Consider the following 144,179-nt stretch of genomic DNA (forward strand, 5'->3'; position numbering starts at 1 on the left):
CCATTAATATGATTTTTTAAACAAAGTCTCTTACATTGCCCAGCTCTGCCACGGCATCCTTTTTAATGTGGATGCATATCAGACCAAGGAATAAAATTACAATTTGCCATTAGTTTGGTGCACTGTTCTCTGGATAGCTCTTAGATGAAATCTGCTTGATGAAGCATCTTCTGAAAACTAGAGAAGGTAGCATACTGTATGTTTAAGAAACATCTTCTCAGAACACTGGTGGTGGTAACTGTTTTGTTGTGGATGTTGAGTATGATGGTTTCAAAAAATTGCAGGAAATTCACTGGACAAACAGTTTAATTGTAATTCGCCTCTGTTACTGCCATGCTTAACACTGAGTCATCCAGGCATGCACCATTATAGAAACCACTTCATGCTACAGTGGTATCTGCTTTCTTACAGGGCCAAAAATAAATGGGGGGATTGTTATGTAGAGTTGTCACATGAATATATGCACGCGCTTGCACACACGCAATGTGTAGTGAGGGTTGTCAGCAAGGAAAATATTTATTGAAGTTTGTCATTCATCATTGAAACAGACAATGTGAAGATGGAGAGAATTCCTTCTCCTTTGGTTGACAGGAAAACTTCCTATGATTTACAATTCAGGTCCTTGTGCACTGCTAGGAGTGAGGCAGTGTGCATTTGTCTGCAGTCAGTTGACACTTTGGCAGATAAAAAATGTCACAGTTGTGAATACACAACACACTTACACTTGAAAAAGACCATGAAGGTATGTTCAGATGGAATGCAAAGAGATTTTTTGCCTTATTTGCACAAATTAGATGACTGGACTGTTTGTGCAGTTTATTTGCCCCTAACAGCCGATGTACCGCTGTACAGACATTAGCCATAAGCTAGCTAATGACGTAAGCACCAACCACGTGTGTGGAGTGAGTGTGTGTGTGTGTGTGTGTATGTGTGTCTGTGTGTGTGTCTGTGTGTGTGCGCGTTTTGTGTGACAGGTCAGACTCTGACTGATCTTAGAACTCACCAGGAACTCCAGTTCTTCCTATTTCTTTTCTTTCTTTCTTCCTAACCTTTAAAAAGGACTCACAATTAGTTGTACACATTAAATTGAACCATCCTTTTAAAGAGCAAATATCTAGTTTTAAATGATCATGTTTTTATGTGGAGACATTTTTTTTTAATGTGATATTCTACCAACCGGAAGAGAAAATATAAACTTTGACTCTCAGACTAATCCTTTGAAAACAATCTAGGTTCCCAATAACAGTATTAATCCCCCTGCTAAATGAAAATTTCCTATCCAATCAAAAAATAAATAATTAAAAATCCAACCAGTCACCAATTAAAGCTAGCTCCTGTGTCTCAATTTGAGGTGTGGTGTACTTTATAAGGATTGCTGATGTGCTCTCACTCAGTAGTATTCTTCCCCTAATGATGATTTATTACCAAACATGCCTTACCTTTTGGCTCACAGATGTGAAACCCCAGACTGCCAGACCATTACAAAATGTGAATAATCTGACACTGTGTCCCAGGGGCTTGAGACTAGACCCCTCCAATGATTCAGCAGTTAAATTGATCCCGACACCTAGACCCACTGAGTGACTGATGGCATTCCCAGAACCCCAGTGCATCCCTTCATTGGCCAGACTATGTGAGGGTGTGTGTGTCTGTGGGTGTGTGAGTGTAGAGGTGATAATCAGCAGTGGCCAGAGGGTCTTTCTTGTCCCTGTTGTTGTGCCGCGTGGAGCAGTCCCGGGCAGGGACTCCCAGTTGGTCCCTTTCAACTCACCCCCCTCCTGCCGTCCCCTGAGCCCACCTCTTCTGTTATTCCCTCTAAAACTCCACTCAGTCAACCTCCTGTGTCCCTTTGAAGAGGCTCTGCTCTGATTTCCCCATCTTTTGACACTGGAGAGAAGAGAGGAAGTGAAGGAAAGTCTTAGAAGTGTGCATAGCATAGTTTATAGGGAAAGGGAGTTGCAGAGAAGAGGCTAAAGGGGGCTTTGCTGCTTTTGCTGCTGTCGATCAGGAGTAGCTGAGTGGAGGAGCCCCTGCTAAAGTGCTCAGCAGTCGGTTCTCTCTTCCTGCTTGCCGGCCCTCCTGTCATCTGTCCATTCAGTAAGAAAAACATAGCAGGCTAGCGAAAGTTGCCTCATCAGGATTTGTCTTTGGATCGTGGTAGTTATTTTTGAGGGGGGTGTTTGGAGAGGTTAGGGGTGTTAAGGCTGCAGGTGGTGCTAGGGAGTTTGTTTTGCCATGCAACAAGCTTGGGATCGGACAAGTAGCATTGAGAGTGTTAAGAAAGGCTATATAAAAATGCTTGGGAAAGGACAAAGTGGCGGATACCCCTCAGAGACAACGGGTGAAGTCTTGCAGAGGTAAGAGGAAATTATGTCCACCATAAAATCAAAAGGTATATACAGCGTAGGCACATGCCTGTTGCTCACGTGGCTGTATGAAAAATTAATTTGTTCCACAGGGATTTGGGTAATGGCATTCATGAATATACTTCCATTAGTAGCTGTGTTGGTGGGAAGTATATCTGGAAGATGAATTATATTTGGAATTATTATGGAATGTTCACCGGCATGAAATCTCCCGCAGTGTGTTTGGTCTGAATTTGATGTCAATAAAACTGTCTGTAGTCTGTAGTCTCAAAACTAAATATTTTGATATTTTTTATGAAATACTAGATTATTTAATATGATCCCATTGTACTCTATTCTTAGTCTTAAAGCGTAAAGGCAAATCTGAAGGAAGGGTATGAACAAACAGTATAAAACCATAAATATTTCATTTTTAACAAAAGATTGTTTACTTACTTTGAATACATAAAACCAATCTCTTAAAAAGGCTGAGAGAAATTAAAAGATTAACAATAACTGCATACCTTTTCACTTCACTGCATTAACTGGTCATTTCTGTCATCATATTTCGTGGTCTCGCCTTTTTGAAATAATGTTTTAATGTTAAAGAAAGGAATTAAACAAAAAAAACCTAGACAATGTATACATAACATACAGGTGTTTGTGCTGCAAGTAACGACTGGTCTAAGTGCTCCTCTTTAAAGGTGAGAGTTGATTCAAGTGTTTGGAGATATACAGTATATAAGTTATAACTTATAAGTTATTGCAGAAATTTGTTATACATTAATAAACATATAGAGCCTTACAAGTAGCAAATGTTGTACTATTAGGAATTTCTTTTGGTCCTTGTTTTACGTACCTAAAAATTGTGACTAGCTTTAAATGTTAATTGGCTAGAAATTATTGTTCCTATAAATTCTTTATTTGCCACTGTATCAAATATCTGATCTGATGTAGAATTTACAAAGAGAAAAATCTGGGACAGATTACAATGTTAAATAACAGTCTTACAGTTTTACAACTATTACATCTATTGCATATGTCAAGAAGAATAGTAATTATTAGTAATTATTATGACTATTTTATAATAGGTATTTTAATACTAAAATGTTAAAAGCATGTTTGTCTGAACAATTATATATGACTTTAAAAATGTTTGATGGTCTTATATTGAATACAATTAACTGAAGTGCTTACTTTAATGTTATTTACCTTTACTTATAGGAGAATAATATTCTCTCAACATACAGCAACGTGCATAATTTAATTTGTATAGCTTAGTTAAACGCAGACATTTTTAACTTTCTAATGAATCCAGTTATCAGTACAAATCTATTTCTATTAATTAAATTAAAATTATTGTTCAAACTTAGATTTTGTCAGTATGTTTGGTATAAATAAAACTACCAAATTCATTTTCAACATACTGTATAAGACATTGTCTATAAGATTTTTAGATTTTGTCTACATTTTAAAAAACTATGTGTGCATAGAAATTGGGAAAGTGCGACATAATGTCTCTAAAACAAAATGCATCTGGTGAAGTCATTAAAGAAGGGCCTCTTGCTGTGACAAGATGTGAAGGCCCTACATTTAGTCTGTCAGCTTCGCTATATAGTAGTATGTCAACACAGGGTGAGGTTATAAGACATTTTACGCAATTCGACAAAAAAAAGTAGTGGTATCTCACACACTCTGTGATCATTTTACAGATCCTAGCGCTACATTGTATTTTGTCACATTCATGGTATTGCATGAATAATTTGTACAATAAACAAATAATTTGTACAATAAACAAACAAATAAACAATGTTCCTTGGAGCATTGTTTATTAAGTGAGGACTGAATGGTTCTTTTATTTTATCAACGTGACTTGTCCACATTAACAAACAGTATGTTATTTGTTTGAATTTGAAGTTTGTCACCATTTAAGAGTTTATGTGTAACTTTGTAATGTGTGGTATAGTGAATGCTGGAGACTATGGTAATAGGATAACTGCTGACTTTATTGGTCAGTTGGTTATTGGTATTACCTATGAGTAATAATGAAAAGGGGAAATTGTGAGTTAGTGTTTTGTGTGAATATGTTGGTGGCTATATGTCAGTTGGTTACTTGCTAAGTGTCAAAGTAAACGGGTACAGCAGTCCATACATGGATTTGCAGTCTGCTACTTATTTTAGAGCATGAATTCATGAATTAAGGAAGTGGTGCCCCAGCTGATATCCAGCAGGGTTTTTTAAGATTTTGTGGTAGCCAATCAATTTCTTTTTTCTGAGAAATCTTTTCATATTAAGGCTCGTTCATTAATTCAGACACATTATTATGCCATTAAAATTGGAGATACTGTACTTACCATTTCACTCTAGTTGCTTTACTTACAGTTACAATTTAGCTCATATTGCAATTACTTAATAACAGTTACACTCTAATTAATTGATTGTCTTGACATTGCAAGTCTAGACTTACAAATATAAATAATACTAAATAGTTACTTAAGGGGAAATTCTGGTATTTTTCAACCTGGATCCTATTTTCCACCATTTTGGGTCTAAGTGACTAAATGGGGACAAATTTCAGATTTCAGATTTCAGCCGGCAGCCGTGTAATGGGCTGCAATGTAATCCGTGGGGGCAATTGCGCTCATCAAAGTATGTCCACTAAAGGTGCTTGTTTTTGCCACTGACAAGTTCAGATTGTTATTATAAGTGTCAGACAACAAAAGTAAACACAGGAACTAGCCGTCTGTAGCAGCATTATGGCAAACTTCATAGGGAACTACATCCGGGGCCGTTTGCATGTCAGTAAATTTACGTCTGAGACTGTGGATAGCGCATGTCTGCAAACTTCCAAATTGCAAGGATAAAATGACAAGATACACACTGCAGTTTTCATGGACTAGCGCTGGATGATAGAGACTTACATACTGTAATTCCTCACACAGTTACGTGTTGTAATTGCATTTTTATTACAGTGTGGAGCTGAGCGTTTGATCCAGCCGGCCTCACACTTTTCTTCCAGTTAATTTTGCGGAGGTGAAACAGCTGGGATTATTCTCATCCGTGGACACTTCTAAGACCCTAACTTTTCAGTTATTCTGTTATAGGATGCAGGTTGTGGGGTTAAATTCTTCTGTTCTGCTCTTGTAATATTCATCAAACTAAACAAATACACAAACCATTACACCTCTACTGATACTTTACCTGGGTTAAAATGCAGAAAATATAGGGCCAAGGAAAAATTTAAGTCACCTTTAGGCACAACTTTCAATATAGTCCTAACGTAAAACTAAAATGATCTAAAAAGACTTACTGTGTATCTCGCTTATACAGGGTTTTGTGGCTTGGTCATTGCTTTAGCATGTCCTACTGTTTGCTGACTTGCTGTGACTGTGAACTACTGTGTGCGCTAGTGAGAAATAAATAGTGAAAATTGTCTGTTTAAGGCTTATCAAAAGTAAAAATGTAAACTTGTGTCATTACAAAGTGAATATCAATCCACTGTCCTTGGACTGTAGCTCCTTATTGTGCACCCAGGCAAGCAAAAACAAAGAACTAGTCTGAGACAAATGGTATGATGAATAATGATGGGACTGAAGGGTCCAGGTGGCTTGAGTTACGCTTGGGGATAGTCTTGTAATTTCATTGGGTTTGGTGATGAACACTCTATGATGGATTGTACTTTAACAGATTTATGGTCAAAGAGATTAGTTAAGCATGGTTAACATGTTTTGTCTCATTATTTTCACCTTAACATTCATCCCTTCCCTCCTTTTTCTATTTCACTTTCCTCATCTTACTCCCCTTTCCCACCTGCTGGCCGTATATCACTCTGGTAACATGTCACGGAAGGGAAAGTTGCCTCTGACCTCTTACTAGACGCCACTGATGGCCACAATGTAGCCCAGTCTTTGCACATATTGAATGTCTTGTCTTACCTTAGTTTAGCTGGAACCTTTAAGCAAATTTTACCTTGTACCGCAATCCCTGCAACTTTTCATCAGTAACAGCGGCGCGTGAATATGCCACAGGAAAGGTAAATCCTACCAAATTGTGCTTTTCTGGCATTTATTCTGCTTTACTAGGGGTCACGCTTAATGTGTTTACGGGTTTTATTTTTTCTCAAACTGTGGTGCCAGCAAAGCCACAGCTACATTTCATGACATGACTGCATGTTGTTATATTGCCTTTCTGACACTTAACATTGTAAATCGTGCCTTTTGCTGTGAAGAAGTGTGGAATGAATCCTTTTGATGTCTTGTTGACTTTGAAACTTTTTGGGGGTAGTTGTAAAAGTTGCGAGTTATGTCACATTGCTCTTGTGTCTCATGCCACTTTCAACAGCAATGGCACAGTTTTGTGAATTTTTGGTCATAGAAGAAATAGCTAACTCAGTATTTAACCACACCTCCCACTCCTCTCCTCCTATTTTTTTATTTTTTATTTTTATCATGAAATGTACTGTATTTAACCGTGGCTGTTTGCCACAAACAATGCTGCTGTGGCATTGCTACTGATTTTATAGAAACATGCTATAAATTTTGTGCAGTTATTCAATTCTATATTCTTAAGCCAAAAATATTTATAAGTTGCATCTTTGTTTGTTATCACAAAAGAGGATTGCCTAGAGCAGGAGCTGTGATTTAATGGGGTTTTTGTCTGTTTGTTTTTTAGCTCTATAAGTGATCTGTGATTTGTGTATTTGTCTGACTGACCATAACTGAATGGTTAGGTTCTGGTGAAGTGAGAGTTTCAATCCTATTCTACTGAAGGTCATTAACAAGAGCTAATCTGGTGGGCTTTCCCACACCTCATATGGCTGTGCCCAAATGCTTGTCTGGACTTAGATGTGACGATTGATTAGTGAGCTGGCTTTACAGCTCTGTGACAGTGGGGGACTCCTTTGAAATCCATGGCATTTGTTTGAACAAGGCTGAGCAAAATAAATGTTGTGAGTATTTAATTTTGTTGTTTCAGAGAAGGACACATGTTTGTTTTTTTAATCTCACAATTCCACAGTGGTCCATAGTTTACCCATAGAAGTCAATGTTGTCAACGTGCCTGTCATTTCTTACAAAATGTATTTTGAAATACTATTAGTAAGATGTTTGTGATATTAGCATACAATCTTCCACCCCAGGCACTAGATGTTATCGCTTCTCTCACAACAGTCCTTATCAGTACAGCAATAACTACAAGCAGCAGTATGTTAGTTATGCCCGGGCCTTCCTCGTAGGGAGAATGTTTTTTCTATCCCTTTGCTTACAGAAATGATATATTTATTGTGTCACCCTCTGTAGTCTTACTACCATGTCCCTTCCCCACCACCACCTTAAGCATGTGTTCATTGCTGTGATGACACATGGCAGCAACTGTGGCTTATCTTAATGTTAAATGGCTGACAGTTGCATTGCGTCAGGCAGGGGTTTCTGAGGCCTCATAGTTGTCATGACCATATTTGCATCCACTTTTGTGGTGACATAAGCCAAATCTAGTGGCATCCTGTAACTATAGCATTCAATCAGCATAAGGTTGTGTTATACACATGTCTGCTTCCCTCCCGCTAACACATAGTAAACTTGCCTTATTTGTCCAAATTCTTGTGGCAGGTACATAAACCTCTCTGTGTAGTGACAAAGCATAACAGCAAAACATAAACTTGCATCATAGCGCTCTAACACATGCATATTTGGTGATGTCTAGCTCTTGTCCATTTTGAGTTTGAATGCACTTATTGTAAGTTTCACAAAAGTGCATGATATGAATGTAATGTAATGTAATGTGATGTAATCTTAGTTAAACTATGTTGCCCGTTTTGATTCATCACTGCCAAAATTTCATTTGTACAAAAAATGTAAATGTATTGCTCTATAGTTAATGTGGATGAAATAATCTTCTCTAGTGAAGCCCCACTTTATGACTTATCTACACGGTACAATGTTTTCAGCCCTGCAACATATGACTTGATTCAATATATGTCATTCCATACCTTCATCCCATGGTAAAAACTATTAAATGCATCATTACCATCTGCAGTCCATCTTCTGTCAAGCTATTTTAGCACACAGTCCGTAAAATAAATTTATAATTTAATTATAGTACCATTATACTCAGGATTTGTGGAGACACCCCTCAAATGTTGAAAGGCAGTACAAAAGGACGTTACTTTTTAAATAAAATATTGGCTCATGCAGCTTTTAAGGTGCTGTAATTATACTCCTTAGATTGGCTTTATTGTTTGGTTGGTTTGCTGTATTATTAGACACATCATACAACAGTTTAAAATACATTTTGTATTTGTCATTTGGCTTTCTTTTTACTGTTATGCCAGAGATTGTGCAACCTTCCGATGCCTGATTTTATCAGTCAACAAGTATCCACCAGTACTGTAGATCATTGTCTCTGGTTCTCATTGTGCAGTATGCAGTATTGTGTCCTAGTGGAAAAGGGTTTACAGGTGTTGAGTTTGTAGACTTAGCAGGGCTAACTATCTGGAGCCATGAGAACGGACAGAGTTAAAGAGGCTTAAATGTCTTAATACAGTGTATCAACATCAAAATATAGCAATGAGAAAAAGGCGTTGTCAAATATTTCCATCTGTATATATTTACCAATGAGATTTGCAGATAACTTGGACAGGCTTGAGTGGGATACACCAGTTAATCCTGACATCATCACAGTTTCAGGGCTCAGGTCAGGGGCACTATAAAAGAAGCTGTAATGTGACTCAAGTGTTGCGACGCTTCATAGTCTTCTAATATGATGCAGAAAAAATATGAACATGTACAATATCATATATAAAAGAGAAACTGTGATATCGTTTGTTTGACTTGATTACACTTGCCAGTAGACATTTTATTAGCAGCAAACCCACGCATTAAACGAAAAGATGGTCAGCCATCTGTCAATACAGATGAACTCTTAAGAACCTGTAAAGCTACAAATAACTTTGCATCCTACACACTACACACTGTTCTTGAAACTGTTAATACTAAAGTACTGCCCTTTCCACCTGCATCGGCCGGATTATTAAGAGAGGCTGTTACACTTCATTTGTCAGTACAGGTGTAACTTTTTTATTTAAATGGTGGATAGAATGAATTAAAATATTAAAATTAATGTTTGTAATCATATTTTCATTCCATCTTCTCATAGACTTAAAGTAAAGTTACAGCTTTAAGGGGAACAGCATTAACTATGACATTTTAACTCACTGGAACTTTAGGCAGGAGTTGACCTTAGCTCAAACTAGATGAGACAATCAATCAAGTCATTTGGGTTGAGCTCTTCATCACTACCTTCCCAGTCTGTAATGCTTAAATATATGAGCTGGCAGAGTTTAAAGGTCTTGGTGTAAGCACAATCTAAATTTAAATGGTTGTTCATATGAAACTAATGAAGTGCACTGTCCATTGGGAAATATGAGGTGCAGTCTGACATATTAAAAAGAGACAAAATTGCCAGTGCTAATTTTCTGACAGCAGAGCAGCACAGCAGAAATATGCTGTGCTGCTCTGGGAGCAGGATTTGCATCTACAGAAACGATACTAGAAAATTGTGGAGTAAGAGGGGCACACTACGTTTAGTATGTGTGAATGTGTAATTTATTGAATTAATATGGTTATGCACCTGAGATCCAAACTGGGTCCAAGGTTTATACGTGAAGTTCTGCTCTTTATGTAATCTAGAGCACATATCCTTCACTAGGAAAGTCCCTTTGTTGCAGGAAAGGGCAGATCTGTTAGTGAGACTTGAATACTAAATGTAAGCAAAGTAAAAGGCTTGTTGACAGTAAAGTATAAAGAGGGAAATAGTGAAATATATCAGGAAAAAATGCTTTCTCAAAAATCCACTTACATTTTTCACTATTTTGTTGTAGGTACTTTGCTTGAATTCAGCATAACTTATCCCCACATTCAGTACCATGAGTCCTAAGTGAGTCAGATACTATGTTAAGATCTTGGGTCAATATTGCTACTGCTCGGCTATTTTCTACTGATGAGGCTAACATGAGTAGGAGGCCTCTGCTCCGTGAATGAAGACATGCTTTATGTCAAAACATTAGTTGCTCTACCTTACTATTCTGTAACTGTATGTGCTCTTTTTAGATCCTGCCTCTGCTCCGTGATGCCAATCAGCTGTTTATTGATATTTGTTCAAGAGACAGTAAAGGGAGGGAGGTGGAAGGATATCGAAGTCTGCTCTATTCAAAGTTCCTTTTTGACACTTAAGCGACAGTTTGAAAAAACTATACTGAACCCTATTGACAATATAAAGCGTTTTGTGTGGAATTTTAAAATCTTACTTTAATATGAGGAAGATGAAAGAAACTATCAAACAGAAGAATTTCTGGAGGAAAAAAGCTACACCTGTTTTCTAAAAAAGATAATGTTATTCAAAAACAGCTCCTCCCTTTCATTAGGAACTATAGAAGTCAGCAGATGCATATACAGATATATATGTATCTGGTGAAATAATGGTAATGACCTTTCTAGATAAGATGCATTGTATATTGTAAAAACTCTTTTTTACACATGAACCAAAGTGGCTTGACACTATGGGCTTGATCAGTGAGCCCTGCATTGAGTTGCAGATCAGTGTGTTGATTATTGATTCCTTTTATGTGTTTTATGTAGGGTTGTTTTACCCCATAATGGCTGTTTACATTAGTTTTCAGGCAGATACAAATATACTTAAAAGTAACTAGAAATGAGCATGTAAAGTGAATATCTTTAAAAGTTCCTACCCCTTATCTGTTTGCATCCCTGCTAAGGACACCAGTGAATGGTTTGGCACACAGTGTACTAGAGTAAGACACTAAAAATTGTGCCCCCTTTTTCTATTCATTTAATGGAGAATTGGTTTGGAATCAAGAATCGATTCTGAATAGACACCAAGAATCAGAATCAAATTTAACTGAATCGAATAGAATCAAATCGAACTGTGAGACTCCCAAAGCTTCCTACCTCTAGGAATAAATGTCTTTGTATTGATAGCACCCCACAATACAGCTTCATCAACTATCAGTGCAAGGTCACACATCGCACACATAGTTCAATTAACAATGTCAGCTATGACTTTGGAAAATGTACTGAATGCCTGTTGCCATCCAGGTTTAACAGTAGGAGAGTAGGGTTGTGTAAGTGAAACAAAAACCCACCCCCTGTTTTAAGTCCCACGCAGCCACTCTACTCCGCTCTGTTAGGCCTGCACCGACAGCTGAGGCAGGGGAGATTGAAGCACGTGTGCTCACCCCAAAGGCATCTTGCTTTCGTTCACACAATGTGAGGGGAAAAATACAGGAAATCAAATTTACTGTACCTCCCGTCACACACAGGTGCAACACACACACACACACAGTCGTCTTCCGTCACATCAGAGGACATTGCATTGACTTGCATTAATTTCTTGGAGACTTACCTTAACCCTTACCCTAAGGATTACTGGCCTTTTTTTTAGATTTCAGTAGCCTTTTTATAGCTTTAATCGGCCATGTAAATCACAAATGCACGGCTTATCCTCCTGTTTTAGGTGATCAGCTCAAAGTAGGTATTATATATGACTAGACTTGACAAGAGTTTTGGAATTTGGGGTGTGTATGCATTGTGGTTGCGGGTATGTATCTGTGTGTTAGAGCTGTGTATACATGTATACTTACGTCTGCTGTGTGTGTTAACTTCACTGGCACAAGCTATTACTTACAATGAATGTATGTTACTGCATGGTGATAATCTCTGTTAATACAATCCCTTTTTATCTTGGAAAAGGCAGGACCCGCTCAAGAAGTTATGACAGGAATGGAAACAGGGAGACAGAAAAACAGAGGCAGATACATACAGTTGGTCATATATTAAGGATTGACTCTTTGTACTTAGGATTTGAAATTAATTAGTTACATAAATCAAAATAGCTAGACTGTTAGTGATTATTGAATTAGGGCTTGAATTCTATCACTGCCAGGGCGAGGATGAGTGAGTGGCCCCCTTCCCATCAGCAGGGGTCTGGCTATGTATAGGTCCCTAATAGCAGAGATGCAAGACTAGTGTGTCTGCCCTGAAAGAGATAAGCCGCTCAGAAGGGAACACCAGGCAGGCAGAAGAGAGGCAAGGGGTGATAATTACCTATGTATATTCACCAGATAAATCACCAGATAATCACCAGATAAATGATCCATGAGTGAAATATGAATCATCCATCCTGATGTCATTAGGTGGAGAGGCAGTGTCTGATCCTTTTTTTCTAAATGCTTTGGATCAGGAGATGGGAAATGCTTATGTGTTTGTCTTGCCATTAAGCTTTTAATTATCTTCCCATTGGGGAATAAGTCAGCTGGTCTAGGCTTTAGCTGTATTAAATTGTTATCGTGATGTCAAGGCTACTCATAACTGTGTCAAGTGTTAACATATTGGATGCATGTGGTTGATGCAGTGAAAATGTAATGTACTGTGTGCTAAGAATTTGGATGCAATTCAGTCCCTCCCAGAATTACATACCGTTGACGGATGCTTTGATGCGCACCAAACAGTTCCATTAAGAAATACATTAGGGCAAGAGTGGCTTTAAGTGGGATATACAAATTCCTACTGTACAACAGGTATCAGTTTGTTTCGCACATTTGGCCATAGTCTCTGTCACTTCTGCTATTCTGACTTTTTTTTTTTTGCTGCTTTAGGTAATGCATTGTAAATCATCTATTTTTGGTAGGCTGGCTTAATGTCAAGGGAATATGTGGTCAGAGGGTGAAGGTGATAAAACACTGGTATTTGACCCTAGTAGTATAATCTGGCCACAAGGTTAACAGTTTTATCCACAACAATTTGGCAACTGCTAAAATCTGCAAAAGATGTTATGGCCAATTCATAAAGGTCACCAGAGTAATGCTTTACACAAGTTGATCAACTATCAACTCAGTGTAAATAAATAAACTTGTTACACAACATATTACAGAACATTAAGACATGTTATCTAAGCCCAGTTGACCTAAGTCAGTTTTACCCATCCAAATTTGGTATTTTCAACAACACAATATGAACACACCTTGTAAATATAAGAGGCTACGTCCTTAGTTATTGCCTTCCACCAGGAGGAGCATTACTCACCTCTGGTTGACTGCTCCTGGAGGTAACTTTACAATGCCTTTTTATACGATCATATTTTCTCATAATGTACCTTTATGTGTTTTGCAGGCTGCAAAGGAAATATAAGGAATGCATTGGACACAGTGCAGGATTTATTTGCTGCAGCTGTTTCAATGTGAAAATTTTCAAGAGCTCTGAAGCTAACATATCAGTGCAAGTTATTAAATTATTACCATTATTGGCATTCTTCACTAATGATCACTAAACCAAGTGATTTTTACTTTGTTGGTCTGGAATCTGATTTATCAACATAAATTAAAACACACCATTTCATCCAACTAATATAAAATATATTTTATTAATAATATAATTTGGAAAAATTAGCTTGTTAAAAATAATAAGCTTTCATCATGTAAAACTGAACAGTGGGTAACAGTGTCACTAATAGTGTAACTAACCTTATGAGTCTCCACTGTATTTGGGGTGAGGAAATTAGCACATGTTTTTAAAGGCCAAACTCAGACAATTTCTATTATGATATCATGTTTTATATACACATAATAAAAACACAATCCAACAAATTCTGATCAGTCACCATGACTTTTATAACAAGTCAATTTTATTTATATAGCGCAAATCACAACACACGTTATCTCGGGGCACTTTTCACATAGAGCAGGTCTAGACCATACTCTTCAATCTACAGAGACCCAACATTTGGCCCCAGCACCCCAACACCCAGCACTTGGCGACAGCAGCGAGGAAAAACTTTCCTTTAATGGGAAGAAACCTCAAGCAGAACTGGGCTTTAGGTGGGTGGTCTGCCTTGATCGGTTGGGTCTTGAGAGAAAGAGAGAAGGGGAGAGAGGAGAGAGAGACAGAGGAGCACGACAACAACAATAATACTAACAATAACAACAATTATAATAATAGAAATATGACTAATAATAATAATAGCAAGCATGGGCATCAAGCAGGACCATGGCAGCACGGGGTCCACAGCCACAGTCCATGGAAGCCCGTGAACCATGACCAGACGGTCCACGACCCTGATCCATAGAAACCTGTGAGACAAGAAAGCACAAAAACTCTGGGGAAGAAGCCAAGTTAGTAACATGCATTAATGGTACATGAATGCGTACAGATGGAGAGGGGGAGGAGGAGAGAGGAGCTCAGTGCATCATGGGAAGTCCCCTGGTAGTCTAGCCCTATAGCAGCATAACAAGGGGCTGGTCCAAGGCACGCCTGGGCTGGCCCTAACTACAAGCTTTATCAAAAAAGAACGTTTTAAGCCTACTCTTAAACGTAGAGAGGGTGTCTGCCCCTTTGACCAAACTTTTAGATGGTTCCACAGGAGAGGAGCCTGATAGCTGAAGGCTCTGCCTCCCATTCTAATTTTGGAGACTCTAGGAACCAGAAGTAAGCCTGCATACTGGGAGCGCAGTGTTCTAGTGGGATAATACGGTACTATGAGGACTTTGTAGGTGAAAAGAAGGATTTTAAATAATGTTCTAGATTTCACAGGGAGCCAGTGCAGAGAAGCTAAACTGGGAGAAATATGATCTATTTTTCTACTTTTTGTCAGTACACGTGCAGCTGCATTCTGGACCAGCTGGAGAGTCTTTAGAGACTTGTTATGGCAGCATGATAATAAGGAATTGCAATAATTCAGCCTAGAAGTAACAAATGCATGGACTAGTTTTTTCTGCATCTTTTTGAGACAGGATATGCCTGATTTTCGCAATGTCACATAGATGAAAAAAGTAACCCGACCAGCTGGTCCCGGTGCTGTGTGGGAGAACTGATCTAATTAGCCCCACTTGTGTTCTTTCAACTCAGTCAATCCTTCATTCAGTATGTTATATTATAAAAACTGGTCATATATTTATCATAATGTGGGTGCAAGGTGATCACAAACAGCAGATGTCAATGTACACAATATAACATGTATAAAAGACAAAATTATAATCAATAGGGATGGGTCACACACACACACACAAGAGGCACAGGAGCATAACCTAGAGACAGAGAGATATATACTTGGACAGATTGTCTTGTGACAGCAAATTGGAGTTTTTTGTATAAGAGTCTCCTCACCTTTTTAAATTTGTGCCACCAGTGATTAAAACACGACCATGGATAGTGATTCCGACCCCTGTGTGATTATTCCATTTAAATTTTTTATGTGGCTATTTTGTGTATGCAAAACACTAAAGAATTACCAAACTGACTTGTTTGTTGTTTAGACAGTAAAGCCACGTGTACATTCTAAAACTTATCGTCTTGCTTATCTCACAGATTTATGGGTCTGGGGACACCAGTGTCCCACAAGGAGACTTACTTCAATAAACTTCTTCTTCTGTCATTTCACCAAATTTTTACACTGTTATTATTACACTCTAATCAGCACTGTTCATACCTCTGTATGCTTTTGACCATATGTGGCAATTTGTGGCTGCTTGAAGAAACAGACATACACATATACATACATGACATAGACATATAATAGTGCTGGCTTATGTTGCTTTTTGACTCATTCCTATGTGTTTTTCCCTGTCTGAAGGCTGGACTTAGGCAGTAGATGGTAGAGGCTGTGCTCTGTCTGGCACATTCAGAACATAGTATATGTGGGGGGCGCCAGGTGGGGAGTGTATAAATTATCAGGCATGCCATATCTCCAACCCACCCTCCAGCCCTCCCCACCTTCATTTGCCAGCAGGTGTCTTTGAAATACTTGTGTGTGTGTGGGAGGTGTGTGACAATTCAGCTATTGTCATTTTAGATACAGTCTACACCAATGATAATGGATAGCAATGTCTGATATCCACTGTGAAGTATTGAGGCCTCTGCCAATAGAGGAATAGGACTGCTGACATTATGCAGAGTTGTTGACAGTTGAGAACTGGTCACCTTGCATCCTGTGTCAAGATAAATGAAGGTTGTTGCTACTGTGTGGCATGGTAGATAAATTAAAGATGTCAGAATGGTAAAATAAATATCTAATTCTCTGTATCAGAGCTGACTTGTTGTGTTTTGTGTTTACTCCCTTATTTCATGTTTTAAAGAGGGCCTTAGTCCAGTCAGAAAGTATTAGGTCAGTGGGATCTTTGTTTTGTATTGTTTGTTTGATCTACTCCAGTACAACGCATATGAAACGAAGCTGATTTTGAGTCCAGTACAACGCATATGAAATGAAGCTGATTTTGAGTTTAAAGAGCTGACTTTCAGCTTTTAGAAATCTTAAATATGATGACTTTATTTAAGGTTATACTGCACCAAACATTGGAGACTATTGGAGACTGCACTTTAACCTCATAGTCATTGTTTCATTTCAATTCCAAAACAGTTAATAACATCTTTTGGAATCAGAGTGAATACCTATTTCTGATTGACTCTTCCCTTTGATAGTTTTAACATACATGCCATTGATGTGCCAAAACTTTATACGTGACATAGAATACGTGACAAATTGAGCTTATCTTATGTGGCTTCACCTTCCCCTCTGTAAATTACTAAGTGTACATTTGACTTGTTTAGTTTAGTTGTTTCTGTGGATAAATTGATGATGATGTCTTCAGTGTGTCAGTGGTGGTGAGAGGAGAGTTCTATGTAGTCCTGGGTCCTGTGAAGTGTTCAACTTTTACAATAAAGGAATTCTATTTTGTAGAAACACTGCAGCTACAGTTACACATTAACCAAGCCACTTTTTTCCTTAAGATATTTCACACTTAAGCCGCAGATTTTACACCAGCCCACAGATCTAAATGGGCTGATGATGGCAATAGGAAGAGTGACTCTCATGAGACCACACTGCCACCAGTGAGAACCACTCAATCTGTCACCAGGCCCACTTTGTATTATCTTTCCTGTAATCAAAAACCATGGCACTTGCAACCATGCCAAACTCTACTCCATAATAGTAAATGAGTTAATGATGTTTATGAATATGTTTTCCAAACTCAAAATCTTAGATAATTTCACAGTACATCAGTATATCTACTACAGTTACAGTAACTTAGCATCTCTGCGTGTAATTACTTTAATGTCAAAAAAAGATAGAGTTAGTTTTCTGGTTGGTTGGTTGGTTGGTTTACATATTTTGAACGCACACTGGTAAATTTACAAAGCATCAAAAGTAATGTTCTATAAATTAGCTGGCGCAACATATGACTCTATCTCTTGAAGAGATTTTTTTTTAGTCCGAGCATTTAAACTGATAGCTCAGGAGAGGCTGTGTAGTGGGAGAGCAGTTTTTCTATACTTTGTTCAGACTTTAACAAATAGCCAGTGGTTCTCGCTTGGCTGTTTGTATCTGTGGAAATTCACTTAGAAGAACACATGACAAGGAAATCAGGTTTCTCCAGAAGAAATCTAGTTAAAATCTTTTAATCCCTTAACCTGATGAAGGACACTAAGTTTATGTTCACATGAAGATGAAGAAATCAGGGTACTGAAAAAAGGTACAGTACCAGTAAGAAGGCATACAACCATAGTTTATCCACTGGCCACTGAACAGCTACACTGCAGCAGTTGGAAGTGGCTTGCTCAACAGTAACTCAGGTGTGGTACTGCGGGAGGTGAATTCTTTTACTTTCCCACCGATATTTATCCTGTTGGTGTGGGGATCTTTCAGGCACAAGTTTGTTTCTATAACCTTTTAGACACATCATCAAACATATCCATACAATGTATTATCAAAAAATGACCATATGATGACGAACTAATGTAGTGTCAGATTAGCACAAAAGCAGTTTCAAATTATCTTTCAGAGTAGACACTGCGCCATTTAAAACACCTGCCTAAATTCAAATACTTCAAGTAAGAGATGACCCAAATCTGCCCAGGTTGACCAATGATAGTTTTTGGAGGTAACACGTGGTTTCTACACAACCTATATAGCCTTGGTGTATTGATTTCTAAGGGGATGCACCCTGATGCAAACCATAAATATACCTCTAGTGTATAGTCCTTCCTCAATCACAGGAGTTTGATCTGTGATGAAGCTCAATCTCCTATTAAATTGAAGTACCATTGAGTGTCTCAAAGTGTGGAACAATAGGGGTTCGTGATTAGTATATTTTGGGTGTAGCGGTGAGTCATGCAAAGGTTTGTGGGTCTGGAGTGAGTCACCGCACTGTCTGTCAGCACAGACCTTACATAACACTAAAACAGTTACTTTGGAAAGTAGGTCAGGTCATGCATCATTGTGTTGATGTAACAACAAGTTTGAAACTCAAATCCGATTTTTTTTCTCTTTTTTGTGGAGATTGTGATCATTATGAAAACTGCTTTGACCTCTTTACCTTCAGATGTGTTAAAATTGTTTTTACAGTTCATTGGTCATGTCGGTTAATCAGAAATGAGTGAGTGAAAGCAAAATAATCCTCCTCATCTTATCATTACACTCGTTGCTGTTATGCAGATCTTTTTATATTTTTTCATTATTATCATAATTTTCTCTTCCCACATGCATGGAGATTTGTGTGCACACACCCACACTTGTTCTTTGGTCCAAGTCAGGCTGAACTTTTATTGTATGTCATTTGTGTTCATACCAGACAAGACAGGTGTCCTATCACCTGGTGCTGTGGCAGGTGGTAGAGCTACAGCTGAAAAGTAAAAAAAAACAAGAAATAGCTGACAAACTGTACACTATATTTGAGATTAGATAAACTTTTTCCAACTAACAATGCTAATAACAACAACATTTTTTATTATTTCCTGGTATTAAATTCTTAATTGTTGTCACACTAGTTTGAAGGCATTGCTCCTAAGTAACCAAATAAACTAACACTAACATGAATACAGTATGTGCTCTACTCGGAAGAAGACTTGATAAGTTGAGATGAGATAACTGCTCAATATCATAAGATAACAGTGCATTCTTAAACTCTTCAACTTCAACTCCCATTTCCAACATTAACTCATGGCGCTGGTAAGAAATAAGGAAGGCAAAAAACAATGTTACATCAACCTCTATTTCTGGTGTCTGCTATCAGCCTCTCTACTACTGCTATCAGAGTGCGTCAGGGATGGATGAAGACATGTCTGTGTGTGTGTCTGGGGGGGGGGGGGGGGGGGGGGGGGGGGGCACAGCCAAAGAGAGGAAGAAGAGTGGGATGGAAGAGAGGGTGAAACAGAAAAAGCTTTTAACTGGGAGAGGCACAGTGAGAGGGGGTTGCGTACACAAACAGAAAGAGTAAATGATAGAGCAGTGGCATCATGCCTGGCAGTTTGAGGAAAAGATTAGAAATCAGAGAAGCTAATGGACCAACTAAAATATCCAGGGTGATGAGGGAGGGGGCCTGGAGGTTTTCCATTTGTCACCACAAGGTCAAAGCCCATACCGAAAAGCCTCCTGTTGATTAACCCTCTGGCTAATTAATTGCATCTTGGGGATGTGGAAGGGCATATGGTGGTGGCTTCTGATGTTCCCTTTGAGATAGCCGTTATTAAGTAATTAGCTGTAATTGCACTGCTGATATGAATGTATTAATGAGCTGTTCTCTCTATTCCATGCTTGTCTTGGTAACATGAAGTGTTTTAGCTAAAACCTGTAGGAAGTACCTGAGTAAGAATAAAGACTGCATTCATGTTTTTGTGTGTGGGTCTGGAACAGCTCAGATACAGCTGTCAATGACTCATCAACGTAAAGATAGAGGGGCTGTAATCCTCCTGCTTCCCTGCAATTTGTGGATTTGCTGAAAATAAACTTTGCTAGCTCAGACTGGTCTGCTAATGCCGTATTTCCTTGCCCCTTGGTTTTTTACTCACCAAATGTTTCACTCTTTCTACAGAGATTTTTTTATATTGTTATTTTTAAAGTTTACTTCATGGAGATAACCCCAAAGACATTTTAATCACAACTACATTACGACCGTTGCAGATCATGGCATATTATTACCCATATGCTATCAGGCCTCTGTGCATTCAAACATACCCAGATGTTACTAAGTGTAACTGTATATTGTGCAAATCTGTGACAAATCTGTGAGATACATGAACTGAAGCTTTGGAAGGCTTTTACGTTTATATGACTGTAATTTTGTGTTCAATGACTGATGTGGTCTATTTATTAAACAGTCCTCTAATTTCTGTTGTAAGTGTATAATGTCTATTACACAGCTATATGTATTTGCATAAAAGTGTTTTTCAAAATTTGAGACTGACTGAAGAATTGGATTATGATAGTGCCTGTTTTGTAAACAAGTATTGTCTGGCATCGGCAGTAAAATTCAGGTAACTTCTGAACAAATAAGTCAAATCTTACCATGTCATTTTTTTCAGATCTGACATGCTTGACCCTCAACCTGGCAGCTCTGGTTTCCCTAGTCCTTGATGAAATTGAAATTGTCAATTAACTTTAGTTCAGAATTATATGTGCTTGAAACTAAAGGTAGATTTTAATACCGTGTATTTGTAGCCATAAAATTAAAAAAACACAAAATAAAGAGTCTACTTTTATCACTTATAATTTATGACTGCGTATTATTTCACTGACCGGGCTTCACAGAGAAATCCCTTGATGGTCATTATTCGGGGCATAGCCAACCCATTCTGTCCTCTGGCTTTGAAGGGGATTTCTCACTTACACTGGGGTTTTGCTGGCAACTTTCTCTTTCTCATTTCCCCCTCTTTAGTTCATTTGTCACTTTGCGGCTTCTGCAAAGCAGCTGTTGGAAAAGTTGCTGAGTTCACTCGCTTTCATTGTTTGGGCTAATTTGTACTAATGGCTATTTGAGCAGCCTGTGATGCCAGCAGCTTCCTGGGATGAGACATGTTGGGCCATATGGCTGTAGTGCCCTCCCAGTCACTGTCAGACCTTTATCGTGTCCACCCTGTGTGTGTGTGTGTGCGCGCGTGATTGGCTTTTTCCTCCTAAATTCTTAGCCCATCTGTTCTCTTTACTTTGAACAAGACTGTGTCATCTTCATTACTTTGCCTTGTGGTGTGCCTATTGATTTATCATACTAACGCAATAGCGTACTACTGTATTTCAACATTTCAAGACACTTGAGAAAACCATATTAATCCATTTTAATTGCAACTAAAAAATGACTGAACTATAGTCAATATATTTTGGATAGAATCCGTCTCGATTAAACGGTTGTCAGTAATGGAAATTTAGCAAAAACAAACATAACACACATAAATAAATCAACAGATTCTCACATCAGCATTAGCAATTTATTATTTATTCATTATTTATTTAATTATATATTTATTTATTTCTGTGAGTATTGAACACTGAGTCCCCAAAATGTGTCAGATATTGAACTTATTTATGAAATTAGGCCATTCTGTCATTCACCTATTAACACATTTTCCTCTTTTAAACAAATATCAAGGGAAATGCATAAAAAAATTTGTAGAGATGGTCAAAGCGTCAGTGTTAATCTCTATATTTTGTCGGGGGTTTGGGTTCCATAATAATTCCATGAAAAATGAACACTATGTACTCAGATATATATATATATAGAGAGATTTTTATTTATTATTGATTTTAATATTTTTCTATATTATGATATTTTATATTTCTTTTTCTTGATAACTGATTTTGCTTCTGTTCAAAAAAGTCAGTCACATTTTTTTTTTAATACACAGATGGGACATAATTCATTAGTGAATATGTCTTCTGTATCTTTTCTGTGTTTTCAATCTTTTTCAATCTACCACCTCATTCAAATCCTTTAAGTGCTTGACAAAATGTAAGTAGTATTATTGTATTACTGCAGCTTCTGTTTTAAAATCATGAAAGAAATTTAAAAAAAAACAAAAAACTTAGCTCTCTGTGTTCTTCTGCTTTTTGTGCAGTCTGATTTTGTGCAGGCGTCTTCACATAGTGAATCGTGTTCATCCTTGCCTTGGTTGCTATCATTTTCAATCACATGCTTAGCGTAAAAAGAGAATTGCAAGGGGGGAGTGAGTCTACGCCACCCTAGAAGTCATACCACAGATCTTACATTATAGGTCAGGCACATGGACATACTGTAATATCATTTTCCATGTTAGTGGACAGGAGTACATTGAAGTTGAGAGTCATTTTTAGAAATTATTTTTTTTGTTGTGTTTTATGCATTAAGATGGCACTGTATATTACACTGATTGCACAGGAAAGTGTGCATTTATAGCTGTTACAGGGATTTTATTTGTGATCTCTTCTTTCCTCAACAGTCTCTTTAACCATGGGGCTTTCCTTGACAATTTTTCAACCACCTTTCTCACCAGTGCTGGAATGTTTGTTTCCTCTCAATCCATTTTTTTTTTCATTTTGAAAAACGAGGGCAGGAAACCCTGAGGGTAGTTTTAAGTATTGCTCAATGGCAAAGTTGTAATTTTAAAAAAATAATGGGAGGTGTGAAGGGAGCAGAGCTGTCATTGGTTAGGAAGTCCAAGAGTGGGACGACACAACTGGGTGTGATTGGTATTTGTAAGCATGACAGCAGTGACAGATGGTAAAATGCAATGCTTTCTTTGGACAGAGATGGATGAGAGTGGGAGTGAGGTAAGAACAGAGAGAGATGGTAATATGAAAGGAAGGAAGGGCTGAAGGAGGGGTTGAGGGAATCATCGCTACGTCACCTTGTACACCAATATAGCTCTGATGTTGCTGACCACATTCAGGGAAGACTCTAGTTTGGTGTCCATTACTGTGTGCTGCTGCTACTCGTGAAAGGAACTATTCAGTAAGCCTGTGGAAAATGTAATGGTCCATTTTATATGTTTATATTTCGAACTACAGAATTTCATAAAGAAAATGTGTAGACTCTTAATGTGTCACTGGACAGCACAGCAGCAGCCAGTGTAAGAGAAATTTACTGTCTACACCCGGACAGCAGCTATAAATAACTATTTTAGAGCAGCAGGAAAAATGGCTGGTCGGGCTCAGTTGTCAAAGCCAACACAATCCTCCCCCACTCCTCATATTACTTTACCTCTGAGTCTTGTGACGCTTCCTGTGCTTGAATTTCCACCTTACAAATATTTCTCTAATCCAATTTAGACAACATTAACGAGCTACGAAAAAAAAGTCTTATCTATTTTGGGCTCACCATTCTCCTTTTATTCCTCATCCCACCTGGTACCCTCTCCCTCCCTTTTTTGATTGACTGGAGGATCAAGGAACAAGGAGTGTTATTTTTGTCAAACTTTGTCAAAGTTCGGCTACTATGACCGATGCTATAGCTGCTGTAAGTTTAGACTTTCCCTGCAGCCTATGCGGTCATCATCCTTCTTTATGCCAGCTGCAAGTTTGACAAGCCAAATGGATCTCTAATGTCACTTTGTCCAAAGTCCAAGCAAGCTGTTCGGAGACTCAGTCACCTGGCCCACAGCTCTCAGCACCCAGTTTGACACTCAGCGTCAGCAGATCCCAGGTAACCGGAGGGCTTTTCTTAGCTCTTGTCACCACTCTTACATCAAAACTGACCACAGAACACCTGATAGGCCAGAAAAGAGAGGCAGGTGTTGATAAACTGTCAGAAAAACATTGGTGTTGGAATTTATGGTTTACATTTGAAAGCTTAGCAGGTGGACTTTAGAGAATTACAGTATGTTGAGCACATTTTTTAGTCCAGGCGAGAAACAAATAAATTGCATGTTTAGATCGCTTAAAAACATTCTTCTCAAGTCTTGTTTCTGTATATTTTTTAAGGTTTGACATCAAGCTTCCAGTGACATTTGTACATCAGACAGGTGTCATTCTGAAGCCCTCAAGTGGGCACAATGTCAGTAGAGCTCTAAAGACTGATTGTAGTTTTCCTGCCAGAGGATGTATATTTGTTGGAATGCTCTTAAAGTTCCACAGTTGGGAGGCAGCTGTCAAGTCAGAAGGTTCCTTTTGACCTGCATGTTTCTCAGTGACCCCAACATCCCGTGTTACACCATCTTAATGGTTGTAACAAGATCACCTACGGCTACCATGTGTATGTCAGAGAGAAGTGGAGAAAAATGTTTCTCTAGTGTAAGCTGCTTAGGGTTTAGTTGCATGGCCCAACTTGTAATTGTTTGACTGTCAGTGTCTTAATGTCAGACATATGAACTTATAGACTTACTTGTCAGTGATAGACCGAGGTTGGATACATGCGATTATAGTTACCTCACAAACTTTAGTTTATCTTTTGATATCACTTCATAAAACCCCATGACTGATCCCCAGCATAAATCTGACCTTTTTACAAGCATCACCAGAGCTACACGGTATGAATCAAAGTGATGCCTTACTCTGGATACGGCAGGCTTAAGGGGGTCGTGAGGGGCCAGACCCTATGTCTCTGTGGCCAAGATACCTCACCCATTGCAAGGGTACCATAAATCAGAAATCACCCCCCCCTTGCAACTGTGCCAAATGTAGTGCAAGGCAAGCTGACCCTGCTTCCTCACCCATGCCTCGCCCCATGCAACCGTCTCTCATGGCATGATGGTGGCTATGTGTTAACTATGCAGGCCGTGGCTATGTGTCTGATTTGCTGAAAAGTTAAATTAAGGCTCTGGAATGTCAGTAACTGTTTATGCCATATTGGGAAGAGGAAGGGCTGCATGGTCTCTTGATTAGTGTCTTGAGCCACATATTCTGAAGTCCGTGTGTATGTATGCATTTCTGTCCATGTGTCTGTGTACGAATGTAGATGTCCACATTTGCTTGCGTGCATTTGTTGTCAGCCATGAGCATTCTGTCTATACAGCTGCAAAGCAAAGTTTTAGCAAAGTTTTAGCTAATTCTGCATGAAGGATCGGAAAAAGTATCTCAAGCACTTTGATCCCATTCCAAAGGTGACGAACAAAGTGAGATTACATCAAGAGTCACAGTATGTAAATCAGTGCCTGCAAATGTAAACATTGTGACATCCAGCAGACTGGATAGAACCTGCTGATCAAAATGAGTACAGTGCCCTCATATGGCAGGCTCATACACCCCTGTCAGATCTCCTGGGGCCAGTTATGTGGCAACATGTGGCACCACCTAGTGGGCCAGGGAAGAAGTGTTTGATAAAACACAATGCTCTGTGTGTGTGTGTGTGTGTATGTGTGTGTGTGTGTTAGAGAGAGAGAGAAGAGCGAGAGAGGGCTTTTTTGCTTTCCCTTGATCATAAGCTCTGTCCTATCATTTTGTGGCAGGAAGCAGCATATTTGCTAAACAACAAAAAATGAATAAACCAAAAACATACTTAAACCAATTTTAATAGCTCCGTAGAATTACATCAGCAGTTGTTATTATCGATGTTAATATTATTGACCCTTTTTTCCATGTTTAAATCAGTTTACTGCATCGGTGGTCATAACAATAATAATAATCCCTTTTGTTTATTGTAGGGTTAGGGTGAGTGTCAATACGTATGGTAATAGCACAGGATAAAAAACGGCTTGTTCTCTCTTTGCCGTCTGATGGGTATGATGCTAACAGATGGAGTGGCTATAAATCTGTCAGGGTCATACCTTCCTGGGAGTTGAATGCTTGTGTGCTTAGGTAAAGTGCTCATTTACTACTGAAATCTATCAATAGTGCTCTACAGAAAAGAGAGGGAAATAAAAAAAAATTACAGTAGATGAAATTGTAGGCTTACATGGATTAAGTAAGATCATTTTTTGTGGTATAACTGTCCGTTTTACAGTGTGTATTAGTTTTTTTTGTCTGCAACACAGAAATGTTTGTTTTTAATTGTAAAATGTTCACGTATTAATTAGATGATGGCTAAATACAAACTGTATTTTGTAATTTTGTATAAGGTTGTTTTACCAACTTGAAAATCAAACCAAGCTATAAACTAAAAAAAAAAGAGGGAAAATGATAATAAAAAGGAGTATTTGCATTTTTTAAAAATTGTTATCTTTGATTAAATATGACAATAAAATATAAACGTAATAGAAATCCACACAGCTCTGTAATGTGATGGTATAAATAAAAACAGAAAGAGAAATAAATTACAAACGTATGCCGCTCTGGTCGCAGTGTGTTTCAAGTTGGCTTCCTCACACAGCGTCCTTTAGATGAAGAAATGAGAGATGAATCAATCACGTTACATTCTTTGAGTCAAGCCAAAACAACTCATGTTAAAAATGTCTTTATACAAAAATATTTGAATATGACAATGTCATGGTTTATCTAACAATTTTATAGCTTAAGTTTTCCTAATGCGTAGCATGTGATATTTAAGATTATTTTCCTGTTGAGGGATTTTCCTCCCATTGACGTTAACTACAATGTTCAATTTTGTTCAACATTCTTATGAACATTCTCTTTACGTTGCTTGTTTAGTAATTTTTATGAAAGAGTTAACAGTAGGCTTATTGCTTGCTTTTATTCTAAATAATTTATTTTAAATATTGTGCTTTACAAATACCCCTTTTTTGAGGTTATTTGCATTTCCATCTTTTCTGGTTTATCAACCAATCATTTAAATTTTAATTTGTTTTATTAGTTTAATGTCCAAAATATAAATAACATCAAAATACAATTAAATGAAGGACAGCTTCTTGATACTTAAATAGTTGATTTGAAATTTTACAGGCACAGTAACGGCTGAACTAAAGAGAACTAAATTTAAAGAAATAGATTGACACTTTATCTTGAGGAGGTTAATATATTTCACATTGACTTTTTAAGTAATTGTTTAAATCTATAAAGAGTAACACCAGTATATTTTGCCAGTCACCTAAGAATTCTTTTTCTTATTTTTATGTAAGTATAAATATATTTTAATGTTTTTACTTTTGGCAGCATAGTTTGCTGAAATCAGAGCACGTTTTCCAAAGTAGTAATTTCTGAAGTACATACACATTCACAGAGCTATAAAATCCATTATTGCTAGTTCGCTAGTGACTGATATAGGTGCGTACATTACATCATGCTCTGTCTGTGTCAAACCCCAGACACACTCAGTAAAAAATAACAGTCCATCAAAACCAGTTCGGCTCACACACTTAATAGGCCACATCTAGATCTATATCTACGGGAGTAGCATATTGTCCAGTGTTCTTTAAAGAATATGAATTTTATACAACTTTGAGAGGGGCGATGGAATATTTGATTTAATATCTTACATGTGTTATTATAAAAGATGATGTAGACAGTCATTAGTAGTCAGACATTTTGCTGACATTACACTACATTAAGCTTGATCTGGGCCAAACATCAGCCTATGGATGGCACAGCATTACCCCAAGGCCTCCTCTGTAAATATGTTCTGGTCTAACCCCGTCCTCACGCACACATTCTGACCACTTGTGACTTTTCATCACATGTGTCTCCTCTGCCTCTCCGGTAGTTAATAACACACGGCAGCAGCGTCACTCACATAGGGTAAAGACCACTAGCAGTGATGTTATGCTAGTGTACATGTGCTAGCATTAGTCGTCGAATTAGAGGGTAGAGACATGCGTCAGTCTCAGCTGCCGGGCAGAGGTCAGACTATAGAGAAGCAGTGCCGAGTGTTGTGTCAGAGGTGTAACTCGGACCTCCGCTGCCAGTCTTTCAAGGTTTGTCTGCTTCCTCCAATACCTCCAAGTGTGCTTTTGGATAGAAGCCTATAGTAGTGCAGTGTTTGTGGAGGTAAATTTTGTCTGCTGTACTGTGTTAGGGATCCACACAAAGGCAGGATTTACAGTTGTCTGTGGAAGTACACTGTGTGCGGATGTTGTGGCATATTTTGTTGGATGTTTCATTGGACTCGGTGGATGGCTATTCTGTAGCTGGACTGGACTTGAATCCTTCCTCTAATTTGTTGCTTCCTCCGATGAGGCTCTGTGGAGTGATTGGGCCCATGTGGCGTTTTGTTATGACTGTGGAGCTGCCTTTGATCTCCGTGAAAGTGTGTTTTTTTGCAAGGACAGTGTGGCCTAGAATTGAACTTTCTAGACACGCTGAGTTAAATGTGTTTTCTCTCCAAAGCTGTAAAGTCAAAAATAAATATTTGATGCAGTTTGCTGAAGTTGTGATTACATACTTATCAGGCCACCACATTTGTTCAGTTGAATACTGAAATAGGTTGAGCTTCTGAATTAGCTGAAATATTTTGCAATATTTATGCATGTTTTATGTCAAGATTGAAGGTTTGGAATGTATCATAAAAGCTTTTAAATGTGTTAACTAGACACACCTTCCCATTCCCTTGAATGAGAAAGTGTGTCCAAACTTTTGGACTGGTACTGTACGTCCATCAAAGTCAGTTGACATTGATATGTAAACTGAATGATGCAGTGGGTCTCATTTGTCTATTAGAGATGAAAATTGTTGCCAGTAAAAGTTCACAAAATTTTTTAAACATTAGTATTAAAGCTTGAGTGCGGTACATTTACATATAAACGAACATCTCTTACATTTAAGCCCTAGTCAAACGAGTTCACACAATGCTGATTAAGCCTATCACCGCCAGATAAATCTCTCTGTATTTCACAGTATACAAAGTTTTTAATCTGGTGTTTGTGGCGACTTTCCCATGCTGGCTCACCGGTAGTGATGCATTTTACATCAACCAGCAATGATTGGTTTCCCCAAGTTGACGGGAAACTATAGAGCATGCGCACCAGAGACTTCTGCCAGCCAAGCCGGCTAACTTCCAGTTTAGCTCTCCGCTAAGTTAATTATTTAACTATTTACTCTCACTGAGTAAAAGGGGAGACAAAAGTTCTGCACTGCAGGTTTAAGTTAATTGTGAAGCTTCATTAAAAATGTTTAATACTTACAAGTTTTATTCTATCAATGAATGACACTAAATAATTTCATCAATAAGCTGTATTTCACAATTACTCTGGCTTGTCAACAGTATATAATCACCATGCAGTGGTAAGCCATGATTAAGATATATTGGAGCAGTTTTTTTAATCATTAATTGATAATGTGCAGAAATTGGTAAACATGATGATGTCACCTTAAGCTTGTAGGATAAAATTCAGGATACATTTCAGCAGCGAAGTTGAAATTCATTTCTTAATAATAGGAAAATTATTGGTGTGTTTCCACAAATTGATCAGGGGACCTACACTTGACAGATTTCCAATTTAGAAGCCTACACACTAACGTTTAAAAGCATTGCCTATCATATTTACACTTCCCCATGTTCTTTTAGTAGATACCCTGTAAAACCTGGTCAAAGTAAAAAAAAAAGAATTACCAACAACAGTAGTACAGTGGCTACTAAATTACACTTCAGTCCAATCTGACCATCCACTGATAAGTGGATAAGTTTTCTTCTTAAAGCCTGAATATAGCTAAAATGGGAAATGTACATTCTTGTGAACTAAGTCAGACATCACTTTTACCTTACTTCATACATTTTAAATGCTCTATGAATAATTTGACCTGACCTGACTTAAAGTATTTTTCTTTCTAAGCCTCGTACGCTGCTCTGAACACTATAGAACAATAGAACTATAGAACAATAGAATATATTATAGATGACTTACAATTCACACAAATTGTATTCTTCTACTCCCTACATGTACTTTGATTAGAATATTGCATGTTTTTATTATGCTTTATATATTGTATTTGTAATTGTGAAAAAAAACAGGAAAATACCTGGGTCATGTAAATTTGCAAATTTGTTTACGTGCATGAGTTTTTAAATTACCACATGAAGCTATTCTTAAGACTGAGCTAACACTGTTTGTTGGCGCAGAAGCTCTCCTATGACATGGCTTTGACTGCGAGAGGCTTTTTTTGGCTGTCAAAGGTAAAGTCATGAAGAGCAGGGCAAAAGTAGTAAACGAAAAACACACTGGCATTATATTAAAAAATAATAATAATAAAAACGGAATGGTCAAATCATCACAGACAAAAATATGTATCTATTTTTGTATATTATATTCAGATCTCAAATATTTGCAACAGTGTTCTCTCTGGGATGCAACAATACAAGTGTGTAGGGGGATTTAGAATAATGGGAACTAAAGTGACACAGAATTCAAACCGAGCTCTCTGCTACAATTTAAAATGTTTTTTGAATTGGATGTTTGGTATTTTCCACAGAGTTAAAAAACAAAACAAACAAACTTGTGTTCACCCTGAAGACATTTCTTTTGCTGGGATGGAACAGAAGAATGTCAGCTTTTGTTTATATATGTTTTAACTTATATGACTCTAAACATGTTAAAATACATTTGTTTCCTTCATTAAAAAACAGAGTTTATCACCACTGCGAGATTCCATTCTTCCATTCTTCTCATGATTCAGCAGATCTTTGAAGGAAAGTCAGTTTTGCCCAATTTCTGAATCATTGAGTTTATCAGTTTATCATTTATCACAAAGAACAACAAAGTATGTACTGGAATAGTGTTGTATTATTTATTACATACATCAGACACCATACACATATTCAGCTCCTCTCTTGCAAAGTATACATATTGTTACAAATATTCTACCACTGCATTTTAACTTGCATTTTTAAATTTTATTATGAATTAAGATAGAATGAAAACGGATCCTGTTGAAACATAAATAACAAAGGTTAATATGTTCTTTCAACAAAGTCAGTTATGCTGCAGTTTTAGTCAGGAGGTGTCCTGGTGGTGTAGCTTTCTGGACTGTTTCAAACTTGAATTTAACCTCTTCCCTTCCACACCTGGTTGCAGTTGATTTGACACCTATATTCCCTATCTTCATCACAAGATTGGTCTGAAGTGTCTCGTACACTGTGCCAGCTGCCCAAGAGTCCATATTAGTCTATTAAGGACACTGTGTGTCTGGATGGCATAGGGCAACTCTAGTATTTATAGCTTTGAGTCATAAGCTGGGATGGTGTAAGTGTATCTCTCTTCATCATCAGCATGCTTGTTCACTTAAGAGTGTGTACAATCAGCAGTGAAACTGGGGACTGTCAATTGTCCAAAGTGAGTCAGTTGTCATAAATACATTTGTAACTCCTTAGACTGTGGTATGTGATATTGCACAAGTATAGGTCTGTTTTGTCTTCGTTATCTCACACACATAAAACCTAAACCATGCAGAAACACCTGTGTGATCCTTTAACGTCATGCATGTCATTTTGGCAGCAATTTTGGTTTTGGCTTTGTTCTCATAATAAATAATAAAACTTTTTTGTTTAGAACTTTTCTGAACAAAGTTACAGAAGTGCTTTACAGGGAGAGGTGTAAATATATTTTCAGTCTAAAACATATATTTGATGTTTGTTTGAAAACACCTTTTAGAGTTAATTTTCACTTACATTTGTTCATCAAAATATAATATTTGAAACATAATTTGAAATAGAATTTCAATATATTCTTTAGCATTTAGCTTTTAAATCAGTAATACTGTTAGTGGCTGAAGTTAACTTAATATTAGGTTTTGTATAAAATGTGAGTTACAATGTTATCTTCATTGTGTGATATCAGTGGGGCAACAATAAGCTAAATCGGACTTAGTATTTTCTGTTGTCCTAAAACATTTATATTTTTAACTTTAATATTTAGCCACATCAAAATTCTAAATTATCTTTTTTTTTGAAGATGAGCATGAAGTCTTGGAACTATAAGTCTTAACTACTGAGCAGCCTGACCGCCAGAATTGATTGGACATGTATTACAATAGTAAATCATAACATAGAGTACGACTAATAAATGGAACAGTTATGCCAAAAGAAAAGCTATGTTGATGAAACTTAAATCATTGTGATGTAGAACTGCAGACATGGAATCAGTTATTGATTCTCTTTAATGAATGTTTGATTATTTGTCTCTATTAAGTTTTTACAATTGCTTTTATTTGCCTTTATTGTTTGACAGCCGTTGCACTTGTACTGACAAATAAAATGATAGAACTGAAATTGCCCAACCTTAAAAACCTTTGAATAAATGCAGAACCTTAACATTAAGTATTGTATATTGTATACAGTATTATATATTGAAAATTGTCACCCAAATCCTTTAAGTCAGTTACAATACAGTTCAGTTCAGGTTTCTCAAAATATAAAACAAACTTACAATAGTTTCACTGACTTTTCATTTTCATGCTCAGGGGTGTGATTTCAGGACCGTATGTCTACAGCAGAATAGTTAGAATAGCTTAGAAGGAGTATGAGTGATGGTTGTGATATAAGTTTATGATGTGGCAATGTAATCTCAAGACTACATCACAACTACAGAAGCCAGAGGGAAGATAGATCTGGAGGTGATAATCTTCCACAAGATTCAGTTACATACATTCATATTCGAAAATGTCTCTTGAACTTTTTTTATATTCAAGAAGGACAAGTACATTAGTCTTATAATGCATTTCTCCACATGTGCAGTACTACCTTTTGTAGTTGCTTGTAAACGTGTTTACAGGCAACTATAATTCCAGTGCGTCAGTATCTCCGTGTGTAAAATTTATTTGATGACAAAACCGTGTGTAGAACAATTTTGGATTTCACCATGGCTAATCTGATTGGTCTGTCACCTTTCAGCGGAGCGGAACAGTGGCAAGATAGGGCAGTGTCAGGTGCTTAACATAGATGATGTGATGAATAGTTGAGTAGACTAAGTTTAGACAGCATGTGAGAGCATTCATCAGAAATTGAAAGGACAGGCCAGTCAAACAGGGTCACAGCACCAGTAAACGATGCGTTCTAAGTGGTTCTATTACAGTTGCTTGTGTTGTTGCAAACTTGTGTTCAGTACAGTCAGTACAGTGTAGCAGTAGAAAAATTAGCTAACCCCTTGATATTTGAATCATGCTCTATCCAGCTAATTGAAACATGTACAAAATGTTCTTTTCTCTTCTGGCCAGACCAGACTTAAAGCATTTGTTGTCTGTAGAGCTTCAGAAATATCTGCAAAAGAAATGAATGCCCATATTTTTCATGTAATTGATTTATGAGATAATCTAAAGGTAAAGGTAGGCTACTTAATCATTAAGCACACACCATCTGCCTTTTCCACTGATTGGTCTAAGATAGCTCGTGTCACCCTATGGTAGAGATGCTGTGACCTCTTTGTTAAAGATGAAATAATTAAAATCATTTTCCATGTTTGTGAAAAGTAATTGAAATTATGTTTGAACTACAGTGGACAGTATACTATCAGTGTGCTAGTCTAGTGACACAACATAATTAGTCTAAGGAGGCTGCTGCTTACTTATCTTTATGGTCTTAGAGAGGAGCTTGAGGATGAATTGTTTCTCCTGGAGCTCACTGACATAGTAGCTGATTTTTTCTTGTCATTAAACTGGACAATCATATCTGTGAAAGTGGGAGACAGAGACAGGGGTTTGGAACCCTGCAATTAAGTAATTCTGGAGTCCACAGCTTTAGGTACGTCTTGCCCTCCATATCCACCCCATTGCCAGTATTATACAACCGAGTTGCTACAGATAGCAGTCTTACTGTCACTGTGTAGTTCACACTGCACAGCAGAGGCGAACATAGCTCCTGAATGGTGATTAATAGTGAAATATCAGAGCATGTGTATAAAAAAAAATTATGAAATTATAAAAAAAATTCAGGGCTCAAGTATCAGTGAAAGTCGTAACAATGAGCATTTGCCATGATTACTAGCTCAAGTAACCAGTTTTCCTTGTTATTTTCCTTAGCCATACAAACAAAGGAAAAGACTTATTGCTGATCATAAACAAACACATTTTTTGGTTAGTGAACAACTTAATCAGTAGCATACTTCTGTGTAATACCTCTTGGCACCGATTACTTCCTTTGGTTTGTCCTAATCACAGCAGCCCTGACAGCCAACTGATGGCTGCGCCCAACTGTTGGCCATCTGCTGACTTATCACTTGTAAGATTTGCCTTGTTTGCTGATGCGAACTGTGAGGAACACAGTTGTGTGAATATGAGGAGCTGAAAGTTTCTAACAGCCAATGTCAATAAAAATAGAAAAGCAGTGCAGTAATGAATAAATGCCTCTGAGTAATACCAGTAATATATCGTTTTCTGTTTTATGGTTAATGGCAGTAGCTAATGTAACAGCTGCTGGCGGTAGCTAGTTAGCAGAGCCTAATATGAACGCTCATTAACCCTCTCCAACTGTACAAAAGCGGTCATTGTTTCGTGGTTGTTGGTACAATATTTACATAAAGCATAAACATTTGCTTCAGCCAATACATCCGTGAGAATACTGTAATATTTTAAAAAAGTATGCAGATCCACAATTGTTACATTAGCAATCAATAATGGTATTGTAGTAATGCTTGAAAACAGTGTGAACTAGGGCTGCACAATTATGGCCAAAATGATAATCACAATTATTTTGATCAATATTGAGATCATGATTATTTATCATGATTATTCATTGATTTTAGGGACAAAATATATTTATTGCACTTTCAGATTTAAATAAACAGAGCACTGCTTTCATTCCCATGTTGTGCTCCATTCCTGCTTATGTACAAATCTTTGCATCAAAATAAGACTGGTCCTTATTCACAGTGCATCTCCTAGAAGCACAATATAAATAAAATTGTACCAAAACTTTTTACCCAAAATTAAATGAGCAGAGCACTGCTTTCACTTTCACGTTGTGCTACATTCCTGCTAATTAACAAATTGTTGCATCAAAATAAGACTTTAAATAAGGTTCTTATTCACCTGAATTCAGTGCATCTCCTAGAAGCAAAATATAAATAAAATTGTACCCAAAATATAAGCAAACTAAAAATAAATATGCTATCACATAATGCAGCCAGATGAAAACAATTGAGGCCTATGCAGAAAAGGCAAAAAGATAGTGTTTAAAGGTTTTTGGCAAGAAACCTCAGCCTGTCAACATTTTCTGGCTTCAGAGACGAGCAAAGGCAGGTTGCTACATTTCCCCCAGTGCTAAAACTTGTGGCTCGAATGCAAAAGTACTTTTCCGCCAGATTTGAGAATCATGGGTAGAGTCTCAAGTCTTCCCTCCACGAGTCCAGCACGCCCTCCTCACTTACAGCACATTACAGCTCTTGATTTCATAGCACATTTTAATCCACTTTATTTTATTCATTTATAATAAATTCTGTATCTGTATGTAATCACAATAATTAGTTATTACCATGCCTGCACACACAGTCCTCGTCATCTCAGAAGTAAGTCTGGCTTGGATTGGTGCGACATTGTCCTTATCTCAGCTTGAACTGTGGATCAAGAACAGAGGCCATGTCAAGCAGTTCTTGTGTCAGAGAGTCCTTGTATTTTTCATCCAGGTAGTTCAGGGTTTTGGTTTTGATAGTGCATGTTACGTCTGGATCATCATATTATTTTCAGGATAGAGGAGCTGAAAAAGTGGGGGACTGGCTGTATAAAGGAAACACTGACTTACTTCTCACTGGAAAGCACATCAATAAACTCAGTCAGAGGGCAGATAGATTTGTTGATGGCCTGCAGGGCGTCAGTGTCCTGCCATGTGGGGATGAGGTGTCAGGCCTTTCTGTCAGTGGACAAGACATGAGCAATAGCCCTCTGCTGCTCCAGGACTCTTTCTATCATGACCTGTCTCGATCCCCACCTTGTGGGGCACTCTGTCTTCAGTGCATGCTCTGAAAACTTCAGCTCCCTTTGTGCCTCTGTTAGCTCCTTTTTACGCCTTCAGCTGTAGGGCAAACTGCTCACCAGCTTTTTGCAGAGGCCCACTGCACGGTCAATGAGAAGAACATGAGAGATTCATATATAAAATTAAAGCACAATAAAACCTTATCTGCCTCTATAGACATTTGATAAACAGTCCCCATCATATTATTGTTATATTACTATTGTTATTAACAAAGTATTCACACACACATTAACACAGTCAGCACAGATTACACACAATTAATCATCACAGGTTAAACAAAATATTTCAATTAATTACATGCATGCAACTTCAGTGTGTCCTCATGTGTCCTCCAGGTTGCACTGGCAGGATTCATGCAGCTGGTTTCTTCGTATCAAACTTGTATGAAATCAGGTCCTAGGCTGGCAACTCAGAATGTCTGAGTTGCAGACTGAATCCTCATTACGCCATTTACAATGAGGAGTGGAAAAAAGCCAGTTACCTAGTCTGGGTGGCACCAGTAACACAACATGACATAATTCTAACATTTGCTGAATGTCAAAAAACCTCTCTCCACCCCTGTTTCCCATCTCTCTGCAATTTTAAACTGTTATTTTCAAAAGGCAAAAATGCCAAAAAAAAAAAATTGCCCAATCTGAACTCCACTTTAAGAGCAGGCTTGTGATCATAGATACAAACATTAGCAGTTGTAGTAGTTTCTCAACTATTATGTGATATCTAACAAGTCAAATGGATTTGTCCTTTGAAATTATGAAAGTATTTGATGTTTTTTTTCCTATAGCATCAGCGAAGTGCCAGTGGACTGCACCGATAAGAAGGGCCTCCAGGTGGGTGGCCAGCTGTCAGGCGGTGTGCAGGCGGGGCCTCAGCAGCAGAACCAGCAGCTCCTCCTGACCCCAGCCAGCCTCCAGCTCGCTCAGCTCCAGGCCCAGCTTACTCTCCATCGCCTCAAACTGGCTCAGGGGGGCAATACAGCCACTGCTGCCACTGTTCTCAATCAGGTTCTTTCCAATGTCGCCATGTCCCAACCCCTGTTCAATCAGCTACGGACTTCGACAATGGTTGGGAATCCTCAGGGTGCCTTCCCCGCAGGGGTGCTAGGCTTCCCCTCTTCAAATTCAACCATGGGGGCCTTGGTGGGTGGGGGATTCAACCAAAGCCAAGGGAATGTGAGACTGAACCATCATGGCGGAGGGACCACAGTGGGCCAACAGGGTGCAGAGTATGCTAAAAAGTCAGGGTCAGTTTACCCTTCTGATACTGACAGGCGTCTTCAGTACAACTTAGGCGGAGGGACATCTGCAGCATCAGCCACTGCTGGTGATGGACAGTACACAGTAATTAGCACTCAGGCAAAAAACATGAACAATGTTGGTTTTCAGCGAGATTTCTATGGGCAGGATATGCAGGGGCAACAAGCTGGGTTTAGTGTCAATGAGCAGAACATGAATGTTTATAACTCCACTGGACATAAAGAGCAATGGAAAGGTGCTGCTAACTTGAGTCACACTGGAAAGGTGGATATGGTTTCTGATGCTGCCAATGTGTGGACAGCAGCTGGACAGCCAATTCGGTCCAGAACGGAATTATATAACCCAGAGGAGCCAACCCCTGACCCAAAGTTCAATCCCAGCAGTGGGGCTTCCTCTTTTGGTTCAAGTGGCATGCTTGGGTTTGGGGCCTACCAGCCCCTGCATGGAAGTGAGGAAACGTCTTCAGGTACCAGGACACTTCAGCCTTACCAAGTCAATGATTACCATGCTGTTACACCCACTCAACTGCCACACCAATGTAGCATCTGTGACAAGAAGGTCTACAACCTGAAGGTGGGTGAACTGATCAGTCAAAAAGTAAATGCATGTATGTAAATGTATAAAGGGTTCCTTGTTTTTTTAAACATACTAGCTGTAAACCCGAAACTAAACGTATTTATTCAGCAACCAGTGTAACATTTGTCAGCTCACACCTTAATTGAAAATAGACAATGGAGAATTGAGCAAGCGGGCAATTCAATCCCCAAGTAGTTTGTCTGCAAATAAAACATGAGGTCATTTCATGCTCATTAGATGTTCCGAACCCTAAAATGTGTTAATTTCTTGGCTTAGCGTTAGAAAATGGGCATTTTAGCCTAAAAATAGCTGATATAGTATTGCGAAATATTTTTGATTTTAGGGGCAGCCACTCCCTAATCCAAGATGTTGTCTCTTTAATTGCTCCCAGCCATGAGCTTATACATGGGGTATGTAAGAGCTATCAAGGGAGGGCATGCAGTGAGCTTCCAGTGTGTCTGTTCAAGCTGTTCAAGTCTATGTTTGGACGGTGTGTATGTGTGTGTGCATATGTGTGTTTTCAGGACTGGGACCAGCACGTGAAGGGAAAACTACACCTGCAGAACCGAATGTTGTACACAAACGAGGGGTGAGTTATTTGCAACTCTAAATTTCATTGGACAGAGTTTGTAGTAGGTTGTGATCGCGAAATGTGCTTTCCTGTAAACATGGTTTTACTATTGAGTGACAACTTATGATTTTCACAAAGCCAGCAACTTTACATAGGCTATTCTGTTTTTGTTCATTTTGAAACAATTATAAGTGAAAATTTTTGCCTTTATGATTGTCCTTGACCATGGTTTGGTAATTTCTCCACTGTCTTACCAATGTGTATAATGTGAATATCTTTAGTTTTAGCACTATATCAAACTGTTCAGACAAATATCTCTATTTGAGTGTTGGAAGTGTTTTATTTTCCTTTTCCTTGCTCCATATACAGCTGTCTTAATGTCTCTATGAATATGAGCTCTGTCACAAGATATGAGTGAACAAGGCAGGGGAGAGGCTGCTAAAATCAGCCTTCTATGATTGTTGCAGCTCTGCAGTATCAGCTGGAGCAGTTCACTACGCTGTCGGCAGGCCTTCTGATGGAGGTCTGAACACCGGAGGGACGAACTCCATGATCTACTCTGCTGCAAGTCAAGGTAGGGTAACCCATTCGTCACCACAAGTGTCCCTGTATGCTGGCAATGCTAGATATTTGTTTTTCAGATGGCTAGAATATGTGAAACAGAATGATAGGTGGGGGTCAGGGAGTATTTTTAGAGTTACGCGAGGGTATGAGACAACATGTTCTTATAACTTGACACAGAGTATTCTGATACATTGATGTATGCTGTTAGTATGAAGAGTTTTGAAAGCGAGCATATAGTGGTCCATTATACTTACCCAAACCATAATTTTTACTTGTTCCTGTTCTCTATCATATGGATGGTATCTCTCTCCTTAATTACATATCCCTTATTTATTACACACACCGCTTCATTAGGTACACCTGTGCAATCTAGTGCAATCTAATGCAATCCAATACAACAGCTCTGCCATAAATTATACACCTACGAAGCTTATACATTTTCAGTTTTTGTTAACATTGGAAGGTGATAATTCTACTTTCTGTTAATAATTGAGGTCATAGTGGGTGGTGGTGTACTGGAGTGTATTATATTGAAAAGTGTTCCTAATGTTTTGCCTCCCTCGTGTATGTTAATGGAATGGACAAAATCTTAAGGAACACCATTCAATATAATGCACCCCAGTACACCACCAGCACCCACTACAACCTCAATAATAAAGTAGAATTATCACCTTTTTGACAATGTGAACAAAAGCTGAAAATGTATAAGCTTCGTAAATGTAGAATTTATGGTAGAGCTGTTTTATTGGATTGCATTAGACTGCACAGGGCAGACAATATAAAAGCACCTTTGAGCTTAACACTCATTGGTCACAAATTTGATGGAGCAGGTCTTTGAGCACTCCCCTCTCAAAGAACCAGGATTGATTGTTCTTCTTTCATTTAAGTATTCAATGTTTAGAACAGTAGCTGTAAATAACTAGAAACATTTTTTTGAGCCAGCCAAGACACAACTATTGTACTAAGCCAACAGCACGAGCCATTGTATCGAATTCCAGAAGCCATATCATTATAATCACAGCACATTCAAAATTTAAATTTATTTAATATTTAAAATAAAAATGGATGGATATTATGGAGGTTTCCCAAAACATCCATTAAAATGAATTTTCAAACTGCTTGTTTGAAATCATTGCTGGAAGAGAACATGGTATAACTGAGAACCTGGAAGTTTATTCACATTACATCACCACCCTTCCCCGATGTCTGTTCTCAACATTGATGCATGTTTTGAACAATTTCTTCCAACGTAGTGTTTCCAAATTCCATACAACAAAGAAACTATTAAATAATGGAAAATACATTCATAACTTTGAACTATGATGTCAGAAATATTAGCTTTTTTGCCACACTTAGTCTATTGTATGAAGACAATTTTTAATCAAAAATTAAAATTGTTTCCACAGATGTATCCTCAGGAACCAATGCATCATACTTACCAGCTGCAGCCATGAAGACTTATCCCATGTCAGACACAGGATTTACTTCACACCAGCCAGAGTCAAAGGTCAGACAAATGTTTTTTTCTCAGGAATATTGGAGTTTGCCCAGGGCAATAAAACTTTTGTGACAGGTTAGAAAGAATACCAGTGATAGGAAAGAGCAGCTGTCATCTTAGAACATGATGTTGGATATACCATGATTATATCTTGTTTCATGGAAATCTTCAAAGTAATCTTTTTTAAGTCTGATTAATGTTTTACTCATATCAGTGACTCTGGCTCGGAGGCCACTGGCGAGTTTTCATTGGTATTCTGTGGTGCACAGTAAGAGCTTCTGACTGATACGATGGTGGTATTATATCTTATCTCTAATTACATTTACACTGAATTACTTCTATATACTGAATTAATTTCATGTATCTTGTAAGATTTTATAGCTCAGCAGCAGGAAAGAGTGTATGAAGTGCATAATGAATGGCCCACAAATGGGTTTTTAGTAAAGAATGGCCCCAGATCCCCTTGTTGACAGCTGCTAGGGCCCATCAGCAGGCTTTGTCTGGGATGGACAACTCTTTTCCACTGAACTGGACAGCATGGCAAAATGTGTCATTAAATGTTGGCTAGAAACTATGTGTTGAGATTTTTCACTTTCACTTAATGATTATCCATCCTCTGGATTCAATTTAAGCCGTAAAATCCATATAACAAAATAGTTACTGTATGAAACCTGCAGTGCCAAACTTTTACATATACTACAAATGAATGTCCTTTACATTCAAGCCCTTGTCAAATAAATTCACAGGTTTGACATTCCCGTGCTGGTCGGGTGAATGCATACTGCGCATGCTCTATGGGCAGAGCATATGCACTAGAAACTTCAGTTGGCCGAACAGCTAACTTCCGGGTAGTTCTCTGCTCGCTTGGATAGGGATGAAGTAATTTAATTGTGCAACTCTTCTGGATTTTCCAAATGTTATCGGACTGAATGGATCAAATTCTGGTAGTGAAATGGGTCATTTCACTCAAAACAATTTATCTACCGTTTTACAGCAGCAGCAGTAGCGACGGAGTAGGCCATGTGTCGACAGTGTTTTTTTAATTACTGTCACTGCCAGAAGTGGGAGGAAAAAGTCCCGCACTTCATCTTTAAATAAGATGTTGTATAGCAGTGTGCATTTGTGAAGTTATTCACACTTTTGGGTCTACGTATGTGTTCTATGCTGCTTTATCATACTTTTTATTGCTTACTGCATTAACTGATTAATTAGGTAATTTGTATTTTGTCTGTATTTTGAAACAGAAAAAGTTTCATTTTAACCATAACCAATAATCACTGTAACTCAATATAACTCTTGTGGGGACTGATGTGATTTGAATGACATGGCTGGTATAGACTAGTCGGGTGAAAAGAAATAGATATAACTTAGCAGTACACCAACAACAAACTAGCAGGTCATTACAAATATCAAGCATCCAGAATGTTCACATTTTTTATCCTTATTGTATGAACAGCTTATTTAAGTATTGCTCCATGTCTAGAGAACAAGCGTGTCAGACATGCTTTTCACGCGCATGTCACACACAACAGATAGGCTCTCATTGTAATCTATGCAGCTGTCTGCACTGGCTCTGTGCATGCCCACGTCTCAGCCGTGTCTCATGTGCATAACCTTGACCTGAAGCGTTCATTTACACCTCAAGTCTATTTTCCTCTGTTTTACGCACATCACTAGAGTTGTATTTGTATTGGGCTCTGCGCGTGGGTGACCTCAGCTCAACACTGCACCTGAATGCCTCCAGTTTAGGCACACAGACGGAGCACTCACTACCCGGGCTTTTGATCCAATTAATTAAGAGTATTCCTAAGAGAATATCCGTCACTACTTGCTGCCCTACAGTCAGTGTGCCTGTCCAAAAGTGTTGGCTCTTGACTAGGGTTGAAAAACAGCAGCTGTTGTTAGTCGTCCATCGCAAAGGCAAGTCTCCTGAAAAGCATTGTAAATGATGATTGAGTTCAAATTAGCCCTTTGCAAACCTGAGAAAAGCTTAAGCTGGTGGCCAGCATGCAGCTTTCAACAGTCAGCAGGCATTAACACGCACACAATGCAGAGCACATACCTGAACAAACAGAGCCGGCCCTGTCCAATTTGGTGCCCTTGGCAAGATTTTAGCCGGTGGCCCTTGCATCGCAGCCAGTTCTACCACCAATGTCCATACACTCACACAGAAACTGCATAGCTTTATGTCTTTGAGATGTTCTTTATTTTAGAAACACACCCCCCCACACACACAAAATAAAAACAATATTAAAGAACCTGATACTGCATTGCTGGAAGGTGCTGAGGTGGAGAAGGTGTCCCAGGATTTGCAGGGGTGGGATTAAAATATTTTGTGCATCTGAAGAGAGGAGTACATGTGGCCATTTGGGTGTTATATAGTAGTAATAAAAAAGCTGCTGATGGTGAAACCTAGCCAATAATAGCTCCTAAGCCCCATTATAGCCAATGACATTCTAAGCACCGACAGCAAGAGTAGACCAGAGGCAATTGTAAGATCTCACATTGCACCAATCAGAAACGGGACAGAACCATGAAACTCATAATACACATGGTTTGTAATGATCCCTCTCTGCCTGCCAAAGGACAAACTTATGTCTCTAACTATATCTAAATGTTGATGAAGGGAAGCCCTGTTTGTTTTGACTGTTTGATTGTTTTAACTATCTCTATATTCTTGGGGGTTTATTGTCGTCCTTGGTATTTACATGAAGGTATTATGTTGCCCCCATATGCTGTTAGAATCTCCCTGCATGTTGCAGCAGATGTAACATTTGACTTTTAGTGTTTCAATCAATATTATGACTCTAACATTGCTTGTAAAAACATTTGATGACCCTTAACAAGTAGAACACAGATACAAGTTACCTTCATAAAAATTGTATCCAAATAGTTCAAGAGGTTTTAGAGTAATGACATCAAAACCAATTGTTACAATGGCCCCCAGTCTCCCCTAAAACTAGCATTCATACACAAAACATGTATTCAATGAGTACTTCTCCCATGTGTGCCTGCTGTTTGCTATACATTTAAGACTAATCGATAATGAAATTGCAAGGCTTACAACTGTTAATTACAAAAGGGGATGGAAAAAGAAAAGCATTTTAATTGACTATTAGAAGCAGGAATACCGTCGGCTAACTAGACTAAGATGTCAGTAAAAATGTGTGTCTGGTTTCTTGAGGCAGACAGTGGATGGTTTGTGCAGCAGCACCACACTTAAAAGAAAAAGTGTATTTCTCAAAATTATGTTGTAGGTTATTCCCCAAACACCTGAATAGTCTTGCCAACTTTCCCTAATAAATGTAAGGTGGGAGTAACTGATGTTACCTCTGGGGCTTTGGTCTTTTGACATGATATATTTGAATTAGGCTACTGATGTCAATCGTAACACGTTTCACAGTCAGAAGGCTCTTTTATACAGAGATCCCCTATTATAGCTGTAAAGAAGATCCGTCATTTAGCTGCCTTTGCTTTTTTACACTGGACCATTCAAAGCCAGTATAATGCCGTCCTTGTGTGCGCTTTTACATGGCATGCTGGCGTTTTGGATCCAGAGGCGAGACGTGTAACACATCAGCGTCAGCTCCCTGTCCCATCGTGCCAGCTGTCCCTTTTATACAGAATAAAGGTGCAGTGTTCCCACCTTGAACAGGCTGTGTAAGAGGGGCTAGTGTTACTCACTAAACTAAACTCGCCCATCCCCCACAATCAGGTAAGTCTAACTAAGAGTCGGGGGGGTTGGGGGGGGGGGGGGGATGCTGGCTATAGGCTATAGGCTATGCTATGTAGTTATGTTGTGGGCTTTTTTGTAATATTTCAAAAATAATAGTATCAGTAAAAAAAATAGTAAAAGTTTAACATTTTGAATTTTTTTTCTTCCCTCATTTGGGGTGCCTCTATGGATGGACGGCGCCCCGAGCATTCGCCTATGCTGCCTATGCCACGGGCCAGGTCTATGTACACAGTGTATACATTATGTGGTTTAGCTGAATATTTCCCTGCAGTTTGTTTTTCAAACCTTAAATTTAAGATTAAGAAAACCTTAAATTTAAGGTTACATTTAATATTTAATGTCCAAAAAAGATACATTGAATAACATGTATCTAGCTACTTGTACCAACTCCTAAATGAAGCTACAGTATATCATTCTTACACTATTCAAACGTAAGATGCCATTTTTCAGTGTTACACTACTATATTAAATAAAACATTTTCAGAATCAATTTATAAACATATTTCCCTATATTTAATTTTTCCCTGACATATTTGTTATCTGTGGACATTATGGGGTTTTAATATTACAACATTAATAACATCAATTTAAAACAAAGTTTTGAGAGTTAAAAAAAAAATTCAGCTGAGAACTGAAATAAAGCAATTAAGTTGGACTACTTTCACTTAACTCTTACAGAAGTTACAACAGTTTTTTTTGGACATCTGCAGAATCGTGATTCTTGTCACTTACAGTTTATATGTTTATTTATGTTAGTCATTTTTCAATGGATTATTTAAACTTAAGGTACAAAGTGTACTTTTTACATAATCATGCAATGCTGTACATTTTGTAAAGAAACCTAAAGAGAGAAAGTAAATAAATAATACAAACATTTATATGGATAAAATAAGAAAAGCAAAAAGAAAAGATTAAAGTGCAGTGGTAAAGTAAAAAACTGGTTTGTCTAGGGAAAAGTATAAACTATAAACTAGATTGTGGAACAAAAGAATTACAAGAAATTGTATGAATTGTAAGAATTCCTTTATGGAGGTCGGCTGTTCTGGTTTCTGAGCCCATGATGTTTAAATTACATCCGTTACACTGTAAAACCGCTTCTTCCATTCAACATCAAATTTGCGTAACTCTGCTTTTTTATATCAGCCATTTGTTCTTTCCGTCATTGCCAGGGGAGCCTATTTAACCGGAGCCTGGGAGTCAGTGATGTGAAAGTCATATGCTTCATTGGGTGGCTATTGACAAAGAGTTTTATTGTATCAGTGGGAAAATATTTATAGGCTGTGTTACATGAGCTAATGTTAGTTGCTATAAACACACACCTGTCTAAGCAGAACAGGTGGGATTTTACTGTTTTTAAAGTCCTGCGTTGAACAGAGAGCACACACACAAACACATGCAACGATCATTTGCAAACTAAATATGAAGTTGAAGTATTAAGGTTTTTTCTGTGTGTACGTGTGAAAATTGAAAGGAAAACAAATTTAACATTTGTAGAAAAATCATAAGAAAAAGAACATTTTTGGTAGTAAAATTGAGATGAAATTTAAGTTAAATTTAGTATTTGACTAAAATAAAGAAAAAAGAAACAATTACTCTAACTTGTACTTAGATGTGCATGTACACACATACAAGCATATTCACATGCATGCTTGCACATACACAGTAGTCCTTAGTTTTCCAGTGTCCAGCAGCCCACCTTGAAGTAACACAGTAGCTTCATGTGAAAACAGAACTCAAACAGAGATAAACACGGGATTACAGCTAACTGCTGTTAGGGGCACAGACCTTAAGACCCCCTGCCTAGGGGTGTAATGTTTCAGACTGGTGAGAGACTAGTAAAATGATCCGAGGGATTGGCATGCGAGCGCTCTGTGTAGGAACGTGGGGAGAAACTGTGAAACCAGACTGACCATCTCCCCGGATTCTCCAACATGGATCCTGCTTTGTACAAATAAACAGCCATGTCCTTTGGAGAGATTCCAGCTAGTATCAGTCAGCATGTCAGCTGTCAGTGAAAACAGGAAAGTGCTGTGTGAAATAGTTGTTATCCCTTATACCATTTGGCGCTAGTTCGGTCGGCCAAAGTGAGTGTGAAGTTTCCAGCTACAGAACATATGGCTGAACACACTGTGGAAGGTAAAGCCATTACCTCTGCTGAATGTGGTCTGTAGTGTAGGGAGAAAATAGTCTCAGCAGAAATTTTATGGAAAAATATATTTAAAGGAAAATTGCTTCATTTTTTCATAATTGTTTTCTTTTGGCTAAATTTAAAGTGACATTTGAAAAGTAACATTTAGGGGTGTAATAACACCTACATTGTAGAGAAACTAATATACTCAACAAGGGTTTAATTACACAAGGTATATTTTTGACAAACATTTGGAGCTGACCAGGCTAATTGTCTTTGGTGTGACTATAGTTGTATTTTTTCATTATTAAACTCTGGTAACAGTAAATGTTTTACTTTGTATGGATGATTCAAAACCTTAAAGTGTGACGTTTTTTAGCTAAAGTGTTGTTTTAAAGGAAAATTCTTCTGAAACTGAATATAGGTTGTCATTAATGCGAAGTCAAACATTTCCAGCTATCCTTTTTTTTCATTGTTGTTACTTTCATTCAAACTTTCATTTGCAAATTCTACTACTTTAAGGAGGTACTCATACTACATATGGTGCATTCTTTGGGAGTAGTCACTGACATGGCGTATCATCATCTTTACTGTTGGTTTGTGGTCACAGCTACTGTTCGGAGCTCGAGCCAACCTTGACAGTGATATCAATACTGTGGTCAAACTGTCTGGGATTTCAGACACAGACGACATTTTACAAGTCAAACACCAATGAGTGAAGAGAGCAACAACCAAGACTCTTGTTCTCTCTAATATTCCAAGGACATAAACAGCCTATTTCTGGATCTGTTTATTGAGCCCAACCTGCATTGACCTTTATGTATTCTGGTGGCAGCAGTGGCCGTGGCATGGAGCTGTTAATAGAATTATCACTCTTGTATCTGAAGCTGTTAATGTCAGCTTGCTGGCCAAAAAGCATTAAAGCGAGACTATGTAACTTCTGCTGAGCAGCAGCAACAGCGGCCTCTGCTGTCACAAGTGATAATTATAGGACGCTGGTGTATTTAATTCTGTTGATATCTGAGCAGTGAGGCTACGGTACTGCACAAAAGGGAAAACTATTTGAAGGGGAACAGACTTCTATAGTTATGCCGTGTCTAGACTGTAAGCATAGAGTGAGCAGCACGTTTAGCAGAGCAGCAGTGAGTGCTCCGTCTGTGGGTGTACACACTGAATGCCTCCTGTGTAGACACACAGACAGAGCACTCACTGCTGCTGCTGCTCTGCTAAACGTGCTGCTCATGCTACACTTGTGGTCTACACTAGCAGCACGGGGTTACTGTTGTGACATCTCTCGCTGTACTTTTGGCTGATCTTATTTCTGTGATCGCCAACATCTGAGCCCACAGCAACTGTGTGCTAAAATGTATTTGCTAACCGCTAGCGTTATACTGACTGACTTATGTTACAATCCACATCATCTTCACACACCGTGGAAAATACAGTCTGGTGGCTGTTAGTATGTATCTTAGTTCTGTTGACAACGATATAGTTACATATTGGTGAGATAACAAGTGATTGTAATTCACCAAAGGGCTCATCAGGCGAATCATCTGTTGCTTATTAGCTGATGACTCATCCACACGTACTTAGAACTGAAGCAACTACTATTTCTCGCGATCGTACCCAAGTACGATCCCCCGATCCAAGTTACATAGTGCAACAACAGGGGTTTGGTGCACAGAGTGAGAGTGAAAGAGGCGCCATTCTCCCTATTACAAGTCAATGTACCATCAAAATGATTTTAAAGCTGTTATTTTAATGTTGCTTTAAGTAGTTGCATAGAAATCCAGTAATCCACCTTTGGGAGATACTCTTTTGGTTGGGTTGTATGAACTGTAGTATAGTCTTTCCACAATTTGTAATACGTACTTCCTCAAATAGTGGCCGGGGCCTTTATTTACTTCAACTGCAGAGGGTACCAGGCCTTTATTGGAAGCAGGCTTATATTAAAGAGAGGCCTTTATTTATAATTCCCTCCATTTGATAAGCATATTTGCTCATATTTTAGTACGAAGCCTCCTTGTTTTCTGATCTGCTTCCGTTTGCTCTGTTATATTTGTGTCACTGCACTACAGGTAATCCACTTACTACAACATGTGGAACAATAAATCTAGCACTTGAGTTCTGTCCCCCTCCCCTCTCTGTGACTGTCGGTTAGAGGGCTACGCATGAGCTCATAGAACTGGGGTTACATCCAGTTAATTACTATTTATGCTTAACTGGTATGCACATTATATAACAGGCACCGAGAGATTATCCACCCTTGTTTTTGGGGCCGGCCTTTATTTGTTCGTGTCGACCTCACCCCTGGCCATTATCTGAGACCCAGCTTTTAACTGACTACCATCTTTTATTTGAGGAAATAGAGTATGCGCAAACATTATTTTTACTTCTTACTTACTTACTAACTTACTACATAATCAATAAAAAGTACAGCTCACAAATGTTGAATATCCAAACAATAGAACTGTTGTGTCACAGGTAAAAAATACCCATTTAAAAGTTTATGTAAGAGTGGAATTTAGCTGTTTACTGAGCTTATTAATGACATTTTTTGTTTCGAGTCATCAATCAGGATTTTGTCATTCATACATAAATGGTACTTTATGTATGTTTTGAATACTGATACACTTGCTTCTGATTATGTGAAGACATGCATAGTAAAGATACTTTGAGATTGTAAAAGTTTCTTACTACTCACTATACATACTATCCTTCACAGCTATTAGACCCAGTGTGAAGTGTATGTTAGTGTTGGGTTTTCCCTGAACAAATTCCCTGTAAAAACAGAGACCCTGGCTGCTGGTGCGGGGAGGAATTAGGACCCTAGTCTGTCCCACACATGGAACTGTCTGTCAGGTCTGCCAGCCAGAAAGGCAGGAAGAGGAGGAGGGGTGTTGGAAAAATTGCAGTTGCAGCACAATGGTTGCAGAAATAAGACTCCGTGATATAACAAGCTGAATTTACAACTGCTTTCCGCAATGATGTTGAAGGAACATGAGATGTCAAAAGATATGTCCTCCAGCTAGTTTGATGATGAATATATGGACAGAACAGCTCAATCAGCGGTACTTGTCTTTGTGTTTTTAAAGCAGTGCTCTATAGTTGGTAAATCATTAATGGGAACACATGGGGACAGTGAAATGACCACTAAAAGGGGATATGTAGCTTATCAGAAAAGTGGAGAAAGTGCATATTACTCTTTATCACGGACTCCTGTTTCCTTTTACACCCAAGTCTCCACTGTTGTGGAGCCTGGTCTTTGGTTTATCTTTATTGAGCTTCTTAAGATCTCAGTTCTATTAATTGCCAGCCCCTGCTTTGGACAGCGACAGCGGTTAAGAAACCTGTAACAACCACTTATTGGAAAATGAGTCATAAAGCATTATACAGTGTACTGCTGAGTGTGTCGTGAGCAGTCTTTTTCAAAATGACAAAACAGGAAAGACAAAAGAGCGCTGAGAAATGCAGGTCAATATACTTGGCAGTCTAGAGGGATTTGTGTCAAATGTCTGAAATGTCTGGGGGCAGTCAGCTGACAAGTCTGTAATCCAAACAAGAAAACTTTCATTATCGCTGCCACACTTCTGCCAAAGAACTATTAATAGAGCCAGTGAGGTGGGCTGTATCAAGAAGGGGAAATTACATGACATCCTGTGTGATAGTGTTAGATTGATGTTAGACAGACTAGTTTCCTGCAGTAACCTTGACCCTGGTATGCCAGACAGACTGTTGAAAGGAACACTCATTTTGGTTCTTTTTGCTATCAAGCCCACAGTGAGATGAGAAGATCACTATCAAACCTGTGTGTAAAGAGCATCTTAGAGGTTCTGTCCTCATTATGTTGTTGGCAGGTTTGCACATAGACACTAACTCTGACCAAAACCCGGCTCACTATATATTGCTCATGGTGTTCAAGGAATTATGCACAATGAAGTTATGTTGATTCTGGTTTGGCACAAGTGTGTGTCTGAATGCTGGTAAAATATATCAATGTTGAATTAAATGCTTTTTGTTTTCAGATCTTTTAAAAGATTTTTGCCACTGTTCTGTGTGATGTTTGAAACACTATTCATAGATGTTTAAATATTGTGTTTTTTTAAATTATTATTTTCAGCCCTTTCCACCCCGAAAGGCCACTGCAGGGCGAGTCGTTCACATCTGCAACCTCCCTGAAGGCAGCTGCACAGAGAACGATGTCATCAACCTGGGACTGCCCTTTGGCAAAGTCACCAACTACATCCTCATGCGTTCTACCCACCAGGTATAATAAAATTATTATCAATCAATATTTTCATTTTCAAATTAACTTGGTCGGTTGCACACCGTTATAAAATGCATACACATTAAATGTTTGTTATAATGAGTGCATTAGTTCAAGAGGATTAACATCGATCTTTGAAATAAGCACCATATAGCATGCAAGGTCAAAGTCATCTACTTTATTTTGGCATTTTTGTGCATGGGTTATTAAAGTAGAGCTGCTTGTCAAACTTTTAACCAATAGCAGCATGTTTAATTGCATACTACCTTGATTTAATTGCAAAATGACCTAAAAGTCTTTTTGTGTTTGCACAGATTTCAGTCCTGATGATCTCCAAAAAAGACATTGATCTTATGATCTTTTTTCTCTTGAAACAAATGTGTCAAAATGCAAATCAACAAATTATCTATGTGCATTTTTATGTTAATCAACATCTTTTCTCTCCTACAGCTGTTATGTGATATCATGTACATTGTCATGACTTACTGGCTGTTTAACAACCGGTGCATGACAGCTCACTCAGGCTCTAAGGTTTCAGTTATCAGAACTGAACTGCAACATTAATATCACCCCTATCAAATTGAAAGCATTCATACTAAAATCATGGTATTAGTTACAAGGACTAAAGCAACTGTCCTGGTGATTTATTAGGTAATGAAATGTGATATCTTGTGATTACCTTGTAATCACCTTGTAATTACCTTGTGATTTTCAAAGCTCCACTTTCGTCCAGTCCAGATGAAAATACGTTTTTGGAGATGTCCTGACAGAAAGACTATATAACTGTCAGAGAGGTATTATTATTTAATTTTCGTTTCTCCCATCAGGCATTTCTGGAGATGGCATACGTCGAAGCAGCTCAGGCTATGGTTCAATACTACCAACTGACTCCAGCTATGATTAACAATCAGAAACTTCTTATTCGAATGTCTAAGAGGTACAAGGAACTGCAACTAAAGGTGAGACTGAAAGACAAAGTAAGCAGTGGGTTATAGACTGTTAGCCAATTACTAAACTTAAATTTCTTCTCTGTATAGAAACCAGGTAAAGATGTTCAATCGATCATCCAGGATATCAACTCTCAGCGGGAAAGGGATGAAATACAAGAACTTGAGCAGTAAGGCAACTTTTCATTTGTCTGCAAAATGGAAATTCAGTGATGAAAATGTGAAAGATTTAAATGTAACCAGTTTTCTGATCTCAAAAATTACAACACAGAGTTCAGCTTCAGAAGATTCCTTCATGTAATCTTCCTTTCATCTTCCTCCAGCTACATGCCAGAGAGAGCTCGCTCCCGCAGCCCCATCAGCCGCTCCCTGAGTCCTCGTTCACACAGCCCTAGTTTTACATCATGCAGCTCAGCACACAGCCCCCAGGGGGCTCAATGCAGGGGTCCAGAGAGAGGCAACAATGGCCTCGGGCCCCGCCGGGGCTCTTGGGACTGGTCGTCACACTTGAGAAGGGGTGAGGATGAAAGGGAGAGGGATGACCCATGGCGGAATGGGAGCGGCGTGGATGACGATCGGCCCAACGGAAGGGTGGCTGACCGTCGGAAGGCATACCAAAAACCCTTGGATTACATCAGCTCGAGATCTGCAGATGAGAGGGGGGGAAGTGGCGGAGGAGGAGATGAAGGGATGAGGGGCAACAGAGACTGGTACCCACGAGGCAGCCCTCAAGGCATGTCCTTCAACTCTTACAGGAACATGGAGGATGACTTCTACATGAAAGAACAAATGTACAAGTCAGACAAACCGCCCAAACCTTCATACCAAAGACATGATACCAAGTCAAAGAGGAGGGACGGTGGTGACTACCACAGTAGGTTGAGGCATTCAGAGTATGAGATGACTGATGAGCCACTTCGCAGAACACCAGAAGACAAGAAGCAGAGTTCACCAGGCAGGGCAAGGAGCAAAAAGGCAAGCAGGAGGCACACCAACATTGAGAGACATGAGAGAGACACTGCTTCTGAAAATACTGTGAGTAACATAAATTCTGTAAATGTACATTACTGTGGTGTACCTGCTTCATATGTGCCACATCCTTCCTGCTGCTAAGTCATTTCCTTTCTTAGGATCGCCAGTCTAAAGAAAAATCTGTTTCACCTCAGAGAAGCAATAAGCCAAAAGATACTACTGAATGTAGTAAAGATAGAAATGCTGTAAGTAACACATTTTGATAATCATTCAGCATTCAAACTCAGAACTGCGTTTTTGAAGGGAACATTTGGAACCAGGTTAACTGCAAACATGTTTAGTAATGTATTAACAGCTCTTTTCTTGATCCATTTCCTTAGGAGAAGGAGTGGGAAAGTGGTGATGACACTGATGAAGAGTGCTGGTATCCTAAGAACATGGAGGAACTGGTCACTGTCGATGAAGTGGGAGGAGAAGACGACTCCATCATTGAGCCAGACCTTCCCGAGCTGGAAGAGTATACCTCCTCCCCGAAAGAGTCTGCAGAAAAAGAAGCAGTGGAAGAGCCGACACCTACCTCCTCACTGGAGGTGCAAGAGGCATCTAAAGAGAAGTCTAACCAAGAAAAGTCATGTGGGGATGCTGGAGACCAGCCAGAAACGTCTGTAACCGAGAAAGCAGGGAATGTTGTAACTGCAACTAGGCCTGAAGAAGAGAAACTCACTCCAGTGATTTCTGAACCACCAGTTACTAATCTTAATGACTTCCCCAGTGAGGAGTTCAAGGCTGCACTGGAGGAGACATGTTTAGAGGACAAAGACAAAGTAACAAATAGTGGGCCATTAGAAGCACCAGTGGAAAATCACAGAGTATCAGAGGAGAGCAAGACCCAGGAAGTAGGACAAGCCATGGAAACAATCACTAATGAGACGCAAGACAAAGATGGCATTCTTAAAAAAGGTACTTTTCATAAGAGAGATTACTGCAGAAGAAACTCATAAAATCCAGTGTTCAGTTTCATGAAGCATCTTAACTTCAAATCTTCCTTTAAACTATACAGATTTCCATATTTCCACATTGGACAACAGGAACTGTTGCAAACCTTTTTTTCTTCTTTAGTGTCCTACACTTATTACTAAAGATACATTGTTAGATAAAAGCAAGCATCATTTTTAGGGAGATTTTGTACTTCTTGCCTTTCTCATAATTTATATGCATCTCATAGAGACTGAGGCCCCCTCATCATCTCGAGAGCAAGACAAGGCTGTCAGTGAACACAGCATCCCTTTGGGTAAGCATCACACGTTTTATCACCACTCTGTTTCAAAGTAAACTGAGAACAGATAAAATCACTGAGGATATCAGAATGCAGAATGTATTCATGGTTCTTATTTTGTTAGCAAATAACAGTTTACATAAAACAGATTTGATCAGGTCTCTCTGGATCAAACCCACTCTAAGAGTCCTTGAACTGGTGTATATTTAATTGTCCTCACAGACACAAGTTCATGGAGTCTTGAGCCTGTGGGTTTAGTCCCAAAGCTAATTGTTATCATGTACACCATTAATAAGTGCACTGACAACCTGTACCATTAGCACTCTAATTGACTGGAATTGCTTGGCCACTTGCTGACCTCGGCGAGCTGGTTGTGAAATGCACCCCTGAGAGACGAGTATTTATATTATCATTAGGGCTGGAATGACACGGCCAAGCACATGGCCAGTGTTGGGCCTGCTGCATAGTCTTACATAAGCCCGGGTGCAGCGTGGCAACAAAAGACCACAGTACAGACACAAGAGCTGTGTGTGCCATGAGCTATGTGGCTATTTCTGTTGTATGATGCCTCAATAGTTGGTGTGTTCGTCTAGAGCAAACTTTGTCCAACAATAGCATAGCCGAGACAAATTTAACACTGATCAGTGACTGGTTGTTGTTGCTGTTTTGTAGATTTTTCATTTTCACCCACTGTGTGATATAGATATGTGTTTTTGTTTCTCATCTCTAGAGATGTACCTTGTTAGTCACCTTTTCTGGTGTCTGAGAAGTGTGTTTTAAAGGTCTTAATTAAAGTGCAAATTTTTTTTTACTTTGTAATATTTTTTAATCATTGTATAATTTTAGTTGAATACTTTTTGGGAGTCAGTTACATCGCTGATTCAGGTGCTTTAAAGATGCACTAGGTAACGTTTTGATTCAGAAGTATATACATCTCATCGGCAGAAACCATAAAGTTAGAGAAAAGTCTCTCATCCTCTCTAAATCGTACTTAATCCTCTTCGTTCCCTGTGGAATATAAGGCTGCGGGTATCTGCTGCCAGCTGGTCCCATCCTGTGCAGCATGTTGTGCCTCGCTCCAAGTTAGATTAGCCGTTTTCAGTTCTGAGGTCACAGTTCTCTGCCAGGTTGTTTTTGGCCTCCCTTGTTTCCTCTTTCCAGGTGGAGTCCATCTCAAGGCTACTTTAGGAATGTGGTCCTGGTCCATTCTGAGGACATGTCCAAGCCATTGGAGCCGTCGATGTTTTAGTTTCCAGCACTACGTTGTGACAGTTTGTGTTTTTATACAGGTCCTCATGGGAGATCCTCTCAGCCCAACAGATGCAACATGTCTTCCGGAGACAACCATTGTGGAATGCATTGATCTTTTTCTCATGTCACTCTCAACCACTCGCCAGCATTCTGAGCCGTACAGCAGAACTGATTTAACATTGCTGTTATGCAGTCAGATCTTTTTAGGCTGTACTGCTTTGACTCCCAGATGGTTTGAAGGCTAATTCATAACACCGTGGAAAATAAAAAAACTGCGGTTTTGAATTGGACACTTGTGCAGTTTACTTACTTCAAATCTCATGATTTCTGGGTTTTGAAGGGGTTGTTTTTGTCAGACACAGAACATCTGGCTGTTAATTTGTGACGTTTCTCACTGTATAGACTCCCTTTTGCATGGTATTTTATTTCTGAGTGACATAAAACATTTTGAAAGAAAAGAAAAAATAAATACATTTAAATACATTTTTCATTAATCAAAATGGCCTTCAATTAATCAAATTGGCCCCGTTTATGCTGTGATTGAAATGTAGCAGAACAGTGCTGTGTTGAAGTACCCAGACAGGTCACATTATTCAGCCTACTGGTAATTTTAACTTTCAAAACTTGGGTTTACTTAAAGAGTTCAAACTAAGATGTGTGAACCTTCACCCGTCAAGTGCTGATTTGTGGGATTTGCTGTTCTCTAATGATCATGTTCCCTGTCTAATAGGAGTGGAGTTCATTGTGCCAAGGACCGGCTTCTACTGTAAACTTTGTGGACTGTTCTACACAAGTGAGGAGACTGCAAAAACGACTCACTGCCGCAGCACCGTACACTACAGGAACCTACAGGTACACATTACATGGTGACAGTACCAGTCCCTCAGGTGATAACGATTGATGATGATTATGACAAAGAGGAATAAGACAATAATCTGCAATTAGACACGTCAATATTTCATTCAGTCTTCCTTCCCCGAATCATGCGAACCTGTTGACCCTCGCTGAGGTGCAGTGTGTATGTTTGACAGTGTGTGTGCACATACGTGCGGGTATGCACGTATACACAGATATCGTATGTCTCCCTGTGCAAACGGTCACTAAATTTGCAACAGCAAATGTATTATCAAAAGTTCAAACCTGGATGACTGCACGCTCCACTGTAACGAGGGTATTGGGGTCTACAGTCAGTCAGCGTAGTCTGTTCAGATTCATGAGATTATACTACCTGGTGTCGGGTTTGTGAGTAATCTCTTTATTTCTATTATTATACACTTCTTTGCCTTTTGTAATATGTTTTTCTTATTTTGGGGTTAACTCTTACGTTAAATGTGACTTAAATATGGTGTTTTCTAAACAGGGCAGCAACAGACAGTGAAAATGTTTGACTTATGTCGACATGAGGGTCAAATTAGCGCGAGCCTCAGTGATGCACTGTACCACCCAGTGTATCATTCTTTAGTCATATCTTCTAAACATTTTGTTATCTGCATTTAATGAGCTGATATATTTGAAAAATAAATTATTTTGTTGTTTTATAAGCGCCTATGTTGACTTGTTACTTCACCCACCGATACTGTGGAGCAGCATAGATATTTAATTTTGCATATTTAACTCTTTTCTTGCTCGATTGTAGTTCAACAATAGGCACAATAGTACTAAAACATTTAGTTAAACACTCAATTTTGATAATTGATTAACTTTTTATGTCATTTATCAAGCTAAAATGCCAAAAATCCTCTGGTTCCAGTTTCTCATATTTGAGGAATGTAAATTGAATGTGTGGGCTTTTGACTGTTGGACAAAACAAATGGAACTTATTTCCAATGACTAAAAGGCGGCCTGATGGTCAAACACAAAGACAGATCTATTCAGCGATATGTTCACATACATCCTAGAACAAACACAGGTACATGCACAGACACACAAACATAAACACTGCATATACACTTGAAACTGTATTAGGTTTCTGATTATTGGCCATTCAGCAACGAGCCATCTTGCATTTCTCTCGCACAGCTGAGGCAAGCCAGCAGAGAGACGATTCCCGAACATTTGATGGATTACATTCCATGGAGGAAAAAAATGTTTTAAACAGTTGTGCTGTCTGTCAAAGCTCTGTGTGTCTATGTGTGTCTTGTGTCTAATAGTTCTATTTTAGCTTTTGAACTTTTATATTGGCCACAGATTTCATTTACGGATTAGATTAGATTTTATTTTACTTTACTTATTGTTTACATAAACTTTAATGTAGTTCACTCAATATTTTTTGTTGTTGTGGATTTATTTCTGTTTCTAAAGAGAAGTACAGCATGTGTTAATTTACAGATATTTATTAGGCTTCGATCTAATTTAGGAGGAATTGTGCAACAAAGAAATTCTAATGTGCATAATTACAACAAATTCAAATGTATTAATGTGTCCCTTCATAATTTTATATGTGTAAAACATCTGAGAGAGTATTTAGACCAATGCACACTTGTTGCAAATAACGATTTTTACACTAAAACACATTCTGATTAAATTATTGAGTATCTCTGAAAATTCATACCCTCACCTCCAACCAGAGGGTTGTTTGTGTACAGCTCTGATATTTATCATCATGCTACTTGCATGTCCTGAAAATAGTATATATTATTACAGTGAAGCTGCCTGAAAAGATTAAATGTAACAAATTACCATCACAGAGGTCTTAGCTTTGGTTTTAACACATTTCGGGTTATAAATTAACTTTTTTTTTCTTCCACTCATCCGCAGAAATACCTGTCCCAGCTAGCAGAGGAGAGTCTGTCAGGTGCACTCGCTGAACCCTCAGCTACACCTTGACGTCAGCTCGACCTCTGACATCTACAGCGAACAACAGAAGATTCATGTACATGTGCTCTTGGTGCAAAGCTGTGGACGACATGGATAGTGTGACACATGGAAGCTGGAGTACGTGGACAATTGCACTGGTTTTGATATTTTGGTAAAAGGGATGCTTGAATATCTAGAATGATACTGCCAGCCATAAATGCTCTCAATGTTGTACATACCTGAAGTGTAATGTATAGTGAGGCTGCAATATTTAATTGCCATGTTTTTTTTGTTGTTTTTTTTTGGTTTATCAATTTTCTTACAGTTTATTCTATTGGATTGTGTGTGATAAAACAAATGTGTTCTTTTATTGGATTTGAGATGTATTTTAAATTATGCAATAATAATTAGAAGACAAACTTATACAATATGGGCTTTGTTAGTCCATTTGATGGGTTTAAATTGGTTATTCTCATGAGAAAAACCTCATTTTGAATTTGGTCTGTACATTGTCCAAGTAACAATGATACATTTTCAGCTAAAAAAATGACTTGAAACTTGTGCCAAGGAATGTTTTTACTCAGTAAAATAAAAACTGAGGCAGATTCTCAGGTTTGTTGTGTTTGTTGAACAGATTTCAGTGTATAACTCAGTACACAACATTTACATTTTCATTGATAATTGGAGCCTTTAAAGGCTTTTGCTGTTTTGTTTTTCATCCTGTGCCTGTTTGTGCACGATATTATTGTCTGTCAGGTGAAATCATTTGGATTAATAATGATGCAACTATGCAAAATATTTTTACTGTCTTTAGATTTTATGTTTGATTTAATTTATGAGACAATCCCAGTCATATTTGCCAACATATATAATGCCTTAAATATTAAAGACCTTAAACTGGACCATGTGTTTAATTTATCAGAGTTAAACATGCAGTTTTTCATGTTACAGTGATTTGTTTCAGAGGGATTATCTAGATAGACTCTGTTTTTGTATACTGTGAATACTGATCCTGTGACATCAGTGACAGTGTTGTTTTCTTTGACGAACTTTTCATATGATTTTTTTTTCGATGCAAAAAAACTTGAATAAACATTTCAAATATTTGGAAGGAGTTGCCTCTTATCTAATTAAAATATACAAATCATGTAATGGAGCCTGGGATTGGTTTCAACATGTACTTCTGCTTTTCTCAACTGAACAATATATTTCCAGAGAACATATTGTGGTGTAATGGTATCCACACAGTCAGGGTACATACTGTGCTCCATCCATCCATTTTCTTGATGAGAGGACTTTGAATGGGACTGTTGTAAAAGGGCTCCCCCAAGTGTTGAGGCAAAAAAAAAACTTAAGGTGCTAAAGCAAAAGTGTAAAATTGAGTTTCAATACTTTGTGTTTGTCTAGACGAGTGACACTAGTCCAGTCCAAAATTATTGCTCCTTTTTATTATAAATGCCATGCATTTGCATTCATACATTTAGTGTGTTTACTCACACAGCAGGTTTACACAACATAATGTTCTTAAGTGAACATAATGTTCTGGATGGTTAACCAACTTCAATCAGATGAATAAATTCTGATTATTTTGACAGAGTTAATAAATCATCATCGTCATCAGGTGGAAGAAGTATTCAGATCATTTACTTAAGTAAAAGTACCAATACAGCAATGTAAAAATACTCCATTACAAGTGAAAGTCCTGCATGAAAAATCCTACTTAAGTAAAAGTACTATGAGCTTGATGTAGTTAAAGTATTGCAGTAAAAGTAGTGGTTTGGTCCCTCTGACTGATATATTATTATATATGACATCATTAGATTATTAATAGTGAAGCATCAGTGTTAGAGCAGCATGTTACTGTTGTAGCTGCTGGAGGTGGAGCTAGTTTCAACTACTTTATATACAGTTAACTAGTTTAGTCCAGTGGTTCCCAACCTGGGGGTCAGGCCCCTCCAAAGGGTCAGCAGATAAATCTGAGGGGTCGTGAGATGATCAATGGGAGAGGAAAGAAGAAAAAACAAAGTTCTGATACACAAATCTGTTTTCAGTTTTTGGACTTTTTCTCTAATCTTTGATTTTTGGTGAAATATTGGATCATTTGAACATTTACTGAAATGAAACCATGTGAGAAGTTTAGAGGGAAAAATCACTATTTGGTGGAGCTGTTAACAACTCATAGACATCTGAAATGTGACCCCGACTACACACTGCTTTTTGTAAGACGTCAAAAGCTAAAAAGGTTGGAAACCACTGGTTTCATCTTTAACAATGTGTTGTATTTTAAAAACTTCTTATATTATCCATTGTGTCAAATCTTCATCTGAAAAGCAACTAAAGCTGTCAAATAAATGTAGTGGAGTGGAAAGTACAAAATGTCCCTTTGAAATGTAGTGGAGGGGAAGTATAAAGTAGCATCAAATGGAAATACCCAAAGTACAAGTACCTCAAAACTGTACTTAAGTTCAGGACCTGAGTAGATGTACTTCGTTACTTTCCACCACTGTCAACATCATCATCGTCATTAATTACCTAGTATGCTGTAATTCATTACAGCAGCAGTGTCCCAAAATAGAAAAGTGCTGTGGCACAACACTACAGATAGGAGGCAGCACTTTATAAGACAACAAAGACTCCACAGAAAATGCGAGAAGAAAATCCCGTGTTGCATTTTCATTGGTTCTTTCTTTTAAAACTCCCTCCCCTCAGCCAATCAGATAAGGAAAACACTGAGCTACGTGCCTGCGTTGCTGGGTAGATAAAACAAAAAACAACAGTGTTCGTGTCAGAGTTTGGAGCTAGGACACAACAACAGACGGTCAGTGATTTAATTGTGAGTTATTTAGTCGACAGAACAAGGGAGATGAAAACGCATATTTTATTTGACAGCGTTGTAAAGGATTGACCGAGATGTAGCTAAACATGTCCACCGAGCTAGCGGACTGTGTGCGGTCTCTTTTTAGTCTTTACTGACGTCTCCACGGCAAATAAATAGCGAGTCAGCGATGTGTAATCACGATTAAACAAACTAAACAGCAGCTATTGATTTTACATCGGACTTTTGGATGTTTTATTGTTGCAGTTAACGTTAGATACTCTTGAGTTTGGTCTTTTTTTGACGCAGCTGTTTCCCCTGACAGCGAACATTGAAGTTAACGTAACGTTAGCCATTGTTTATCAACACTGTGACTTTGAATGAATAGGGGGAGGGGGAGCTGTTGCTGTCGCAGCATGTCTGGGCATGTTTTCAATGCATGTCTGCATATAAAATGTCCTGTTTCTTCTTCAACATTGCAGGTAACCTTTGAAATTCCTTTGTTTGCACGCTGCAAAATCTATTTTCTGTTGTAAAACATGGCAACCGACTGCGAGGCCTGGCTGAACGCAAACCCTGTTGGTGAGTGTGTGTCTGTGTGTGAGTGTGAGTGTGTGTGTGTGTGTGTGTGTCGCAGCCATGTAACTGCTTCATCAGCTGAGACTGATGAGGGGCACAGGGACTTTTTCATGCGGAAGTGGTTGGTTGCTTATTTTCTTGCACTGCCTGCAGGTTTAGTGATGATGTTGAATTTGATATGAATTTCACTCATCCTACATCTAGGTGGTGACTGTAAATAGAAGTTGGGTACACAGTTTACTGTATTTATATGTAAAATAAATACATAAAAATAAAAAGTTGATTACAGATAATGTGCTATAAGTGTCAGCTCTTGTAGTTTCATGTGTTCTTCTCAGGACAAATTGAAACAATGCAGCTGTGTTTTGATTTGTTCTGGGACATATTGATGACGATAACAAAAAACTCCAACCAACTCTCCCCCCATTCTTCCTTGTAATCTAACAGAGGCTGAGGACCTGAGTGACTCCTTTGTGTCTGGAGATGAAGACAACGGCAGAGCGGTTATCGCCAACAAGAACATCAACAATGAGATCAATGGCAACTGGCTGTCCTCGTCTAGCAACAGCATCCACGAGGCACGTCTCAAGGCGAAGGCCAAGAGGAGGCTGAGAAAGAACTCCTCCAGGGACTCTGGCAGGGGGGACTCCCTCAGCGATAACGGGGATGTGGTCAGGGGAACCTCGGCTGCACCCACCAGCCCCAAGAGCAAGCTGCTGGACAGAAAGTCTCGACTGGGCAAAGGCAGAGGCCTGCCAAAGAAAGGTAAGAAGATTTAAATGAATGAAGTGCGGTTTTATTGACACGACGGTGTCATGATAACGTTACGTTATGTAACATTGTGATACCAACAAGATCGAAAGAAATGTGTCAGTAATATTGAGGGGTTTATTGGTCATTATCACAGATGTGTAAAAGTTGATCAAAGAGCCCCTGCTGTGTCATTGCCTAATGCTTCAAAGGGAAGACCTACATTAGGGTGTGACCTACTGTTGTTGTCACCTGGTAGTTTTCCATCGAGGAGCCATAAACCAATTAGCATGTAAACTGGCTGGGTCATCGACAACATTTGTTTGTACCAAAAGTTGTTTATGTAAATGCTAATCTATCAATGCACAGGATGTGACATAAATATGTGGCCTTTTAGACGACTATGAGTGGCTACAAAGATGGATTTTATTTGAAGGGAAATTGAGTTCAAAGTTACTCTCATGAGGTTTATAGAACGTTTGCTTGTCCTTAGTTTGAGTTCAGTTTGTTATGTGTGCCAGAGCACAGTGATAGCTGTGGATAAGGACTATATTATTGTCTGTGGCTCCACTGATAACAGCATTAGGCATTCAGCTGAAAATGTTACATAATAGTTTACTGTGATATCTTATCCAATTTATATATCACTCCAAAGATAGCTCCTCTGACTCCTCTGAGGAGAAGTCTTTGTCCCTAACTGTCTTTTATAAATAACACCGACACATCACAAACATAGAAGTAGATCAGATTTTTGTAAGAGTCCACATGGTCTGATAGTCCAGCTGTCACTCAATGATGTCAGTATGTGACACCTACTTGTATGTCCCCCCCAGACTGAAGTACAGCTCAGTCACTTTGCTCTTCCCATGGGCAGTGGAACTGGAGCAAGTGTAGTTTCTTTTGGCACAGTGTCCGTCCATTTTTTCTGGTTGCATAACAGAACTGCCACGCCAGTGGAGCCCTGTAATTTGAGCTCCGAGCTACCCTACATTAAAAGTTCATGCATTGCAGTTTTGTATGGCAAATGAAGTGGGATGTATTCGCACAACCAATGGGGGCAGTGCTAAATATAGTGGGATGTCATATGCCACATACTGGGTGGGACTAATGGAGGTTTTAAAGCTCATCACACAAGCTGCTTTGGTGTAGGGCTTCTTAAACTGTCTGCAATCTGTTGGTGCTGACCTCAGACCCACCAGATGTTTGTTTGTGTAACATGAACAAACGCGTCACCTCCCCGAATAGAGGGATTATATCACTGCATGTTAGGTCTGTTGGTACAGATTACACACAGATGATAATCCACATGACAAAGTAGTGCATTTGTCAGAGATGCAAACTCCTCAACTTTCAATGAAATTTGGCTATTTTGAGATCAAAATAGGTCACCTACGAGGAGAAATATTTTTGGGGGGTAAGGGTGGGTCGGTCGGGTCGATCGGTGTTATACAAGTAGCGTCGCTCCTTTTTAAAGGATAGCTCAGTGTCTAGGTTGTGTGCATAGCGAGTGTGCAGTCGACAGAGAGAGCAAGAGCGTGCGTGATGGTGAAGCTGGCAACCAGAGCAGACTGTATGAAGTTAGCAGTATAGCTGTGAACGTAGCAGTGCAGTGTGTGTACAGTTTAGGTTATTTGTCAGTGAAAAAATATGCTACAACTCATCAAGACCATCAAGTTCCTTTGTCTTGCTTGCCACCTGCTGATTAAAGTGAAGGGCGTTAAGTTAGCAACAACTTTGGCAAAATACAAAGGCCCCTTTTATACAGAGGTCCTGCAATATTGCAGTAAAGAAGACATGTCATTATGCTGCCTTTGCTTTTTTGCACAAAACCAAACAAAGCCGGCATAATGCGGCCTCACAGTATGCTGGCATTCTGAAATCAGAAGTTTGGCGTGTAACACAACAGTGTCGACGTATAGTGTGACGTATAACATTCACACATTGCTTTCTAAACAATAAAGGCGGGTGAACTGAGTGTTGAGGTGCTTTTGCTAGCCTGCACACATTTATACCACTCCTCAAACGCAAGCAACGTTGCTATGCACGGTAAAAACATGTTGTTGTTGTTTTTTTTTTTTAAATCCCCCAGTGGCGGATCGCACACATAACACGTCATCAGAACGCCACAGCCCCGTCCCAGAATGCCGGCTGTCCCTTTTACACACATTGATCCAGCGATGTGACTACTTCCGCTGCCGGCTTATTGGCGGAACAACAGCGACCTCCCATTCCATGTTTGTACCTTTTTACAAGGCAAAATTAACCCAACGCGCCAGATGGTTTGTTACACAGAACCATCTGAGAAGTCGTGCTTGGAAACAGTTTGTAAACTGAACTCACCTGCACACTCAGTGTAGTTTTTTTTTTGTCCAAACACATCTCACTTTTCTGGACAGTTTTTTCCCTCTTGACATCAGAACAGTACACACACTCGCAAATCAGACACACTTGACACTACAAGGCTAACGATGAAAATATCAAGCATACTCGAAACAACCTGTATATCTCAGATGATGTTGAGATCTCAGGGCGACAAAATAACTGGTGGGGTACCGACCCTCTCACAGCATGTCAAGCTTTTAATGTGCAAATCCTGAAAATTCGTCTGGGACTAGTCTCATCTTTCACTGAGTGTTTGAGGTTGAAGTTGCTCATAAGGAGGGAAATCGGCTAAAAGCTTTTTTAGAAAAAAAACGTTTCTCTCCACAGTAACCATGAACTATTAGCTGCTTTTTACAAAAACAGCTCATGTTACAGGTAAACCGAGATATGTCGGCCACTACGTCTTTTGAAAGTAACACTGCTCATGTCTTTGCTTTTTTTTGCCATATTGCCTCAACATAAGTGAGTCTGATGTCATCAGATATGATGTCTAACATCATGTCTGACCTTCGTCCGCAGGTGGGGCTGGAGGTAAAGGTGTGTGGGGCCGATCTGGTGAAGTTTATGGACCAGAGGAGGTAGATGAGAAAGACCCCAACTACGACGAAGCTCAGGTACTGACTAGAGAGTTGACGGTCTGCATCTGCACTATGCACGGAGTGTCTGAAATATCACGATCAAGTATAATTTAATTTAATCTCAACCTTCTATATGTTCATACATAGATTATACTGTTAAATTTCTGTTTTTGTTGTGTTGATTGTAATTTAAATGTCTAAACCTCATTATATTGTAAGGTGTTTATAATATTTTGTCTTGCTGGTGGATGAAATAACAAAGATGCCTTTAGTAAGGTGTTGCACTACAAATGAGTCATTTACTGTGAATATAAATGTCTGATATAGTAATATATATATACCAACAGGTGTGGAATTCTTATTTATTCATCAAACAGTAGACCTGAAATGTGATTTGTGTGTTATGACAGGAAAACTGTGTGTATGAGACTGTGGTCCCCCCGCTGGATGAGAGGGACTTCGAGAAGACTGTCACCCCCATCGTGCAAGAGTACTTTGAACACGGAGACACAAATGAAGTAGCTGTAAGTACTGAAAGACTATGTAGGAAATGACCTGACCTAAATTTGGCTTATGTGCATCAGCAAAAAAAAAAAAATCTACGTCTTACAAAGTGCTGTAAAAATAATACAAGTTGAAAGACAAGAAACACAAGCATAAAGACATCTAACATCACTGTTTCTCTCCACATCCAGGAGCTGCTTGCGGAGCTGAACCTGGGGCCCATGCGGTGCGAGGTGCCCTCACTGGCTGTGTCACTGGCCCTGGAGGCCAAAGCCAGCCACCGGGAGCTCACCTCCAGACTGCTGGCTGATCTGTGCGGACCCGTTCTGTTCTGCGGCGACATGGAAAAGTCCTTCGATAAACTCCTTCGAGAGCTCCCCGATCTGGTCCTGGACACACCCGGAGCCCCGCAGGTGAGTCTGGAAACGAGTGCGGATTAGCGACTTTATTGAGTGTAACCTGTATGTTGTGGTGCTTGTATATAAATTGTAGAATTCAGGATTAAGACTTTTGATTTAACTTGAATCTGAAATATGATGCAGTTTGTTGAAAGAGGTTCAAGGATGGATGCAGTGAAGTGACAGACACCCTTGTTTGCTAGAGGAAATAGGTCATTTGCTCTGGTAGAGTTTCCAGATGTAATGCACACAATATTTAAAAAAAAAAAGTGAGCCCCTGGAGCTAGAGTAAATCCATATCATGTTCTTTCTCTCTCAAGTTTCTTTTTTTTTTACTTTTTATTGCCATCTAGAACATTTTAACAAACTGATCTTCAAAACTCTGACTTCTATTTGACAGGCCCATTACAGTAAACGCTCAGCTGAAAGTCTGGTGTCTGTGCGAGTGTTGGGTGTGCTTTTGTTAAACCTTGACACGTTATGCGGTGGAGCGCAGGGGGACAACACTGTGGCTTGGTGTGTGTGTGTGTGTGTGTGCGTGTGTGTGTGTGTGAGCTCTTTCCTTTTCAGCCAGCACAGACATGAGATCTCTGCCCATTGTCTGTCTGCACTCGCTAAATGCAAGCTCAGCACAGGACGCTCAAAGGGTTATTCGTCGTCCTCTCCCCCACACACACCCCCTCCTTTCTTTCACCGGTCATTTCTTTCTCACTCTCGCCGATCTCTGTGAGTTTAAAGGGGCATTATGACTCTACCCTGCCCCCCACCCACCCACCACCACCACCACCACCACCACCACCACCACCTCTTCCCCTCCCGCCCCCTCACTTTCTCTTTCTCACTTTCTCACACACACACTTTCTTTTCTTCCTCATGTGCCTGCCAGTCTAGCCACAGCAACTGGTCCGATGAGACGGAGCTGCCTCTTGTCTGTAGAGGAACAATAGTCAGTGATGAGCGCAGGCTTTGTGGAGGCCAGAAGAGCAAAGCCAGCTCTTTCGTTTCCCCAAATCATGTGCTCACACTACTGTAAACAAACACACATATACACGCACACACGCACACACACACACACATACGCCCGTGGCCGCTGTGAGTCATCTGGCATGTCAGTGATTTCAGGGGCCTTTTATGACACAGTTATGTGTAACAGTGTTGTTTTAGGTTCTTTCTAGTTTATTTGATTTTTGCAGAAAATATTAAATACTCATTTGTTTCAGCTTATACTACTTTGACCTTTTTAAAGGAGTGTTGCTATATAACAAACTTTAATCTGTTTCCTGCTGAAGTGATGGAATAAAATAAAAAAATAAGCATTATTGACTTGTAATTAAAAAAAAAAGTATAAATGTATTCTCAGATTGAAGAAATACTTTAAAGGTCCTTCATGTGTCATTTGTGAACATTTGACTTCCTTATTTTAAACAAGGGAACCTGCTTTATGATCAGCAGACAGAACAATCAAGTTTCTATGTGACTGTGCTAAACTCAACTTGTTTTGGTTTGTTTACTTTTTTTTTTTTTTTTTTATTTACCTCTTTGTGTGTTTGTTTTCCAGTTGGTGGGCCAGTTCATCGCACGCGCCGTTAGTGACCAAATATTGTCCAAGAGCTACATCGAGGGCTACAAAGGCAGAGTTGACTGTGAATACACAAGGTTTGTCATTTTTGGCTCTGCTGTTGGTGGTTTTAGTTTCCTGTGTGATGCTGTTACTGTGAAAATCTTCAGATGATATCAGGGTTTTAACAGGTCGTCTGCGCATGCTAAAGCTAGATGTTATTCACTCAATATCATGCGGAAGCTTTCTTGCATATATGGCTGTCATGTCATGAAATATAACATAAAGGGAGGGATCACTTCAGGAACAAATGTTTGACATAGCAGGGGAATCTGAACTTTGAGGTTTGTGTTAATGCTTGTAAACACTTTGTGTGGATTTGTTTTATCTTCCAGGGCGGCGTTAGACCGGGCAGCAGTGCTGCTGAAGATGAGTAAGGGTGGGCTTCGCATAGACAACCAGTGGGGCACAGGCGGGGGCCAGAGACCCGTCACACAGCTCATCAAAGAGGTAAAGTCACACATAAAGTAGACCTGAGGGGAGACTAGTAGTGGATCCACCACCTGGCAGACACACTGTTTCTGAGGTGTAATTCTAAGAATATGGGGTGTGATACCATGATAAACAAAAGTATACATTGTGCTTAAAGAGCCTTAACACAGCTGGAAATCCAAGAATTCCCAATAGTGATGGCTGATTGTTGCTTTAAAACTCATTTCTAGCCAGAGGTGAATTCACATATAATCACATGTTCTCTGTCCTGTCAGATGAACCTGCTGCTGAAGGAATACATCCTGTCTGGAGACAGCAAGGAGGCCGAGAGATGCCTCAGAGATCTGGAGGTTCCCCATTTCCACCACGAGTTTGTCTATGAAGTAAGTTTGAAGCAGGAGAAGCCAAACTCAGTGTGCCTTTACAAATTCAGCTGTGCAGGAGGCCAAAAGGGAGATTTAAAAAAACAAACTCAAACTAAGATGAACAGATTTTTTTCCTAGCTAAATATTTGCAAAATATTTTCAGGCCACTCCATCATCATTTGAAACATCATATCTTGATTTAGCAAATGTTCTGATACAAATGTTCTGATGCAAGGCTGTGAATATTTCTGTTATTTGCTCTCAGGCGATAGTGATGGTGTTGGAGTCCAAAGGAGAGAAAACATTCAAAATGGTTCAGCAGTTACTCAAGTCACTGTCTGTGTCCTCCATCATTACTGTGGACCAAATGAGAAGGGTAAGGTGCCACCTGCTGTTTGAATTTTGCACTGCAGGTAAACGTCTCACCAAGAAACAGCTAGTTTACTAGTCCTATAAGATGGTGTTTAACAGACAATGTTTTATTTCCCTCACAGGGCTATGAAAGAGTTTATATGGACATCGCTGAAATCAACATCGATGTCCCTCGTGCATACTTCATCCTGGAGCAGTTTGTTGATAAAAGCTTCAGTATGGGAATCATTGATGAAAAGTTAAGAGATCTTTGTCCTTGCCGGTAAGTGCACACCACTGGTTTTCTCAGACACACACTTAACAATCTGCTCAGAATGAGATGTGTCTCCCAACTATTGTTTTCGTTAACGGGATCTGTCTGTTGTCAGGGGCCGGAAGAGATTTGTCAGCGAGGGAGACGGCGGTGTTGTGAAACTTGAAAGCTACTGAGGAGTCCTTTTTATGTGCCAGATTTCCTGAAAAGAGGATAAAGCTACTTTTTTACTTGGATATTTTTCAAAATAGTTGGGTACAAAATTTCCCCTAACAGTCAAACGAATGTACATTTCTGAAATTGGAGGCAGGGTTAAAGAAAAACAAGACAAAAACAAAACTGCACTTTTGATTGAAACTGAAGTAGATCACTTTCTCCAAGGTGTTTCAGTATAAACATTTCCATAAGCTAACCCTCAAAGTGCCACACCTCTCAGTGTCAGTCATTCCATGTTGTTTTGTACAGTATTCTCTTGATTTCACTGCCACTCCTTTTGTGTTTTCTAGAAAGCAGTGTTTGTACAGAGATGACTGGTTTGTGTCAAGAGCTTTATAAAAGGGGAATAAAAAAAAAATAAAATAAAGGAGAGCATGTTTGTGAAATGCAATACTTGCTCCCTCACTAGCTGCTGTTTCTATGCCGTGCTTGACTTTTTTTTTTTTTTTTTTTCCTTTTTACCCTTTAAAATCACACAAAGATGTCATTATTGAAGGTAACAAGACATGAGTATAGTGCAAAAACAAATACCAGTCAGGATAACTTCAACAAATGGTGTTTAGATTGTTTATTTTTATATGTGGGGAATACTGGTGTATAAAATGTACCACGTATCGATCCCTGTTTGTTCATTAAATCACTATTAAATAATTGAAGACTGTTTTTGTGAAATGTCACAATATCAGCACACACACTAGTACTACATGTTGCAAATAAACTTCTTGCTCTGCCCACGTTAGTCACTCTGCTCTACATTCATTCTACAAGGAAACTGTCGATTGACATTTAATAATGTGCATTTATGCCAAATTACAGACACATCAATACAAATAAAACAGCTGAAGATTCACTCAGGTCTTTGTAACTAACCAATCATTATGAATGACATAGTAGATTACTCTCCTTTCACTTTATCAGGTCTTCTGCTCCGTGAAGTCAAACATCAATGACCTCTTGACATTGCACTTAACTATCCTTACAAATACTTGAAAACGCTGGGTTTGTGTCCGTCTGAAGGAATGTCTCAGCCATTTCGACTGCTACTGCTCTTGCGAATCCTCCATCGGACGTCTACTGCAACTGCTCCTTCATCGCCAGTTCCTGTTGTTTGACAGCCTCTTGCGCCTCCATCTGCATCTTCTCCAGTTTCTCTAGGGTGACGGATTTGAGTGGGAGCAGTTTTGGCTTACACAGAACCATGGTAGGGACATCTTCCATGGAAAGCTGCCCTGTTAATGTTGCCCGAAAGGGAATTAGTAAACTCAAATATGAAGACTCACATTTATACAGCTAGTATTTGGTTTAATGCAAAGATAATCACAAGACTAAATTGGATTTTTGTTGTTTTTCCACTAAAAGGTTGCATCATTCTGGTAGCCTGTGCCTCCAGGATGTTAAAGGGCGGCTGATTTAACATCTGTACACTTGTTATTATAATCTGTATGCTCTTGGTAGTGACCCATATTAAAATACATGCCAATGTTTTAACTTCTGTTGCACTGATGGTCAGCTTTTACCAATTAGTGGCAGAGATGGAGTGTTCTCACTACATGGAACATCTGGACATGTTACACATCTGGAGGTCAGCCTTTAAACAGCTTTTCCACAAAAAAAAGGCATTAAACTATAAATACACTGCTTTCCAGTGGCATCGCTGTCAATCAGCCTCATTCACTAAATAACTTTGATTATATTGCAACAATGCTAATGGTGTTTAGCTGTAAAAGAGACTGTAACGAGGGAGCACACAGCACCCACTGACTAATTTTGCAAGCTTTTGCAAATTTCTTAACAGTTCACTTGTTGTATTGAGCTCCACAAACAGCCTTTTGTTTGTAACTACTGCTGTCCAAGTAGCTCACTGCTGTGGTACAAACCTTGTTTAGGCAGAACTTCTCTGAATATTGACTTGACTTCTGGCATTGTCTTCTGAGTGCCCGGTTGCTGAAAGGTAGACATATTTATTACATTTTATATGCCTTAGATTAATAAAAACAAATGTTATGACAGAGGGTAATAAGGACAGTGGACAAAATATCTGTGAATACAAGTATCTGATCAAGAGGAGCCAAAGATTAAAACACTTCACTGTTGGACCATTAAGACGGCTGCTGCTGATAACTAATGCTGCTATAAAACACGGTAATCTGACAAGGGCAGCAACTAATGATTATCTTCATTATCGATTAATCTGACGATTATTTTCTCGATTAATCATTTTGTCAACAAAGTGTCAGAAAATAGTTAAAAATGTTTATTATACCTTCTTAGAGCCCAAAATGACGTCATCTTTTGTCCGATAAACAAAGATATTCAGTTTACTATCATTTATGAGCTTAATGTCCTCACATTTGAACAGCTGCAACCGGCAAGTTTATGGCATTTATCCTTAAAAATAGATTATCAAAATAGTTGCAGATTATTTTTCTGTCGATCGATCGATCTGACTAATGACTCAGTTATATGACGGTTGCAACTGGTGAATTGAAGGAGGCAGCATTTCATCAGGATTAAGGCAGCAGTTTAGTCTGAACTTCAGTATATTTACATGCATACTGATGATAATGGAGGCTCAGTCATAGAAAAGATCGTCAGATTTGGCTTGCAGCCAGCTGGTGATATCAGCTAGTCACGTATCAGTAGATCAATAACAGTGAAACCACACAACACAGTAGTGGGAAAGGAGAAATAAAGTAGTGCTGTCCTTTTGTGTGTTGTGAAATTTAGATGCTGCGAAATGTTGAATGGTCACGTTACTTTATGGAGCAACACAAACACCAAACGTAGTTATATTATTTCAGGGCATCTTACATTTAGTAAATAGATTCGGCCTATTTCTACAAAAAGGTTTTGATACATCTAGTCACGTCAATAAATGTCCAAATACATTAACGTTAACCTTGAAGCAAAGTGACAGACAGAATCGCTGGTATCACTAAAACATTTGGAGAAAATCAAGAGCCTTTTCACATAGCTAGCAGTTAATAGCCAGCTTCAGGCGCTTACTGTGTCCACGTTACGTTAGCCTACATGGGCCCAGCTAAATTAATAGTAGCGTTCAATAATGCAACTCCCGGTTAAAGGTAGTTAATACTTCTGACAATACACTGCAGTATCCTTCTGTTGTCGTGTGTGTAAATATGTTAAGTCTACATCAAAATTATTGCTTATAAATCAGAATCTTTGATAACCCACCTTTAGCACCACGCAAAGATTACAGCGGTTGTCAAGCCAACGCGTCTACGAGAATCACGTCACCTTCTTCTTCGCTTTATTTCACAGTCACAGCGCTTTACCGCCACCTGCAGGCCTCTCTCAGAATAACACTACTGGAAATGTTAAAGGACGGGTTCACAATTTTTAAAGTCTGTCTTCAAACAATAGTCAAGTTCCCAAATTAATATTGAAACATGTTCAAACATGTTGAACATGTTGAAACATATCATTCCTCCTTTTCATACTGGCCATAAAAAATCCCTTTATAATGCACTTGCAATGTAAGTGATGAGGGCCAAAATCCAGCCTCCTTTTGTACAAAAATGTATTTAAAACGTTATCTGAAGCGAACATGAAGATTCAGCCATCAATATTAGTCAAATGAAGTAGATATCTTTCAACATTATAGTCTTTTTAGTGCCAAAGTTCCTCTTTTTGGTACTATACTTCCACCACAGCTCAACAGGGAAACACAAAGAGGGAATTTGATGCTAAAAAGACTGCAAATGTGACAGATATCCACTTGATGTGACTAACTCAGACTGCTGAAGCCTCATATAAGCTTCACATTAACTTTTACATGTGTTTTTGCATCAGTGTGGACACACTGTGGACACACTGATGACACTGATTTTGTGGACACTGTGAGCACATCTGAAGGGAATCTTTTAACAGCCAGTATGAACAAGAGGAATAGTTACACTGAAAAATTGTGAACCTATCCTATGACTGGTGTTACTTTTGCCCCACTGTTAATTAGCTCAGTTTGGTGTTTTACATAATTGTTGTAGTAACTTGTTGCTGATGTGAATGTAGTTAGCTTTATCCTGTTGTCATTAATAACAAATTCAATATGCACTCAGTGAGCAGCGTACTTCCTGTTGTTGCCATTTGACTCTCCTTGAGTGGTTTTAAATAGCATTTTCTCTCAGTGACTGAAGCCAGTGATACAAAAATCACATAAAAAGTTCTTCCCAGTGATAAGTAATACATAAATCCACATCTTTTTAATTGCCTTTAAGTTTAGCTCTTGTATTATTTGTATTATACATTTATTCAGGGCTGTAAGGTTGAGTATATCCATTTTACACTACTCTAAACTTCCACTTCATTCTACATTTTAGATGCAAATTTTGTACTTTGTACTCCACCACATTTATCTAACAGCTACAGTAACTAGTTACTTTACTCTTTAAATGATTTTCATACAAAATATCATCTTATAAATCATGATGCATTGTTATTCTGCTCCACTAGCTGTAACAATAAATGACAGGTTCGCATTTTTCAACTCTTTCTTACAACAACACTCACTTGTCCATATGTATATTGAAAGAGTTTTTTCTCGCTCTAGTCATCCTTCTGTCTATACGGGCTGTTAAGAGATCCCTTCATAAAATGCTTTCAATGCAAGTGACAGGAGACAAAACCCACAGCCCTCAATCTGTGCAAAAAATATATATTCCAATGTTTATCTGAAATGAATATGAGGCTTTGGCAATCTGAGTTGACAAATCAAATGGGCATCTTTCAAAGTTATAGGCTTTTTTTTAAGTACAAATACCTGAATTACATTCTGCATCATGGCTACTTTTACTTGTGACACTTTAAGTATATTTTAAAACTAATATTTCTGTACTTTTAGGAAAAGTAAAAATTTAAAATATTTTGATTGAAGTAAAAATCTCAGCACTCTTTCACCACCACCCACTTATAATATAACTTATATTTCCATGTACCTTATTTATTACTATCATCATCATCATCATCATCATCATTATTACACAAAATTCATGCTGGCTATTAAAAGATCCACTTAATTAGCTTTCAATGTAAGTGATGGGGCCAAAATGTGCAAAAATGCATTTAAAAGTAACAAAAAAGAGGGACTTTGACCCTAGAAAGACTGTAACATTGAATGATATCTACTTGATTTGACTAATTTAGACTGCTGAAGCTTCATATTAGCTTCGGATAAACTTTTAAATACATTTTTGCACGGAAGGATGTGTTAGATATATACCATAAATGTGTAATATTCATCATATAGTGTTTATCCAGGAATATTTGATTGTATTTCAAAGTCTCGTGATAACATTGGTTAGGCGTGCGAATGACGCAGTTTGGCGGCGGGGGAGGGAGGGAGGGGAGCAGAGCAGCAGTGTAGGAAAAGAGGAGGAAGCAGCAAGGATGGCGGAGTCACACCTCTGAAGGTAAAACAGTTATATTATCACCGTAACAGTGGACGTTTTACCCCCCACATCACGGCTACGCATCACTCCAGACACAATACACTCGTCAGTCTCTTGTTACGGCGTGTGTAACGATATAGTGTCATTTCGCAGAGGCGAGTACGAACGCACTCTTTTGTTCAGCTTCGGAATGGCCGCTGTTTTTCACAGTGTTTTCTTTTTTTCCTCGGGTAATATTCAATACGGGAACGGCGCTTAGGCACTGTGTTACAGTTAGTCCGCAGCTTGCGTGCCGTCAGTGGCTGCTCTGCGAAGATATCAGCTGCCTCCCATCATCGGCTTGTCTCTTTGGGTGTCTGCCGCCCGATCGCGCTCAGCTGGCCGCAGCAGAGGGCTCTCCTCTCGGTCCAAGTAGCGGCGGTCGGGTCGCTCCGCTCGGGCCTACATACATACACACACACAGTTAGCTCTGCTTCAGATGAAAGCTAATCGCTGGAAGTGAGTAAATATGTCAGGGAAAACCTCGACATCCTTTTCGCCATCTCAGCAAATACGTGTATAAGCATAGCCGTTTGTTTTATTATTTCATCCTAATCGTGCTGTTACTCTTCCTCGTTTGAGTCAGACGATGGCTCGCTGAAATACTGTTAGCTGGCGGGCTAACTTCTCGCTAGCTGACGTTAGCAAGTTAGCAGTATGGCATCACTGACGTTTGCTCTGCTATTGACGTTTAACTTAGCTTAGCTGCTTTTATTTCCTGCCTTGTTGTCAGCCCTTCTTTAGCAGCTTTAGCCAGTGTGTTTTTCTCTTTTTGAAGATTGCTCGCTTTAGATATGTTACTTTCAAGGCTGACTTAGCTGACATAACTCATTTTCAGTCTACGTGAGTTGGCTAACGACAGTTAGTTAGCTGGTTGATGTTAGGTTAACAGTCACACCGGAGCCTCTAGCTTTGTTACTGTCCGCGTCACATCCAATAACCATACAGTGTTACCAACCTTGCTATGTGTTCTTTAGGTGTTTATGTAAATTAATTAATCTCGAAAGGTGACATGACTTCCCCGACCTGGTACCGTTTTGTCGGTAATCTGTTTCCAAGGATTTGTCATTGGCACACGTAGCCATCGAGCTAGTTGCGTCCTATGTATAGCAGTAGCCGATAGCTGCACCAACTCTTTGCTTTTTTGCCTTCAGTTTTACACAAATAACAACTTAAACTGGCAGGCCGGGTCATACCTGGTTTGTTGTTTCTTGTACTAAAATAGTAAGGCATTGTCAAGCAGCAACTCATTAGCTGGATTGGAGATATTTCCTTGTTATATTTGCTTTACACACGCGTTTTCTGGTCTTCTATGATTAGCTAATATTGATGCATTTCTCATTTGATCCAAAAAGCATTGTAATGGATCAGCAAAAGCTGGAGAACATTAGACAGTCCTGCTTGGGCCTAAATGCACTGGCATTATCAGATGGGCCCAAGATATCCTTAATGGAAACTTAATTATTCTCTATGTGGGTTGCAAGTGCCATGAAGTCCAATTGTGTAGTAGCACTTCATGGTGTTGTTAGTATTGATGGACATGCATTAGAAAGTTTCCGAAGCTGTATATGGGTTGAGCCTCATATTTTCATCTACTAAATGAGTAGTCCTAGCTTAATGGACCTCACAGTGTTTGCAGTTTTGTCACAGCTGGATCACTTGCCAGTTGATTGAACACTATCCTATGGCTTTGGCCAACTTATCCCACAAGGTCGTCTTTAAAATGATCCGTCCATCATCAGTATAGCAGAAGGTTGTGAAGGATAATGCTGTAAACAAACACATAGCATCCATCAATAGTGCAGATTTCTGATCAAGCCACTTTTAATTGTAATGCCACAAAGTGATGCCACCGTTTTGTGTACAGCCAACAGGTTGTTTGTTTAACTTCTCTGCATATTTATTTCCTTATGCTCAGACTGGCTCTCCTGTTATTATATTCATATAGAACAACTGTGCACCACCAAAGCCTTTAATGCCAGTCGTCAGTGAGGTTACAACTGTATTTGACAAATTCATGTCCTTGTGCTGTTGGTTGTTTGCCAGTTTTTACAGACGGAGTGTGTATCGGCAAGTTTTTGGACGTCATTTTCAAACCTGCGTTGGTTAGTCTGGTTGAATTGGACTCTGGTTCATTTTCCCCCTTAGGATGATTAGTTTGTACAGATCTGAATACAGTAGTCGTTCTGAAGTGTGGACGAAAACAAGTCTGGTCATGAATTCTGGAGCAATTTGTTTGTGGTGGGAGCATGATCTGAATCTACAGATGAGAAAACTGAACAGTTGCTGGCAGCTAGCTGAAGTGAATCAAGGTGCGACCTATGCTAGCAAAGAATATGTTGCCATGGTTGATATCTGGACAGATAGGGCCTTCTTCAGGACCTTCTTCCTGTATTTACATTTTCACAGCCGCCCCAGACACATCTGACCAATGAGCAGAGTGAATGTTCTCAGATTTTTTCTGTGTGAAAAGAAATCAAACCAAAGGGAAAATGTGATAAGTTCACCAACTCATCCACTGATTCGGACCAGAGTAAACAAACTACAGATTTCTAACTTATGTTTGGGGTCATTTCTCAAATAAACTGTATATGAATGTCACAATATTCTTGAAATGAAAGAAATACTTAAAAGTACAAAAATGTTTTTTGGGTGGAGGAAACATTTTTTAGGTACCCTTTCCAAGTGAATTACATGTGACAGGCATATGACTACATAAATGTGGCGATTGTATACAGAAAGTGCGATTCCGGCAACAGCCTTCAACTCTGCTGTAATGACTCTCTTAAATAATGACTTATTTCCTATCAATTGTTTTTCATTGTATATGCTGTCGAGTGTGTGCATTGGGCCATATGCTCATCAGGGATTGAAAAGTGACTGAATTTCATGAACCCATTCAATGCTTCCCCCTAGGTTGACAGCTTTGGGGCAGGGTTGGATTGCTGAGCATAACTTGGGAGAGACTCAGTTCAGCACTTCTCTGTTTAGGGGCGGCTGAGATTGTCACTAAAATGAGAACAGTTGGTCTACCTTAAAGGTCAGTCCACCTTAAGTGAGCCTGGTCAGGTCAGGCTAAGCCATTGTCGCTGGCTTCGGGACTAACCCCCTTCACTTTTCCAGCAGTTGGGGCAGCAACAGATGAGACTTTTCTTGGTCTTGAGAAGCTGCAGCATTTATTAACTGACACACTGTTGTCTGAACTGTACATTTACTACCAGGTTGACAACTTACTGCTAACCTTTTCATTCACTGTCACTTTTCTGCTGCTCGCTCTCTCCGCTCTCTCAACCCCAAACACGCTATACACACACAAACACACACACACACACACACACACACATTACGCGCTGTCCTGTTCCTTAACGGAGCTACACTACTCTTATAACAGTACCTTTCATGTAGATGTCCTATAAAGAACGAGGAGAGGGAGGATTCTGGGATTTGATGCACTAGTCGATCACTCAAAACAATTCCACGATAACGTAGGGTGTTATCGTGTTTGCACAGTGTGCGAGTGATGATCATTAGTAGCCCGTTGATATTAATGATCGTATGAAATTTTAGCAGCGGCGCTCATAATTCTGCAGCGTTTTACCTCCACGGCAGAATGAATATAGGGGGAAACGCTGCCATTGTTCTGTGGTTTTCTAACACTGTTAGTACCCTGTTGCTGTTTGTTCTTCTTCCCTCTGCTGAAGCTAAACTGAATATCAAACTTCTGTGCTGTTTTTCAGAAACCTCTGCACGCATTTGTAAAGATTACAGATAAAAAACTAAGAGTATGCCTGTTCGAATTTGGTTAATATTTTGTTGATCTGGGTGAACAAAGACAAAAAGTTGCTGCAAGAACCACTAAGCTTGTTTTCTTATCCAAAAATGTCAGTATTGATATAATGACAGAGAAATATCAATACAAACAGTAAAAAAAAAAGAAAAACAGCCAGGAAATGAACTACATCAATTTGATGTTGAACTCTTCTTCTGGTCTCATTTGGTCTTTTGTTGGGACAGGTCATAAAACATGAGTCTTTAAATAACATTTACATGCAGTTTGTAATAAACAAGATTATGTACCAGGGCAGGGACATAGAGAGTACAACCATAAAAGGAAATTGCTTGCACAGTTTGGTTTAGATGGCCCCAGCAACAGGGCTGGTCTGGCTATTCTCATTTTATGTTAAAATAATTTTGCACGCAGGTATGTCTATTGCAGTTATATGTTAACGTCTTCTTTATGACGGACTGAAAGAGCAGTGGATATCTTTTTTTATTTACAGAACACTCTGTTAAGCATTCTCTCATGTCAGGGGTGCTGCTATTGACCCAACATTTCTTTTACCCAAAAGGTCATATGACCTGTTGTTGTTGGGACTTCATGCTTTGAAGGCCACTTCTAAAGATTATTCTCAGCAGTCCTAACCTTTTCGCTTAGCTCTGATCCTGATCCAAACCTGCCTCTCTTTTTTGCCACAGCTTAGCTCGTACTAGTGCTGGAGAGCTTTAAACAGTCACGGAGGTACAAACAGCAACAGAGACAAGCTGGCTCAGTCTGTCATGTAAAGATCCAAAGAGTTCTGTCTGGAGTCTGGATGTCTTTTGAGACGTAAATATTCAGTGTGATTGTTGCGTTACAGACTTTAGAGGGGATGGCTAAAATTGCTGAATGCCTGTTTAGGTGGGGCTGTAGGCTTACAGTAATGTCAACACCCGCTGGGCCATGTTTGTTTAGTAGGAGTAAGTTGGTGTGAGGTTATGCTTAGTACATTCAACAGATTTGCTTTCACTGGCACAACACACTCAATACCACATATCTCATAGTACTGTCAACACACCAGACCTGTTGTGTTTTTTTGTCTTATGTATAAGGATGATTATTGTATTAAGGCTCCTATTTTATTATATTTGTTCGTTTTTCCTACATAATGAAGGTTAGTTACATTGCAGACTCAGCCTACAGTAGCCCCACCTTAACATAAGCTCAAACATAACATAGAGGCTTCATTACAGCTTACCTTTGATAGTTTTTTGTGATGTTTTCTATAGTAGTATTTTGCGTGGTATCCTAGCACCATACATAACGTCTGTTAAGAGAGGAATGTCAAGGAGGATCTGTTGTGGCAGGAAGGTTTGGACCGCCTCTCTTCCTCTTTAGCACAGATTTCAGCTAACAGCAGTTTTTAAAAGTTGTGGTTCTCCTGCAAAATGTCACTGAAATTGACTCACTCACTCATCGCTGAGCTGTCTTAACAGAGCAAAGTTAGGATTTTTTTTTTTTTTTTTTTTTTTTAATGCTGCCTACCAGAGCAAGCAAAGCATCGGAAATGAAGTGGGCTTTATGTAGCCAATACTGTTCCATCAAAAATATTTGGATCGATCCTGAAGCACTTTGCAGCAGCATATTCTGAGCTGTGTCTGCCACAAGAAGAGTCTGTTTACTGTAGATTGTGGTGAGCAGTTTTTGATGCATGAAGACAGAAAATCCAGATAAAAAAATTTCATTTTAAACTGATCTGTTTCATTTGGAATCAATTTCTTTCTTTACAAAAATGGCAGAAAACAAATGGATGAGCCCCAGGAATATAATGATTATTTTCATTATTGATTAATCTACCAATTAATATTCTATTAATAGTTTTGACTATAAAATATTGAACATCACATCCATCACATTTTTCTTATATCCTAGGTGATGTCATCAAAGGTCTTATTTTGTTTGGCCAGGTGTCCAAAACCCAAAGATATTCAGTTTACAGAGATGGAAACAGAAAATCATCACATTAGAGAAGATGGAACTTTAAAACAATGACTCTATTATTATTGAATTAATGGATTATCAAAATACTTTTCTGCCCATTGACTAATGGATTAATCATTACAGCTCTGCAAAGTAGTAGTTTACCGATATGGGTTTTGCAATGGCTGATATTTAGAGAGCAGGGTGGCCCATATCCGATATATAATACCCATATCATGTTGTTGTTTGTTGGGGTTTTTTTAAGCATCTGATAAAATACAACAAATGAGACACAAAATTGCTGCACTTAAATTAATTTTATTTAACACTAAAGTTATCCAATCAAAAAACAATCATCAAAAACTTAAAAAAAACTTAATAAAAACGTTTTAGTGCACTTAACAGCAGCATTTAACAGCATCTTCTTGTTTCTGAGAGAGATGTTAGTGTAGTGCGAACAGTAGCAGCATCTCTTTGTTTTTAAAGTTCCAGTCCTAGTAAAGAGCAGCAAGTTTCTCTGCATTTTCTCCACTGAGCCTGTTCCTCCTCACCAACCTCACTGAATATTCTGTCACTGGGAACAGAGAAGGGTGGAGGACAGAGAAACCTTCTTGCCAGCGGTGCAAGATTTTGTTCTCTTTCCACCATTCCAGTGGCAGACTGGTCTTTCTGTCAGTCACCGGCTCCCGGAGGTAACGGTTCAGCTTGTCAGAGATGTCCTCACTCTCTTCCTCAGCGGGAGTTGATGATGACTGTGAGCCCCGAGAATGTTTGCGTACATTCAGACCTCCGCCCTTATTCATTTAGGATCCGATCCTTGATCTCCAGTGGTGGCTTGTTGTTCAGACTCAGAGGCAACGGTTTGTTCTCTTTTAGTTATTTAGTTCAGTGTGTCGAGGATCCGGCAGTGTTGCCAGCACCAAACATTTGGTCTCCTCAATCTTGGAAAATCTTTTCTCCAAGCTCTGCGTTATTGTCTCCCAGAGTGTTCTGATCCCCTTAGCAGTGGGACCCTCTGCCTGAAGAAGCATCTTCATCACTACAATGCTTGAGATGATGCAGGAGACAGAAGCCTTGCTCATCTCAATAGTCACCTCCTCGTTAGGGCCCCGTGTCTCCATAAAATTTTAGTTGATTGTTCCACAGTTGGACATGTAAACTCCCCATGTTCTCCATGGCCTTGACATTTAAGACCTGTTTCCTATCCTCGTCATCGTCTATTAAATGACACGTTAGACTCATTAATGATTCACTTTTCTCCAGACCAACAGTCTGTGGTGAAAGACAAATGGAGGCCAGTGTTGTTTGGAGCAGTCAGTGCTTTGATTTTCTTAACAACCTTTGTGTGCACACTGTCCAGCGTGTCTTTGCGGTAGTACTTCTCACTTTTAAGACTTTATCTTGGTTCTGCTACATCCAACAACTGCTGCAAGCTCACATCTGAAACAACCGTAAAGGGCTTGTTGTCTGTGGCAATCATTTCTTTTCTAAAGTGTCTGTTTGTTTTGACCCAGGATCCGATTTTTGCCATTTTCTTTGAGCATCAGACATCTGTGTCATAGTAGGATGGAGGAGGTGGCTCTTGCTGCATCTTTTTTCTTCTGTGCCTCTTTATAAGCAGGGAGGCAGGGACACTTCAGGTGATTCCAGATGTTTGTGGTGTTTTAGCTCCCATGCTCACCAATTCGCTTCAGATACAGCAATTGGCCTTCCCTGGCTCAGTGAAATACTGCCATAAGGGACTAGATTTCTGTCCAGCCATCTGTAATTATTAAAATAGAAAAAATACACGGTCAGTATTTGGGTTAAATATAAATAAGACAAAGAAAAGTCATCTATAATTCTATTATTCCATGCACATAATCTAATAAGAGGGAGAGCAAGTTAAAGTGTGTCAGAAGCAACATCATTCAACTGCATTATTATTCTATACATTATAACATAATATATATTTAACACTAGCCAGTAACAGGATGGGAATGGGACAAATGCGTTAACATTTAGAAAAGACAATGGACGTTTCTAGCAGGATGTCTGTTGCCAAATAGTCAATCTAAGTGATCAGACATGTTAAAAAACTAATAACTTTGTTCAGTTGCTTTGCACACCCTGCTCATATCATCTACCAAGTGACTGGAGGTGACAACAATGTGACAGAGCGGAGATCCTGTCCTGCAAATCCACAACTATCTCTCATTAAACACTGTGCCAAGTTAGCTTAGTGTATCGAAGCAAAGACGAACACACACGCACACACACGTGCATGTTGGGTATCTTATAACTATCAAATCGATCGCTTTTGATAGCAGATCGTTGACTTGAGATGAGTGGAGTGGTTCATCAATCTTGTCTTCATCTTCTGCCTCAGCTGACAGCAGGTTCTGTTAGCTGCCTTTTAATGTTAACTGTGCTGCTGGCAAACTTTGCATTGGCATCATCATGTATATGAGCGCCATCGATGAAGATAATATGTTTATGTTATGTAACGTGCTAAACAACGACAGACCACAGCCTCACCAACAATAAAAGGCTTCACAGTCACACTGCTTACAGTCTCACAACCGTCCCAAATGACACATCTGATAAATGTTTTATGACTGCAGATCGTCAGGAGTAGGAGTGGGGGCTGGACACGCCTATACAACTGTTTTTCGAGTCCTGTAAGCTAGTTTAGCTGGTTGAAGGCTTGTTACAATTCCCAACTAACGTCGTTCGCATTTTCCCACTAGAAGACCAGAATCAATCTAATTAATCAGACAGTAAACATTGTATATGTTATTAAGAGTGGCCAGTTAAATATATTGAGCTTTGAAAGCACTGACGTCTGGGCAAAGAATGGCGACATTGACACAAGGGGGAGCGCTAACGTCGTTCCATAGCAGCCAGGGCACAAAATGAGCACCAGTCACCAGCCAAATGCTGGTAAAATATGCAAGTGGCTGGTAGATTTACTCACCAGCCAAAAAAACAATGGTAATCTATTGAGTGGCTGGTAAAATCTGAACATTCACTGACCGTTTGGCCTGTTGACAAAGAAGTGAATTTTGGACCCTGATAGCAGCCACACTGACGAGGCTGCGTGCAGATGTGTCTCCAGACACTTTTTGTTTGCAGGCATCGACCAATGCCGATTATGTCAAAATGCCAGATATTAGTCCGATTAATTGGTCAAACAGTATTTCAGAGTATATTATTAAGTGTCTGGAATGATAGAAACTAGTAAGAAATACTAAGCCCAGAAACTCAGGCAGACCACTTGACTGTTGATATTCAAAAGGTTGTTAAAGCTTTTAAAGTAAGATGTGTACATGAAATTGTGAGTGTGAACAAAATATCCTTTTCTTTTCCCCAACAGCAAATCCTCGAGGGATTATAAATCCTTGATGACCTTTGCAGCCTGAGGGAACTTTTACCCAAAGGTCCTGGGATTGTATGCAGCTCCAACACTTAAGCATGTGGCCCATGGATGCCACAATCCAGTTACTTCAAAGGATTTTTTCTCACATGGCATTTTAATAAAGGAACAAAGTATCAAAAGTATCCAAAAAACCTTTGGATCACACGGTCTTTATTTCAAGGATAATCATAAATGTGTGGGCCTGCACAGGGATGTTTTCTTTAAAAGCCTCCTTGGCTGTCTGTGTCCCTTTTTCCCGAAACCATAAGTAACCTGACAAGAGAGACTCTCATGAGCAACTCTGCAGGAGGCCCGATAACGTCGACATGAGTAGTACTTTAGGCAAAGAAAAAGATTCAAAAGAAAAGGACCCAAAAGGTGGTCCAGCGGGGAAAGAAAGGGAAAAGGAGGCCAAGGCTCTGGCCAGCTTAGTCAAGGATGGTGGCAAAGAAACGAAGACCAAAGGGAAAGATGCCAAAGAAGGAAAGAAGGACACTAGCAGCTCAACACCGGGTGTTGCCTTCTCTGTTGACAATACGATAAAGCGGCCAAACCCGGCACCAGGTACGCGCAAGAAGTCCAGCAATGCCGAGGTGATCAAAGAGCTTAACAAGTGCCGGGAGGAGAACTCAATGAGACTGGACCTATCTAAACGGTCCATTCACATGCTGCCCACCTCAATTAAGGAGTTGACGCAGCTGGCTGAACTCTACTTATACAGCAACAAGCTGCAGAGCCTGCCGGCTGAGGTGGGTTGCCTATCAGGCCTGGTCACTTTGGCCCTGAGTGAGAACTCCCTGACCAGCTTGCCTGACTCCCTGGACTCCCTTAAGAAGCTTCGAATGCTCGACCTCCGGCACAACAAGCTGCGAGAGATACCGGCTGTTGTTTACCGGCTGACATCTCTCACCACGCTGTACCTGCGCTTCAACCGCATCACAACGGTGGAGAAGGACATCCGAAACCTTTCCAAGCTCACAATGCTCAGCATCCGGGAGAACAAGATTAAGCAGCTGCCTGCAGAGATAGGTGAGTAAAACCTACATGTAATAACAGGATGAATTCCTCAAGTTTAGGCGGGGCAAGAAGCAAACCTTATCGCCCATAACTGTGGGAGGTAGTGGTGCTACCGTTGAGTTTTAAAGCATTGAGCTTCCAGAGTGTAGAAATATTTTATTATGCATACAAATGACTGAACGTTGAAGTGTTGAGTCTTAGATGAGTCCATCACTCTGAACCGGTGCCACCAAGACAAATTCCACTTGGTCCACTTGCAAAACATTGTTCTGATTCTGTAAAGCAGTGAGAAAAACGAGTGGGGCAGTGGACTTTTATCTTGAGTAACTGATAGTCTGAGTTTTTGGTGTTCTTTCTCGTGCATATTTCTGCAGGGGAGCTTTGCAACCTCATCACTCTGGATGTCGCCCATAATCAGTTGGAACACCTACCGAAGGAAATTGGGAATTGCACACAGATAACCAACCTCGACTTGCAGCACAATGAGCTCTTGGACCTCCCGGAGACTATAGGTATGACAGTTTGAATATGTTTTTGGGCTCAAAAGCAAAGTTAGCTTTCAATTTGTGTCTTTGTAACTATATTTGTTTAATTATTTTACCATTTAATTAAAAAATGACTGAAGGCACGAGGTTTGTATAAATGTTGTAATGGTAAAAAAACTTAAGAGATGTTTTTTTTTTGTTGTTGTTGTTGTTTCAGGCAATCTGGCCAGCATAAATCGCTTAGGTCTGAGATACAATAGATTGTCAGCCATCCCCAGATCATTAGCCAAATGTCGAGAACTGGAGGAGCTAAACCTTGAAAACAACAACATTTCAGTGTTGCCAGAGGTAAGTAGAAGCAAAAATATAAATGCTAAATAATACTGAAAAATAATTATTAGTTGCAGCCCTAATTTCTGTTACGTTAACATCAACTGTTTCAGTTTCACAGTGGTAATGAAAATGTAAAACAAATTCCTGTTGGAGCCCAGACCCCTCTGTCCATGTGCTGTAAAATGTTTTCTAATAAGTGTACGTCCGAGGCGAAGGCCACTAGTGCATCCAGTGTAAAAATATCACTCTATCACTATGATAAGAGTCCTGTCCTGATCATATGGTCTCTGTCATGTCTCTGTTTCTGTGTTTGACCAGGGCCTCCTGTCAAGTTTGGTCAACCTGACCAGTCTGACACTGGCGAGGAACTGCTTCCAGTCGTACCCTGTGGGCGGACCATCCCAGTTCTCTACCATCTACTCCCTCAACATGGAGCACAACCGCATCAACAAGATCCCCTTTGGTATCTTCTCCCGGGCCAAAGTGTTAAGCAAGCTTAACATGAAGGTACGAATATGTGCACGTTTGTCTGTGAGATCAATTATCTGTTTTTATCTGTCTCTGCTTTATACTTTGATTTTTTTTTTTAAATCGGGTGTTAGGGCATCATAAGATGTTCAAATCTGTGATTAATGAGCCTTTTCCCCAGTAAGATGTGACAGTGAGCAAACAATCACAAGACCAGGAGCCTGAAACTAAAGCAACAGGAATTTAGCCATCGTTAATTTTATTGTTTACATCTGTGCTTTTCCTACTGTAACGTAAAAGTGTTTGCTTTGAAAAAGAGACATATGGGAACTTGTGAATTGGACCTTCTTGTCATACTAATGTTATACTGTGTTATAGAAATTAAGCACTTACATGAGTAATAAAGATGTTTTAAATCTTAAAACCAAGTTGTAAGTTGTGATAAGTATTAATCTGGTAAATAAATCTAAATAATTCTTTAGAGCATCTGGAGTTGTTTGTCATAGTAAGACGACATGACATGGGAGAATCCTGACATTAAATAATGCATTTACATGTAGTGCACAGACAGCTGCGTCTCCTTGTGTGCTTTACGTAAATGCCATTTGGAGCGGAGCTGTATTGAGAGAACTGTTCAGAACATCACTTATATTGAAGATTGTATCGGCCTTCAGCGAGACATATTATATACAGACACTCTTAAAAATAACCTCGACTCGTTCCTCGGTGTATGTCCATCTGGATGTCGTTTGGATTTAAAATCTCCAATGTAAACATTTTTTTCCTGGCGCCAGGTGACATAGCTGGCATACTGCACTGGTCTGCTCAGCCTCTTGAACAGCACTGTCCTTGTGTTGACCGTCTGAATTGTCATTTATTTTGCTAATAAAAGCACGCCATTGTCTCCCTCAGGACAACCAGTTAACTTCTCTGCCATTGGACTTCGGCACATGGACTAGCATGGTCGAGCTTAACCTAGCCACCAATCAGCTGACTAAGATCCCAGAGGACGTCTGTGGTCTAGTTTCTCTTGAGGTGAGTCTCGGATACGCACGTATTGTACAACAGGTGGCACACTCTGCCAGTCCTGCATCCAGTGAGTTGAGTGAAGAGGAAGGAAAAAAGTCTCAGTGCAAATTTCATCTGTATTTTGTGCAACTCATAATTAGGAGGAGAAGTGTTTGAGACATAATGACCAATCTTGAATATTTTAGGCTAAACATGGATAGCACCGTCAGTTCTTGGAGTCTCCCAGACCTGATTTAATCTGAAGCCTTTGTGCTTTTTGCTCACAGGGATCACTTCTACATACGTTTACCTCGTTATTTAACATTTTGGCCATGTTTAATTAACCTGACGCGCCAGATGGTTTGTAAAACAGAAGCACGTGAGAAGTCGTCCTTGGAAACTGTTTGAAAAAAGGGCGGGCACTTAAAATACTCGGCAGGTGATTGGATGAACCATCTGTCTATCACCATCTATCACTGTCTTACCTCGCGAGGCAGCTGGATTTGCAAGATCACGACACATGAGAATCCTCATAGGACACTGATTAGACATTGTAACATCATATATATGACTGAAATTAAGGAAAAACATAATAGGTCCCTTTTTAAATGCTATGAACACATTATTACCTTTTAAATATTTACCTTCTTTGATTTGTTTCTTCAATTTCATAGTAGAATATTTGTCATGTCATGCTAGTGTGTCATGATGCCAGTGTCACTTCATTGTCTCCACAGGTGTTAATATTGTCCAATAATCTTCTCAAGAAGTTACCACACGGTATTGGGAATTTGAGAAAGCTACGGGAGCTTGACTTGGAGGAAAACAAGTTGGAATCTCTACCTAATGAAATTGCTTATCTTAAAGATTTACAGGCAAGTTTTCCAGACACGCAGTTATCTCCTTCATACTTATTTTGCTGTAAATAAAGGTAAATGTGTCTTTAAAATGACCTTCTTAATAATATCTAACATCTTTGATCAGTTAATTGTGCAGAAAATCCATCATTTCAAGATAAAACTGTGAAATAAAAAAAACTCTCTGTGCTCTCACACTCTCATTAGAAATTGGTGCTGACAAATAATCAGCTGACTACGTTACCCAGAGGCATCGGCCACCTCACCAACCTCACTCATTTGGGTTTGGGGGAGAACCTGCTGCAACACCTTCCTGAGGAGATTGGTAAGGACTTCTTTCATGAACATATCTACTTCCATCAGAGACAACAGTTCTCTCAGTGACGGTGGGGAACCAGAACTGATCCAGAGACGTGACACTACGAGTGAACCGGATCATGAGTCTGTCAGAACGACGTGTGTAGAAATTAAAAATACAAATGTGATTACTGGCACACAATTTTGTCAATACTATATCGTTAAACTAAGCAAACTGTTCAAACAAGTGTTTTGCACAGACAAAGTAAAACAAAAGTAATTCTTGCCTCTCTGGCCTTTTTTTCCACATCATCCTCTAAATTCCTCTCGTTCAGAGGATTTACAGCTTATGACAAAGAAAGAAGTTCTGTGATCAGAAAATTTGTTTTTCAGTGAAGGGTTTAAGTGAACTAACCTCTAATATGCACCATCATTTGTTTTTATTTGTGCTATGAACAAAACTCTTAACGTCGGTGGAACTTTTTGAACGTCTCATTTTACAAATCAGTTGTAACTTTTATTGGTTTAAAGTGTAACACCGTTTCCTGTTAAAAGCTAATCTTAACTGTTAGGATTTTAGGAGCTTAACAGTCCACAGTTTATCCCACCTCTGACCCTTCCTCTGCGATTGGTCCAGCCTGGCCGGTTACTGCCGAGGCTAAGAGTTAAGCCAGAGATTAAAACGGGTGAAGGAAGGAGCTGAAGGTGGGTGTATTTTTAGACTATTCAGACTGAGCCCACAATTCATTTATATCTGTGGCTTCAAGGTTCATCTGAATACATTTGTAGTATGACAGTGGGGAAAAATGTATGAACATCATCACATATATTCTTTTAAATCGTACCTTTAACTGTAACTGTGAGATGTAGCAGAGCCCTGAGGAAGACCGCTGCAGTCTCTTCATCATCCCCTCTGCGTCGTTAACGATTTCCCCTCAACTGCTGCAGCGGCGTTGCTGTTTTAAGATCTCGTCCATACAACCGTTCATCGGGAGGAATGTGAATTAAAGGACCCTTACGCAGTTTTTTTTTTCAACCATATCATGTCTTTCCAGGGCTGAGACAAATAATAGATACAGCAATAAAGCATCGTTAGAGCTGAAACGAGTAGTTTGATCAACAGATTATTTATTAATCAGCAACTATTTTGATCATTTTTGAACAGTTTTATTCATTTTTAAGCAAAAATAGCAAACACTCTGAGGATTTGCTGCCTTTTGTTGTTATACAGGATAGTAAATTGAACAATTTATGGTTTTAGTCTGATGTTTCAGGTAAAACAAAGAATTTGAAGACGCCGCCTTAAGTATCATGACTATTATAACTTCTACTGAGCTTGTTTACAGCACCAGAGTTGCAACACATTTTTGTTATTATTGCGTGAGGGGCCCCTTTTATAATAATAATAATTTCAGACACTGTTTTTGATGATTTTGTCTCTTCCAAACCACACGTTAACTAACAGTAAGTGATCTCGGTCCTCAGGTACACTGGAGAACCTGGAGGAACTGTACCTCAACGACAACCCCAACCTGCACAGCCTCCCGTTCGAGCTGGCCCTCTGCAGCAAGCTGTCCATCATGAGCATTGAGAACTGTCCCCTCAGCCACCTGCCGCCCCAGATCGTCGCGGGAGGCCCCTCCTTCATCATCCAGTTCCTCAAGATGCAGGGACCGTACCGTGCCATGGTCTGAGCCAAGAGCAGCTCAAATCCCAGTCCTACTTTTACTCCAAACCCTCCAACTTGCTCTGCACCCTCTCTCGCCTGCCCGCCCCTCCCTCCCCCCCCCATTACGTGTATCATACACTGTAAGGAAAACGGACTCGCCACAATCAGTGTCGGTGGGGGGGGGGGCGTGGGGGTGGGGAGGGGGAATAAGAGGAGGAGGAGGAGGGAAGAAAAGGAAAATGTTTCTTTCACCATCCCCGGGCAGAAACAAGGTGAATCTTTGGAGACTTGACTCGTGTGTTACTCCAGAGTTTATTACGGTCATTTTAGGACCCCAGCCTCTCCCCCAACCCCCCCACCCAACCCCCCACCCCGCTCATCTTTCATTCCGAATCATATAAGAGGAAAATATTTCCATCTCTTTGCCAAAACTGAAGATATATAAAGTTCTATATATTGAGTAACTGTGAGCTAAGTGGCAAGTCTTTTAACCATATAAACCATGCTCCCATTGCCAATGTATTTACAGTAATTACAAGCATCTATTATGTGAGCAAGGATACAATTGTATGCAAAAACAAACAAAAAAAGTCTTTGGAACTTCACATTTACTGCTGCTGCCGTAATTTAACTTTGTCATCTTGTTATATTTTCTTTTGATATTCCCTTTTTTTTTTTTTTTTTTACATCATCTTCACTCGAGATAACTTGTGTTAATTGCTTCTTGACCACAGAGAACAAAGGTCTCAAGATGGCATGTTTGTAATTTCTTTTTTTGTACATTTTTTTCTTTTTTATGTTTTTTTTTTTTTTAAACTGTGCCTATGTTTAGAGTGATCCGGTGGTTCATTTCTAAACACAATTGTCCACGAGAATACAAAGATATAATTTATTTCAATAATACTTTTTTTTATTACTGCTGTTTTTAATTTTTTTTTTTTTTTTTTTGTAGTGTACTTTTTGAATTAATCTGTTTAAACAAGCGATATCAGTTATAAAATGATTGGAGTTTTTTTTTTTTTAACAAATAGCAGCAGCAGTTGTCAAACATAAAGCTAGTAATGTATACATATGAGAAATGCCAATCATACATGCTTGAAGAAAAAAAAAAGCAAGTTGGACTTTTCTCCAAAACGGGCGGTGCTGTGACCCCCCCCACCCCCTCCCCACTGTCTATACTGCTTTTGTGTGACAAAAAGGTATTGAAAAAAAAAGTCAAAGATACATAGGTGATGGGATAAATGATAGGAGATGTTTTTATATATGTACACAAATCCTGGTTGTTGCCTTGAGTGCAATTTTTTTTAGTTATGTTTACTTGTTTGATATTATCTTCAGTGTTGGGCTGCATAGCTGTCATCCAGTCGATCATTGACCAACATATCAAGCGTTTTTAAAAGACTTATCTGGGTCTGTGGAGCGAGCGGTGAGTGTATCAGAGCTACAAAAAAGGTTTGATAATAAAACATTGACAGGTAACCCCTTCTTGACACTTCCTTTTTTTTTTTTTTTTGTTAATATCCTTAATTTCTCTGTAGTTGTTTTTGACAGGGTCTCCTAAGAATCTTAATCACATGATGGAAAATGTTCCCTTGATTTTTAGATTTGTAATTTAATTTTTTTTTTTTTTTTAAATATCTTCTTTTGTCCCACACTGTCCCAGCTATGCTGCTGCTCTTATGCACTTTTTTAAAAAAAAAAGACATTGGCATCCTCTATATTAAGAAAAACAAGACAAACAAACACAGTAGCCTCTCATTGGTTATTTTGAATGGGGGCATTTTGTTTCATAAAGAAGTATTTTATCTGTTAAACAAACCGTTTATCATGTAAATTTGTATCAATGAAATATAAATGTAGAGTTTCGCAGGCTCAGAAAAGAAGCTTTCTTTGAGGAAGTTTTATCCTGTCAATCTTAAAAAGGAACTGTAAAAGGGTCTGTGTGGCTATGAGATGTTTTGAGATTCCCATATCCTGCTTTCTCCATCGCGAAGTGAAATGGCTTCTTGCAGTTCAGATCAGCGTTGTTTATTTGAAATCATTAAATCACTGAGTGTTTTTTTTTTTCCTCTAAATGATGAAGTGTGTATTCAGTTAGTATTATTTCAAGTGACTGTACATTAAAAATCCCAACAAAGGTAATCAAACTTTTTTTTTTTTTCTTCCCCCCTTTTTTTGAAAGTGTGTTGCATCCCAACTCTATATTCAATCATGATTCTGTTTTGTATTGAAATGTGTGGGTCTACTTTTTTTGCAGCAGCTTGGTGTGTTTTTTGTGGGCTGTGGCGGAGGAGTGACGAGGAGCGCCGCAGCTCACCTCCAGGTCGGGTCGGGAGGAGGGGGAGAGAGAGAGGGGGGGGGGGGGACAACAATGTACCGCTGCTTCTAATTTACCAGCAGAACCTGTTGCTGCTTTTTTCGTGGACTGAAACATATGCTGTACATGACAGGAGGTGGGGTGGGTTGATGGGTGGGGTGAGGGAGGCGGGGAAAAAAACGATCCACTCCCAACACCGATAACAGACTTCACTCAAAAAAACAAAACAAAACCTGACGAGGGACAAATCCACTGACCCCCCTTTTTTTTTTTGATTTGGGGTCAGGCCCGGTGGTTTTCACACAGATCAAATCGTTTGGACACAACGATGAGACAACACAACAAGGTGCATATTTGAGCTTAACGCAGTTACAGTACAAGACTGTCGGAAAAAGACACACACAAAAAAAAAAAAAAAAAAAAAAAAATTGTAAAAAGGGCTTTCTGTGTTCACGCTCAACAACACACCGGAGGCATTGCATTCCTGGGTTTTATATAAAAAGCTTTGGAAGTTTTTTTTTGTGTGTATTTACTTTTAGCTGTAAACAATTGTGTGAAAAATGCCTTCAACGAGTACTCAAAAGTGAGATGTGCATTAGGTATGCAGCGAGAGTGCTGTGACCCATTTTTACATTCAGTCTCTCTGTTTTTACTTTTTTTTTTTTTTTTTTTTCTTCTTCATGTGCCATTTTGCGAGGTTGAGAAACGCCATGTGTATGAAGACGCTGAGAAGAGGTGGGAGAGGTGGGAAGAAACTAAAATGGGCTTAATCGACCGGAGAACGTTTATCAGATCCTGGAATGTAGTTTAAACGTGCTGTAGAGGAGGAAGAGGAGGAGGAGGATGAAGGAGGAGGAGGAGGAGATGATGATCATCGACTGGCCCGTTCAGTTGGAGGTGTGACCTGTTATTGGATCAAAAAAAAAGTGATGACGATGTATTGCATACTGGTGCATCCAAACTTAAGTGGAGTATAATTGGTGTTTATTTTTCTATTGTCTGTGATTTGAGACCATGGAGAGCATCGCAGAATCAAAGTCATTTCGCTCCTTTTGCTTTTTACTTTCTGGATCATACAACTTTTTCTTGCCTGGTTATTTTGTACAGGAAAACAAGCATGTTGAAAACATATTTGACATGATTTGTCTGGGTCAGAATCGGGCGTTTTGCATAGAGGACTTGGATTTAGTGGCTGTTTGGTGTATCTGCAAATGCTCCCTTTTTGTATATTGCAAAGGGTATCGAAGCATTGTGTGTCAATGCTTATCCTACTTAATCTACATTGACAAGCAGCCTTAATGGTCCTTTTTTTTTTTTTTTTTTTTTTTTTTTTTTTTTTTTTTAAATGTGTTTGTTTGGCTATTCCTTGTGTCTATGGCCACTGACTGTACTTGACAAGCAACTGGTCGTTACGATGTAAATTTGGGTCTAGTTTCTTTCTGTCTTATTTTTTCCTTTTACTCTGTACAGTAATCTGACGTTACGGTAGACTCAGTATTACAAATCTGTAATGTGACGAGAGTTTGACAAAAAAAAAAAAAAAAAAAAAAAAAAAAGACAACAGAGTGCAATGGAAGACAATGCCATTATGCTACCAAGTGGATGTGCATTAGCCTGCGTCTCACTTGTCTTTGGCATTAAAGGGGAATTTCACCAAAACTGACTTGCATTGTTATTCTAAACAGAAATTAGTAGATGATTTTTTTCTTATATTATTATCATAAATCAGTTTTGAGTTGAGTTAGGAAGATCTGACGCACACTGATGGTTGAAAGTTAATTTAACCTTTAAGAGACATATTTTTTTTTTTAACAATGCTCATATCAAGCATCTGTAGTTATTTACAAGGAAATAATGACTCTTGTTAGACAAATATGAATTTTCAAAGTTAAATTAAGATATTGAGTCACATGTTTCTCATCTTGAGAGCACATAACTACATAAATGTCCACTTCTTGTGGTCAGTTTTGGTGGAATGGCCCTTTAACGCGAAGTCGTCAGCTGTTTTCCCCACCGCGTACCTACCTGACACCCCGAATCCCACCCACGCACACACACACACACACACACACACCCCTCTATAGTATCTCCATACATTTACTTGACTGCCTTACGCGCACCAAGCAAAACCTTTATGACCATTTGATTAAATCAACAACGACAGATAATCAGTTTTCCTTTTTTTTTTCTTTTAATGTCAGCAAAGGGATCTGGGTACACGGATTTAACAGATGTTCAGCGCAAAGTTTCTGGGTCAGTTGTCTCTTGACTGGATGAGCAGATGCAGACATGACTACCTCTATGTGAGTCTTCATTGCTAACCACAGTGACCAAGATCCAGTCGGAGGTGTTTCTACCTGTGTACATAACAAAGCCGCGCGTTGGCAGCAGGAACTTGGATTTGGACCAGCAATTCAACGTCAACTTGTTTTACTAAGCATCCTTCTGTTGTTTTATTTTGGATATATATGCCTTTTACTAAGTATTATTTGGCAAATGAAAAAGAGGAAAAAAATACACCGATTTGTGTGCTTGGTTGTAAAATGAAAAACTTAATCAATGCCGCCCCATTGTAAGACAGTTATCCTGAAAGCAACTAGTTGCAGAGTGCCACTTTGCAAATGGGTGAAAATGACCATGTTTGGTGATGTTCTGTATGTACATACATCTTTTTAACTGTAATAAACCGATAAATATTTACAAATTTATGATGTGTAGAATGGGTTCATGTCCGTTTCACGAAACAGCACGTGACAAGAGAGTGATTCCTGTGTTTTGCTTCGATTTTCACCTTTTTATGTTTCCCTTTACATCTCTATTAAAATGGAAACAACAACATGAAAATATTGGTTGTCGACTGCGAAAAACGCTCAATTATAGTTTCTTAACAAGTCAATAGAGGCCATTTATACTTTTGGAGAGGAAAAAAAAACTTGCTAAATGTATCATCACATTAGAGCTGCAACAACAAATAATCGATTAGTTAAATTGATCGCCAACTATTTTGATAATCAATTAATTGTTTTGAGTCTTTTTTTTTTTAAAGTCCAAATTCTCTGATTCCAGCTCATTAAATGTGAATATTTTCCGGTTTCTTTAGTTCTCTATGACAGTAAACAAGACGTCAAAACAAGACGTTTGATGACGTCACCATGAACATTATGGACCAAACAACTAATTGATTAATTGAGAAAATAAATGACAGATTAATCAATAATGAAGATAATCATTAGTTGCAGCCTTATATCACATAATCAAAAGACCGTACTAATGATAATAATATAATCATAAAACTTTATTTATATAGAACTTTTCTAAACACAGTTATAAAGTGTGTTCCAATAGAGGTCAAAATAAAACAAAAGATTTAAACAATATGATTAATAAAATATCATAAAATAAATAATTCACTGAAAAGCAATTCTTATAAAGGGTGTTAAAAAGAATAAAGTTTGCAGCTCTGATCTCTGCAGACAATCCAACCCAAAGTCTTGGAGGCCAAACTGTGAAGGCTCAGTCACCTTTGTGTGGAAGTCTAGACCTGAACCACCAGATGAGACATCTGAGGATCTCAGAGAGCAGGAGGGCACATAAAGCAACAAAAGGTCAGAAATATAACTTCTCTGGCCTTTAAAAGTAGCCAGTAGAATTTGTAATGAACTGGAAGAGCAACAGGTAGCCAGGACCCGTGAAATAAGACAATCTTTAAAATCCTAACCGCTGAGTTTGGTGTATTAGTATCATTTAAGATGCGAAGCTTCTGTCTCAACCCGGAGAGAACAGGCTGCACTTGTTTCCATTCATTCAAAAATACTTTAAAAAAAGAAAAGAAAGAAACTTAGAGTGGGGGAAATGTGCTTAGATTAATATGACACTAAAGAGGTATAAAAATCATTATGCAGTTACCAAACCCTCATCATTGCTAAAATTTCAAAGGGGACTTGAACGGTTGTGCTGAAGGTCTTCTTGATGTGTGAAATATCTGTGTGAGTATCTGAATTATATCCTTGATGTCTTTATGTAACCCATCAGGGACAAAAACCTGCAAAACAGATGAAAATGTGAAGAAACATCTTCCTGTGTGACCTGCTGAGCTGACTTGTTTCTGTCCTGTTAGATCTGAACCTGTTCTCCTCTACAGAGATGTACACATCGTTTTGATTACATTGTCCTCCTGTTTAGTTACTCAGTTATTCAGAGAATGAACCTGCACATGCAGTATGCAATACATGATATGTAATCAAAGATGGTATAAAGGTACATATATTAAATCAACATGTTTCCTTTCAGCGCTGTGTGGCTGCTCCAGTGCAACACCGCCCCCTGCTGGTCAATTAAAGGTTTATATTATTGGAAGGAAGAAGCTGTAATTCTGTAATACTGGAGCGTCAATACACTCATTCAAAGTCATAATCGTATAAGTCAGTCCTGTCTGTTGGGAGAATAATATGAGACTCTCATATCATATGTTTAGTTTTATCTGTATGGTGCTGATACGGATCAGTTTTCCTCCTTTTAGTCTTCTTCTGTATCACTAAACGGACTCCAAGACAAAAAAAAAAAAGTAGTTTTAAGAAAACCCTGAGCCGACTGATGTCCAAGTTGTCATCCCTCTGTAAACATAATCCCCAGCTCACGTCCCGCTGCAGGCTGAAGCTGGTGGGCTCTTAGAGGAGACGACAGGTGTCACTGTATCATTGCGCTTTGTCTGCGCCCTCATGCGTCAACAAGCGCCACGACAAAACCACTGTTTACCCCAAAACAGTCTGTCCAGTGTCAGTGCGGCTGCTGTTATGTCGCCAGCCTGGACAGACGGGATTATCAAGCTGATATGAGCTCTGTGCCGCTTTGAATATTCAAACACTTCCACCTAAAAGCCTTTCGCACATTTCACAGAGTCGTCTCGACTTCAGCTGGTTGTTATTAAAGTGCAGTAACGAACATCAGCATCGAAAATGATGCGTTATAGTTTCTGCAAAGTGTAAATTTATGTCAGTTAACCCCCTTTATGAAAGTCCATACCGCCATGTCCTGCTCAGTAGGGGAGAGCAGGTTCAGATGAAACATCATCTTCCTCACAAACGGTGTCACCGTGTGACGTCAGCCTGTCATGCTCAGGTGCATGTCCAAAGACAAGTGAGTCCTTGAGATCCTGGTTTGTTTTTGCAACCACACTTTAATTATTTGGATATAATGGTATATAAAAAATACATTAGATGTATAAATGTTAAAGTAAATGTTAATTCATTATTAATTTATTATTGTAAACTTAATTATTCATATATGTTGATTTGTATTGTTGCTTGTAGATAAATGTGCACTGACTAAGAGACTGGAGTGTTTGCTGGCAATTGATTGGAGTTAATTAAATTGAAGTATAATTGAATGCTGTCCTCATTTCCTTATAATAACCTTCTGTATGTACCAAACAGCAATTTTTTTTGGAAGTTACAGACCTTTAAAATATACTGTTACCAAATAGAGATAGAAATAGAAGCAGAAATTGCATTCAATAACTTAAAAAAAGTGAAATTGAATTTTATAAGAAAGATACATAATCAAGGTCAGACAGACAAGAAAAAGAAAAAGGAAAGTGTGGTTATGTTCAGCTTATATAAATGGTGCTCTTCAACTATTCAATTTGCTTTGAATTATTTAAAAAAAAAAATTATAATAAGTGCATCAATTTTGATCAGACTGGAATTGTAAAGACTTTAAAACTGGTCTGTTTGAGTATTGATCCTTTTCTTCAGATTTGCAAATTGAAGGAAATTATTGATCCACAGATAGAGACAGCTGAGAGTTTCTATCCCAGCACCATAAACACGTTGCATAAAGACCATCAAGTCACCTTTAAATTCAGGAAATGTGTGATGTAGGAAGAGACAGGAACAAAATGTGTGTAAAGCTGCTGTCACTTTACATTTCTGTCGTATGAATATTTGCTCTGTTTCCCAATCACCTCTCTCGAAGCCTGTCTGACGGAAAAAATTCCAGCATGTGTTTACTGTTTTGGTGTGATGTCCAGCCGGCTTCACAGGTCAAAGTTCACTGTTACTCAACTTTGACCGGGACGGATGTGCTCGGTCAGCCAACAGAAACACTGCTGCACAGTGTTTGGAAATAGTGAAATTATTATTCTCCTGTGCTTTGTCACCATTTGTAGAACATTAACACACTACCAGACTACTCATTCTTAGACATTGTTAACAGTTTGTCACCAATATAATCGATATTTATTCATTAGCCACGTCAGAAACGTGACACCACGTCCTTTCTAGGAGCCCAGTGCAGGGAAATTTCGTGGAAACGTGATCTCACCTTGTGAGTAGAAGGATTCAGAAAGCACCAATCACAGACAGGCCTTTTTCACTGCAAACATTTTGGCTGCACAGGTGCCACTAATAACATTAAGCTGAGTTCTGTTCAAGTGTTCCAGTAAGTTGACAGAGATTTTAACTTATCGTAGCACAGGTGTAATAAATAACATGAATCACGACTTCCTGCTGGCTCGCTGCTCACTGGTTCGTTAAAGCTATAAGTAACACCTGTGCTTTTCCTGCCGTGACAAATCAAATGTGAAAAAGGTCTATAGCAGGAGCCTGAAACTGAAGCAGCTAAATGGAACTCAGCCATCATTCGTTTGATTATTTACACCTGTGATTTTCCGACTGTGCCGAGTCAAAATGTGTTCTGTGAAAAAAAGCCCGATATGGATCTTCTATCCACTGGGGACGATGCTGAGTCATGTATCACATCTGACCACAGGCTGATGGTGAGGAGTGTACTCTCCCACAGTTCCTCAGGAATTTCCTCCTCTAAGTCACCCTCCCAGAGTGAATTCAAATTTGCCACAAAAGTGGAGCACAGGCAACTAAACGTTTAACTGAGGGTCGAAGCCTTTGTGGTGAGCACAGGCTCCGGTTCTCGGAAAACTTCAAGAGTTTGCGAAATGAGGGTTCCCCTGATGAATGAAATCTGAAGAAATGTTGTTTATCTTTGTTGATTAAGTTGATAACCAGCGTACAGATCTGTGGGAGAGAATTAATGTGATATTGATCATTTTCATGTCCTGTAGATTTTGCAAAGCTGATACTGGCTACAAGCTGAGGCATTTAACCTATTTGAACTTGTGTTATTTAAAAAAACTGAGCAATTTACTTAAACATTATCCAGAAGTAGTAACAATTTTTTATATTTTTATACATTTTCTTACATTCTCAGTTTTATATTACACACATTGACCTGCACACCTACATCTGATTTAATTCATATGCATCTAATACAAACATTTTGATCTGATAAACTTGATTATCAACATATTATAGTTTTAATAATCTTGTTTTTAAGAGTTGACTTACTGGGGAAAGTAAATAAGGAACCAGTTCTTCACAGACATGATGTTCATATCATTTGACAGCCAAATATAATCTAGTCAAACAACACTGGACAAATGACTGCAAGTGTCAGATGATCAATATTTGTCTTGTAAAAACTGACGTCAATCATCGGTTCATTTGCAACACTGAGTTCACTAAATACACACTATGTGTTTGGATGTGTATTATGCATCTTCAGCTGTTTGTACTCAGAGATGTCAGGTGTAGCTTTATAAATAACAGCCTGGACCTGCTTGTACATTAAAGTCACATCAAAGTTCCTCCTCACATGTTTCCTTTGGGAGACTTTATCAAATACAGGATGTGTGAACGTGTCTGCTCATGACAAAGTTTTGGGGACTCCCTCGTGTGTTGCACATGAGGTGGCTGTGAATTAAGTTGGGACAAAGTGATAAAATGCCTCTCTGGTGATATGCACGTGTGGCTCTGGTTGCTGCTAAGCAACCGAGTCTAGCAGCTGCACTGCAAAAAATGTCTGTCCCAACAGGTCGAGTAGTTTACTCTTTAAAACATAGTATCTGTTTAAAGTCTGTGAAACAAACGTGTGCAACAAGGTGATGTATTGTGTCTTCTTCAGTTTGACTTTTCCAGAACAAATAAAGTCGATCCCGACTCTGAAACTGTTAAATATGAAAATTGATTCCAACTACACCAGCAGAATTGATTTTAACCTCACTTTCTATGGAGAATAAAGGTGTAAAGAGATTTAAATAGAAATTCTCTGCATCTGTAGGCTATTTCCACCCAAACCAACCGACATTAGATCAGGCTTTGAAGTGATATAACTGATCACAATGTGAAGCACTGAAGTGTCTGGATGTCATTGGAGCGTTATGATCAAACACAACGTGTGTCTTGTTTTATTTTACTCACAAACTAACTTCCTGATGAGCTTAAATGCCCCCGACTTTAACCACTTTCACATCTAAATGAAAAACCTTTGATTTCCTCCTCTGTACTTTTATATCTTTCACTGAATTTGATTCTGTTGTGACACATTTTTTAAATCAGATTTTATTGTTTTTATTTAATTTATTTTCCTTTTTTAAATTATTTTTAAAATTGTTCTAATGGATTTCTTTTCTTTATGTGAAGCACTTTGAATAACATCTATGTTGATCATGAAATTATCTCTCTGTTATAATGTGGTTCACTTTTACAACAAATATACTGAGTATATACTTCACACATGACCACATTATTGACCTCTGACTCAGCCAATTTATAAAAATATCATTAGTTCTTATGCATAGCTTATTTGATGATCACTGACCAACAAGTGGCCCATTTTAACTGACTCCATCCTATATTTTGCAGGGCATTAAACATGTATCATTATGATTGTGAGAAAAGCTGAGGCATGTTAGACCTATAGATACTTATTGATACTGATTTTGTGTTGTAGGCTTCATGTGATCCAGTTATTTTGTCCACATGTAGCCTTGTATGTCCACGTTTTTATTTGATCTTAATTCTCATAACTTTTTGTAGTCTCCCTCCTTACTCTGCAAACTTCCAGCTGATATTAAGCTCTGCAGTGTCACATGTTGTCAGACACACATGGCTGCTGATGTGGACGCACGGTGACCCGGTGAGCGGCTCATTTTTTGCAGCGTGCGGGCTATAAAGAGAGGGAGTGGCGCACTGGTTAACACTGAGGAGAGAGACTCCACACGCAGACAGCAGCACGGCAGCGCCCGGGATAACATGATTAGCGCTTTATTAGGTCCGCTGCTGAGCACAACTAGATGCAACACAGGGATCATTGTGTGGGGAGAGAGAGGAGACACAGAGGAAAGACTTGACGCTTCATCCGCCACATGGATCTTCTTTGCTTCTTATTGATCTGCTTAAAGAAGTTACTCGCTGACAGTTTTTTAATGCCCGTGTGTCTCTGGCACTGGAGAGGTTGTGTCACTGCTTGCTGCCTCAGGTAAGATTATTTAGCACTTTATATGTTTTTTTTCCTGTGCTGAAATAATGCTTTAGCTAATAGTCCTAATAAAAAATGCATGTCATAATTAACATATTAAGATTTAATAGCATTGAAAGATCTGTTTTTTTTCCCTCTTGTTTCATATTTTCAGATGAACTGACAGCCTTGTAAATAAAAAAGAGCTTTAACTTGAGGAGGTAGTGCACGATGAAAGGGAAAAATCCAGGAATGCCTCAGAGGAGTGATGCAGTTCCTTCATTTCTCAGCCCTGCTGTGAGCTACTAGCTCCGTCCTTCCTGGTGGATAATATTTGTTAACCTCAAGTGAACTCAAATAGGAAGCGGGCCAATCTGCTTCGATGGAGTTTGACAACGAGACCAACCAGACTCTTTCAGGAGTGGCCTCTTACAGCGTCCGGAGCTCCCTGCCGCTCACAATTCTGGTGGGGATCATGATCCTGCTGACAGTATTTGGTAACGTGCTGGTGGTCATAGCTGTGTTTACAAGCCGGGCCCTGAGGGCTCCGCAGAACTTATTCCTGGTGTCTCTGGCATCAGCGGACATTTTGGTGGCTACCCTCGTCATGCCCTTCTCCTTGGCCAACGAGCTCATGGGATACTGGTACTTTGGCGAGGTGTGGTGCGAGATATATCTGGCACTTGATGTTCTTTTCTGCACCGCCTCCATTGCTCACCTCTGTGCCATCAGCTTAGACCGCTACTGGTCCATCACGCAGGCCATCGAGTACAACCTGAAGAGGACGCCGCGCCGCATCAAGTGCATCATCTTCATCGTGTGGGTCATCGCAGCCCTCATCTCCTTCCCGCCTCTAATCACCATGGAGAAAGAAAACAGTGAGGAGGAACCTGTTTGCAAGATCAACAACGACAAGTGGTACGTCATTTCCTCCTGCATCGTCTCCTTCTTCCTCCCCTGCGTCATTATGGTCCTCGTCTACGTGCGGATCTACCAGATTGCTAAAAAGAGGACGCGGGCACCACCGGGGGACAGGAAGCGCAAGGAGATGCCAAAGACGGCCACCATCGCTGCTGCCAACCAGAAGGAGAACGGCTTGGGTGCAGGTGAGGGCAAGGACCAGCTCAGCCACGAGAAGCTGAACGGCGAGCGGGACATCGAGCTGAAGGAGGGAGTGGGAGGAGAAGAGGGAGCGCACGAGGAGAAAGGTGAGGTCAACGGGATGGACATTGAGGAGTCGTCCTCCTCCGATCACAAAATGAACAATCCCTGCTCGATCAAAAAGAAAGCAGCCAAGGGGAAAACCAAACTGAGCCAAATCAAACCCGGGGACAACGAGGTCCCAAAGCGGGTGCAGAGCACCAAGGGCAGCCGTTGGAAGGGCCGGCAGAACCGAGAAAAACGCTTCACATTCGTCCTGGCCGTGGTCATTGGAGTGTTTGTCATCTGCTGGTTTCCCTTTTTCTTTACATACATGCTGATGACGCTGTGCGAGTCCTGCCCCGTCCCCAACACCCTGTTCAAGTTCTTCTTCTGGTTTGGCTATTGCAACAGCGCGCTGAACCCCATCATTTACACCATCTTCAACAATGACTTTAGGAGGTCGTTCAAAAAGATACTGTGTAGGAGGGACATGAGACGATATGTATGATGGACTGCAGCTCTGTGAACATTTTTTTTTTCTTTTTTACTATAATGTACATAAATTGTAAAGTACATTGACCATTGTGCATGGATCACTGGCTTGTGAACGCTCTAGGTGTACAGTAACTGCTTGGAAAGGCTTTCCCAGGACGAGCTTTACGTGCAGCATTAGCCCGTTGATTTACTCTTTCTCACAACATCCACCACCCACAGCTTCAACACAAACCACTACCACACCGAGAGAGGTCAGAACACCAATGTGAAACCGTGTTTTTATCGTAAATGTTATTTTTATTTTTATAAATGAAACAAACACAGTGAAGTCCATGATATGTGTTGTATTTCACGACAATATGTTGTACAAAAAATGGCCTGTCTGAATATTTGTCTCTATTTTCATTGTTATGGATACAGTCTTGTGACCATTTTGTATGATATGAAGATGATGATGATGATGATGATGATGGTGATGACGAAGTGTGGGAAAAATGCAGGCTCTTTAAAGAATAAAACCCATTTCCTGAACTGGTCTCAAGGCTCCACAGCAAGTTTAAGCATCAGTTTTTTACGCTGACATTTGCACACACACATGTATACGCTGGAAGACGAGGGCAGCTGTAGAGACGCATTTCAGCCTGACTTTGGTTTTAAGAATGTGAGGAGGTGTTAGGAGAGAGATCCCAAAATGTGAAGCTGTTTTTTACCAGTGATCCATGTGACGGTGTGAAAATTGTGGGACCAGGAGCGCAAACCCATATGAGTTCCTCTTTATGTTATGAATCGGAGACCAGACCCAGCCCTTCAGCTGTACTCAAACAGAAAAGCGCAAATTCACCGGTCTGTTGAATCTGACCTTTGCAAGAGATTAACAAGGATCTTAGCTCTTAATGAGCCTGAATGGAATATGTGCAAATGTTCTTCAGTCCTTCGGATTAATCGTGATTGGGATTATGGAGGTCCTTTGTCTGAGATGATATCAGATTCCTCAAATTAAATTACATTTTTTAATCTTTTTTTCCAGCAAGTGTGTGTTTGCTATGGGCTTCAGAGTCAGTTTATGAACCAACTGTGGATGATGAATACAGATGTAATGTGAAGCACTGGAAGTGGAGAAGTAACGGTTCATTTGCCGTTTTGTGTTACCACAGTATGCGTCATTAAGTAAAGACATGGAGCTTGTCAAACCAGAACCTGACTGACTGGTCTCTCTGTACTTACTCTGCTCCCTCTATGGAGTGTAGAGGAATGGGTGAATAAAACAAAAGAGCAACTATCATCTGTGCAGTGAATATAGAGAATACAGCTTTTCCCAGCGGAGGGAGTGTAAGTAAATGCATTCCTTTTGACAGTCAGGGAGGCATGTGAATGGCATCATCCACTGAAAGCTAAATGGTCCTTCTGGAAGTTTCTTCTGACAGTATATCTATCGCCTTGCCCAGCAGAGCCTGGTGTGTGTTTGTATTCAGCTGGCGGAGTGTGTCCCTGCACGTTTACAAAATGTGTGAGTCTGTGAGAAAGAGCAAGAGTGCGTGTGAGAATGTGCATGCATGTTTGCAGCACATGTAAACACACGGGGTGAGTTCCCGCCGGACAGACAAGTTTGCAGTCGTGCTGATGTTCCACAATCAATTTGGATGAGAATGGAAATTCTGGGGGATGTTGCTGTGAAACAAAAAAAAAAAAAACACAGAAAATACAAATGTAAGGAGCCAGTTTCAACAGAGACAAAGATGACTGATTAATGTTCAGTTGTGAAATATACACACCCAAAAAAGAAAATTTAACAACTTGAACCGTACATGCAGGATACATTTAGGAGTAAAAACCTTTAAATGCAGTATATTCTCATATTGACACAGCTGCCATTTTTTTTAGTTAAAGGACAGGGTCACATTTATGTAACTATCACAATGCAATACTCACATGCCCTTATTTACGGTACTTAGAAAGAGTTATTGGTTGCTGTAATCATTCCTCCTCTCCATATTTGCTCCCTTCTTAGTGTGACTCTAATGTAAGAGACTGATACAAAATCTTCAGTTCATGCTGTGCAAAATGCTTATAGCGAGACTATATACCTTTTAAAATAAATAATAACACATTCTTCCTCTTACAAATCAAATGTTGAATTCATAAGCAATAAAATGCACTTTTCTTCAGTTCCACGCACTGAAGGGTTTTGCTGCTACAGCCTGACCTGGTCTGGTATGACCAATAGTTTTTGGGGGCTAATCTATCTACTAAAGGAAGGAATCTCTGTCTGTGTGTATGTATGTATGTCCTTTGCGTATCTCTTGAACCGTTCAACCGATCAACTCCACACTTGGTGTGCGCATTGCTGGGGAACAAAGGGAATGCAGTTTCAAATTTGGTGCAATTAGGACACATGGCACAATTAATATTAATAAACTTAATCTTTGAATAATCAAGTGATCAGCTGCTATGCCCTGCAGCAGCGGGGCGGAGCCTCTGGGCTCTTTTTTTAGTTTAAAGATTACTGAATTTCAACTACATGTCATGGTCAGAGCTGTACAACCCTGCCATGAGAGACACGAGGGGACGACATCTCTCTTCATTTGACAACATTAAAAGTTAGCCTTTGTTGTGGGTTTCCTGACTCATTTTAAAAAAGAGAGAGAGAGGGCAAGCAAGCAAGCAACAGAGAGACCGGCTGGAAAGTTTTCTCTGAAAGACAGAAATACAACGTTATTTTCTGATTGTTTCACGGCGGTCATGTTCTAAAGCACAAATAAACAACCATCAAACACAACAAGTGATTTTCTGTGGAGACAGACGCTCTTTTGGTGCAATTTGGACACGTGACGTTAAAATTGCAATACATGACATTCACCCACTAGATGTTGCACTATAGCATCAACATCTTGGACCAAAACAACATTTGTTTGAAAAAAAAAAGCTGATGACTCACGAAACTCAGATCAAACTGTCAAACTAGACAGTGCTGATCAAACATGAATTCTGTTACTCCATTGCCTATTTCTCACCTCAAATGTTTTCACAAACATATTTTAGTGTACTGTTTAGCTGTAATTTTAGAAAGTTTGTGACACGGCCACCATCTTGGAAATGGATGTTGAGGACATGGAGGGACTCACATGCACTAACATGCACGGTCACATATATTAACATGCATGCACGGCCCGACCGGCTACCAAAACAAAGAACAAAGGAGCTTGGGTAATAACACACACAGAGGGAGGGACTTCATTCACTGCTCAGGTCGCCATTAGTCCACTATATCTTTACCTAGCAAACAGTTGTTTGTTGACATCCAGTGAAGCTCAATGTCATTTATTGGACCTTTAATAAGCTTTGAATTAAAAAAGCAAACAGCAAGCTGCTCAGCTCCATATCTGAGTGCAGCAGGGGCTGTTTGATATGAACGCCATCACATCACAGTGCGACAGGGCTTCTGGGCTCTGACTTGCTCAGTTAAACTGCCCGAGAGGAAAGAATGAGCACACACAGGAGAAAAAAAACAGATGTGGAGGCAGTAAAACTAGCCAATAGGAGTGCAGACATGTTTGATTGGCAGTAGAATCAACCAATGAAGGGCCATAAAGTGCTTCTACGGTTTGTCAATTGATACATATATATGTGTTTCTTGAGAAATAAACAATCGGCCTGTAACAAACAGGCACGTTTTGAACGGGCACTGCACTAGTAGTCTGCTAACGTCAGTTCATCAATCCCCTTCCTTGCTTGCAAAACAATGTCCACTTATTGCAGTTATAATTAGGTAGGTTTTTGTGTAATGTTTTCCCCCAGTAGGCTGTTACTACATGAAATAATATATGATGGCTGGATTGGAAGCGTCATAAGAATACCTTCAGTTTTCCAGCTGCTAACTGGCTTACGAGTTAAAAGATCAGTCGGTGACTTATCAGAAATCAGATGATGACAGATTATACTGCAGTGTGAGTGATGCACATGCTTAAGGACTTGACTTTTTAAGTTTGAAAACTTTTTGAGTGTCCCTGTTGTACCGGAAAGGAGCTCTGTCTGCACACTGAAACTAAGATACAGATTAAAAAGAAACTCCCACATTTCTTTAAAGATGGTCATGTCTGTCAAAAGTGCAGGAGTTGAGAGAGAATCATCAATGAGACTGATTAATGATCTAATGAGACTCTAATGAGAAGTGAACAAGTACAAGACACTTTGATGTAGAGAGGAGGGAAATTAGTGTATTACTGTATCAGTTGGTTTGTAATTATTACATCATTTTAGTTATTAACATCAGCACTAGAACTCCCTTAATACTTTTAATACTGCATTAAAGGATGAAAAGTTGTGATGGTAATTGTGAGAAAAAATAAATGTTTGTTGAAGCTGTTGCCACAAAATATAGTCAACTTTGTTTTCAAGATTGCGTATAGTGAGCTCTGCCTTTGTGTATCACCAGGCTTTGATAGCCCTCACAGATATTCTGCAATTTCTTACAACACACGAGTTAACCACATCCTGAAAGATGACCTCAAAGTTTGTTGAGAAGTTTGGAAGATATGGTGTGTGTATGTGTGTGTTCAAAACAAATAACTTTTTAAAAGAGAAGAGAGACTGAATAAACCAGGATTATGGAATGAAAATACAGGGATTAGTAAATGAAATGCGTCTTGATCCTTTATTTTTTTAGCACACCTTAGTCTCCATTCACTCCTAATCCATGTGCTTCATGTTTTATTTGTCAGAATAAGTGCAAGAAGAGAATTTGTTTTTCCTTGAACAACTGCGATCACTGAAAACTTTTATACCAGCCTGAATATGTAAACTGCACCAGTGCTGTGAAAGAACGAGTGTTAACAGATGACAGTGACAACAGATCTGAAGTTCATCCATAAAATGTCAACCAACCAGAATGCACCTGAGACTTTTCTCTTTTAAAGTCGCCACTGCAGAAAGTTGTGTTGTATTGAGCGGTAATGTACTGTACTGTTAATCTGACATGTATTGCCTCTACGGAAGTTAATTACTGCCCTGCTCACAGCATCTGTGCTGCAGCAGAACACATTTAACTGTGGAAAAGCTTCCTAAGTGATTGGCAATGATGTGGACTGAATCATGAATTAGTGGCTCCATGATTGTCCACTCAAATATCAGTTTGTTTTTGTTCTGTGTTCACTGAAAAGTGGTGGATACCCTTTTAATAGAAATGCAGGTTTTTTTTTTTAATTTTTAAAATATTTTTCCATTAGTTTTTAGATGTTAGCTCATGAAGTTTGAGAACAGCTTTCACTTTGCATGAATATTACTAACATGTAGTCATTTGGAACGTTTGAACGGTGATGAATATAGTAGAAATACAGGGTTTGTTTTATCATTTGTTGTTTTTTTATTATTGTTCAGTGCTCTGGTATGATTTGATTAAATTTTATATTGGTTCTTAAATGAAACAACTACACCATATCGCTGTTGCTTCATAGTAGAGACACCATCAGTAATATTGATAAAGGAGCTGAAAGGATTAGTTGATAAACTGCTCATATTTTCATAATCAATTAATTGCTTGAGTAATTTTTGCTTAAAAAAAATTACATTTGCTATTTACTATGTCACTGACTATTCATACCTAACTTTTCATGTATTTTTTCCTTTCTTGGTAAAATTGGTCATTCAAAATGTTGACTGATGATAATGATGATGATGATAATGACATACAAGGTCAAAATTATGATGTTAAGTCAAAGCTAAAATTTATTGAGTCAAGATTTGAAATGCTATTGTCTCAGAATTATGAGATATAAAGTCCAAATTATGACTGACTCAAATTTTTTGACTTACCGTGAGTATTTTTATTTTCATCATGCTTCAAAATGTTTCATCTTTGTTTTCTTTTCCTGGCAGAAATTAGCTTTCATAAGCATCAGACAACTATCGAGCCATTGTCTGTGAATCGTCAATCAGCCAAGAGAAGAGTTATCTGGCTTTCTTTTCCATAATTTTACAAGTAAAACAGTGTAGTTTGAGCTGAACTCTCTCAGCCTTTTGAATCCTCTTCTTTCCAAAAATGTGTATCAGTATCTTCCAGTCTGAGTACATTTTAAAAGAGATACCTTTAACTTAAACTAAGTACATTCCAAACTAAATGATTTTACATGTACAAAGCTATAATCCTTTTTAATTAACAAAAGAAGACATTTGCTGGTTCCAGCTTGTGTTAGCTAATGCTGGTAAACTTAAGACAGATATCGATATGTGAGTGACATTAACCGTGTCAGTTTGCTGACGTGCTGACTGATCTACTTGTTATTCTGCACGTATGGCTACAGTGGCAAAGTTTACGTAGATTAGCATTTACTTCAGCCAAAGCTAACGTGACGCTTCTTATTTGTTATTCAAATAAAATGTGTATTTTCCAAAATTACACTCTTCTCCACAAACAGGTTTTCCTGACTAAACTGCTGCAGAGGGATAGTTGCATGGGGAGGGGTAAAATTTCACACTTCAAATTTCACACAATAGATGTAACTTTGGAAGATAGTCTTTTATGACCCCCATCGCCCACGCTGGCGTCTCTTTCAATGCACATATAAGCAGGTTAGAACGGTTTTGAGACAGACTTAGAAAAAGTGAATCTATCCGTTAACATTGTAAAGCAGGACAGGGTTTGTCAGTAGACATTCATTGATAAAATATATGTATGTTTGCCTCGTCTTTGCCTCTCCGTCTGTCTGCCGCTCGCTACCTCACACATCAACAAACAGCAGTGATATCATTAGGCGGATGTGCTTGCTGACAGCCTATTGGAAGAGGCCAGCTGTTGAAGTCAGCAGACCCCTCTTCCACACACACACACACACACACACATACACACACATACACTTAGCCTCTGGGAATCGGGGCATGGATCATCAAGTTAGAGCACACATCCGTCTCCAAAAGGCTAAGCATGGTGGCTAAGTGCAGCTACCACTCAAAGAGACAGGGACAAAATGTCAGCAGGCGTAAAAATCTTACAGGACCGATGATCATTTGTAGTTGAGTATGTGGGCGTCGGGGGGCTGAAGTTGCATTTGCACTTCATGGCCTCAGATTTGAAATCAGTCTGTATATGTTTGTGTGTGTGTGTGTGTGTGTGTGTATAGGGGGGCATGTTTTCCTATGTGGATGTGGGAGGATGGGCGTGTCTGTGTCTGCCTTGTGCACGGGTACTGTAGGTGTCTGGGGTCAGAAGGTCATGATGATGATGAATGTTAAGTGAGGCACCCACATATCTTTACTAGTACATCTTTTTTTTTTTTTTTTTAGGGTGACATCCGCCTATTCGAGGTGGCTGCAATATACATGATAATTTACTGATGACTCACTGTTGTTTTCATTGCTTTTATTTGCCTGTCTTCAATGCGGCAGTTTCACAGGTCTATATTTGTATTTGTCATCTAAATGATACTTTACGCCACCCAAGAACATATTACTGAAGTAGTGTCATATTTTCAAACCGTTGGTTCTATGAGAGAGGACTCTTAAAAGTGTTTCAGAGGTGTCATTTGAAATGGAGTCCAAGTCTCATTAACGTCGGGCTGATTAGCTGTCAGGCCTCTGGGTCTGATTGGAGACACAAAACAACACGGGCAGCGGATATTTGCCTGGAAAATAATTTGTCTAGACAAATCTATTTTCCAGAAGCTCATTATGATCGAGAGCAATCAGCTCTCATCGTCCCAGAGACCACACGGCATTATGCGACGTTTTTTTATTAGATTATTAGACTTGCGATGTAATTCGCTCTGGCTGAAGAAAGGAGATGTCGCTGGGTTTGATGTTCCAGTGCCCTGCATAAAAAACATTTGGGAGTTGGAGCTGCAGGGGCTCAATTTCTAAAAAGGCCAATTTTGTACCTGAAATATGTCTTTTCACAATCTGCTTTGGGAATTTGCAATCAAGGCGAGAAAATAAAGAAATCGTTTTCCATTGCAGAGACAGTTCAGCAACTTGCAAACACAAATGGTTTAAATCCAATAAAGAAAAATCATCTGTGCAGCCCTGCGTACAATAGGATTTAAATCACTTTATCGTTATTTTCACGCCAATCAACCTCAGTTTTAGTGACAGTGATGACAAACAGTACTTGAAAGTATGAAACACGGGCTGCAACTAATGATTACTTTCTTTCAATCTGTCATTTATTATTGGTTAATCTATCTTCAATCTGTTTGTTTTTGTCTCACCAGCCACCCAAATATATTGATTTTACAGAGACATAAAAAAAAAAGAAAATCATGATATTTCAGAAGAAGGAATATTTTGCATTTTTGACAACTCAAGGCTCATGAGGGGTTATGATTAGTATTTCTATAACTTTTAAACTACATCTGACTGTCTTCATCAGTGGATGAAGTTTGCTCAGCTGTCATCATGTGATTTAAGGGTGAAACTCCAGTAACAAGTTAGCAGTCTCTCATTTTTGCTTGAGAGATAACTGATGATTAATCTCTTATTGGACTTAAGCTTATAAATGGATATTTACATGCAACATATAGTAAATGATAAAACAGTAATGTACAAAATAATGAGTGAATGTCAAAAGGCAGAAAACGTGTGAGCTGAAGCCAGAGCTTGTTACAGTATACCTTCTCACAACACAAATATTAGAACATTTATGAACAAGCTACACAGTCCAGGCAATAAATAAAAAGGTAGTCATGTATATACAAACATATGTATACATGCATATACATACATATATACCTACATCCAGTCCTATAACATTCGTATGCATGCACATATGAGGACCTGCGTGTATATACACAGATGCATACATACGTAGACATGTACATCATATCAAGAGAATAACAAACTTAATTATCATAATGGTGGACAATTCATTTATCTGTTGACTAATTGATTAACTGAGTTATCCGTTCAGCTAAATATGAATATATAGCCTATCGTCTGTCCTAGTGGAACTTCCTGTTAAAGGGCCAATGGCCTCATTTGCCTGTCACACATCAACCACGAGTCGACCAGCTGATATGCCCGAATAGAGTTTTTGGAACAACGATGGTTTAGAAGAGTCTTATGAGTGGTGGAGTTTAACAGAGGTGGAAGATTAAAAAAACAACCAACACATTTCGAGCCCCCAGCATACTGTGTGACTCTGTAATTATCACCGATAAAAGCGACAAAGAGTGGAGCTCTCTCTCTCTCTCTCTCTCTCTCTCTCTCTCGCCATTATTCGATGTCTTTGTGCTGGAACTCACCCGTCTCTCCACGAGTGATGGACAGCAGAGAAGAATATCTGTTTGGTGACACGAGAACAGCAAAGTGAGTGTGAGGGAGAGAGGGCAGTTGAAGTGGGTTGCTCTAGTGTCTGTAATGACTGTCTAGTGTGTGCTGATGGACAGGCTGGTGGGTGTTTGAAGGAGATTATACCTGAGCACTCTGCTGTTTCATCGCTGCAGCCCTTAATGACGGTGACTTAATGAAAGCAGCTGGTTCATGAATAGCAGCTCGTTGTGTTCATCATGAATTTGGCCAAGTGTTTGAGAACGCGTGTTTTAAAGAGACAGGGAGACAAAAAATAATCCGCTTTTGATATTTATTGAATATTCAATGAGCTGTACATCTGTAGTATGTTTCTCCAATGCTGATTGGACCATTTCAGTCTTTTTGATTGTGAAACATGTTTACAGATGTCCGAAGGTGCTTGTTTATTTATGTGTGCTGGTAAACAGATTTGCTGGAAGCGTGACTGTGACTTGATAATGTGATTTTTAAGATGAAGAGAGTGCTTGTAATCACAGGATCATCACGAAACCCCCCCGCCACCACATGTTTAGACTGATTTTCTTATTTTAAAGCTCTGTGTGATACAATCTATACAGAAGGTCAGAGGTCACAGATAGTTTGTCGCGCTTTTGATGACAGCAAACAATACACAAACCTGTGCTGTCTGGTGCTCGCAGAAATATGAACAATACATCTCAATCGCTCAGAATAAGCAATTCTGAAGGGTTTCATGCTTCCTTACATCCTATAGAAGTCAACTACAACAGCGGTCAAATTTAAAAGTTAATATTTTACCACAAAACAGTCGTCACATACAGTCGAGCTTTAAAGCAGCACTAGGCAACCTCATACATTAGTGGAAAGAGCAATCTTATGAGGTGTTTTCAGTAAACGGTGCACAGCATACAAGTGGATGAGACTGTGGTGTTTCATACCAAACAGATGCAACATGCTAAAGATCTTTTACTAAGCCAGCTCTCTCACTGTTGTATAGGTAATGATCACAGCTCCGAACTCGTTGTAACGTCACAATTCATGCTCATAGGTTCACATCAGAGAAACATCCTTCCGGTGTCAAACTCTGCACAGCCGTCGTTCTGCACAGCCGTCGTTCTGCACAGCGAAGCTCAAACATCCAACTGTAGGAACGAGAAGAAACAGACATGTTTGAGCAGAGGGGGACTTTAAGTATTATTCATTAAGAATTAAACTCTCAGAAGTCAGCTAACCTGCGTCATCAGTACTGTGTGGGTGCAGTTTAATCAAGTTCGATTGGTGATTCACAACAATACATGACATCACTATTTTTTTTTTTTTTTAATAACTGAGCCCCACCTTCTTCAAACCAGTGAGCGGAGCACAGACAATCTCTCATGTGAAATAACAAAACTAACTTTAGCAGAAAATACTGTGTACATGTAGGAACCCTTTGTTGATAGTAAGAAGCTGATTGAGAAAATATTTTTTTCATTTTGCCTTTAAGATTTGGCCTGAGAAAGACTTGAGTGTTTTTACATGAAAAAAAACTCGCCTGGCTAAAGAAACTGAAAGGAAAGTAACCATAGCAACAATGGGATGCGTCTTTGTCCAATTACTTTTCTTGGTCATTGTGAGTCTCCTGTTCCTTGTGAATTGTTCGAGCTGAGGTTGTAAATTTTTAAGACATTGTAGATGTAAAGTCTTGCACCCATTTCTACTGGCTCACTGTGCCGAGTCATGATCATGCTTTTCTACTGTAGCCCCACCTAGTCAGGTCAGATCAGTTTTTATAGTCCATAATCACAAATTTGCCTTAAAGGGCTTTAAAACAACCTCCTCAAAAAGAAACAGAATGACAGTATTAGGTAAATTAAGTATTGTCTCAAAGCGTGTAGTCATGCAGAAAACAATAGAAGTGTCATTTTTAAGTCTCTGTGTGTTCAGTTTTTAGTGCTTTTGTTGTTCCTGTCTAACAAACTTTCTCTGGTTTTTTTTCCACTCCTACGTTCTTGTTCTTACTTTCATCTAACAGACAGCAGCCTTGCAGTTTTCTAAATTGCTCTCCTGTATCTGAGCTCCAATCTTAATTCAAGTGACAACCTCCTGTAAGACATTCATACATTACAAGGATGTAATTATGCACGCTTTTGGGAACAATTCAACTCGTCATTTCATGTTAGGTATAGGTGGAGTTCACTTGCTCCCTCAGTGACTCACACACTCTCATCCATCTACCCATCTACTCCGTCTAAGAGCCGAGCCATGTTTCTACATAGGTTCTCACTATAAATACAACATAAGCACAATAGTAGTCACGTCAGTAGGTATGAATAATTCAGAAGGGGGGTGTTTTGTGCGCAGTTTAAACCTTTCATTGGAACTAAAAGCAGGATACGCTGACTGAGAAAAGAAATGCATTACAGGTATAATTATCACTATCGTGGAAAATTGGAAGGGGTATGCTAGTGTGCATGAATCCAAATGGTGTAGATTGTGATCTAAGCTGTGGGTGTTATCATGACATAGATTCCATTTGTTTTATGCGAGATGAAAATATTAGTGGAAATATAATACTGAGAGAAAGGAGATAGTAGAAAAGAAAAGAAGACAAGAGAAAGACAAAGAGAAAGGGGGCGGAGGGAGTGAGACCAAAAGTAGCAGGTGAACTCCCGGGATGATTTGATATTGTGAAAACAAACAGCTAATTAAGACTAGAGCCAAAAGGGGTTCAGGTTCACAAGCAGCAGGTGTGTGTGTTATGTGTCTGAAAGAGAGTGGGTGAAAGAGACAGAGCGATAGAGATTCAGAGAGAGAGAGAGAGAGAGAGAGAGAGAGAGAGAGGGAGAGTGAAGTGAGTATACAAGCCACTTTGGCGGGAACACAAAGTCCATCTCATCTATATGCTAAAGCCTTCTGCTTTATTTGCATGACAAGATCTTGAAACCTCTACAAGCTCTGCCCTGCTAATTTCTGTATATATTACATCATACTCAAACTGCTTTGTGACTGCCGTCTTCTCATGTAGCAGTCCTCTTTCTTTTTGTCAAAGCTGATGTGATTCTCCTTCTTCCCATCAATGAGAATAATCCTATTTCCCTGAGACAAAAAGCTCATCTTTCATATCAATGCCAGTTGTAAATTAGTCTGAGGCCCAGGCATGGAAAATGGACATGATAGCCCATATTTATGGGTGAATTGGGTTATGTGGCTGGCAAACACAAATGGAAAAAAACCACTGGTATTCTCTCTGGAACGTTCCCAGCAAATCTGGAAGCAGCGTACAAGAAGTGTGTACATTAAACAGTGATTGTGGATCCACACACTGTCCCAACATTGTGCCTAATTGAAAAAGTCATTACAAAAACAGCTGCATATTTTAATGTGTCAAAATAGAGTGCCGGAAAAATACATGCTTTCTCACTTTGACTACTTTCATTCATTTCCTTCAGTGAAAAAAAAAAAAAAAACAGTATGTTTTTTCTAAAAAAAAAAAAAAAAAAAAAAAAAGTATTCTTTCCTGCAGCACGGCCTCTCCAGAAGAGTGCTTACCCACAAATTGAGTTTAATGCTCCCCTGAGAGTCTGCATTTGTAAATATTTGAGCTGTGAAACATGAAACATAATTGCTCAAGAGAAATCAGGTGGGAGACAAATATTCCTTTGTTGGATCAAGGGAAAAGTGTAGGCTCCGGCTGGACTTTGCTACCGTGTTGGCATTGTTAATTCAAATGAAGTGATAACACAGACTTGTTGCAGTGCATTAGACTGCATTATGCTGTATCAATTGTGAATGAGATCATAAGGCATTGTTCCAAGCCTGATCGTTACTTCAAGTAGTGCCGTTTGAAAAAGAGAGAACCTACTTTTGCACAACAGTCTTCTCAGCTCGCACAAAACTGTTGACACAGTTATATCTGAGAGATTTTCCTCTATGAAGCTTCCGCTCGCTGATCTTTGCTTTGGTTGCGCTCAGCAGAATCGCTTTTAAACTATGCCAATGAATTCACAGCATCCCTTCCCAACAAAGGTCAGCCTTTATTGGGAAGTGTGCGGGGAGCCGCATTATTTGCTCTCCGTTTCACAGGGTACTGTTAATCAATACAGCGGGGGGGTGTCTTGGTGTGTGTTAGTCCATAAATCCGTGAGAGTGTGTGTTAACTTGACTGAGTGTAGGAGGAAGACTGAGACAACCTTAAGTTTAGATTTTGGTGATAAGAGGAAGAAATGATTCTGATCTGAAGGCTCTCCACGCTGTCTATGCTTTCTCCAGTTTTCCCCTTTAACCTCTTCTCCATCTGCCTCTTCCCTTCCCATCCCATGTGGATATATTTTAGGGGAACTCCAAAACAACCCAACGTATACACACACTGACAGAACTTCTCCTTTAATTTATTTAATTCTTTCACTCTTTAATTTATTGAACCATTCAGCCGGGAATTGAGAGGTGGGCTGAAAAAGAGATGCGAAATGTGAAAAATAAGACAGAAAGAACGGCTGTACGCATGGGCAGCAGAGAGGTAGACAGCAGCGGAGAGAGAGGGCCTGGCTGTGAATACTGATGGGATAATCATTTGTGTTTCGATTGTGCATGAAAAAGCCAGTCAGCGTTGGCCCGGGGAGGAGGGGTGGGGGGGGGGAAGAAAGTTAGAGCTGAGCTTCGGGGAGGACGACATCTGGCGTGGTCTCTCCCTCTTTCTTCGTCACGTTTTTCGGGTTCTTGTTTGTTTCTGGGGGAATTATTCGAGCCATGGGGGAGTTATCTGAGGGAAATACAGACATCAATCTCCCATAACATGCAGGAGAAATAGAAACACATCAAAGTAGTGCTCTCAGCACTTGGTTGGTTGGGCACTAGTCAGGAGTTACGTGATATGATGCTCAAAATGCATGCCTTCATATTACACATGCATGGGAAATAGTTCACAACCTTTGCTCCTATTTCATAAAACATGTCATAATCTTGCCAGCCTCATCTTGAGAAGTCGATCAAGCCCAGCGAGCGGATGTTTACGCTCTAGCTATCAGTCATCATTATTCATTATTATCATCCTGACAGCTAGAAAAATCTATTTCTTATGACTTATTGCCTTGATAAAACCGCCGAGATATCAATATCTCCGCTGTCAAAATGGACTTTGTCTGAGCAGGTGGCAAGCTGCTGTGTAATAGTCCCCAACACTTAGCGTCCTGCTGAGTTATGATCGTAACCAGCTCCTCCAGACTATACGTGCGTGTGTGTGTGTGTGTGTGTATGTGTGTGTGTGTGTATGCTGCCTCCTGCTCTCTCCACATGGAGCCAGTCCAGGGTTCCACAGTAGTCAGTTCTCACAGGATTTCAACCCTCCTGAGGGAATTAAATGATAAACAGCCAGGCTTATTCTGGAACTGCCCACCCCCACTTCTCCTCCTCTCCTCTCCCCTCCTCTCCCCTCCGTTCCTCTCCTCTTCTCTTCTCTCCATTCTTCTTCTCTTCTCTTATCCTTTCTTTTCCTTCTCTCCTCTCGTTGTTGTCTCCTCATCTTTCCTCTTTACCTCGCAGAACCTCTACTTTACTCCTTTCCTACTTTTCTGCTATCTTCTTCCCTCTTCTTTTCTCATTTCCGGCTCTCCTCTCTTCTTCTTTCATTTTTCCTTTCCTGTCAGCTTCTTTCATTTCCTTTTCTCCTCCTTTCCTCTCTTCTCTTATCATCTCACTTCCTGCTCTCCTCTCATCTATTTCTCCTCCTCTTTTGTCTCTACCTCCTCCTCACCCCCTTAACTTACTCCTCTCTTCCCTTCTGTTTTCTTCCCTTGTCGTTTCCTTTCCTCCTTCTCTTATTTATTTTCCTTCCTTTTCTCCTTTCCTGTCTCCCGTTTCCTTTCGTCATCTGCTCTCTTGTTTCCTTTCCTCCTCTCCTTCCTTTTTCCTGCTTTTGTCCTCTCTCCTTTCCTCCTCTTCTCTCCTTTCCTTCCACCTCTTCTAACCCATCGTCTCCTTTTATTTAATCTTCTCTCCCCTTCTTATCTCCTCTCCCTTGTCCTTTTCTTTTCATTGCTTTCATTCCTTGTCTTTTCCTTTCCTGTTGTTACTCATTCTCCTCCTCGTCCCTCCTCCTCCTCCTTTTCCTCCTCTTGCATCCGGTGACCTCTCATCCCCAGCGACCGCTCGACTAAGTGGGAACTTGTAGCAGAAATATGAAAACAACAAGCCAGACACAAGGCAGCGGGATGCGAGTGCTGCCTGGAGATAAGAGACAAACTGCCTGCCATTTTATGCAGTCCACACACACACACGTCCCCTCGACCCTGGTCTCGTTTACGTACGATAGCAGGCAGGTAATCGCTGCTATGTTTCAGTGGGCAGAAATTATAGGGCCACCAGAAGGGGATTCAATTGCAGGAACCTCATGTGTAATTTCAGGGACCTCCCAAAGGTGCCGCATCCATACTCCCATTACAGTGTTATTTTGCAGGAGGATGATGAACTTATCGTTCCGATGTGACGCTAGGGAGATGCAATACAAACAAGAACATTCATAAATAGCACAATTAATATTGCAGTGCTTCCCTGTGCTAAATCTGCTTTGGTGGAAAAAGGGGAAAAAGAGAAGGAAGATAATATTTTCTTGATGTTTGGAAACGTGACAAGAAAATGTTGGGTTTTTCATTGTAAACAAAAAGCAAATAAACATAAAAGGACAAGGCGGTTTTAAGGAGTGTTGAGGTATCTTCCCCTTTGGACATGGCCAGCGGCGATATTCGATTGGAGAGAGATATCGGTGTTTACTCAGTGGAAGGTATGTCCATCATATAACAAAGATAATTGTAAGAGTGAGTGAAGGAGAGGAGCTGAGCCCCATCACTGACTGTACCAGTATGTGTGTGTGATCTCATTGGTCCTTTGTCCTAACATCCTAAGGGCCTGAATACTTACTTCTCCCAACATTGCCTTAATTACCTGGTGTTGAAACAAAAACACAAATCCCTGAAAAACATCCTACTTTATTTCACTCACCATTTGTGGTTTTTACTGCTGAAGTCTGTCAGTGTTTCCTTTGTTCAAATGGTTTTTAGTTTTATTCTGCAGGGTGCTTTTTGCCTAATTTTATTAGTGCTGTTACACTTTTGTGACCCAGTGAAGTAACCTGTTAGTTTGTTAAGAAAATCATTTAACTGAGTGTTTTCTAATCTGACACCTTTATTGGTTGCAATCAGCAGTACAACATCATTTATTTGTGCTTTCCAAAATCATTATTAAAAAAAGAATGATATTTTATGATGTTGTGGTTAAATTTAGGCACAAATACCACTTTAGAGAAAGATCATGGTTTGTGTTTAAATGATCACTTTGTTAAGGTTACATTTGGTGTGGGTTAGGGTTAGGGGGTTAGGGGGTTAGGGTTACTATATAAGTTACTATAGCCCCTTTCACACATGCAGTGTATCCCTGAAAAGTTTAGGAACATTTCCTGCATGGGATCATGTGTGAATAGGAACAGGGATTGATATTCAGGTAAATCAATGTACCACCAATTTCCCATTTCAATACATAGTAACATTTAAGGGAAAATGCTGGTACGACTGTGTTGTGAATGAAAGCAGTAACATTGCAGGTACAAGCACATAAAGGGTTACGTCTGTCTGATGAAAGACGTTTTCACATGGAGCGAGCAAACTCTCAGGTGATTTGTCTCACAAACTTGTTGAATATTAAATACATTATTAGGGTGTGCCCGAATACAAATACATTATTCAGCAAAGCACAAACAGTGTTTTTTTTTTTTTTTTTTTTTAACGAATATTTGTTTCATACAAATATTTCAAAAATTATTTGTTTTCAGGAGGAAAATAAACCATGTCAAATACCAGAGTGCAGGTCGGTTACATCGCTGTCTCAGTGTCTCTCCTCTGCTCCGCTGTGACGTCTATCAGTAGGTCTCAATGAGGGGAGTCACATCCACCTGCTACATGACGCATAATTCCTAATTTGGATATCACTCCCAGAGTTGGGAGTGTTCCCCAGAGATAAAGCTGAGCTACTTCATGAACACTTATTGTAACACTTTAATTTTCCAAAATTAAAAGCGTAATAAAAACAAAAACAGGATTTTTAAGCCTCTGTCCACTTTCATTCGAATACAAATACAAATACAAATAATTTTGCCGCCTCAACAAATACAGATACCGATACAAATACAAATACTGGGCTCTATGCACATCCCTAATACATTACAAGAACATTGGCATCAGGCAAACACAGCTCATTTCTTGCCATGTTCCTGAAAATAATAAGAGACGTCTTCAGACACGTACATGTACATCTGGCCTCGCCCCATATTCTTCTTTGTCTGTTGAGTTTTATGGCAGTCATGCAACCACCATCCGCTGGACTTGCCCCATCTATTCCTGCATTGCCATGTTATGTGTGAAAAGGCGCAGGATGGAAATGTTACTGAATGTAGCTGCATGTGTGAACAGTGGAAATCACTAGCCGTGCCTGAAAGGTTATCCCAGAAATTTACAGGGAACTATGTGTGAAAGAGACTTATGACCTTGAAGTTAGGCAATCTTTGTTGTCATGGCAACAATAATAACCAAAGAGTTAAGGTAAAGGGGACGATTGTAGTTAGGGTTTTAACAGTCCTGACTCGTGGTTGGGAATGTGACACTCGTGGTTGGAAACAGGAAACGAACAGCAGTCTCCTGTATCGAAGTCCGAGGATGGGTTCCATCCAACCCTCCACTTCTGAATGAGCAAATCTTTCAACTTATATAGACGTCATTCTGAACTGCACCACTGCTCTGGGTCATAATTACTATGGATGTTAGACGGCATCTGTCACTCAAATGTGACTATATGTTGTTTTTGAGCGTCCTATATTATGACCTATTGTGTTGTTTTTCTTGGGAGGACAGAAATGTGCATATGTCCCCTCTAAGAACTATTATACTTTACTTGATTATTACCATTACTAGATTACATTATTACATTTTAGAGGGATATATTTTACTTTATACACTCCACTTACCTGATGGTTGTATTAATCTACCCAATAGTCTGAAAAGTTAGCTTGACTTTAGTAACACAGGGTCCAGCGACAACAAAACTGCTGCATACACATTAACACAATAAGAATGGGACATTCTTCATTTTACTGTCAATATTTGTGCACTTTCACTGAAGTGAAATTGCCAGTATAGGATCTGAATACTCCACTGCACTACATTGTTGATTTTGTGTATTCAGTGACCGTTGCCATGTTCTGAGAGCACATCTTACACACTTGTGAATAGATCGAGTTGTCAGAAATGTTGGTGCTGCATAGCAACTTTGTTTGGTCAACTGAGCTGCTTTTTTCAGCTACAACTCTCAGCAGCAGAAACTCAAATCAGGGGATGTGAAAATGTCAACGAGACAAACAAGACATTCATCAAAGAAACCTCAAACAACTTACAATACAATGTACTTCAATTGCCCTTTCACTTTTACTTCTATAATTACTCACACTACCACGATTTGTCTTTCATAAATCACTGTTTTCCACTTGACCTCCATGATGTCACAAACCGAGGTTGCCAAAAGTTTTGAGATGTAAATGTTAAGCAACTCTGGATCCTAAGCAGGCATTCAGTCTGAAAACTGTCCGTCGTTAAAACAATCCAGGGGGCTGCGTTGGCGGGAATGTGTTGCTTCAGGTACCGGGGAGAAATTATGTAAGATCCAGGAAGTTCAGTTTGAGGAACAGATCCATGAGTTTGGAGGCTTATCAGATGCTAAAAGGCTGGAAAGTGTTTATAGTACTCCAGATTTTACAACTCTATGAGGTTATCACAGGGGCAATTATTATCTAATCAGATGAAAAAAGAGCCAAAGTTGAGCCAAGTTCATTTTTTTTTGCCTGATGACCCTGCGGTTTTCGGCCGGAACCGTCTGGGTTTTTCTCATGGAGGGTTAAAATCTGTCTGAACTGTAAACTGTCAGACAAGTCTTGAACTGACTGTCCATCAAACTAAAATAATAAAATCCTCCCCCGCCACACATGTCTAAAGAAGGTTAACTCAAAATTGACTAAATTAACTAAAATGTCTTTTTTAGGTTTACCATATTGCTTTATTGTGGTATCCTTTTGAATTTTCTGATATTAAAATTCATATTTCAGGTTTTGTGACGGTGCCTTCCTCCACTCTATGACATGTAACATGATACAACAATGCAACAATGCCGGTGCAGGCAGCTCTGTGTCTTCTGATTTAATCTCAGTGGCATTAACAACCTCTGCCATTGTTCAGTACCCAAACATTAAGGAAATGGAATCATCATTTTTATTCATAGAAATCATTCTTTTCGGTTATATTGTTTTGTTCGACAAACACAGTGTGTCTAACACCCTGAGGTCTATTCAGTATTTAGACATTATTGTTAAACACTGTTCCTGTCTACTCTATGCTGTGAATCCTCATTACCTCAGCCCCTGCCTCTCTGCTCCCTTCCGTTTTTCTACCAAAGATGAGTAAATATCTAATTTGCAGAAATGGTTTCATCATAGGACGCGTTGGCCTCTGCAATATCCGCTTGCCACTTGATGCATTGTGTTTCATTCACCGCTCCGAATGGGAGATTTTTCCTGGTTAGTGTTTACTCGTAGCATTAACGCCCCCCCCCCCCCCCCCCTCCTTCCACTCAATCTCCACAAAGTGCGCAGAGGTTATACTAATAAAACACCTTGTTATGTAAAAAAGCAACAGCCACATGAATCACTCCCAGGCTTTACTCCTAAATGGAAAAGTTGTCATGACGCACAGAGTTTGAGAGAGGGAGAGAGAAGTGATCCTCCTACAGCTTTACACAGATTGTTGTATTTTTATAATGGGATAAGAAGCTGTTTTATCAATAGGTGAAATTTTCGTTTTGACTGTGGAGTGAAAATGAAACTCAGAGCAGCAAAGAAGAGCAGCATGACCCATAAGTTGTACACCAGGGAGGGATAACAGAGTGTTCTCTGCTGTGACAGGGATCAAACAGAGATCACAGCTCTTTGTTAACTTGTAAAACGTTTGCTGAATTGCCCGAGCAAATGCAAAGAATGCACAACCTGTGATAAGCTTTGTATGTAATGTAACACATTTTCTTCATGAAAATGGAACAAATGTTCCTGTTCCTTCTCCATAGATCAAAGCAGACAGTGAAACAATACTTTTGTATTCAGAGTTTGTACTTTCCTGTGGTGAATCAGCAACACGTCTTCCACAACATTGTTGTTGTTTTTTGGACAATTAGATGAGGTCTGGAAGAGGAGATTAACACAATTAATTACTGTGCTGCTTGTGTATGTATTGCATCGCAACACTTTTCAGCCTTTGTTTAGGCACATTGGCAAAAAACACCTGGTTATGTAGAGCAGCAGCCCTGGGGGAGTTACATCCATACCAGTATGACCAGTCTCTTGTTGTTGTTCACCGAGCAGCTGTACATGCTGGGAACATCAGTGATTCATTCCTTTCTGAAAGGTAAAATACTTAATAAAACATCATCAAAAACATTCATTGATTATGAATGTCTAGGCCCAGTTTGCTGATCGTTGTATATTTTTATTCCTGCAGATGACTAACCAAACATAGATGACATCACACTGAAGTCATCACACTGAGATATTTCCAGTGCAGCTGTAATGGTGTTTAGCAGCAGAACATCTAAAATATCCACAGAAGAAGGTCAGGGTTTGTTGGGCCTTTAAAATGAAAGATCAAGAGCTCCTTTCAGGATTTACTGTTTTGTACAAATATTCATTTGTAGCAGATGCAAGCATACTTTAGGTCACTGGTTTTATTGCCTGGACTGGCAGGAAACCATAAGCTGAACACACACCCCTCCATCAACACCCATCAACCCCTAACTGAAGCTGCTCGGTGGCAGGTGGTGCAAAAGGATGCTTTCAAAGATAACACATTTAGCCTTTCAAATATATAACGTTTACAGGAGAAAAGAAAGTTTAAAAAGTGACGCAGCAGAACCTTCTCTCAAGTGTTTTTTGTGCCTAAACCTAACCAGACATTAACCACAGCGTTACATCAATGACAAACAATGTGCACAATGAAATAACAACGTACAAATTTCGCAAGAGTTTCGTAAATGTAGGGTTACCATCTAGACACAACCTTTCAACCCTCAAGTGGCATCACAGAGAGCTTTACACGACTTTTTCATACCTGCTGGAAAATCCCCAAGACTTGTAAACAGACTTTGAAATGTAAAATTAGTTCCCTTTTCAGGTGTGAACAAGGCAAAGGATGCTATAGAGGAGCATTTGTGCTAATTAAAAAAAACTGCATTAAAAAAAATACTAATAAATTAAAAAAAAACTAAATAAAAAGAACAGTAGAAACAATTCAAGAAGTAAAGATACCTTTATCTCCCTCATAGAGTCCCATTCAGTAGACTGTAACACCAGAGCTGTGGCCCAGATTTTAGGAATACTGAGATCATGAGTCAAAGTGTCCCTTGAATAATTTTTTGGATAATTTAGATTTTTTATAGTTTGCTGCAATTACAATGTCTGTAGGTTTTATTTAAATGGAGCAGTTCTTTAAAGGAAACCAAGGCTTGCTTATAAACTGAACACAACTAATTAAACTCTAAAAATAACCGTCACTGTGACTTTGCCTCCATTTTCCTTATAATTACTGCCCAGTTTCATAGGTTCTACAAAGACCATAAGCATTAGTGATTATTTTCCAACATTTAGGCACAAACGCAGTTTCAAAGCCATATCCGTGCTGCCAGGGATACAGTTCTGGCACAGAACTAGTCACTTGTGAAAAATTACTGGGTCTAAAAAAGCTGGAATCACACAACAGAAGCGATTAGACTCCAGTGATGTGAAGCATCTTCATAAAGTGTGGGCACATATGAACATAAGATCCCCCAGAGTCTAGACACTGATGGTGGTGGACGGGGGCAGATTTAATGATTGAGGGGGGGCCTCAAAACTTTAAATACCACACTAAACATAGTCTGTTAAAAGTCCTGCATTCAGAAATTTAATTGGGTAAAAGTGCAGAAGTATTATCACAGTGTACTGACATTTACTTCACACTTGTTCACAGCAGAAATCATTTTAATGCTTTATTCTATATACTGCTGGATAGTTTAATAGTTTTATAATGTATCATATCTTCTCTGTTGATCATATATAGTGTACAGTGTATAGAGTACAATGTTTCCCTCTGAAATAGAAGGAACTGAATCATCCTAGTAGAAGTGGAGTACAAGTACACAGTTGCATAAAATGGAAATATTTAAGTAAAGAACATGTACCTTATAACTGTAAGCATGATACTTGAGTAAATGTACTTGGTTACTTTTCACCTTATAGTATTAAGGAGGTTGATGATTTCTATAACTGCAGTCATTTACCAGGTTTTTCCAGTGAAAAGTAACTTGATTCATTTACTCAAGTGAGACAGTTTTGAACATTTTCATTTTATTGTTATTTAATATTTCTACACTACATTTGGAGGTTAAGATTTTTGATATGAAATATTTGAACTGATGAAATATGATGCAGCATTATAAATTAAACCACCCAGCAGTAAATAAGGTATTATATTAAAATTAAAATTATCATTCAAAAGGTAATGCTTCTGTAATAATAATACCAGTAACATGTAATATAATATAACACAAGTAAAACTTTAGATGCAGATTTGACTTGTAATGGAACATTTCTATACTGCAGTATTGTTACTTTAAGGATCTGAATACTTCCTCTCTCCCTCTTTCCTGAAAGCAGTTTTCTTTTCTTATAGGCTGCTAGTTGACTCTCTCTGTTCAATGAATGCAGTTTTTTTCAGGAAGAGATCTTCCTTCTTGAACTTTATAAAAAACTCCCCCAAAATTTCTAAATTCCCCAAATACCAGAAAAAATACAGAGCACATGACCGCAGTGCCTTCAATGGTCCCAGTCATGCTCTAATGTCCATTCCTTACATTCATGTGTCCAAACTCCCACTTTTGACTGAAAGCAACAGGTTATAATGAGCTCTGTGGCAGCAGTCAAAAGTCATTCTGGGAAATGCAGCAAACCAGTGACTGAGATAGAGGCTGATGAGAAAGCAGGTACACTAAAAAAAATGACCACTGAAGCAGAAAAAATATCTAGAAGGCATCACACATCACAAATGGGTGACATCTATCAGTGAGAGCATACAGTGGATATAACCTCTCATCAAACGCTCACAAGACAACCATGGAAATGAACTGAGGACAGTGTTTGTTTGCTGATGGTTATGATGGGTTTGGTTTGGACACTCCAGATTTGCTTTTATGGCCTGTTGCTGTACATGCGTTGGACTTTGGTCACAAGTACATCATATCTTTGTAAAGTTCATAAAAGCTGAACCACACAGATGGAGGTGGGTAAATAGAGCACCAAGACAGAGAGACAGTACAAAGCAGCAGCAGGTGTGTGCTGACAGTGAGTTAACTGAAGGATGTGTCATTGCAGCTGAATAGTTAGGTGACAAAGGCAATTAAATACCAGAGAGACAGTATTTTTCTGTAGAATGAGCAGCACCTTGAACAGCTCACACAAACACTTTAAACTTTAATCCTCTGCCCAACACAACCACAACATAAGCACCTTGTGAGTAGTCATACTTATCTGTCTGCAGACTCCTGTTTCCTGTAAGATAATCAATAATAATTCCATATATGGTGTCATGTATGTGTCATATTTGTGTCACATGGTGTCACTGTCTTGTGCAACTTCTAGTTTTTGCATTTAGTTCCACTTTCCAACTAACTACACATCTTAAAATTAGAGTCATTGTGTCTCTTGCACCTCAGATAAAATTTTCTATCTCTTCTTCCCTAACAAACCAGGCATTAATTTGCCAACACAAACAAGGTGCAAGATGTTCTTTAAAGACAAAACTGATCAGTTGATTACACTTCTACACTGGATTAATGATCACCAAAGTATTAATACAATGATCTAGTAATTTCTCCAACAGTACACTTCTAATTATCATTTTTTCCTCCACAGATGATTTACTTCTCATTAGTGTGCGTGAATGATTGACTGACACTTTTCATTGTTCAAAACTGAGGAAAGTAAATTTTCTGTTGCTGATTAAAAAACGGAATAAAAATGATTAACTGTATGTGAACGTGTGTGTAATATTTGCAGACAGATGTGAGCCTTTTTCAGAACGATAAATAATCGAAACTGTATTAACTTACATTGGAAAATGTCAAAATAAAGTGATATCTCGACTGGAACAGATAAAGTTAGTCAAATAATAACAGAGACAAAATAAACTGCAGCTCTGTTGAAAACACAGAGAGTTTATTGTTGAAGATATTTCAATCAGGAGAGACGTAGTGAGAGAAGTAAAGATAATTGTTTATTATTAAAGATGAAATAGTGGTAATCAAGAGAGTCTCTAGTGCTTTGACTCTACAGGGAGATTTTCAATTGAGGGGCATCAGCCCCCCATGAGCATGATAAATCCCACTATGGAGTCCAGACACTGGTGGTGGCAGTGGCTGATGACTTCTGCTGAGGAAGTGGCAAAATTTATGAATCTGCAAAGATAAGGCGGCGATGGGGAAGTGGAGGGGCACAAGTAACAGCAGCGTGAACGAACTAAAGATAGAGAGAGAGAGAAACATATTTAAAACGACAGCAGCAAGATGGTCGGCTTACAATGGAGGTGTGTTGCTGCGCTATTGGATAGATGTTAACAGCTGATAGCTTAATTTACAACCCCAGACAATGACAGCCAGGGAAATTATGAGTGACCATGTGTGAGAGATACAAGAAATGATTGACTTAGTATTAGTAGAGAGAAGTTGACTCTTTCTGAATGTGAGTCAGTTGGAGGCAGGCATTTTTTGGAGCCTGTTTAGTGTCACTGCACTTAAAGGAACTTTAATTGGCTTCAGTCTCAAGCCGTGGTGGTTGCTGCTTGGGAAAAACACTTGACTAAAGAATCATTACGCCTTAATCTGTGTCCATTGAATATGATGCCGCAATCAACTAAAATAAAAATATATAACTAAAACAAACTTGATACAGTTTGCTGAGAGGCTTTTTAGATTTTCAGATTTTTATCGGAATCATTTGGCTCAGCAACTAATAAATTTCAGTAGTTACTAGGAAACTTCTCTCAGTCCGACAGCCGCCTCAGGGTCTTTCTGCAGACCAGTATTATCCTCTGTTGCACCTGACAGTGTAACACCACCGACTGCAGGCTATAATATTCCCTTGCCTAATATCACAATGACTGTCATCCATTGACTGCACTGCTTTAGAAAGATCTAACATAAACCATTCCCTCTTTACTTCTGTCAAACTACAGTGCTGTTGGCATCGTTGGCAGCTGGACTAATATATTTTAATTGTTGCGAGTCGCCTACTGTCTACTGTCTCTGCTAAACTTATGTTTTCATCTGCTGATTTCTGACAGCAGTCAGCTCTTGTAGCTCTGCAGATGTGAAATTCTGGTTTTCACTCTTTGGTAACATTTTTGTTTTGAGTGAAACTAGCCGACAAACGGAGCAGAACACGAAGCTCACCCCATGAACAGGTGGCATTTATCAAGCTGAAATGAGCAATTTACAACAGTTTTGTGCAGTTAAGAGAGTTTATTGAATCCAACTTGAAGCACTCATACGAAAGTCAGAGAGATTTAGGATAAGAATACGAAAATGTCCTTGCATGAGGCCCAATGTCTTGTACTGACTGCACCACTGCTGTGAAAACCTTTTTCCTTTATTTCACCTCTGTGTTAAGAAACTTTGGTGACCTGAGGGCCTGTGACATACAGTAGCTGACAAATACAATCTTTTCCATCATCTTTTTAACACTGTATGTCACAGTGTAACTGACAGATTCTCGCGTCAGAAGTGGCAAGTCGATATTATGGCCTCTGTGTAGAAAACTCTAAATGTCACAGTGAGATTTCAGTCATACATCAACGAGAGCACTTAGCTGTTTTCTGCGGTTGTGAGAAAACAGCAAGGGCAGATGAGAGGTTTTCACTTGATAGACAGCGACAGCCCGTCACTACCTTGAGAACAAGTAAACTTAATGTCCCAGAACATTGTCTGTGCTGTGTGCATCTCACAGCTGAAAGCAAAGTTTTCTCTAAGCCACAGAAGAGACATTTAAAGAGGGCTAAACCTAATAATGCCGGAGCTGTGAAGACTGCCATTTGTCAGCTGCAGAGTATTTCATTACCACAGGATGGTTCATCTGCTCTCGGCATCCCTCATATGCATGTGAACCAAACCTGCCGGTAGGCACATAATCAGAGGGATGGAGATGAATATTCAAAACAAGAGAGAGGAAAGCCTTTTATTGACACATCAAGTCTTTCCTGGAAATGACAGTTATTATTTAAAGATAGAAATGAATCAACAATGCTTTAATATTCAGTGTTGTGGGGTTTTATTATATTTGAATGATGGCCTATGAAACTGCTAGATGATTTGGAACAAATGAAAGTGTGCTTCTGATTGAAGTTGAGTGAAAACTGGGGTTTCATCAAATAAAAAAGTTAGGTACAAGCCTCTCTCATCCTAGCTAAACTTATAAAGTTTACAAAGTTCCTGTATTCGCCTCTCACCGTAATCATCCATCAGCAATTTCATGACAACTTGATGGCCTGTTTTGCATAAAGATTCACTTTTTGCTGTACTTTTCAAAGCTCGCTATGAGATGATTGTGCCTCAGGGTTCACCTGTATCTATCTCCTTTCTGTTCAGATGAGTCTTGTGATACTCTCTCCTCCTCTGCCTCCTCCTCTCCTCTTGATGCTGGCAGCCTCAGTCCTGGGAATTTCTAGGAAGCAGTCTCTTCCTTTTCCCATCGATTTTCTGCAGCAGCTTGTGGGCTAATTGCCCTTATCAAAATCATGCCCTGCTAAATGATGGCCGTCTTTAATCTCCTGCACCCTCGCCAGCAGCTACTGACATTTAGTACAATTAATTAATGCAAAGACAACAGGGAGCTGGTATCTGCTCCGCTTGGCTAAGATGGCAGCTTTTGTTATGTAACACAGCCAGGCGAGGCCACGGAAAGGGGAAAAAGTTGGCAGTTGATATCTCACTATCAGAGCGGCTTGCTGAAGCAGGGGAGATGCTCAATTATTAGCTCATTGAGTTGAGAGGAAGATAATGTTGGAAGAGTTGCTATGAGAAAACTGTGCTGGTTCTTTGATCTCACTATCTCACGACTCTTGACATTTCACTCAAGCTTTTACCCCGCTCTAAAGTGCGACAGCAGGAATGATCTCCGGTTGACCATTTGCTAAACATCTCTCCAAAACAGAGATTGTCCAAACATAGCTTGGTACCAACCATAACTTGGACTCTGATTTCTTTACACCATGAAGCATTGTATGAGGCTCTAGTCAGAGTGATACGTTGCATTTAAAGATTTTGAAGGGTGTGTCTTTTCTTTAGCAGAGTAAAATCATACGAAACACTATTTATCTGCTCTAATATAACCTAACTAGCTTAGTGCCTACAGTGGTAACCTCGTGGTACTGGGTCCTGTATTAATCAAACAAGCGCATCAACAAATGCAAAGTCTTGTGCACACAGACTATGTGGTCGTCTCAAAGCACACTCGCTGTTTTGGTTCATGTATGTGCAGCAGCACCAAGTGCAAAAGGGCTGGGGGGAGGTGTAATATATAGTTGGGAGGAGGGTGTGGTGATTAATATACACTCTCAGACAGTCACTGGTGTCATAGCTCTAAAACATGACAACAGTAACTCAGCAAATGGAAAGACGTCTCTTTGTTGTCTGTTGTCGTCTGGAGGTGCAGAGCGTCACGTCGTGAACACACAGCACCACAAATCTGCAGCCAGAGGCGGAGGGTGTTTGTGTTACAGTTAATTGGTACAATGATGATAGAAATAAATAATACCGGTGAAGTCATTTAGGATGATATGATTGCATTAATTCGACAGTATTTCTTCTGTATCTCACATCGTTAATGTTCGCCTCATTTTGTAATTGATGAGAAACAGCAGCATTTGCACCGTAATGCATTTAAGGAATAAAACATAAAACACACTTTTGCTGTAAAAAAAAAAAAAAAAAAAAAAAAAAAAATTTGGAAAAGAGGCAATGATGCACAGGCTGAATGAGGCCAACCAGTCTGATGTGTGTGGTTATTTGAAGATCCAATTTCCATTAAACACCAACAACTCATTTAAGCTGCCTCATTTGATTAATCCTCCCACCTTTTTGCGCCTCTCCTCCCCGACTGTGCACTGTTTGTGCTGCGCTGGGCACCAAAACACTACATAGACGAGCAAAGCGAATTTGAAGGTCAGAAAAATACCAAACTGTCTTAGCGCTGCTTGTTGCACTGTCACAAAAATTGGGTCCACTGTGTGAAAGCTGAGACGGTACTGTATCAAACTTTAGTGTAATGTCAGTGGTCCTGTCCTGGTGTTTAGATAGTTTGGGGTCCAGCCAAATTCATTACCTGACATAGCATTATGTTTGCCAAACACATTGTTTAGTTAGTCCTCATCCTAAAGGCCTTTTAAAAGTGTAACATACTATTTTAATATATGAACAATAACACATAAATCTAACCTTTGTGTTTCTTGTCTTGTAGTAAGCTTCCAAACAGGATGCTTAGATGAATAACATTTATATTACATTTTATATTTAGGGGCTATCTAACACAAGAACAATCCTGCCTTTATTTCCATGTCTTCCTCATGGATCATCAACTGTTAAGGATGCTGGCTTTTTGTCTGGAACATGTAGCTTTAGCTTCAGTCTTTTAGCACAATATCATAGATGGAGCTATCTTCATGTGCATATTCGATACCCCTTTAAAAGGGTTTCTAAAACAAGTCAGCTGGAAACATTTGAAAGTCAGCTGGAGACGTGGTTGTCAACCAGCTTACTGAGTTTGCGTATCAGCGAGCTATATTAGCGCTGATACAATCTGCCAGCAACAGTCATCATTTCAGCCGACAAACTCAATGGTCATTAGGTAAGAATAAGAAGTCTGCTTTTGTTTACTTTCGTGTGACTCACAGTTTCAGAAATGACTGCTACTGTTATTGTAAACTTACAGCACCTCAGAACTGCCACCCTTAGTAAAAAAAAGAGCCTACATTTCTTGTCATAACAAGAAAACATCTCGTTTTAACAAGATACTTTTTCGTCATAACGAGAAAATGTATTCCCTCATTACTAAATTTGTTGTAATGGTAAAGTTTTCTTATAACAGTTGGTAATTTTATTATGACAAACATGGGTTTGGTTTTTCTCTAATAGAGACACAGATTGGATAATATCCTGTCCTTATGAGAAACGTAACTCAATATAATGAGAAAACTTTCTCATAATGATATGAGCGAATAAAGATGATTCACTGGGGAAATTAATATGACTGTTCCACCTTAACATTACAACCGCAGCTCTGAAACTGATGTACAGTAAGATTCTGTTCAGAAAAGGCAGAGAAAATCTTCCCCATTACCAAAACAGCAGTTGAAAACCCTGCAAAATCAAATTAAATTATTGTAGACTGCTGCAAATGTTGAACAGGTGTAATTAGTGATTAATGCTTCGCTGCTTTTCTGTTTGTTTCACCGTGTTCTGGCTGTGTTTGCTCCTGCTGCTCTCCATCTGTCATAAACAAACATGTTTTCCCCTCAGGTGTAAGTGGCCTCTCAGGTTATTCGTATTTGTAGTAGCCATCTTCTGCTGCTCCTTTTATTCTGTTTCTTCCTGCTTTACTGATTACTTCTCTTTTATACTGCTGATCCCCTTTCACTGCTTTGTCAGTTGCTAGCTTCATTGCTTCACCTGCTCTTGTTATGTGCTCTCTGCTCAACTGTCCCATTCTCCCTCTGCTGAGTGTTTTATTGGTCTTTTATTTGACTCTCAACATGCTTCCCCACTATGAAGAGGCAGTTAACCTCCTCAGGCTGCCTTTATCAAATATTTTTTTCTTTAATCTACTTGCCTGCTTGCTTGAATGTTTTCAAATGTTTTACAATGAAAACAAATGCTGAACTCACATCTGCCACTTGTCTCCACTGTCAGAGATTCTTTTCTGCAGCTCCAAGCTGTATATATTCTGCCCAGATGCTGTCATATTTGATTGCCGACTGAAAGATGTAATCATACGCCATGTTGCATCTTGTATTTCTCCGAGCTCTTGTAGTCTTGCACTGCTAATCAAGGAAGAAGCAGCCCATCCCGCACCTATTCCACAGGAGACGGGTGACAATTCTGGTTTGAATGTTTCAGTAACACAAAAAAAAAAAAAAACTCAAATCACTAAAATAACTGGTTTCCAAATCATTTCTTGTCATGGCTGAGAAGAAGGTGAAAAGAAGGCACAGTTTGAATTTCACAGAAAGAAAAATAATCCTTGTGGCGCACAATAGTAATACAGCCAGCATGAGGTAAAAAGTTAAACTCCAGCAATGCATACACCTCTGTAGTTGCTAAAATCAATACAGCAAACAAAAACATGTCAACAATCCACAAAAACAGCACATACTGTTTGTACGTGGTTAAAGAGTCGAACCGTTAGTTATCAATCCCCCAGCATATGGCACACAGCATAAAAACAAGACAGAAACTATAAAACCCTGCTAGCTGCCTGTTGAGGCTGAAATGTCAAAATCATTACAGCAAAAACATGAAGGAACTTTATCAGTAGTGCAGCTTTTTTTTGGCTTGTTTTTTGGCTTGAGATGGTGGCCATTAAAGCATTGAAATGGTAATGTTTTATCAGCTTGTAATTATGAATGTACCCAATACATTTCATGACAATCTGCCTATTAGATAATGATGTATCTTAAATTCTCAGTATTTCTTTATTTTAATTATGCACCTAATGACTATATGTAAAAAGGGTCCTTCATAGTGACAAACACACAGGGAATGATCACATTCCTCTTCAGTTACCCTGCTCATTAGGTTTTGATGTTTCTTGTTTACAAGTGGGGCTAGAGGAAATGTCAGGGGGGGTCACCAAAAACATCACGATTTATCCTGTAGATACCATGAATATCCACAGCAACTGTGTGGAAATCAGTCCGGGTTGATCAGGGGGGAATTTTGACCTCATGATGCTGCTCTACAAAATATCAGGGACTCACAAAAATAATTGGGACTCATCCAATTGGAGACCATGAAAATCCACAACAAACTGAATAGCGATCTGGCCAGTAGCTGTTGAAACCAAAGCGCTGATAAGACTGACTGCTGACCAGCATGCAGTTGTGAAGTGTGAGGAGCTATTTTGGACGTCCCTGGTTCTGTAAGTAAAAATCCAATAGATGTCAGTTGGAGCTCCTCTACGGCTTGCGTTGGCGTGAAACTCTCCCAGTTACACCATCAGGCGGAAGCTAAAGATTACGCTGCTGAGAAACCTGAGAAGATAATCTGCAGCTTAAATCAATTTAAACTTTGGGTCAATTTGTGGATGAATTCAGAAATTGTGATGAAAATGTGTGAAGATTTATTTTTGGTTTATTCCACATTACAACTACCTAAATCTTATCCTAAATTATGTAATATCATACATGATAACAATAAGTAAAACAACACAACTTACAGTATCTTTCCTGTATTTGCTGTTAACATGTATCTGTATGTGATAACATCACAAAAATGACTAAAATGACTAAATGTTTGATGCCAATGCTATCCACCTCTCAGCGTACTTGACTTAAGAACTCTTGAAACCTGATAGGAAAAACCCAGACTAAATACATGCTCATCTCTGAACAACTCAATCTGTCTAAACTGTTTTTTTTTTTCTTGTTAGTAATGTTTCACCAGCAACCAAAACTGATTAATTCTTCTGAAAGCAAGGCCTCAAAGAGAAGTGCTGCAGTTGACTTCGACAGTCATAAACATTTGAAGAAGAAACCTTGGAACTGAATGAAGAAATCAGCAATTCCAGTATGACAAGTATTTTAAGAGCTGACTTTAAACTATGACTGCACTTTGAATGAATTGTGATTCCAACATTTTAAGTGATAAAGTGTGTTGTGTATTCATGAGGTAAGGTAAAATATTCCAGTGCAGCAAATTGAGAAACAAGAATCTATTCAAAAACCTAAAGTAAATGTATACTCCTATATATCAAAAGGTTTGTTGAGTTTAGACTGAGTGGTTTTGTTGGTTGCTTTTGCCAGTCATGAGGCAGTTCAATCCAGAGCTGTTGTTTTTCTTTGTGGCCAATGAAATGAGTCAGATATTATTATTTTCGGAGTTGGTGGAGAACAAAAGACAGCTAAAGGCCACATGAGTATTGGACTTACAATCCTCAGGTGACCAGAAAGACAACTCCAATAAGATGATCATATTGCTTCATTTCTGCTTGAGGACTAAATAGCAAATGGTTTGCTAAAACATTATCTGCAACAACTTGATTTATTAATGCAGCTTTAACCACCAAAAGCAATTTATTCTTACCTGAATTTGAACCCTTTCTACATAATTTAGCTAACAACGTGAAGGCAGCGACTTGGATATATGCCCATCACAGCTACCAAACTGTTACCGCCTTTGAATATATATTTGTTTTCACTTCTTGCCATGCAAAGCTTCATATCGTTCAGCAGCAGTAATTATTAAATTAGCCTGGGAGACAATTTCCACACCAATATTCAGAAGTTGTCTTTAGCTCTCAGTCGGTTCAGTCAGTCCACCCTTCATTAACCCCTCCACAGGACAACTGAAACTTATTTGTTATGTAAATACACTGCAAATAGTGTGTGTCAGAAATTCCACAATATCAAGCAGGGTCGGACCTGACTGTGTTGGTGCCCTAGGCGAGATTTTAGATTGGAGCCCTCAAAAAAAGTGCAACAAAAGTACCTCCAGTCCTACAACTTCAAAAATGAACTCACCCAAAAATAAAGTTGTCAAAATGAGCCCAGACAAGGTCCTCAGGCAAGCGATGGCGCCATTCAGTGAGTGTGTGGTGGCATGGCCTGAGGTAGTACATGAAGTGTGGTGGCTGTCGGGCAAAAACTGACTGACCAGTAAGGCTTTGAAAACCAAACCATGTAAGTCAATGGGGAAAAAAGAGAGGAAAAACATTAAGAAGGGAGAACATGTGGCTACTTCCAAAAGCTGTATACAAGCACAACTGTCAGTAAAAAAACAAGCAAAAAAAAAAGTCCTACTCATTTGATGCCCCCCCCCCCTCCCCCTCCCCTCGTCCCTCATTTGGCGCCCTAGTGCTTAGCGCCCTCCAATGTGGCCTGTGCCACAGGCCGCCCCTGATGTTAAGTCTGTATTGAATCAGATGGATGGCTCCAGTGGAGTTCGATATGTCCAATATGGCCTTGCTTGGGATTGCTGGCAGCAACAGAGAAGTCATCCAACTGCCTTTTAATTATGTCAATACATCTATCTGCCTTTGTACTTTGCCAGGCACTTCCTCTCTCTTTTTTTCATTACTTTTGTTGGCTACTTTCTCCCTCATTTACTGTTTCTCCTTTCAAACTTTCAAATGCTTGTGAAACATTTTTGGTAGGTATTTATAATTTGAGTCAGTAGGTCGTGCACAAATTTGACACTAATTCGCCGTTCACTAAAAACACGATCTATCTGACGACACAGAATGTTGTAGAAACTACACCAAACTCAGCATGTCGATGGAGATAAAAACATGAAATTGTGTGTTTAAAGAAAATCAATACAAGTCTACAACAGAAGAAAAGAAAGGACACTTCAATGTCTCTGCTGGCAGAACAATGGCAAATTCACACAAAGAAGAAAAAGTTTGTTTACTTTTTGTGAAAGGAAGAAAAAGAAAAGAAAAGTTAAAAAACGGTCAAACTTCTGTCACGAACAGAAAAACAATAGCCTCTCTGAGGACCCTTCAGTCAGAATTTGCATCTGTATTTTCAAAACAACATGTTGCCATTGTACTGATAACAATAATACAACTCTGTTGAAAACACAGTTACAGTGAAAATGAAGCCCCCCCCCCAGCAAGGAGAATAAAGCTACACTGATAAGTGTTTTATTTCTAAAAAAAAAAAAAAAATGTATTTTTAGGATTTTTCATTGATATAAACAACTCAGTATCACAGTAGTTTGTGAAATAGTCTTGAAATTTAATATATAGATTCCTGTACATGGACACAATTTTTCCATTTTTTTCAAGAGACCATTTTTTTTTTCTGTCGTTCGGGACACAGAAGCTGTGTTATTTGTCGGTTATAGTTAAAAAAAATAAATAAAAGAAATACAAATGAGAAAAAACAATACAGCTTCTGTCCACCGAGTCCCAACTGCAGGCACGAAACATATTTTCAACTGAAATACATTAATTTGAAAGTCATGCTGAGTGTCATGAAAAAAAATGGAAAATTCATGTCCATGTACACAAATCTATAGTTTAAATTTTGTGACTATTTCACGAACTGCCGTTATCCTGGGTTGATATAAAAGCCCCCCGGCTTCTATATCAGGCTGTTGGAGAACCCCACTGTGACCAGTGAGTAGGTCAGCACCACGGGTCTGCAGAGAAAAGCTTTTTTTTCCCCCAGACCGCCTCAAATCGATCTTGGAAGGGAGGGAGAGGCAGAGCTGTAGACTGGATGGATCACAGAGACTGGGAAAGCAGGTAGGGTGGGAGAAGAAAAAGTTTCATCATGGTTTTATAAACCCAGAGAGAAAGTAAGCGTGGATGCCCGTCACGTATCGCTGGGTGGCTTTGTTCTCACTCTGTCGGCTCTACAGAACACCAAATGGGCCGATCGCTGCATTATGAGCTTGTTGTGGTCATAGAGGTGAGGATCAAAGTAGAGGTTCTTAAACAATAGAGTCCAGGGTTATTGTGAGGTGTGAGTTGGTCATGTATAGGAGGCAAAGAATGTGTATGGAATATAGATAGTGCAGTATAGCAAAAATCTAGTGGATGGATGGATTTGATGGAAGAAAACATGAGTGCTGATCTGACAGCTTCTACATTTTTGAGGCAAAGCAACAAAGTGCATCACGTGGGCAGTTTTGATAGTCTAATAAATCGTGCATAAAGAAAATCAGTTGTGCATAAAGTCAGTTTTGGCACTGATATACATTGTACTGCATCTTTTTTTTGTCAGTATGAGTCATACAGATATTACACAAAAGGTTAGGCTATATTTTCTAATTAAGAAATATGCTGTCACAAAATACCTATCAAAATAAGCTATCAAAACAAAATATTTTCATGCATATTTGCGGCCCCTTGAATGTTATCCATTACAATTTCTCTCAATTACCACATAGAGAGGGATAACATCACACACAGTTTCTAATATACAGCTGTGTGCAGGCCAGCTGTGTGTTCACCGAGAAGGCGTTCAGTCATTTTGTGTTTTGTTTGCGACGGTGCGCCTCTTACTGACTGAAGTACAGTATAATGAAGGATTTTGCTTCTTGAAACACTCCGGAGAGGCAGGCTGCATGGCTTTTCAGCAGACAACCTGTGCAGAGTACACATCTGATGTCACACCGTATGTGGATTTTTAAAGGCAGATATTGTGCATGTCAGATGAAGATACAGTGAATTCAGACTGTATGCAGATTTGGAGGAAGATCAGTGGGAAGAAAATGTTTTTTAATATCATATGGCTTCCACATATGATAATGTACAGGTTTCTCCTCCGCATGTATTTGCAAAATGATAATGATAGATGATAGATAATGATGCAATAAATACCCCTTTTATTGGGCAATTTATTTATATGTAGTTTTCCGGGATTTTGGATGGCATCAACGTGAAGTGTGAATCATTTTATTGCTTTGTTGAAAATGTGTTGAATGCCTTTCTTTCTTTCTGTCTCTGTCATCTCTCTCGCTGTCCAGTACACTTGAACACTTTTTGTTTTCATCCTATGAATTTTTAATTCACCCTTGGTCAATCTGGGAGAGATCACAGACTGAATTACAATGTGTTTAAGAATGGTAAAACATCAAAACATTCATTCTCACATGCACTGGATTAAAGTTGCATTAGTAGTCCATGAAACGGAGCCATAATGAGCTGTATAGTTGCTAGTAGTCGACACCTCGTCAGGTCAATATTTACTTTCTGCTGCTCAAATTCACTGAAAATGTTTTACTGTTTCAAATTATTTTCAAAAAATGATTTGGAAATCTAAATGAAGACATTGATTTGACAAATGAACCCCTCCTGATATCAAATAGTGTGTGTTGGTTTATTCAGCAGGGTCAGTATCTCAATATCTCAGTGCCAACTAATAATACACAGGCAGTGAAGTGACTGATGACAGATTACCTCATCTCATGCTAACAGTGGTGGAACTAAAAATTGTCTAAACTCTGGATCTTGATGTCCTCAGCACTGACTTTGCAAATTCGAGACCTTCCTGATCCCACCTGAATGATTAATTGTCTGTACGTCAATCAAATATAGAAGCTAGGAGCTTTTAATGTAAATTCCTCATTGCATATGTGACATTAAAGCTGCACTGATCCATACTGTTGTCGGATCGAATTATTGTGTGTAATGTGAAAGCAGCTGCTTGTAGTGCCAAACCCACAGAGATTTGTCACTGCTTGTTTGCCATAACAACTTTATAAGATGATAATATGTCAATACTGTGTTTGCAGCTTGTTCTGCTGCTGCAAGTTTAAATGTATAGGCTGATTTTATACCTGTGCCTCAATTTTTAAAGGGCACATAACATGCTTTTTGTGATTTTCTGTTATTTTTATACTGTTATGTTGTCTGATGTCTATATTACACATGGTCAAAGTTCCAAAACTTGAGGTGAACGTATGTAAAAATGCTCCCTGAAAGTCAAAAGCCCAGGCTTCAGCCTGCTCTGAACGCTTTGTTTGCAAAGTTACCTCCACATCCTCCTCATGATGACATCACATTGTTTGTGCATCCGAACAAACGGCCGTGAGTTGGAAGCCTTTGTCACTCAGGTTGTTCCATGGGTTGTTCATGTTGTCCATGTAGTGGGTTGGAAATGCCACATGTTAAGTTTTTTTTAATGTAAACAGACACCCTCTAATTTTTTGTTAATTATTTGAACTAACTCTGTTTATACAGTTTTGACATCAGGTCAATACTCAAAGATGTTGGCGCTTTAATGCCACTGTGGATACCTTAGGAGGATCACAAGTACGTGCTCTGATCATGCGCAGCTCAATGTTAAATGAGCATTGGCTAGAGCAAGACGCTAACTTTGGCTATCTCCCTTATTAATCCACAGGTATGTTAAAACTTGCTTTTCTATGATTAGCTCTGTTTACTAGCTAATGTAAATGCATTACAAATCGTTCTGTGAAGTTGTGACATGGTTTTGAGATGTATTTGGAACGTTATTTTTGTTGTTGTGTGTCTTGGCTGGTGTCGCCATCTAGAGTATTTACCTTTTCTTCTGTTTTGTCAGTGCAAGTTACAGACATTTGCAGGTGTTAAGATGCAGAAATGTTTTTAAAAGATTGTTTTAGAGTATAAGCCGGTAAGCCGTGAATCAATGGTAAATCGAGATGTTACATTCAAACCAGTTTCACTTCTGGTCGCTCGTTAACAGGGCAGAGTCGCACCATTTTGTCAAGAGGTTAAGTGCAAGTCTAAGAGAGTGTTATGCTAATATTGCAGAAAGGTTCTGTGGACGGTATATCAGTGTAGGATGAGTGCAACTGTGGTGTATGTCTTAAAATATGAGTGACTGTAGTAATTTGAGTAAAGTAAATGTGTGTTTTGGGTAATATAATTTTTGTACTGTTATTTTATATTTTATATATAGATATATTTTATATTACATTTTATATATATAGTATATTATATTTTAGTTAAGCCTATTCTTGCTTATGTAGGAATGTAAGTCATATTTTAAATTTGGGTTAAACTTTTTCTTTAGTCAGAATGTTTTATATTGTTTATTGTCAATTTGGTTTAAGCATTTATTTTATTGCTTCAATGTGTTTTGGTGTGAATGTGAAACATGAACTTAAAATCAGTGTTCATTATTAAATGAGCACTGGCTGGAGCAAGACACTAACTTTGTCTCTCTGCCTTATTAATTCACAGACCATGTTTTTATTGGTTATGCAATGCAGCCTTGCCTGTGTAACCTTTGCTGCCAGTTCAGATTTCCCCTAGGTCTGGCACCGGTAATATCCACTTCCATATTTCAGATCGGATTCAGGCTCCAACATGTACAAATGTATTTGAGAAGTTTCCATTTTAAGTAAATAACAAGAAAAATAAGTGAAATCTGACTAATACTGCTTGTTTACGTTGCCTCCTGAGCTGCAGGAAGTCTGTAGAGATGCAACTTCTGGACACTAACCAATCAGAACAGAGTGGGCCTTAAAGGGACAGGAGCTCAAACTGCCAATTTCAGACAGAGGCTGAACTGAGGGGCTGTGTAAAGGGCCAGTATAAGATATATCAGGAGTTTTTTGAAGTGTAAATCATGCAAAGATATTCTAGTAGAGCCCTGAATGTGCATGATATTTGATTCTTTATATGTGTCATGTTTACACTTTTACCTGGAGTATTGCCATTGTCTATGTAATATTGTGGCAAAGTACAGATGTGATCAGTCAAATCAATTATACATCATGACAGGTTGCTTGTCATGATGTATAACTGCTTATACTGTAGGTGTCTTACAGAATTCTGGCTAAAGATGGTTAACAGACGCATTTTGTAATGTTTCTGTAGTCTTTGTTGTATTAGTATGTTAGAAATAAATGTTTCCTGGCCATATGAAGTATATTGGTGCTATAAGGTCACAATGACATACCTTAGCTTTTGTGAATTGATGCCTGGTTGATAGTGGTTAAAAGGATGGACAGAATGATGCGGGTTCAGGTTCCCAAACCATCATCCGTCTGATCTTTGAACAAGATACTGCAACTTAAATTTGCGGTTCGAGTATTTAGAGTAATCAAACTTTGTTGCTTTCTAAAAGGCATTCATTTGGCTTTACCAATACAAAATAAAACATAAAAAAACAGAGCCCAAAATAAAGATGCCGTCAAAATCAACATGACTTTAGAGCTTGTCCTTGAGTGACATGATGAATTTTTCTACAAGCACCACTTTTAAGATTTTTGCTGTCTGTCATATAATTCTGAGAAGATTTGAACGGCTGTAATCAAGGTCTCGTCACATCAGCAGGCATGTCAGTAATGTCAGTAAACAGCTTGACAGTAGGACTGAAGACAGATGAAACAGAAATGGACTCCAGAAAACGGACTTCTGGTGAGATCTTCATCGTATTGCTCACAAAGTGATAAACAGGAATGTAAAATGCAATACACTGATAAATAAGACCAAGAATTTACAGTCATATAGCGGCTCTGTTAGGCTGTGCTTAGACACGGTGGTGCTTTGCGCTAAAAGCTAAAGTCAACAGCCAAACATGCTCACAAAGACAATATTAACATGCTGATGTTGATATGTATAATGTTTACTATGTTCATTGTCTTTAGTTTGCTTACTTACATTTTACATTTGCTAATTACCACTTCATCCTGATGAAGACATGAATGTGTGTATGTTTCTGTCAGTTTCATGGCAAAAACCATCTAATGGTTGTTGAGACATTTCACTCAAAACTTCAAATGTCAACCTCATGGTGGATCAAAAAATTCAATAAGATACATCATCTGGGAACCATGGATATCTGCACCAGATTTTGCGCCAATCCAGTAAATAAGTAAGTAGTTAAGTAGATGTTGAGATATTTCAGTGATAAGCGAACCCTTTGATCTACTGGTGGCAGTAGAAGAAAAATTAGGAGATCACCAGAGTTTGTAAGCTTCATCCTCTGGGGACCGTGAATTAAAGTACAAAAGTTCACAGCAATTCATCTGATGATTGATGAGATATTAAAGAAACAAACAAAACATCAAAGTGGTGGACAACAGAGCCATGTTGCATGAATCCATGTTGCAATTCCTTTTTCTTTTGGTTCTGCCAAAACTTATTGGACTTAACCCCTTTGTTGTTTGTGCTGTTTGCTTGTAATTCAGATGTCGAAGGGGTCCTGCTCTGTGACAAATAAGTGCATCTATGGAGTGCTAATATCCTCTTCAGGCTTTATGTTCTTACTCACATGTACGCTAACGTCTAATAATTATGCAAGGTCGAAACGGCAGCTCAGAAAACCACCTATAGAGATGATTGATGTGCATTCACACTGGGTACTTTAGAGAGGTTAAGGGTTAATAGGCGGTAAATATGGCATATGAGTGAGACTTCATGACTCTGGTACTTACGTGTACCAGATCCACTGATGCATACATGAGTTCATGCCAAACTCATCTCTAACGTTGTTAACCTTTGAAAGCCATGGCTGAGATGTGCTGTAAGAGGAAAACTCACAGCTCAGAGCTGATGTCTCACAGACTTACTGAAACTCTGTCAGGCACTGCAGACAAACCCATTCCCCAAATTGTCTCCTCTATTTGCTGTGCTGCTTCCTGTTTAAATGGAGCTTAGGCGAGAGAACAGTCTATCTCTCCCCGTCTCTCTCACAGTAGGAAAATTGAATTCGCAGGAATAAAGAATGGCGTTAACACTCCAATGAATCACAGTTAGTCTCGAAGTATATGCAGAGAGAGGTAACCAGAGACTTTTACTGCATGACTCTGTCTGGTGGAGTATTCCGTACTTTTCTCGCTACAGTTATGAGAGATGGTTTCCATGACAATGATGCACTTTTCAGTGATAAATGAGAAGGAGCTTGAATATGAACTTTCAGATATCCCCCCCCCCCCCCCCCCCTCCTCCCACCTCCAGAACATGAACTCCTCTTGATTGCTTTTATCGCTATGTGAGGAGGAAGAGAAATGTTTAATTTGCAATCATGATGACATACTTTAGCTTCAGGAGACTCCATGCATACAGACACATTTTTGAAATTGCTTTTCATTTTAGTTTTCCTTGTATATAATTATGTAATTATTGATGGTGTTTTTTTTACTTTGCTCTTGTTGATCCTCAGCAATGCCTTT

At 39.1% G+C, this 144,179-nt stretch overlaps 4 protein-coding genes and 1 long non-coding RNA gene across 8 annotated transcripts; all 5 read left to right on the top strand.

Moving 5' to 3' along the window:
- Positions 1-1,739: 1,739 nt before the first annotated feature.
- rbm20 (RNA binding motif protein 20) lies at positions 1,740-58,611 on the top strand. The gene is made up of 14 exons (XM_044345927.1): positions 1,740-2,357; positions 36,656-37,700; positions 38,228-38,292; positions 38,742-38,848; positions 40,245-40,345; positions 50,321-50,467; positions 51,295-51,426; positions 51,505-51,584; positions 51,738-52,449; positions 52,545-52,631; positions 52,767-53,346; positions 53,612-53,677; positions 55,644-55,765; positions 57,671-58,611. Exons 1-14 carry the CDS (start codon positions 2,236-2,238, stop codon positions 57,737-57,739), a joined length of 3,435 nt encoding a protein of 1,144 aa, XP_044201862.1. The 5' UTR covers positions 1,740-2,235; the 3' UTR covers positions 57,740-58,611.
- Positions 58,612-60,412: 1,801 nt separating this feature from the next.
- On the top strand, positions 60,413-69,622 carry pdcd4b (programmed cell death 4b). 3 transcript variants are annotated; one of them, XM_044345931.1, is made up of 12 exons: positions 60,413-60,527; positions 61,007-61,106; positions 61,551-61,868; positions 64,755-64,849; positions 65,224-65,337; positions 65,509-65,730; positions 67,274-67,371; positions 67,669-67,783; positions 68,041-68,148; positions 68,396-68,506; positions 68,625-68,764; positions 68,871-69,622. In XM_044345931.1, exons 2-12 carry the CDS (start codon positions 61,064-61,066, stop codon positions 68,929-68,931), a joined length of 1,425 nt encoding a protein of 474 aa, XP_044201866.1. In that variant the 5' UTR covers positions 60,413-60,527; positions 61,007-61,063; the 3' UTR covers positions 68,932-69,622. The 3 variants fall into 3 exon arrangements, with proteins under 3 accessions (XP_044201866.1, XP_044201867.1, XP_044201868.1); XM_044345932.1 differs by having other exon boundaries at positions 60,449-60,542; XM_044345933.1 differs by lacking the exons at positions 60,413-60,527; positions 61,007-61,106 and adding an exon at positions 60,901-61,006.
- A 4,707-nt stretch (positions 69,623-74,329) lies between these two features.
- Positions 74,330-91,761, top strand: shoc2 (SHOC2 leucine rich repeat scaffold protein). Of its 2 annotated transcripts, none has more exons than XM_044345930.1 (9): positions 74,330-74,400; positions 83,511-84,581; positions 84,944-85,081; positions 85,272-85,402; positions 85,706-85,894; positions 86,768-86,890; positions 87,601-87,738; positions 87,928-88,045; positions 89,503-91,761. In XM_044345930.1, the coding sequence occupies exons 2-9, from the start codon at positions 83,879-83,881 to the stop codon at positions 89,709-89,711; spliced, it is 1,749 nt and encodes a 582-aa protein (XP_044201865.1). In that variant the 5' UTR covers positions 74,330-74,400; positions 83,511-83,878; the 3' UTR covers positions 89,712-91,761. The 2 variants fall into 2 exon arrangements, with proteins under 2 accessions (XP_044201865.1, XP_044201863.1); XM_044345928.1 differs by lacking the exon at positions 74,330-74,400 and adding an exon at positions 74,460-74,877.
- A 412-nt stretch (positions 91,762-92,173) lies between these two features.
- On the top strand, positions 92,174-94,711 carry LOC122976906. Its single transcript, XR_006401168.1, has 2 exons — positions 92,174-92,900; positions 94,205-94,711. It is a non-coding gene; the product is annotated as an uncharacterized LOC122976906 (long non-coding RNA).
- A 6,245-nt stretch (positions 94,712-100,956) lies between these two features.
- adra2a (adrenoceptor alpha 2A) lies at positions 100,957-104,675 on the top strand. Its single transcript, XM_044339192.1, has 2 exons — positions 100,957-101,336; positions 101,491-104,675. The coding sequence occupies exon 2, from the start codon at positions 101,698-101,700 to the stop codon at positions 102,964-102,966; it is 1,269 nt and encodes a 422-aa protein (XP_044195127.1). The 5' UTR covers positions 100,957-101,336; positions 101,491-101,697; the 3' UTR covers positions 102,967-104,675.
- Positions 104,676-144,179: the final 39,504 nt, after the last annotated feature.

Source organism: Thunnus albacares, chromosome 3 (assembly GCF_914725855.1).
Source record: "Thunnus albacares chromosome 3, fThuAlb1.1, whole genome shotgun sequence".
In the NCBI taxonomy this organism is placed as follows: domain Eukaryota; kingdom Metazoa; phylum Chordata; class Actinopteri; order Scombriformes; family Scombridae; genus Thunnus; species Thunnus albacares.

Excerpts from the sequence above, each read along its gene's own strand:
- rbm20 (XM_044345927.1), top strand. The coding sequence starts at position 2,236 with ATGCAACAAGCTTGGGATCGGACAAGTAGCATTGAGAGTGTTAAGAAA. Across the intron at positions 51,427-51,504 it reads ACAAGGAACTGCAACTAAAG|AAACCAGGTAAAGATGTTCA; the intron begins GTGAGACTGAAA and ends TTCTCTGTATAG. Across the intron at positions 53,347-53,611 it reads AGATGGCATTCTTAAAAAAG|AGACTGAGGCCCCCTCATCA; the intron begins GTACTTTTCATA and ends TGCATCTCATAG.
- pdcd4b (XM_044345931.1), top strand. The coding sequence starts at position 61,064 with ATGGCAACCGACTGCGAGGCCTGGCTGAACGCAAACCCTGTTG. Across the intron at positions 64,850-65,223 it reads CCAACTACGACGAAGCTCAG|GAAAACTGTGTGTATGAGAC; the intron begins GTACTGACTAGA and ends GTGTTATGACAG. Across the intron at positions 68,149-68,395 it reads ACCACGAGTTTGTCTATGAA|GCGATAGTGATGGTGTTGGA; the intron begins GTAAGTTTGAAG and ends ATTTGCTCTCAG.
- shoc2 (XM_044345930.1), top strand. The coding sequence starts at position 83,879 with ATGAGTAGTACTTTAGGCAAAGAAAAAGATTCAAAAGAAAAGGACCCA. Across the intron at positions 85,082-85,271 it reads GGACCTCCCGGAGACTATAG|GCAATCTGGCCAGCATAAAT; the intron begins GTATGACAGTTT and ends TTGTTGTTTCAG. Across the intron at positions 85,403-85,705 it reads ACATTTCAGTGTTGCCAGAG|GGCCTCCTGTCAAGTTTGGT; the intron begins GTAAGTAGAAGC and ends GTGTTTGACCAG.
- adra2a (XM_044339192.1), top strand. The coding sequence starts at position 101,698 with ATGGAGTTTGACAACGAGACCAACCAGACTCTTTCAGGAGTGGCCTCT.